General features: G+C 42.5%; 1 long non-coding RNA gene across 1 annotated transcript; it reads left to right on the forward strand.

The window, feature by feature from the left end:
- The first annotated feature begins 16,430 nt into the window (after nt 1-16,430).
- Nucleotides 16,431-101,171, forward strand: LOC134733503 (uncharacterized). Its single transcript, XR_010117045.1, has 3 exons — nt 16,431-16,511; nt 27,171-27,275; nt 101,061-101,171. It is a non-coding gene; the product is annotated as an uncharacterized lncRNA (long non-coding RNA).
- Nucleotides 101,172-144,179: the final 43,008 nt, after the last annotated feature.

Below are 144,179 nucleotides of genomic sequence, written 5' to 3' on the forward strand. Positions count from 1 at the left end.
GGTCTTCATTCAAAAGTCACTTTTCTGGTGAGCCCTTTCCTAACCCTATTCTTTAAGAATTGGAACTCTTCCCAGCTGATCCCAGGCCCCTTTACTTGATGTTTCTCTCCCCATAGCACTTAACACCATCTATAATTCTATATATTATTTTTAGTTTTTATAGTTTCTCGCTAAGCTCCAGGAAGGTAGTGGATGTTTGTTTGTTTTGGTTACTGTTATATCCTCATAGCTGGAACAGTGCCTGACCTAAAGTAGATAATAAATACTTGTTGCAAAAATAAATAATTACCTCTCTCTCTCTCTTTAATGATGTCTCTATTTGTCTGTATCTAGTTCTGTCTATATCTATCTCCATCAATACATCCATCCATCTATTTTTCCATCCATCCATCCATCCGTCCATCCGTCCATCCATCCATCCATCCATTCGTCTGTCCGTCCATCTGTCCATCCATCCGTCCGTCCATCCATCCGTCCATCCATTCATCTGTCCATTTGTCCAGCTGTCCATCTGTTCATCCATCGACCTACCCACCCCCTCACTCATCCATCCATCATGCTAGTGAGCCTACCTGGTTAACACTGTAGCATGTTTTAAATAATAGAGTAACTGAAAACTAGGAGCAGATCAATTAATATCAGAGAGTTTCTATGGATTGTCAGGCTCCTTGCTCTGACTGAGCATCTGTCTTTGAGGCAAGGGAAGTCTGTGGTGAAAATGAAGGCAATTCTTCAGTTAAAGAGAGGAGAGACCAGGTCTTGCTACATCTGAGGAACATCATTAGGGAGCAAAAGCTCTTTCATGCCTGAAACTTTAAAAAATTGAAACTACACATATTAAAGAATTTCTCTTTTTAATCTCAGAAGCTTTGGTGGCAGTGGGCTGGGAGGGTCATTGCAGTAGGGTGAGAATCTTCCGTCTTTATTTTATTCTTGAGATTTGTGAGTTGTTCTCTGCCCCTGTGTACTTTGGGGGTCTTCTCTGTTTTTGAGCATTTGCTAAGAAAAAAAAATTTTTTTTTTTTCTGGTGACTTTTGGTTGTTAGACAGTCAGGCCAAAAGTGAGAGAAAAAGTACATTCAGGTCAGTTTTCTGGGACTAGTTTTGTTTTAATAACGAGGACATTCGAGGAATCCACTTTGTTTCCCTGTCACTGGTGGCCAGTTTCTGCCTCATGGGGTGGAGGTGAGGGCAGAGTTTCCTTGTGGCTGCATTCCTGAGAGCATCATTAAAAACAGAATGCTCAAGCCATTGTTTTGTTTGGCTCATACAGTGTTGATTTTATTTTGCTTCTATCCATCCATCTGTCCTTTCATCCATCCATCCATTTGTCTATCCATCCATTCATCCATCGGCCCACCCACCCACTCATTTATCCATCCATCATGCTAGTGAGCCTGCCTGGTTAACATTGTTGCATGACTTAAATAATAGAAGAATTGAAAACTAGAAGCAGATCCTAGTTTTAAAAGAATTATTTTATTTTTTTTGGATCACAGGCTCGTGGCACATCCACATGGGTCTGTGCAAGGCCCCAGGGCAAGGGAGAGTTAACATAGCTGGCATGAGGTTGCCATCTTTAGAAAGGCTTGCTTTCAGGTTTGGCTCTTCACTAGCATCTGGGAACTTGGCTTTTGTATTGTTCTCTAACTATGTAAAACACTGTTTTGCCCGCTTAGCACCCAGAATACCTGCTTCCTTTCTGGGAGCCTGGAATTTCAATAGTTGTGTCTAGTTTTTGTGCTTATGTGACCAGCTCGCAATAAAACACCCAAACTTTGAGCCTAAACGTGTGCTTCTCTAGGCAGAAACACTGCAAAGCTGTTGCTAATAGAACATATTCACCGTGATCCCTAGGGCTAGAGAGAGGTGGGGGGAACATTGGGAGTCTGTGCATGGACTCTTCCAGATTCCACCTGCTGTGTGTCCCTTGCCCCTTGCAGATCCTGTAATAAACCATAGCTGTGAGTACAATTGCTTCTCAGTCCTGTAAGTCTTCCTAGTTGCATTAACAAACGTGTCTCTCACTGATTTGTCTCTGGGTTCATTTCCTTTCATTCCCACCACCTCATTCCAGTTACTTACGTTTCCTGCCCTTAATAGGCCACCATGTATGCTTAATGTATACCTTTTGTTTGTGTATATTCTTGAAGAATATGTATTTTGTGTGCATATGTGTTTATTCCTAATATAGTTCTTTATTAATTGTGGAATATGACTCTGAATCAATATCTCATTTATTTTATAGTTTAAGTACATCTAGTAAAGTTGACTCTATTTGATGCATGGTTCTGTGAATTTTAACACATATATAGATTAACGTAACCACTATGACCACAATTAAGATACCGAACACTTTCATCATCCCAAAGAAGTGCTTCATGTTATTCCTTGTAGTTGCACGCTTCCCCCACCCATAGTCCCTGGCAACCACTGATCTGTCTCCATCATTATGCTTTTGTCTTTTCAAGAAAGTCATGTTGTGGACTGAATGTCTGTGTCCTCCTGCAAATTCTCATGCTGAAATATAATCCCCAATATGATGCTATTTAGAAGTGAGGCTTTTGGGAGATAATTAGATCATGAGGGTGGAGCCCTCATGAATGGGATTAGTGCCCTTATAAAAGGGACCCCAGAGAAGTCTCTCATGCTCTTTCTACCACTTGAAGATATAATGGGAAGTTGGCCATTTGCAACCTGGAGGAGGGCCCTCAATCTAGAGGAAGGCCCTCACCATGCTGGCCCCCTAATCTTGAACTTCTAGCCTCCACAACTGTGTGAAATAAATTTCTGTTGCTTATAAGCCACCCAGTTTATGGTATTTTGTTATATAGCAACCTGAATGGACTAGGATAATAACCTTTTGAGGCTGACTTATTTCACTCAGGATAATGCCTGTGAGATTCATTCTGGTTATCATGTATCAGGAGTTTGTTTGTTGTTTAATTGCCGAATAGTATTCCATGGTGTGGATGTTTGTTTATCCACTTCCTCTTTGGAGGCTATTTGGATTTTCTCCAGTTTTTGGTAATTATGAATAGAGCTTCTATAAATTTGTGTATCTGTGTATAGGTTTTCCTTCCTTCCTTCCTTCCTTCCTTCCTTCCTTCCTTCCTTCCTTCCTTCCTCCCTCCCTCCATCCCTCCCGCCCTCCCTCCCTCTCCCCCTCCCCCCCTTTCCTTTCCTTTCCTTTCCTTTCTTTCCCCTTTTCTTTTCTCTTTAATGGATTCAGCTGTCACCCAGGCTGGAGTGCAGTGGCACCATCTTGGCTCAGTGCAACCTCCACCTCCCAAGTTCAAGCAATTCTCCTGCCTCAGCCTCCTGAGTAGCTGGGATTACAGACACCCGCCACCACGCTCAGCTGGTCTCAAGCTCCTGACCTCAGGAGATCCGCTTGCCTTGGCCTCCCAAAATTCTAGAATTACAGATGTGAGCCACCCGCACCCGGCCCTGCATATAGGTTTTTGTACAAACATGTTTTTATTTCTTTAGAGTACCCAGGGCTGGGATTACAGGGTCACATTATAAGTGTATATTTAACTTTATAAAAAAAACCGCCAAACTGTTTTCCAGAGGGGCTATGTCATTTTGCTTTCCTCCTGGCAGTATATGAAAATTCCTAATTACTCTGCATGCTTGCCAGTGCTTGGTATTGTCAATTGAATCCATATCTTTTGGAAGTCCTCCGTCCTAAGTTTTATTTGTAGTTAAGGTATAGTTAACATAAAGAGCACAGACCTTATGTGGACTGCGTGATATTTTCTTACATATGTATAGATCTTGTGTAATCACCACTTAGATGAACATATAGAATATTTCTAACACTGCAGGAATCTCCCTGTCAATCCTTAAAGTCTATCTTTTCCGGCCGGGCATGGCGGCGGGTGCCTGTAGTCCCAGCTACTCGGGAGGCTGAGGCCGGAGAATGGCGTGAACCCGGGAGCCGGAGCTTGCTGTGAGCCGAAATCACGCCACTGCACTCCAGCCTGGGTGACAGAGCGGGACTCCGTCTCAAAAAAAAAAAAAAAAAAAAAAAGTCTATCCTTTCCAAAGGAAATCAGTATAATGACCTCTAACACTGTTGATTAGTTTTGCCTGGTTTTGAACTTCATGAAAGGAAGCATTCTGTGTCTATTCTTTGTGCCTGGCTTCTTTTGCTTAATGGGATGTCTATGAGATGCATCCATATTTTCTTTGGGGTATTCTATTATATGGATATACCTCAGCTTCTTTATTAACAACTGGCTGTTTCTGGTTTGGGGCTATTATGGATTAAATATGTACATGTCTTTTGGTGGACACAAACACTCATATCTAACTCTTGAGTATAATTCCAGGAGTGGAATTGTTGGTTCAAAGTATTTATATTGAGCTTTAGTAAATACTATCAAATAAATTTCCAAAGTACATGTGCCAATTTACTCTCCCAGTGTGTACACTTTGAAAAAGATTGATGCATATGGAATTGTACTAATCGTCTCATGGTGTTTTTTTTTTTTTTAACTCCCCCCCTCACATTAAAGCTGTAAGGTCCATCTCTATTGCTATTTGTACATCTAAAATGTCACTTCTGGCCAGGCACGGTGGCTAATACCTGTAATCGCAGCACTTTGGGAGGCCGAGGTGGGTGGGTCACCTGAGGTCAGGAGTTCAAGACCAGCCTGGCCAACATGGTGAAACCCCCCTCTCTACTAAAAATACAAAAAATTAGCTGGGCGTGGTGGCGGGCACCTGTAATTCCAGCTATTCAGGAGGCTGAAGCAGGAGAATCACTTGAACCTGGGAGATGGAGGTTGCAGTGAACTGAAATTGCGCCACTGCACTCCAGCCTGGGCTGGAGTGAAACGCCATCTCAAAAAAAAAAAAAAGAAAAAGAAAAATGAAAAAAAAAAAAAGTCACTTCTAATACCCCATGGTATTTGCTCATCCACTTTTATCTGCCTAGCTCCCCAATGATAGACAACCTCGTTACCTCCACCTTCCACAAATAACCTTGCAATGATTATTTCTGTGTGTGTCTTTCTAAAGAGCTTTGTAAGACTTTCTTGTAGAACTGCTGGTCCTTGCATCTGTGAATCTTCCTTTGACTAAATAGTAACAGGTCACACCAGCATACCCTCCACTGGCTGTGCCTGAGGGTTCCTGTGTCCCCACTTTTCTGCCAATATTTGTCCTTTTTGAACTTTGCATGCAAGGTGTGAAATATCTCATTAATGTTTTAATTTGCATTTATCTGCATGCAAATACATTTTAACATCTCTTTATATATATGTTTATTGTTTATGCAGGGTGAGCTGTGTTTCTTAAAAGCAGCATTTTTCAACCTTGGCACTGTTGGCATTTTGGGCAGGAAAATTTGTTGTTGGGGGCAGGGGCAGGCTGTCCTGTGCACTGCTGTATGTTTAGCAGCATCCCTGGCCTCTACCCACTAAATGTGAGCACCCTCCACCCCTAATTGTGACAACCAAAAGTGTCTCCCGATATTGCCGAATGTCCCTTAGGGAGCAAAATTGCCGCTGGTTGAGAATCAGTACTGTAAAGGGACCAGATGAAGCAGACACTGAATAAGAATAAAATAGCATTGGTATAAGCCATTGAATTTAGCATTGGAGAGTGGAGTTAGAGGGGGATGGAAATTTGGGTTCCTAGGATGTCAAATTATTGTCTTCTCTGACCTAACTAATACCAGTAGCATCAAGATCTGGAGTTCTAGTCCTTCACATTTTCTTATTCTAGTTACCCATTGACTTCCGTCCTAGAGATTTGCAGCTTGAGAGCCAGGCAAACCTGGCTGACAGTATCACTTAAGGGGATGGTAGGGCACAGAAGTGGGGGATTGAGAAGGTCAGGCTAGGGGACATACCCAGGGGAGCCAATCAGAGAAAGATTCCAATTGCAGTTGAGGCAAAATCAGGCAGATGTGGCTGGAGAAGCTGTGCTCCTTTTCAGGGCTAGAGGTGGACCTTGGGGTTTGGAGTTGGGTAGATCAGGAGCTGAGTAGGTGCAGGGAAAGTGGCCCTGTGTACCTTCGTGGTATTGGAGGCTTGCTTTTGGGGATGCCAGAGGCACCACTGGCCTTCTTTTTTTTTTGAGACAGAGTTTTGCTCTTGTTGCCCAGGCTGAAGTGCAATGGCATGATCTCAGCTCACTGCAACCTCTGCCTCCCGGGTTTAAGCAATTCTCCTGCCTTAGCCTCCTGAGTAGCTGGGATTACAGGCACGTGCCACCACGCCTGGCTGATTTTGTATTTTTTAAAATAGAGACAGAGTTTCTTTATATTGGTCAGGCTGGTCTTGAACTCCCAACCTCAGGTGATCCACCTGCCTCGGCCTCCCAAAGTGCTGGGATTAAAGGTGTGAGCCACCGTGCCTGGCGGCCTGGCCTTCTTTTATCTTTCCTGAACACTATGAGGTTGTTCCTGCCTCAGCACCTTCAGGCATGATATTCCCTCTGCCTTGAAGGTTCTTCCTTTTAGGCTCAAGGTGGCAAAATCCTTCTCACTATTTGGGTTTTGGCGTGAATATCACTTTGGGCCAATCTGTTGTTTACTGCCATATTCCTAGCCTGGAGAACGGTGTTGAATGAATTATAAATTTAGCATGATCATCATTTTATAAATGAGAAAAAGATTTAGAGAGCTAAAATAACTTGTTTAAGGTCACATAGCCATTAAGTGGAAGAGTTGGGATTTGAACTCATGGTCTTCAAAGCTGTGGTCTTACCACTATACTACATTTAACCTCTGTGATAAAGGAACAAGTATATATTTAGTCTTTGTCCTGGTTCCTGACACAGAACTTCTAAAACCCTTGGAATTTCCTGAATGATGGGTTTAGGGGAGCATCTTTTGTTGTTCATAACAAGTCCCTTTCAATGATTCCTGAGTTTCTGCAAATGAGGGGACTCTTGGTGAGCTCTCGATAGATTCAGGATGGGGCTGGCTATAGAGAAACCAACCTCATGATTAAAAGGTTGGGGGAGCTATTAGACTCACTGTCCACCCCAACGCTTACTTCCCACCACATGGAGAGGAGAGAGGCTGAAGTCAACAACCATTGACCTAATCACCAAATAGCCAATGGTTTAATTACACCTATGTAGTGGAAACTCCATAATACTAAAGGATGGGGTTCAGAGAGCTTCTGAGTTGGTGAGCACATGCAGCTGGGAGGCTGGTGTGCTTGGGGCGCTTCTCCCATACCTTTCCCTATGCTTCCCTTCCACTGGGGTGTTATTGACTTTCATCCTTTATAATAAACCAGTAGTAGTAATTAAAATACTTTACTGAGTTCTGTGAGTCATTTTAATAAATTATCAAACCTGAGAGTGGGTTGCAGGAACCCCCGATTTATAGCTCGTTGCTCAGGAGTACAGGTAGCAACCTGGGATTTGCAACTGGCCTCAGAAATTGGGGGCCTTCTTGTGGGTTGGAGCCCATCACTCATGGGGTCTGACGGTAACTCCAGGTAGGCAGTGCCAAAGTTTAATTTAATTATAGAATACCCAGTTGGTATCCACAGAGAATTGGAGGATTGTTTAGTGTGAAAAATCCCATACATTAGGTGTGTAAAAAGTTCATAATTTCCATCTGTGAAATAAGATAACTCCTAGATGATATTCAAATAAGATGATATTCAAGCATGAGTCTGGCAATGCCCTAGACACTGGGATACCATGGGGAAGAAGAAGGCAAGGGCTCTCGCTTCGTGGAACCCACAGTCTGGTGATTCACTGCAGGAAGAGTGTGGTGAGTGCAGACAGGGGACACCTGGGGAGTAGGCGCTGGCCAGGGTTGAAGACTATGTCATGATGGAGAGGACTGTTCTAGGAAGAGACGTCATATGTGACAAGAACCTGGTGACTTTGAGGAGCTGACAAAAGTTCTAGTTCACTGGAGGGTAGATGAGCAGTTCAGGGGTGGAAGATGGAATTCCTTAAGATAAGAACCAAAGGGACAGAGAACTTCAACTTTATCCCAAGGACACCAACCTATAACAGAGACTCAGGTCTCAGAATATTGAAGACATCTGGAGTTAGGGCATTTCTAGGTAGCTCTTATTCACCTTCATAACCGAAATACCCAGCCCCGGGTTTGATGGTGTTTCTTAGCTAGGTGGCCATACGGGGGCCCAGCCTCAGGAGGTAAATTAATTAACCATTTAATTAACCACCTAGTCAATCAATCAGATAACTAGCATACAAATTAACTCAGCATTTAGGCACTGAGTGCGTGAAATATGCTACATACTGTTATAGATGATTAGTGAGGGAACATTGAATGAGAAAGCATGAGTCCTGCCTTCATGGGGTTTCTTAGGGGAAGAAAGAGTAAATGGATAAGTACAATGTACAGTGTGTCAGGTGGGATAAGAGTGGTGGGAAAGGATAAAGCAGGGAAGGGAATAGCAGGTGACAAGGAGGAGAGAGGCTTATAGAAATAGAGTGAGAGAGAGGTGACATTTGAGCAAAGTCCAAAGGGAGCTTGGGGAGACAGCAGGTACAAATGACCTTGAAGTGGAAGTGTCCTTGACATGTTTGAGAAGTGGCAAGGAGGTTGGTGGGGCTGGAGTGCAGGGACCTTGGGGATCAGTAGTTGAGATCAGATGGAAAGAAGCAAAGCCCACCATCTCTGGAACTTGAGAACAAGCATCCCCAAAGCCCTCCTGGAAATTGCAACAAGGTTTTCCAGGCTGTGGACCTGTCAGCTGGAGCAGTTGGTGCTGACTGGCTGGTGTTAATTACATGTCTCTAGCTCTAGTTCCTCATCCAGGGTGGCTTAACTTGGATTAAGTCTTTGATTTAATGCAAGATTTGTGTCCCATGTGCTTAAGAATGTAGCTTGATTTAACTGTGGAATCTATACATTGACCTTCCAGCTGGGGATCTTCTTTTTAATCTTTCAATTAGATCTAAAGATGCTCACTCTGTTTACAGAGGGATAGATACCACTGCATGTCAAGGACTTTCACATCTGTATAGAAGTCCCAAGGGAGATTCAGTTGACTTGGGCTATTCTTAGAAGAAGCCCTAGCTGTTCTGGGGATAGCCTTCTCCCTTGCAATATACCCTACATACCTATAGTGAGGCAAAATAAGAAAACCCCAAGCAAGAACTTTAAGGAAGAAAAACAGTAACACGGATCCTCAGTTTTCTTGGCATGAAACGATATCCTATTGTTTTTTGCTTAAAAAAATAAGAGGAAGAGGGGGTTGGGAAGAGATACCTCCAGTTTGGCCATTCAGTCATTCAGACTATTTACTGAATAACTTTCATGTAGCAATCACTCTCCTGGGTGTTGAGGATACAACAGTGAGCAAAGTAGACAAAAGTTCTTGACCTCATAGATCTACATTCTAGTGGGATGGTGGGAAGGGAGAGACATTTTAGAAATAGGAATAATGCTACATGTTAGAGGTCAGAAAATGCTATAAAGAAAAAGCACAGATAGAATTATGTGGGTGGAGCCAAGATGGCCGAATAGGAACAGCTCCGGTCTCCAGCTCCCAGCCCCAGCGACACAGAAGACGGGTGATTTCTGCATTTCTGCTTGAGGTACCGGTTTCATCTCACTAGGGAGTGCCTAACAGTGGGTTCAGGACAGTCGGTGAAGCGCACTGTGCGCGAGCCGAAGCAGGGCGAGGCATTGCCTCACTCGGGAAGCGCAAGGGGTCAGGGAATTCCCTTTCCTAGTCAAAGAAAGGGGAAACAGACGGCACCTGGAATATCGGGTCAGTCCCGTCCTAATACTGCGCTTTTCCAACGGGCCTGGAAAACGGCACACTAGGAGATTGTGTCCCGCACCTGGCTCGGAGGGTCCTATGCCCACAGAGTCTTGCTGATTGCTAGCACAGCAGTCTGAGATCACGCTGCAAGGCGGCAACGAGGCTGGGGGAGGGGCGCCCGCCATTGCCCGGGCTTGCTTAGGTAAACAAAGCAGCCAGGAAGCTCGAACTGGGTGGAGCCCACCACAGCTCAAGGAGGCCTGCCTGCCTCTGTAGGCTCCACCTCTGGGGCCAGGGCACAGACAACCAAAAACTCAGCGAGAACCTCCACAGCCTTAAATGTCCCTGTCTGACTGACAGTTTTGAAGAGAGTAGTGGTTCTCCCAGCATGCAGCTGGAGATCTGAGAACGGACAGACTGCCTCCTAAAGTGGGTCCCTCACCCCTGAGCAGCCTAACTGGGAGGCACCCCCCCAGTAGGGACAGACTGACACCTCATTCAACCGGGTACTCCTCTGAGACAAAACTTTCAGAGGAACTATCAGACAGCTGAATTTGTGGTCTCACGAAAATCCGCTGTTCTGCAGCCACCGGTGCTGACACCCAGCCAAACAGGGTCTGGAGTGGACCTCTAGTAAACTCCAACAGACCTGCAGCTGAGGGTCTTGTCTGGTAGAAGGAAAATTAACAAACAGAAAGGACATCCACACCAAAAACCCATCTGTACATCACCATCATCGAAGACAAAAAGTAGACAAAACCACAAAGATGGGGAAAAAACAGACCAAAAAAACTGGAAACTCTAAAAAACAGAGCACCTCTCCTCCTCCAAAGGAACGCAGTTCCTCACCAGCAACGGAACAAAGCTGGATGGAGGATGACTTTGATGAGTTGAGAGAAGAAGGCTTCAGACGATCAAACTACTCTGAGCTACGAGAGGAAATTCAAAACAATAGCAAAGAAGTTAAAAACTTTGAAAAAAAATTAGAAGAATGGATAACTAGAATAACCAATGGAGAGAAGGGCTTAAAGGAGATGATGGAGCTGAAAGCCAAGTTTCGAGAACTACGCGAAGAATGCAGAAGCCTCAGTAGCAGATGCGATCAACTGGAAGAAAGGGTATCGCTGATAGAAGATGAAATGAATGAAATGAAGAGAGAAGGGAAGTTTAGAGAAAAAAGAATAAAAAGAAATGAACAAAGCCTCCAAGAAATTTGGGACTATGTGAAAAGACCAAACCTACGTCTGATTGGTGTACCTGAAAATGACGGGGAGAATGGAACCAAGTGGGAAAACACTCTGCAAGATATTATCCAGGAGAACTTCCCCAATCTAGCAAGGCAGGCCAGCATTCAGATTCAGGAAATACAGAGAACGCCACAAAGATACTCCTCGAGAAGGGCAACTCCAAGACACATAATTGTCAGATTCACCAAAGTTGAAATGAAGGAAAAAATGTTAAGGGCAGCCAGAGAGAAAGGTCGGGTTACCCACAAAGGGAAGCCCATCAGACTAACAGCTGATCTCTCAGCAGAAACTCTACAAGCCAGAAGAGAGTGGGGGCCGATATTCAACATTCTTAAAGAAAAGAATTTTCAACCCAGAATTTCCTATCCCGCCAAACTAAGCTTCATAAGTGAAGGAGAATTAAAATACTTTACAGACAAGCAAACGCTGAGTGATTTTGTCACCACCAGGCCTGCCCTAAAAGAGCTCCTGAAGGAAGCACTAAACATGGAAAGGAACAACTGGTACCAGCCACTGCAAAAACATGCCAAACTGTAATGACCATCGAGGCTAGGAAGAAACTATAGCAACTAATGAGCAAAATAACCAACTAACATCATAATGACAGGATCAGATTCACACATAACAATATTCACGTTAAATGTAAATGGGCTAAATGCTCCAATCAAAAGACACAGACTGGCAAACTGGATAAGGAGTCAGGACCCATCAGTGTGCTGTATTCAGGAAACCCATCTCACGTGCAGAGACACACATAGACTCAAAATAAAGGGATGGAGGAAGATCTATCAAGCAACTGGAAAACAAAAAAAGGCAGGGGTTGCAATCCTAGTCTCTGATAAAATAGACTTTAAACCAACAAAGATCAAAAGAGACAAAGAAGGCCATTACATAATGGTAAAGGGATTAATTCAACAAGAAGAGCTAATTATCCTAAATATATATGCACCCAACACAGGAGCACCCAGATTCATAAAGCAAGTCCTGAGTGACCTACAAAGGGACTTAAACTCCCACACAATAATAATGGGAGATTTTAACACCCCACTGTCAGCATTAGACAGATCAACGAGACAGAAAGTTAACAAGGATATCCAGGAATTGAACTCAGCTCTACATAAAGTGGACCTAATAGACATCTACAGAACTCTCCACCCCAAATCAACAGAATATACATTTTTTTCAGCACCACACCACACCTATTCCAAAATTGACCACATAGTTGGAAGTAAAGCTCTTCTCAGCAAATGTAAAAGAACAGAGATTATAACAAACTGTCTCTCAGACCACAGTGCAATCAAACTAGAACTCAGGATTAAGAAACTCAGTCAAAACCGCTCAACTACATGGAAACTGAACAACCTGCTCCTGAATGACTATTGGGTACATAATGAAATGAAGGCAGAAATAAAGATGTTCTTTGAAACCAACGAGAACAAAGACACAACATACCAGAATCTCTGGGACACGTTCAAAGCAGTGTGTAGAGGGAAATTTATAGCACTAAATGCCCACAAGAGAAAGCAGGAAAGATCCAAAATTGACACCCTAACATCACAATTAAAAGAACTAGAAAAGCAAGAGCAAACACATTCAAAAGCTAGCAGAAGGCTAGAAATAACTAAAATCAGAGCAGAACTGAAGGAAATAGAGACACAAAAAACCCTTCAAAAAATTAATGAATCCAGGAGCTGGTTTTTTGAAAAAATCAACAAAATTGATGGACCGCTAGCAAGACTAATAAAGAAGAAAAGAGAGAAGAATCAAATAGATGCAATAAAAAACGAAAAAGGGGATATCACCACCGATCCCACAGAAATACAATCTACCATCAGAGAATACTACAAACACCTCTATGCAAATAAACTAGAAAATCTGGAAGAAATGGATAAATTCCTCGACAAATACGCCCTCCCAAGACTAAACCAGGAAGAAGTTGAATCTCTGAATAGACCAATAACAGGTTCTGAAATTGTGGCAATAATCAATAGCTTACCAACCAAAAAGAGTCCAGGACCTGATGGATTCACAGCTGAATTCTACCAGAGGTACAAGGAGGAACTGGTACCATTCCTTCTGAAACTATTCCAATCGATAGAAAAAGAGGGAATCCTCCCTAACACATTTTACGAAGCCAGCATCGTCCTGATACCAAAACCTGGCAGAGACATAACCAAAAAAGAGAATTTCAGACCAATATCCTTGATGAACATTGATGCAAAAATCCTCAATAAAATACTGGCAAACCGAATCCAGCAGCACATCAAAAAGCTTATCCACCATGATCAAGTGGACTTCATCCCTGGGATGCAAGGCTGGTTCAACATACGCAAATCAATAAATGTAATCCAGCATATAAACAGAACCAAAGACAAAAACCACATGATTATCTCAATAGATGCAGAAAAGGCCTTTGACAAAATTCAACAACCCTTCATGCTAAAAACTCTCAATAAATTAGGTATTGATGGGACGTATCTCAAAATAATAAGAGCTATCTATGACAAACCCACAGCCAATATCATACTGAATGGGCAAAAACTGGAAGCATTCCCTCTGAAAACTGGCACAAGACAGGGATGCCCTCTCTCACCGCTACTATTCAACATAGTGCTGGAAGTTCTGGCCAGAGCAATCAGGCAGGAGAAGGAAATAAAGGGTATTCAATTAGGAAAAGAGGAAGTCAAATTGTCCCTGTTTGCAGATGACATGATTGTATATCTAGAAAACCCCATTGTCTCAGCCCAAAATCTCCTTAAGCTGATTAGCAACTTCAGCAAAGTCTCAGGATACAAAATTAATGTACAAAAATCACAAGCATTCTTGTACACCAATAACAGACAAACAGAGAGCCAAATCATGAGTGAACTCCCATTCACAATTGCTTCAAAGAGAATAAAATACCTAGGAATCCAACTTACAAGGGATGTGAAGGACCTCTTCAAGGAGAACTACAAACCACTGCTCAATGAAATCAAAGAGGATACAAACAAATGGAAGAACATTCCATGCTCATGGGTTGGAAGAATCAATATCGTGAAAATGGCCATACTGCCCAAGGTAATTTATAGATTCAATGCCATCCCCATCAAGCTACCAATGACTTTCTTCACAGAATTGGAAAAAACTACTTTAAAGTTCATATGGAACCAAAAAAGAGCCCGCATCGCCAAGTCAATCCTAAGCCAAAAGAACAAAGCTGGAGGCATCACGCTACCTGACTTTAAACTATACTACAAGGCTACAGTAACCAAAACAGCATGGTACTGGTACCACAACAGAGACATAGATCAATGGAACAGAACAGAGCCCTCAGAAATGATGCCGCATAGCTACAACTATCTGATCTTTGACAAACCTGACAAAAACAAGAAATGGGGAAAGGATTCCCTATTTAATAAATGGTGCTGGGAAAACTGGCTAGCCATATATAGAAAGCTGCAACTGGATCCCTTCCTTACACCTTATACCAAAATTAATTCAAGATGGATTAAGGACTTATATGTTAGACCTAAAACCATTAAAATCCTACAAGAAAACCTAGGCAATACCATTCAGGACATAGGCGTGGGCAAGGACTTCATGTCTAAAACACCAAAAGCAATGGCAACAAAAGCCAAAATCGACAAATGGGATCTCATTAAACTAAAGAGCTTCTGCACAGCAAAAGAAACTATCATCAGAGTGAACAGGCAACCTACACAATGGGAGAAAATTTTTGCAACCTACTCATCTGACAAAGGGCTAATATCCAGAATCTACAATGAACTCAAACAAATTTACAAGAAAAAAACAAACAACCCCATCAAAAAGTGGGCAGAGGACATGAGCAGACACTTCTCAAAAGAAGACATTTATGCAGCCAAAAAACACATGAAGAAATGCTCCTCATCACTGGCCATCAGAGAAATGCAAATCAAAACCACAGTGAGATACCATCTCACACCAGTTAGAATGGCCATCATTAAAAAATCAGGAAACAACAGGTGCTGGAGAGGATGTGGAGAAATAGGAACACTTTTACACTGTTGGTGGGACTGTAAACTAGTTCAACCATTGTGGAAGTCAGTGTGGCGATTCCTCAGGGATCTCGAACTAGAAATACCATTTGACCCAGCCATCCCATTACTGGGTATATACCCAAAGGACTATAAATCATGCTGCTATAAAGACACATGCACACGTATGTTTATTGCGGCACTATTCACAATAGCAAAGAGTTGGAACCAACCCAAATGTCCAACAACGATAGACTGGATTAAGAAAATGTGGCACATATACGCCATGGAATACTATGCAGCCATAAAAAATGATGAGTTCGTGTCCTTTGTAGGGACATGGATGAAACTGGAAAACATCATTCTCAGTAAACTATCGCAAGGACAAAAAAGCAAACACCGCATGTTCTCACTCATAGGTGGGAATTGAACAATGAGAACTCATGGACACAGGAAGGGGAACATCACGCTCCGGGGACTGTTGTGGGGTGGGGGGAGGGGGGAGGGACAGCATTAGGCGATACACCTAATGCTAAATGACGAATTAATGGGTGCAGGAAATCAACATGGCACATGGATACATATGTAACAAACCTGCAAAAAAAAAAAAAAAAAAAAGAACTATGTGATTAAAAAAAAAAAAAAAAAAAAAAAAAAGAAAAAGCAGAGCCAGGGCACAGGGCATGTTGAGAGGGGTGGAGTCCCAATTGTAAATAGGGTGGTGATATGGTATGACTCTGTGTCCCCACCCAAATCTCATCTCTAACTGTAATCTCCACGTGTCAAGGGAGGGACATGGTGGGAGGTGACTGGATCATGGGGGCTCTTTCCTCCATGCTGTTCTTGTGATAGTGAGTGAGTTTTCATGAAAGCTGATGGTTTTATAAATGGCTGTTTCCCCTGCTCTCCTCTCTCACCTGCTGCCATGTAAGACATGCCTGTTTCCCCTTCTGCCATGATTTTAAGTTCCCTGAGACCTCCCCAGCCATGCAGAGCTGTGGGCCAATTAAATCTCTTTTTTTTTTTTATAAATCACCCAGTCTCAGGCAGTTCTTTATAGCAGTGTGAAAATGGACTAATACAGGTGGTCAACATTTTCTTTTTGTTACTATAAAAGAAATTATTGGGAAAACTGGTGACATATTAGTAAGGTTTATGGATTAGATAATGGTATTAAGTCAATGTCAATTTCCTGACTTTATATAGTAGTTACCTAAGAAAATGACCATGGTCTTAGGAAATACACACTGAAGTGTTTAGGGGTAAAGGAATATCATGACCCCAACTCACTCTCAAACAATTCATAAAAAAATACAAATGCAATATGTATATATGAAGAAAAGATGATAAAGCAAGTGTGGTAAAATACTGACGATTTTAGGAAGACTAGGTAAAACGAGTTTATGAGAATTTTTTTTTAAGACAGTGTCTCACTCTATTGCCCAGGCTGGAGTGCAGTGGCACAGTCACAGCTCACTGCAGCCTCGACCTCCTGGACTCAAACCATCCTCCCACTTCAGCCTTCCAAGTTACTGGGACTACAGGTGAGCACCGCCATGGTTGGCTAATTTTTTAATTACTATTATTATTTTTGTAGAGATGGGGTCTTGATATGTTGCCCAGGCTGGTCTCGACCTCCTGTCCTCAAGCAACGCTCTCAACTCAGCCTCCCAAAATGCTGGGACTACAGGCGTAAGCCACCACACCCAGCCTGTATATGAGAGCTCTTTATACCAAGCTTACAACTTTCCTATTAGGATCAAATTATTTCAAAATCTAAAAAAAAAAAAAAAATTACAAAAATAAGCAAGGTGGTCAGGGAACCATCGCAACTTCTTATGCTCATCTCCCACCCCTCTGCTGTTCCATGTTCAGCACAATCACTTTACTGAATTATGTGTTGCCTTCTTCCCTCTCTGCAGCTCCTGTCAAATATTCACTTTCAGAATTGTCTGCTTTGGTTGGCTCTGCCAGAAATGACCTTTTCTCCTTTTCTCCCTGGAAAACTCCTATTCATCCTTTAAAGACCTTCTCTGTAGAAATGTATCTTTGTTGTTTCCTACTGTCTCCGAAGAGAAGAAATAACCCCTTCCTCTGTGTCTTGTTTATTCTTATATTATTGGATGTAAAACATTATTATTTTTGTTTTGGTGTAAGTCATCTGCTCTCTTCTCCTCACTGTGGGTATCATGTGTCTCATAAGGCATGGGTCTCATTCATCTTTCTGTCCCCAGCCTAGCCTGGTACCCAACCCAGAGTGGAAGCTCAGTAGAACATTGCTGAAATGAATGGAAAGGTCTGATTGGAGCACAGGAGCTTGGGGGACAGTTTGCACAGTGAAAGAATGGGTCCTGATGGAAGAAGCTAGCATCAGCTCAGTCTGCAGAAAGACCTTTCTATGGTGGCAGACATTGACGTATCTGTAGTCAAGGTAAAGCTGTCTAGGGAATCTTGCAGGGCAGAGACACATCTGCAGAATGTTTGCATCGTAGAGCTGAAGACAGTAACTGGGTGCAGGGCAGGAGAGTCATGGGGGTGAGGTCATGGATAGAAGTATGACTTAGCTTGGTCTAAAAATAAATTGCTGGTGGTAGGTTGTCCAGTTATCCTTTGTCATTAAATGACCGAGACTTCTTTTGACCGGGATTCTTGTTAAGTGTTCTTGCCAGGCTGAACTCTAAAAACGACTTGTGTTCAGGACTGAACACAGGCCCACAGATCATTAATCCAAACTCCATGGAATGCTCACACTCCCTCATTACTTTGATACCCCTGGTTTTTAAGGCTCAAAAGAAGGGTGACCCTGAATGTTAACCCTCCAAGTGGAATGTAAAACACACGACTGTTAACGGACCTATTTCAGTCTCTCTGGGTACCTTGGGAACAGAGATTCTGTGTGACATGTGACACAATTTTCAGTCATTGTAGCTATTGATATAGTTCAAGCGAGGCTTTTGCCCAAAGTGGGGAGACTCAGGCAAGAATAAATTGGGGCAGGAACAGTAGAGTCGTGTGGGATCTGTAGAAATCTGCTAATGAGGGAGAAAAAGAGAATACCATGAAATGGAATAGCATGCTGGTTTTAAAAAAAGAGTCTTTAAGAGTCGCGGAGACAAACAGCTCTTGGCTTGAGTCACAGCCCAGTCATTCACCAGCCGTGAAACCTCAGGCAAGGCACTTGTCTTCTTTGAGCTTTAGTGTCTGCATCTCTGAGGTGGGAATAATCATCACAGTTACCTCAAACGTTCCTTAAAAGGGTGAAAATACTTAATGCTTGTAAAGTACTTAGTATAGTGCATGACATCTAGGAAGGGCTCAATAAATTTTGTTAATAACAACAACATAATAAAAATTATTATTTTTTCATTTATCATCATCATTATTACTTAGAGACAGGATCTCGCTCTGTCACCCAGGCTGGAGTGCAGTGGCACGATAATCGATCACTGCAGCCTCAAACTCCCAGGTTCCAATCAGAGGTCACTGCAGCCTGAAACTCCTGGGCTCAAGTGGTCCTCCTGCCTCAGCCCTGAGTAGCTGGGGCTACAGGTGTGCACCACTGTACCTGGCTATTTTTAAATTTAATTTTTTTTTTAACTTCTATGTTGCCCAGGCTAGTCTTGAACTTCTGACCTCATGTAGTCCTCCTGCCTTGGCTTACCAAAGTACTTACGGGTTACAGTGCAAAGGGATTAAAGACATGAGTGAGCCACTGCAGCTGGCCTGATTTTATTTTATTATTTATTTATTTTATTTTATTTTATTAGTTTTTTAAATTTAATTTTATTTTTTTGAGGCAGATTTTTGCTCTTGTTGCCCAGGCTGGAGTGCAATGGCATCATCTCAGCTCACCACAACCTCCGCCTCCTGGGTTCAAGCAATTCTCCTGCCTCAGCCTCCCGAGTAGCTGGGATTACAGGCATGTGCCACCACGTCCAGCTAATTTTTTGTATTTTTAGTAGAGATGGGGTTTCTCCATGTTGGTCAGGCTGGTCTCGAGCTCCTGACCTCAGGTGATCCGCCCACCTCGGCCTCCCAAAGTGCTGGGATTAAAGGCTTGAGCCACCATGCCCAGCCTTATTTATTTATTTTTAAAATTATACTTTAAGTTCTGGGGTACATGTGCAGAACATGCAGGTTTGTAACATAGGTATATATGTGCCATGGTGGTTTGCTGCACCCATCAACCAATCATTAGGTATTTCTCCTAATGCTATCCCTCCCCTAGCCCCCCACCCCCTGACAGGCCCTAGTGTGTGATGTTCCCCTCCCTGTGTCCATGTGTTCTCATTGTTCAACTCCGACTTATGAGTGAGAACATGTGGTGTTTAGTTTTCTGTCCTTGTGATAGTTTGCTGAGAATGATGGTTTCCAGCTTCATCCATGTCCCTGCAAAGGACATGAACTAATCCTTTTTTATGGCTACATAGTATTCCATGGTGTATATGTGCCATGTTTTCTTTATCCAGTCTGTCATTGATGGGTATTTTGGTTGGTTCCAAGTCTTTGCTATTGTGAACAGTGGGCCTGGACTAATTTTAAAACACAAATAATGGACCTCATTTTCTAGCCTGTCTCCTCTATTATTCCATGAGCATTTCAGAGCAGTGCTATGTCTGATGTATCTGTGGCATCTCCTCATCCCCTGCAAAAGCTGGCACAGAGAAGGTGCTTGGCGAATGCGTTTCCTGAAGTGAGTTAAAGCCACCATTCTTGCAGCCTAGATTTTGTTTCTAGGAAGGGCACCATGTCCACCTGGTTCACAGCTGTGTTGTCAGCACGGAGCATGGCATCTGGCACATGGTGGGCAGTTAAACATTTGTGGACTGGTAGAGGAAGGAATGATAGGAGCAGCAACAAGTTTTCTGAGAACCATGCACAATCATGCCACATGCATGCACCAGAGACTGTAGCCAAGGCTGCTGGCTTCTTAGGTGTATATGTCAGCACTTCTATAGAGCATGTAACATTGTATTAAGTCTGATTTACTGATGTGTGCACAGTAAACATTGTGGAAGGATAGGTAACAAACTGTTCCCAGCAGTTTCCTGGGGGTTGGACCTCTTGCTTTTTAACTATACACTTGTCTATTGCTTGACGCTTTTATAGTAAGCATGAATTACTTTGGCAATGAAAACACCAAATAAGATAAAGAAATAAAATATTGAAAAAGGAGAGGGGGAAGATGAAGAAGAAAGAAGAACAGAAATGAGCAGATTTTTTAGAAAGAAAAATGTCAGGCACAGGTGGGAGGGAGTAACCCTTGGTTGTGAATTTTGTCCCTCCCAGACCTCAGATATTACCCTCCAGCCCTGCAGGGAGCGCTGTCTCCTCTTGGTGTGCCTTTAAATGTCAGGGTCCTACTGCAGAGAAGGGTTGAACTGAGGACATTTTCACACTTTTAGGGCAGTGTTTTGTTTGGAATAATGCTAACAACTCATGAGAGGAAAGATTTTTGCAGCTGGACAGATCTGGGTCAGGATGCCAGCTCCATTATTTGCTAGCTGGACAAGTTATTTCACCTCTTGAGATCAGTGCTTTAATCTCTAAAAGGGGACTAATAAATATCTACCTTCTAGCACTTCAGCCTTAGAGGACTAAGTAAGGTAGTAAAAACCTTCAGATACCTATGATGATGATGATGATGATGATGGCATTTAGTTGGTATGGATAGCCAATCAGCTACTAATTCACACCCATGTTTCTTCTACCTGTCTTTATCCTTAGAACACAAACATGGATGTTTTCAAATTTTCAAATGCTTTTCTGAAAATAGCATATGCTTTTTTTTCTTCTTTTTTTTTTAAGTGACAAGGTCTCACTCAGGATGGAGTGCATTGGTGGGATCATGGCTCACTGCAGCCTTGACCTCCTGGGCTGAAATGATCCTCCCACTTCAGCCTCCCAAGTAGCTGGGACTACAGGTCTACACAACTGTATCTGGCTAATTTTTGTATTTTTTGTAGAGACAAAGTCTCACCATGTTGCCCAGGCTGTATTGAATTCCTGGTCTCCAGTGATCTTCCCTCAGCCTTCTGAAGTGCTGAGATTATAGGCATGAGCCATCTCACCTGGCCAACAGATTGTTTAAATATTTTTTTCCTTAAAAATATTTCTAGATTCAGTGGGTATATGTGCAGATTTGTTACCTAGGTATATTCTCTGATGTTGAGGTTTGGGGCTCTACTGCTTAGTACCGAATAGTCAGTTAATTTTTGTGCTATTTTAAAATTGGGTTTTATCGTGCTTCTCTAGAGCTCCCAATCTCATAATCCTGTGGAGTGTGTTTTCGTACCGTATGATCTTGGTAAGTTTACAGTAGGTTTTATTGATCAATCTTCCCTAAGCCTTCATAAATCTGCTCTTTTAGAATTTGTTCAGTAATTTCCTCAGATAATGAGTTCAAGAGATCTGTGGTTCAACTTGGTGACTATAGTTAACAATAATGTATTCTTGAAATTTGCTAAGAGAGTAATGTGTGAGGTCATGCATGTTAATTAGCTTGATTTGCCATTTTACAATGTATATATATTTCAAAATATGATGTTGCACACAATAAATACAATATACACAATTTTTATTTGTCAGTTATAAAACTGATTAATAAAAACGTTTCCTCAGAAGTCAATACCTGTGTCTGGTTCTTGGATGTCAACTTCCAACCCATCCCCTTTGTGAAAAGAGAGACTCCAATGGCCTCTCTCCAGTTTGGTTTCCCTGAAAGGCGTCACAGTTCACGTCTTTGGAGGTAGCTCCATGGATGTGAACATGGGTTCTGAGACTTGTGCATGTGGCCTGGAAATTTGAACTCGTTTAAAGCAACGTTCTCTTACTTACTGTCCATCTATTTCAGATTTCAAGTTCTTCTTAATGGTATGTTTTTTTTTTTTTTCATTTTGCTTATTTACTCATTTTACTTGAAGAGATGGGCACACATGAATTTGCAATTTTCTCTGCTGCCTGTTGTTTTGCTGCTGAATGCTCAGTCTCTTTTCCTGGTACCTGCTTTTCCTCTAGAATAGTGCGCTTCCGATGGTGTTGGTTCTACCCTGCCAGTCAGGGCATTGCATTCTCAGGTCTCTAGGGATTGTTTCAGAAATGAGCATGTGACTCAGTTGCTATGCAATGGATACTGTTGCCTCTGCTAGGGAAGAGGCACCTTTGGCTCTTTTCTTCTAGAACTGCTTAAAAAAAAAAAGCTACAGTGAACATGGCCTTCTAGGAGCCACTACCTAGGGCCTGATATTTAGAATGCCTCAATATGATGCCCCAGGTAGAGAGCTGAGTCAAGAGGAAAAAAGTCAAGATGTAAGTAGGGCTAGGCCCATTGGCTCATGCCTGTGATCACAACACTTTGGGAGGCTGACATGGGAGTATTGCTTGAGGCTAGGAGTTCAAGACCAGCCTGGGCAATATGGTGAGACCCTGTCTGTAGACCAAAAAAAAAAAATTAGCTGTGCATGGTAGCACATGTCTGTAGTCCCAGCTACTTGGAAGGCTGGGGTAAAAAGATTGCTTCAGCCTACGGTTCAAGGCTGCAGTGAGCTATGTTCATGCCTCTGGACTCCAGTCTGGGTGACAGAGCAAGATCCCATCTCTAAGAAAAAAAAAAGAAAAGAAAATATGAGCGAACAGGACCAAGCTATTCGAAATCCCCTGAACTTTTCGATTATTTAAGCCAATAAATTCCTTCTTTTGCTTAACCCAGTTTGATTTGGGGTTCTTGTTAATTGCAGCAAAGTCCTAACCAGATACTTAAAACAGCAAACCTCTGAATGATGCTTTAAGCCTCGATTTTGAGAGCCCATTGGCTTTCTGGGTTTTGGCAAATTATTCTAGGGTTTATGCCTTCCTGACCACATCTTTGACATTTTCGTCATTCTTTGATGTCCTTTTGTGGTCACGAGTCCCTTTTTATATGCATTCTAGGATTTTAAATATCTAAGCAAACCCCTAGCCTGGATCCAGGATTTCTTTCATTTTAAAATGTCTTTTTTTCATGATAAAAGTATTTCATTGTACCACACATCTAAATTTAGAAATAGAGTAAAATGGGAGGAAGGAATTACCCAGTGATCTTCTATCCAAACAAAACTAGTGAACATTTCCCAAAAATTCTTTCCCAAACTTTCTTATTCCCACATAGATCATTGGATTCTACTCTATAAATAGTTTGACATATTGGTTTTAAATTTTTAAAAAGTTAATACATCCATATGCCATAAAATTTAAAAGATAGCACACATTCTTCTGTATCTTACATTTAAAAACATTTTCAATTGACAAACAATAAGTATATATATTTGGGATGTTATGATATGTGTGCATACATTGTGGAATAATTAAATCAGGTCAATTAACATACCCATCCCCTCACATACTTAACATTTCTTTGTGATGAGAACATTTAAAATCTACTTTTAGCAGTGGTGGTGATCAGAGGGTGAGGACGTGGTAGACGGGGAAAGGAAGATGTTAGCCAAAGGGTACAGAAGGAATACGTTTTAGTGATCTATTATTGCACGCTGTGGTGACTATAGTTAATAACAATGTATATTTCAAAATTGTACCTTGCATTATTCACTTAACGGTTAATCTTGGAAATGGTTCTATGTCAGTAGAGAGTGTCCTCATTCTTCTTTTATATGTATGTATGAGAGATCATTTAAGCCAGCCCCTACTATTGGAAACACAGTTTGCTTCCAGGTTTTGGGTCATTATAACCAATGCTGCACAGCTTTTTGCATGAAGCCTTGGTGCTAGTTCCAAAGGATGGACTCTCTGAAAACAAAGAATATAGTCAAATGGCAGGGATATTTTGGAGGCCATTGATACCGTTATGAAATTATCTCTCCATAGCGCTGCTGTTTTTGCTACTTCCTCCAGGAGAAAATGAAAGGGCTCTGTTTGTTTATTTTTATTTATTTTTTCTGAAATCATTCTTTTATTCTTTTCATGAAATTTCAGAAAAATTGCAGGAGAGCTAACAACAAGGACTAAGGTTAAAACCAAAATTTAATTTTTGGTACCACTGATTAACAAAACCATTTTGTTGAATCTTAATGGAGTGACTGAGTAACTTAGTATTAATAACTTAGATCTGATTGAACACTACTGATTCTGTTTAAGTTTTATCTGGAAGTTTACACATGTTGCTTTAAATAATTTGATCTATTTACTATATCTTTGTATCTGCTTCATATTTAAAACTCCATGTGTAGAAAAATATCAAACTCGTACCTTACTTTACAATTATTTTCTAGTAAGAGTACTCAGTTACTTGTTTGTTTATTCTTACTCAGCACTGAGATCAGTGCTCGGTACATAATAAGTGTTTAATGTGTTAGGTTTTACAACTGCTGCTATTATTATTTTTTCCTTTCGACTCTCCTCACTCTTTTCTATCTCAGTATCACTGGAAAACATACCAAGCTGTATCTCGATTATGCAGACCTCTCTTCCAAGCCTAGGGCCTGGAATCATGGATGCATAATCTTTTCTATGAACTGTAGGAAACACTCCTCTCCCCTGTCAGGGAGTAATATAGGACGTCATTCTGAAAAAGAAAAAAGAAGAAGGAAACAGTGATGCTTCCCTTGGTTAGGCTGAAATCAAAGATAAGACTTTCTCCCTTTTCTTGTTGCTTCACATTTTTAAAGGCCTACTCAAAATCCCACTTCCATAGCACAGAGCCCGGCATATAGGAGGCACTTAAGTGTTGAATGAATGAATGGTTGATTGTTGCACCTTTGACTGATCTCTCCAGTAGCCAACTGGAAACTTGACGAGGAACATGACCATCTTTTCTTATTTCTTGCTCACCAAAAATGTCATAAATACATAACAGATACTTGTTAAACAAATGAATGTATGCATCCAGATATCTGAATTGCTACAAAACTAATTATAAAATAATCTTCAAACAGTCCAAAACTTGGCTGCTTCTTCAGCAACATCATCTAAGATTTAAAAAAGAAAAGAGAAAAAAAGCTAATGGGCCAGATGTGGTGGTTCATGCCAGTGATCCCAGCATTTTGGGAGGCCAAGGTGAGAGGATTGCTTGAGCCCAGGAGTTTGAGACCAGCCTGGACCACATAGCAAGACCCTATCTCTACTTAAAAAAAATTCGCCAGTCTTGGTGGCGTGCCTCTAGTCCCAACTACTTTGGGGACTAAAGCAGGAGGATGGCTTGAGCCTGGGAGGTCAAGGCTGCAGTGAGCTATGATTGTGCCATTGCACTACAGCCTGGATGACAGAGCGAGACGCTGTCTTAAAAAAAAACTTGCTAATGGATTCCCAGGCACCACCTTAGACTTACTGGACTATAAACTCTAGGGATTGGTTCCACATTCTCTATTTTAACCCCCAGTCCTTCATCCCCGGCCAGTGATTCTGATGTAACCACCCTTAGAAGATTATGGTACAGAACTTGAGGACCACTGATTTTCCTATCCTATCCCAGGATCCCATTGCATTTTGTTTGTTTGTTTGTTTCTGAAGTGGCCTCTTGGCTGCTCTGTGGGTGATCTTATCTGTGAGTATACACTATTTCACGCTGATAAGCCACCCTGACTCTCCAGCAGCTCCCCCTGGCTTTAATCCTATTAATAAACCTGTCCCCTGGCCTCCGAAGATGTGCCCTTTATCTTGCCCATTAAGGCTGCAGCAAGCGGCTTTTCCCTGCTTTCTACCACAACTCAGTTTTATTACAAAGTTCTGCTGTCTTTTAGAGAAATAGACTTGATGCTCACACTTTCAATCACCAGGTCCTTGCTGGCCAAATGGCTCATCCTGTGTTTTTATGGGGCTCTAGAGAGTTCACCATATTGTAGAAGTAGCAACTGGAGAAGGAATTAGCATTGAATCATCCCCTTTGATGGAAGACTCTGTGGCAGGCATGCTACAGGCATTTAATTTTTATGCCAATGAGTGGGTATTGTTATCCCAGTTTTCAGGTGAAAAAACTGAGGTCAGAGAGATTAAGTAAATACCCTGAATATCAGGATTTAAACCCAAGTTTGTAAAATTCCAGAGTCCCAGTGTGGAGCCAGGGAGGGCTTGGGATGTAGAGGGGTTTGAACTCCAGACTATGGGAGACTGGGGAGCATCAGGATTGGGGTTCTAGGCAGGCCCAGTCAGTAGGGTGGGCTAGCAGCTATCAAATGCCAGAGAAAGAAAAATCCAGTTTCAGAAGGTAGAAGCAGGCATTGTAGGAATGGCTCAAAGCATCAAGTTTAAAGGGAGCTGGACAAGATGCTGGAACTAGATCTGACGTGGGGGGATGGACCCTTGGCCACGAGGGATTGAGCGGATGAGCTGGGAGGGGCTGGCTGAGGATTGAAAGAAACTTACAAAAGGGCTCCTGAGCCTCTGCCTGTGGGAAGGAAAGAGCCGCCTAGGGCACTTGGGCAGTGGGTCTGCAAGCTGATCCGGATCATAATTTGTCACCAGCTAAGCTTGCCATTTAACGCAATCATTCAACAAGCATTGATTGAGTCCCTCCTGTGTGCTGGAGATGCCGGGTGCTGAGAAAACAAGGCAGCAAAGGTCCCCGCTATTTTGGAACATATGTAATACTCTATTAATAATCATTATCATAGCAACCAACAGTCATTCAGTACTTAAGTGCCAAGCACAGTTTTAATTACTTTACATGTATTAATACATTCAATCTTAACAACTACCCTATGAGGCAAGTACTATTATTATCGCTACTTCACAGTTGAGAACGCTTTTGTTTGGAGAAGTCATGCGGCATGCACATTGGAGAGAGGCTGGGTAGGGACTGGGGGCTGGTGGCCGTTGGCTTCTGATCCACCGGGCTCTGTAGCCTCCCATGTGGAGGTCACTTGCCATTTCTCTCAACTTCCCTCAATAGCTTTTGATAACTTCCAGTTTCATTTACCACGTTTTGTACTCTTAATTGTTCTCAGAGGCATTTCTCAGTCTGCTTTTTAAAATGTAGAGCACTTAATTGGCCTCTGTGGTGAAAACGCAGGCACCTGCATTTTGTAGAATGTCATCTGTATGCAAATTTCCAAATAGTTGAGTAGTCATTCCGCTGCATGAAAACCAGGGGTCCAGGGAGACCCACTCCTAGCTTCATTGCTGACCCGCCCCTGCTCCTGTGACCTGAGATATTGATTTGGCATCTGTTCAATGGTTCGGTTCAATATCATGCTTTTCTTTTCTTTCTTCCTAAGTGCCCAACACAGTGTGGGTGCCCAAAGGATAAGAGGCAAGGAATCTGTCTTTGAGAAGTCTGCAGTCTAGCCATGGAGACGAGACGTACCCAGGATGAAATACAGGTGAAAAACAGCAATGCATAATTAAGTACTAAATCTATGGCGAGCTATGGGATTGCCAGATGCTGTGCAGGTTCAAAGAGGGGAAGTGATAGCATGGATTTCTCGAAGGAGAGAGGTGAGCTAGGTTTTGAAAGATACGGATAGGTGGAAGTAAAATGGAGGACATTTCAGGCAAGAGACCTGCAAGGGCAAAAGCACAGTGGTCAAGGAATGGCTTGACTTCTAAAAATCAAGGAGATTGGATTTCCTGGAGTGAAGGCTTTTAGTGGTGTATAGACGGTAAGAAGCCTTCAACACTACTCCAACAGTAACAATACCTAATATTCAAGGGTTTGAAATGTGCAAAGCACCATTTCAGCTCTCCATGTTGATCCTCAAGACACTTAATAAAGTTTGTGGTGTCTTCATTGTACTTTGTGGAAACTGAGATTTAGAAAGCTGATGTAACTTGCCTCAAGCAACAGTGTAATGCCAGAGGTGGAATCTGAGCCTACGCAGTCCAATGTTACCCTCCAAGCTATGTTATATTCCTGATATTGCTTCACATTTTCCAGATGGGGAAAGAAGACTCAGGGATGAAGTTAGCTCTTCTTGGTTGCAGACAACAGAACCCACTCAAGCTAGTTTAAACAGAAAGAAATTTATTCAGTGCTACAAGGGAGCACTCAGACTCTCTCAAAGGGTTAAAGTTGGCCTTGCCAGAAACCCCACTGCAGGGCTGGTCTTTGTAGATCCCACTCTTGCCGCCTCTGGGCATGGGCACCAATCTCTTGTTACTGACTCTAAACACAGTTCTGATGCCCTGAGAGCCGCCTGCCTCCATTGCCACCATTGCCAGACAGATGGGCACTACATGGTGCCATCCTCCTCACATGTTGGGCGTCTGAACTGATATTTCACATAAGCACACCTGATTCTCAGAGAATTAGACGAGTGAGTTTTGGGGCTGCCCTTTTGGGCAGGCAGGACTCATCAGTGGGAAATGTCCCTGACATAGGAAAGCTATTGTCCAAGAAGTGCCATGCAGCTGAGAAATATGACATTTTTTCCATAATGTTAATAAATACTCGAGCTGGCCTCCAGGCCTGGGCCAGTCTGGCTCCAGGGACTACGCTTACAATGACTATACCATGGCTTGCAAATAATAGTCCCTGGTGTGAGGCTGGGCTGGCTAAACGAGAATCACCTGGGAAGTTTATTAAAAACACAGGGTCCCAGGCCTCTCCTCCAGAGATTCTGATTCAGTGAGTCCAATCAAGGTCTAGGGATTTACATTTCCCAGAACCCTTCCAACCATTCTAATGTGTAGCCAGGCTTAGGAGTCAAGACGTTGCATGATATTCTCGGTGACACTTTTCTTAAATATGCTTTATATATTAAGGCTGTAGTTCTCAACTGGGGACAATTTTCACCCCCCTCCTTAGGGGGACACTTGCTGGAGTGCAGTGGCATGATCTCAGCTCACTGCAACCTCTGCCTCCTGGGTTCAAGCAATTCTCCTGCCTCAGCTTCCCAAGCAGTTGGGACTACAGGTGCGCACCACCATGCCCAGCTAATTTTCGTATTTTTAGTAGAGACGGGGTTTCACCCTATTGGCCAGGCTGGTCTCAAACTCCTGACCTCGTGATCCACCCACCTTGGTCTCCCAAAGTGCTCAGATTATAGGCATAAGCCACCGTGCCTGGCCCAGAGATACTCTTAAACATCCTACAGTGCACAGGGACATACTGCCAAAACACAGAATTATTCAACTCCACATATCAATAGAGTAAAGGCTGAGAAACCCTGTATTACAGGGTGCTCAATTTTGCTAAGCCCTCACAGCATCATTCTCTCCAGAGGTGTTATGCTCCCGTTAAGACAGAATGGCTTGTAAGAGCTTTGGAGATGCCAGTCCCTTTAAATCTTGACCATTTGAAACATAACCCCAGTGTTCCTGTGCCATTTCATGGAGAGAAAAGTCTTCAGAGCAATGTCACTGTGACCACTTGGTGTCCTCTGTTTTCTGGCTCTTAAATTCCACCTGCTCTCACTATGACTCGGTATCTGATAAAAGCCCTGGAAAAGTCTCTGCCGTTGCAGTCCTCAGCCCTCTTGATAATAAAGTTTCAGGGAGGTGGCATAGGTTTTAAGCTTGAGCTTTAAAGGAAGATCTGAGTTAGAAACCCAGCTGTGCCACTTACTACTCTTGGGCAAGTTATTTAACCTCCCCAAGACTGTTTCCTCCTCTATAAAATGGAAATAGTGACAATGCTTACTTACCTGGACTGTGGTGTGGATGCAAGGAGAGAATCACATGTCTCAGTCAGCTCTTGCTGCAATAGCACCATGTCACAAACATCCTCAGAATTTCAGTGGCATACCACAATAACTATCTATTTCCTGTGCATGTATTGGCAGGTTGGCTATAGTTTGGCTGACCTAGGCTGGGCTTGCCTCTAACCTTGTGGGTTGGTGAAGGCTTGTTCTACATATCTCTCATGTTTCTTGGACCAGCCACTACCCAACACTTATTCTTTATAGAGCAAAAGGAAGAAGCTCGAGAGGGCAAGCCCAAGCAAACCAGCACATGTCAAGCTTTCATTCACAACAACATTTGCTTTTATCCCACTGGCCAAAGAAAGTCACATGGCCAAAACTCGAATTGATGGGACTAGGAAGTATACCTTGCCTACAGTAAGAAGGAGAGAGGAACAATAATCTAAATTACTCATGTATAGCGAGGGTTCTAGAAATGTTTTCTGTTGACCTTAATGCTGGGAGTCATTATTTGAGCTAGCTTAGTGTTTGTTCTTCCCTAACCTGGTGCTCTAACCTCTATCTTGATCCGTGTATGTATTAGCTTCAACCTCTTCCCTGTGAACCAGTCTCAGATCTGTTCCTCTTGTCCTTCCAGGGATCTCCGTTTCTTCTTCTGCGCCTTCTTATTGAGTTGTGTAAATAAGCAGCTCATCCTCTGCTGCTTCCTGGTACTGTATCACCAGTGGGTGCAGTTGATTTGAATTTACTCTGGACTTGGTTTATTGAAACTTCTCCACAGTCACTTACTCTCTTTTTTACTTAAGTTCTTCCTGTCTTTGTAGGAACTGGTCAACCAGAAAACCTTTCTATTCATTTTCTTAAATTTAAAAAATTTTTAATTATTGTGAACACATAGTGCTTGTATATATATTTATGGAGTACATGAGATGTTTTGATGCAGGCATGCAATGTGAAATAAGCACCTCATGGAGAATGGGGTATGTATCCCCTCAAGCCCTCAAGCACTTATCCTTTGAGTTACTAACAACCCAATTATACTCTTTAAGTTATTTTATAATGTACAATTAAGTTATTGTTGACTATAGTCACCCTAGTGTGTTATCAAATAGTAGGTCTTATTCATTCTTTCTAGTTATTTCTTTTTGTACCCATTAACCATCCCCACTGCCCCCCTAGACCCTCAATACCCTTCCCAGCCTCTGTTAACTATGCTTCTACAGCATAGTTAATTGAGTTTAATTGTTTTCATTTTTAGATCCCACAAATAAATGAGAACATGTGATGTTTGTCTTTCTGTGCCTGGTTTATTTCACTTAACATAATGATCTTCTGTTCCATCCATGTTGTAGCAAATGACTGGATCTCATTCTTTTTATGGTGGCATAGTACTCCATTGTATATATGTACCACATTTTCTGTATCCAGTTATCTGCTGATAGACCCTCAGGTTGCTTCCAAATCTGGCTATTGTAAACAGTGCTGCAACAAACACAGGAGTGCAGATATCTCTTTGATATACTGATTTCCTTTCTTTTGGGTATATACCCAGTAGTGGGATTGCTGGATCATATGGTAGCTCAATTTTTAGTGTTTTGAGAGACCTCCAAGCTGTTCTCCATAGTGCTTGTACAAATTTACATTCCCACAAACAGTGTAGTACGATGGTTCTCTTTTCTCCACATCCTCACCAGCATTTGTTATTACCTGTCTTGTGGATATAAGTCATTTTGATTGGGATAAGATAATATGTCATTGTAATTTTGATTTTCATTTCTCTGTTGATTAATGATATTGAGCATGTTTTCATATGCTTGTTTGCCATTTTCAGGTCTTCTTTCGAGAAACAAGTATTCAAATCTTTTGCTCATTTTTTTGGATCAGATTACTAGATTTTTTTCCTGTAGAGTTGTTTGAGCTCCTTATATATTCTGGTTATTAATCCCTTGTCAGATGGGTAGTTTGCAAATACTTTTTCCCATTCTGTGAGTTGTCTTTCACTTTGTTGATTGTATCCTTCGCTGTGCAGAAGCTTTTTAACTTGATATGGTTCCATTTGTCTGTTTTTGCTTTGGTTGCCTGTGCTTGTGGGGTATTTCTCGAGAAATTTTTTCCCAGAACAATGTCCTGAAGATTTTTCCCAAAGTTTTCTTGTAGTAGTTTCATAGTTTGAGGTCTTAGATTTAAATCTTTAATCCATTTTGATTTGATTTTTATATGTGGCAAGAGATAGGGATCTAGTTTCATTCCCCTGCATATGGATATCCAGTTTTCCCAGCACTGTTTATTGAAGAGACTGTCTTTTTGCCGGTGTACGTTATTGACACCTGTGTAAAAAAATCAGTTCACTGTAGGTGTGGATTTGTTTCTGGGTTCTCTATTCTGTTCCATTGGTCTATGTGTCTGTTTTTGTGCCAGTACCATACTATTTTGGTTGCTGTAGCTCTGTAGTAAAATTTGAAGTCAGATAATGTGATTTCCCCAGTTGTTTTTGTTATTGTTATTGTTGTTTGTTTGTTTGTTTGTTTTTGCTTAGGATAACTTTGGCTATTCTGGGTCTTTTGTGGTTCTATGCAAATTTTAGCATAGCTTTTTCTATTTTTCTGAAGAATATTGTTGGTACTCTGATAAAGATTGCATTGAATCTGTAGATTGCTTTGGGTAGTATAAATATGTTAGCAACATTAATTCTTCCAATCCATGAACATGGGATATGTTTTCATTTTTTGGTGTACTCTACAATTTCTTTCATCAGTGTTTTATGGTTTTTATTATAGATCTCTTTCACTTCTTTGGTTAAGTCAATTCCTGGTATTTAATTTTTTGTGTATCTATTGTAAATGGGATTACTTTTTTAAATTTATTTTTTACATTGTTCACTATTGGCATATAGAAATGCTGCTGATTTTTGTTTGTTGGTTTTGTATCCTGCAATGTTACTGAATTTGTTTATCTATCAGTTCTGATAGATTTTTTGTACAGTCTTGAGCTTTTTCAAATATAAGATCATATCATCTGCAAACAAGGATAGTCTGACTTCTTCCTTTCCACTTTGAATGTCCTTTATATCCTTCCCTTGTCTGATTGCTCTAGCTAGGACTTCCAGTACTGTATTAAATAACAGTGGTGAAAGTAGACATCCTTGTCATGCTCCAGATCTTATAGAAAAGGCTTTATGTTCTTCCATGTTCAGTATGATACTAGCTGTGGGTCTGTCATATATAGCTTTTATTATGTTGAGATATATTTCTTCTATTCTCAGTTTTTTGAAGGTTTTTAATTATGAAGGATGTTGAGTTTTATCAAATGCTTTTCAGCATCAATTGAAATGATCATATGGTTTTTATCCTTCATTCTGTTGATATGATGTATCACATTGATTGATTTGCATTTGTTGAACCATCCTTGCCTCCCAGGGATAAATCCCACTTGATCATGATGCATGATCTTTCTAAGGTATTGTTTAATTTAGTTTAATAGTATTTTGTTGAGAATTTTTGCATCAATATTTACCAGAGATATTGGCCTGCACTTTTCTTGTTTGATGTGTCTTTGTCTGTTTGTGGGATCAGGATTGGTATTAGTTCTTTAAATGGTTGATAGAATTCAGCAGTTAAGCCATCAGACCCAGTCTTTTCTATATCGGGGGACTTTTTATGAAGGCTTTGATCTTGTTCCTTGTTATTGGTCTGTTCAGATTTTGGATTTCTCAGGAAACCTTTCTGAATGGGTTCAGCCTTCAGAAATCTATTCTTGGCATCATTATTCTTTTCCTTGCTCTGATTGTTGAACTATTCTTCTGTAGGGTGGCTACCCTCTTTCCATGAATTGATCTGGGCATGTGGACAAGGCTCAGAAATCAACAGGGTTCTTAGGCAATATTTGATGGTATTGAGATTTTTCAATAATAATTATCTATATTCCCAACAAATGACAAAGAATAGATTTCTGTATACAGAGAAGCAATATAGCACTGTGTTTAAGCACATAGGCTTGTGAGCATTAGTTCTCAATCTTGGCTACACCTTATAATTGCTGAGAACATTTAAGAAATACTGATGCCTGAGTCCCACACTCAAGGATTCAAATTTAATTGGTTTGGGGCATGGCCTGGACATCAGGATTTAAAAAGCTTCTCATGATTCTAACATGCAAAGTTGGAAAGTGCTGCTTTAGAGTAGGTCAAAATTTATTTTTAAACCTTGGCTTTGCACTTAGGAGCTACAGCTTGGTCAAGCTACTCGGTCTGTTTGAACCTAATGTCCTCGCCTGTAAAATGAGGCTGATAATATGCACTATCCCGGCTTATGTAAAATAGAATGAACTGGCCATATAACAAGTATGTACTGAGCATCATTATATTCCTTTAAAATGGAATTTTGTTTTATTTATGAGAGGTAGTTTCGTTAATGAAAATTAGGGCAATATAGAAAATGAGAGAAAAAAATACTCTGAGTTCTACTCCTGAAACTTTTCATGTATTGCCTTTAATTTTGGGGCTTTTTCATGCTGCGTATATTTTTATTTTTCTTTTGACCAAGGTGGAAATCATCATGAAATGCAATTTATACCCTGCTTTTCTTCACTCAACTGTTATGTTGCTGAGGTAATAATCATAATTTCAAATTTGCTAAGGTTTCAGAATTCTGAATGTCGTACAAAGTTAAGTTGGAGCTCCTGGATTGAGAGTCACAGAGAATTGTTGGCCTCTCTTCTTGTGATTTTCCTGGTGACAGTTTGGTCCCCAAGAGGCCGTCTTTGCATACTCCAGAGCTCTGTTCAGGAATCAGCCCCGAGGGCAAGTGTGCACCAGTCTAAGCTGACTTTTCATCTGGAAAATCCTGCTGCTGTTTGCATTACAGGAGGGATGCAATCTACCAAATATGGTGCTATTTTTATGAGGGATTAAATTTTACTGGGATAAGAGCATCTCCTCTCTGTTGTCACTGTGCAGGGATGTCTGCATTCACCCCATTCTGTCACTAGCCCAATCTTCCTTCCATGTCCCAAGGCTCCCACCCTTCATTTCCAATCATACAAACAGTGTCTTGACTCAGGGCAGAAAGAACCAGTCCTATTTTGTCTAGTCGCACTCACCTACACACCTAGGCCTTCTGGAGTTTAAGGGCTGTTGAAGAGACAGTGTGATGGATGGAGAAGAGAGTGATCTTTGGGATGTAGCAGCCCAGATTTTGAATCTAAGATCTGCAACTTGATGTTTGACCCTCAGAAAGCTGCTAAACACACCAACCCTCCGTTTTCTCATCTTCAAAAAGGGAAACAAGGCGGCAGTCTACCTCACAGAATTGTGTGAGGGTTAACAATGAACTCATTCGTCCATTCGAAAATATTTATTTAGCACCTATTATGTGCCATGCACTGGGTTAGGTGCTGGGAATATGGATGAGCAAAAGCCAGAAGGTTCATATCTGTGTGGAATTTGCAGCTTGGCGGGGTGGGGGGTGGGGGTGCAGACAGGAGATGCTTAAAGCACAGATTACAATCCTGCGTGGTTCAGGTTTCGATGGGAGGCACAAGATACTTTGGAAGTGCACTGCAATGATACCTGATTTGGTTTGGGATGGGGAGGATTTAAAAAATCAATACAATGAAGTAAGCTGATGTGGCAAATTAATTCTCACTGCTTCCCTTTAATTACAAAGAAGTGTTGGGTAAAATATAACGAGTAAAAGAAGTGTAGCTGAGCTTGGAAAAAAGAAGGGAGAGCTTCAAGCAGCAGAAAGAAAGAGGAAATGAAAAGCTACGGTGACGAACAGGAGTTGCAGTCTGCAATCCCAGGCGTGTCTGGTGTGTGCATAGCTCCCGGCTTCATGGGGAACTTACCCCCCAGGGAAATGGGAACTCAAAACTCTCCCCCTGCTGGCTTAAGAGTGCAGCGAGGAAGCTGAACTTGTGTCTGGAGCCTTAGGTGGGAAAAGGGACCTCTGTGAGTAGCTGAAATCACGTGAGACCCTGTGGGTGGAGGTTCTGACTTTGCCCATTACAAGGTGAGGGAACTGGAAGTGGAGGGATTCACGTAGAAACTGGGGGCGCACCTGAGATCACCCGCAGAGCCCCTCCCTGCCCCAGGGCACCCTGCCTGTGCCGCGCTGGGAGCCTTTGTGCAGGCTGCCTCCTCTGCTAGAGGGCTCACTCCCTCTCCCCATCACGGTCATTGCCTCCACTGGCCCCCGACTGGCTTCACTGGCCAGTATCTTGACTCCAGTGTCATTTCCTTTGAGAGGTTTTCCAAGATTCGATCAGGGGCTCCCATTCTGCTTTCCAGATTCATGCCTTCCCTCATTCATAGCCCTTGCTACAAACACAATTTAATAATTGTGTCATTTTTGTTACATGACTTCCCCTGCCCCTCACTGAACTGTTAGATTATAAAAGTAGGAACCATGCACATCTGTGTCTTTTTAACTACATTTTATTATTTCCCGGATAGTGCCTGTCATATAGTTCCTAAGAAATAAATATCGAGTGAATGAATGAATGAACTTGTTAACCCTCAATGAACATGGCCACCGTCCCTATTTCCTACCAACCCCACCTGGAAATAAAACAGTGACAATTTATTATTTATTTATTTACAATTTCCTTCACGACCTGTAGTTACTGGAGAGTGAAAATATGTACCCTACTATGGCAGTGATGCTCAAACTATAGTGTCCATCAGTGTCACCAGGAAGACTTGGAGAGACACAGATCTCTGAGCTCTACTCCCAGAGTTTCTGACTCAGTAGGCCTGGGCTGGGACCCAGGATTTGCATTTCTCACACCTTCCCAGGTACTGTTGATGCTGAGGTCCGTGGACCACGCTTTGAGAACCACTGTTGTACAGCATCATGATTTTGATTTATGGGATTTTCAAGCCAGAGCTATCAAATACACTACCAATGACACTATAGCTTTATGTCCTTAAAAGACATCATACATGGACAATGAACATGACCTATGCCTGATGACACAGAAGTGCTCTTCCTGGGAAAAGTGGGCTTTCTGTTTCCCTTATAAATAGGGGAGAAATTGGAAGGGCTCAAAGGTCGGGCTCTGGAGTCAGATCTGCCTGGGTTGCAACTTTTGCCACCCTCTGTGAGTGCTAGATCTTGTGAATGTTATGGAACCTCTTTCAGTTTCCTAATCTCTAAAATGGGATGCAGTGGTAGGTGCCCCAAAGGCAGGCCTGATAACAGATTGCGTTGGATGCATAAAGGGGCTTGGAAAGTTAAGATAGTATTCGTGGTTACAGGGCCATGTATGGGCTTTTCATTGCTTGTGTAATAGGTGAGGTTGGAAAAGTAAGAACGTAAAAGTTGGGTTGCACGTCCTGTTAGGATATTCTTGGTCCTATCAGATGTGGGGAAGTCGGCTAATGATTGCATATTTAGAAGTTGGAAAGGGTCTTTTCCTTCATAACGAGGGTCGTAGGTCAAGTTGGTAAAGACCCAGTTTTTTGTGGGAGTGGGAGTGGCAACGTAGGCAGAGGTTGATAGAGAGTTACAAAGCCAACAGTCATTTGCCAGGGAAGGATTGGACTGGTTTAACAGAGTGTGAGTTAAGTTGAGAGTCTTGTAGAGGTAATTAGGAGCTAGTGAAAGGGGAGCGGCGATTGTATGAGGTATCCAAGGAAGCAGGAGGGATACATAGGCAAAGAGCAAATAGGAAGGGAAAGAGGGTGCTCTGGAAAACAAGATCATTTTATCTAGTCTGAGTTAGAGGTAGGAGTAAATTACTGTCAAAAGGAAGGAAGATAGAAAGAAGGTTGATGTGATAGGATTTTCGTTCTGGCAGGAGCTAGAGTATATAGTCCTATCACAAAGAGTATGGTTAGTGCGCTGCTTTCACTTATCTTTTTTAAGGAGGAGGGGGTCTTTCCTCAGGATCAGTGGTAGGAGCCTTTTTAGTCTGGGATGTTTCCTTCCGAAAGAGGAGGTGCAAGTCCTCCCACGGTTCGCAGGTGTATCGAGGCTGGTCTGGCTGATCTTGGAACTCCTGAGCTGATCATCCCACAGGTTCCCCTGGGGATGTCCAAAGTTTAACTTGGGTGTGGTGGCACCACACTCTGTTTTTTGGCAATGCCTGTCCTCCTGGGACCACCAGGAAGCAGGTGTCTTGGCGGGGCCGACCGCCCCTACAGCATGGAGGGGGGTGTTCCTGTCCATCCCATCGGACCAGGGGCCTACTCATCTCCTAGTCAATTTCCTTTTCTTTCTGCTTGTGCGCATGCTGTTCTGATACCCTCTTCCCAGCCCTGCCGAGGCTCCAGCTCTGTCCTTTTTCATCCACACTGAAGGATGAGCCTGACACAGAAAAATTTCAAAGGAGCACCAGCCAGCTGGCTGCACTGTCTGTCTGTCACGCTTAGAGACTGATGAGCTCGGCGGGCTTCACCCGCATGACAGGGACAATGCTCCCCAGGAGAGCTATGCCAGGCAGGATCGGACACTTACAACTGCCCAGATCCTCTCCTTTCAAGTAGGCCCGTGAGCAGCTGCCTGACTTGCATAAGAAACAGGCCCCTGGCTCCTGTCCCAGGGAGGGACATGGCTTTGGTCCTCATTTTCCCAGTGGAGGCAAAGTGAAAGTGACAATGTCCTCTCGAAACGGCAGTTGTGACTGATAGGTTTTGAGTTGGCCCAGGGTCCTGATCTTAACTGGTTTGGATAAAATGACTTTGAAGGTTTTAGTGCAGAAGCATCCTGGTGAGAATGGGGCCGAGATACAGGTGTGCAGGTGCCTGGGACTGCACTCTGGGCTTGATGGCTCCTTAGCTGTGTGGCCTCAGATGAGTCACCTGAATGCTCTGGAATCTCAAGGACCTGCTGGAGGGTGGGACGACCTTGGCCTGGCAGAGGGGCAAATAGCCTTCCTTGACTGGGGGGCTTTTGTGCATGGACAATATAGGCACCCTCTTCCAAGGCATGAATTGTGGATGATAGAAAGTTGCTGGAACCTTATGTTTTATTCATTTAATTTTTTAAAACAATGGATTATGGGATGCCCCTGTCAATAGCCCTCATGGCTGCCCACTGCCCTCAGAGTGAAGTCCAGGATGGCTTACAAGGCTGTCTCAGCTTGGGTTGGCCTAGTAGACCAATGAGGTGTAATGGATGTGAGACCAGGTCTTTTTTTTTGAGGAAGGGCTCAGGAAACACCCAGATAGGGGTGTGAAAGTGGAACAGGAAGGAAAAGAACCAGTAAAGGGTCACTATCAAGCAAGGGACCACTGTGTGCATCTAGAGCTAAATCCTGCCAGGCAAGGCTGAAGAGTGGCACAGAACACACATGTCAGCATTGTCTCCCCCGAGGGGTGAGGGAGCTGGGGTATTTATCCACCCACCCCTGCTCAGCTATTGATTGGAGGATTCTGGGGGTGGGCAGCGTGAATTCTCTGGCACTGCTGAGAGTGGGGACAAGGTGGGACCCAGACCCAGAAAAAGCCCCCAGGCAAAGCAGAGCAGGTTCTGGCATTTGGAAGTCGGGCATCTTTCATCGAGGAAGGGGAACCAACAGTGTCTGCTGTATCATCTGGAGTCTGACTCAGCCTACCCCTTTAGCCTTATCACCCACATAGACACACACACACCCCCCTTTCACACCCCACTACCCACATACACAACTTGCAAACTCCATAATCCACACTGATGCACAACAAATACACACAACTCCTGACACCCTATAGCCCCACCACAGAACCCAAAATACACACCAAATGAGAGCCACTAACAACATACAATCTGCCACAGAGTTACATACATACAACCCACAACACACACATCCATACAACCCATAGCCCATACACACACAGAACCCCTCCCACATAACCTAAAATTCATACTTACACACATGCAACCTACAGCATACACACATACAACCTGCAACATAAGCGTAACACACCACCCCCATATAACTGCACTCCATACACACCTCCCCACAACCTAAAACTCGCCCACATAACCCAGAATATGAAGCCATACGCCCGCATGCATGTGACCTACAAGGCACATAACCCACACCACACACAACCCACAACACACAAACACAACGGCAACATAACACACATCTCACATCCCCTCCCACATACCCTCAACACACATGCAACCTATTAACAGACACATACACCTACAGCCTGCACACACTCACAGCACACACAGCTACAACACTCTCTCTGTCTCTCTCTCTCACACACGCACACACACACACCCCCCCCCCACACACTGGACTTTTAAAAGTTCATTTAACATGCAAAGCTCTCTCTTAATTCCTGATCCTTAAAATGCCCTCTTCCTTTTACTGGACAAACCCTCTTCCCCCTGCAGGTTTCAGTTAAACTCTACTCTCCTTAGACGGGGCATCTTGACCAGTTCCAGTGGGGTTGGTTCCTGTCCCTATAAGCACCCTCAGCATCTTGCACTTCTTTGCTCCTGACAATTATCCCATTTGAATCCTGAGATACTTTGGACTTGTCTCTGCTCAAATCTCAAATTGAATTGTAGTCTCCACTGTTGGATGTGGGGCCTAGTGGGAGGTGATTGGGTCATGGGCATGGATCCTCAAGAATGGCTTGGGTCGTCCCCTTGGTGATAAGCGAGCCATCTCTTACTCTGAGTTCGCACAAGATCTAGTGGTTTAGGCTGGGCACGGTGGCTCACGCCTGTAATTCCAGCATTTTGGGAGGCCGAGGCAGGCAGATCACGGGGTCAGGAGATCGAGACCATCTTGGCTAACACGGTGAAATGCTGTCTCTACTAAAAATACAAAAAATTAGCCGGGCATGGTGGCACACGCCTATAGTCCCAGCTACTCAGGAGGTTGAGGCAGGAGAATCGATTGAACCCAGGAGACAGAGGTTACAATGAGCCGAGATTATGCCACTGCACTCCAGCCTGGGTGACAGAGCAAGACTCTGCCTCAAAAAATAAAAATTAAGAAAAGCATGTGGTGTCTCCCCCTCCGCATGTCCTAGTCTCTCTCTCTTGCTCCTGTTCTCGCCATATGATGTGCCTGCTCTCTGTTCATCTTTTGCCGTGATTGGAAGCATCCTGATGCCTCTCCAGAAACAGATGCCGCTATGCTTCCTGTACAGCTTGCAAAACCGTGAGCCAATTAAACTTCTTCTCTTTATTAACTACCCAGCCTCAGGCATTTCTTTATAGCAGTGCAAGAAGGGCCTAATACAAATCCCCACTTTAAGGTTGGCTGTGCCTGCCAGATTGCAAATTCTAGAGGAGCAGCACTCCCAACTCTCCCATCTGGGGTTTATTCCCTAGCACCTAGAACAGTGCCTGGCATATCACAGGTGCCCATATGTATTTGCTGAATTTATTTGAAAAATAATCTTTAACAATATATAGCAGCAACCTGCATATATAGCATTTCCTTATGTGTCCAGAAATTTCATTTATTCCTTAGAACCTGGCTGTGAGGCAAACATTAGTACCCGACTTTATGGATGTGGAAAGTGAGGCTCATGGGGCTTATGAGTTATTCGAGGATTTACATTCAGTCTGTTGTCTGTGGGGACCAGATCTTGGGTTTTATGTTCCCTGATCAGTACTTTTCCCATCCCACCCCATGAGATTGGACGTGAACCCTCTCAAAGTGCTCACCTTGGGATGCGCTGTGTTTACTCAGATCATGCCACTGCTTCTCAAAGCATTTTTCTTTTTCAAAATCAAAATATCTGTTTTTTAAGTAGAAAGCAATATATGCTTTTCTCCTTGATTTTCTTTTGGGGGTGGGAGAAGACCTTTAAAATGAGAAAAAAATTGTTTTATTTTAGTTTTTAGGAAAAGCAGATTTTTTTTTTTGGCTTTAGCTTTCTTATCTGTAAAACAGGGATAATAAAATAGGTCAGATTTCTTCTTTGTGGGTCTGTGACACTCCTGCTAGATCTGGGAGTCTTCTGAAACTAATGAAAAAAATTTGCATTTAGGTACATTTTTCTGGGAAGAAATTGTGGCTGTCAGAGAAAGTGTGCCTCCTCTGGCTGTCAGAGAAGGCTGTGCTCGATCTGATGTTTAAAGTAAGAGTGAATGAGGATGTGTTAGGTGAATAAGGGAGGGAAGGGCATTCCTGGGAAAGGGATGTTATGGACTGAATTGTGTTTCTCCCCTTCAAATTCCTGTGTTGACGAGGTCAAGAGATCGAGACCATCCTGATCAACATGGTGAAACCCTGTCTACTAAAAATACAAAAAATTAGCTGGGTGTGATGGTGCACTCCTGTAGTCCCAGCCACTCGGGAGGCTGAGGCAGGAGGATCACTTGAACCTGGGAGGTGGAGGTTGCAGTGAGCCGAGATCATGCCACTGCACTCCAGCCTGGCGACAGAGTGATACTCGGTCTCAAAAAAACAAGCAAAAACTCAACAAATTCCTGTATTGAAGTCCTAACCCCTAATATCTAAGAATCTGGCTTCAGGGTCCTTACAGACTTCTGAAGGATTAAATGAGGTCATTGCAGTGGGCCCTAATCCAATAGCTTTTTCAGAATATTAGAGTTATTTCACCCCAAAATGTTTCTAGCTATTCCATTAGAGCTCTTCCAGAGGAACTGTGTTAAAATCTTTGTGAAATGTCAGCAGATAACATAAACCTGAGAACCAACAATTACTTTCTAAGGAGTGCAGGAAGAGGATAGGAAAGACGTAGTATACCTTGTGTATTTTGTATCTAACATTCAATAGTCTTATAAATTAAGAGAGATTTCAGTTGTTAAAAACACATTGCTAGTGAGAGTTCAGTATAACAGGCATTTTTATCCACTGCTGGGGGTGAGGTGTCAATTGACCTAATCTTTTGGGGATGCGATTTAACAAAACACATAAAGACTTTCTAATGTGCATATCTTTGATCAAATAACTCCACCCTTGGTCCTGTAACCTGTTGGAAAATAAAGGATTATGAAAATCTGTAGCATAGAAGAAAGTGTTATATAAATCTTAAGATCATCTCAGATCTTAAATATTGATAAAATCGAAAATATTTGATAAAATCTGACATCTCTCACTGATAATAAAGGCTTGAATCTGAAAATGCATTTTTAAAAACATAACCAAAATATAATCTAAACCAAACCAAGAGCCAGCCAATGTTATACCTGTTAATACAGGGAGACTCTAAAGGCATTTTCTTTCTCTCTCTTTCCTTCTTTCTCTTTCTTTCTTATTTTCTTTCTTTCTTTCTTTCTTTCTTTCTTTCTTTCTTTCTTTCTTTCTTTCTTTCTTTCTTTCTTTCTCTCTCTCTCTCTCTCTCTCTCTTTCTTTCTTTCTGTCTCCCTCCCCTCCCCTCCGCTTCCCTTCCCTTCCCTTCCTTCCCTTCCCTTTCTTTTTCAGAGTTTCTTTTGAGACAGAGTTTCACTCTTGTTGCCCAGGCTGGAGTGCAATGTCGGCTCACTGCAGCCTCTGCTTCCTGGGTTCAAACCATTCTCCTGCCTCAGCATCCTGAGTAGCTGGGACTATAGGCATGTGCCACTACACCTGGCTATTTTTTGTCTTTTTAGTAGAGACAGGGTTTCACCATGTTGATCAGGCTGGTCTCAAACTCCTGACCTCAGATGATCCACCCACCTCAGCCTCCCAAAGTGCTGGGATTACAGGTACGAACCACTGCACCCGGCCCCACTGAACACATTTCTATCGAATGTGGGAACAAACTGCTCTCTCAGTCATTGTTTATTTATAATTGCTCACCAAGGCAATTATTGAAGAAAATGAATTAGGAATAAGTCTTGGAATCAACATGGAAAAATAATCATTACTTAAAATGATAAGAATATCTGTGCAGAAAATCTCATTGAATCAACTAAAAACTTATAGAAGTAATAAGAGAGTTTAGTCATTTGGCTGAATTTTACCTTTTTTTTTAACCAACGTTAATCAGGTAGAAAATATTATCATTTGAGTTCATGTCCTTTGTAGGGACATGGATGAAACTGGAAAACATCATTCTCGGTAAACTATCGCAAGGACAAAAAACCAAACACCGCATGTTCTCACTCATAGGTGGGAATTGAACAATGAGAACTCATGGACACAGGAAGGGGAACATCACACTCCGGGGACTGTTGTGGGGTTGGGGGAGGGGGGAGGGACAGCATTAGGAGATATACCTAATGCTAAATGACGAGTTAATGGGTGCAGGAAATCACCATGGCACATGGATACATATGTAACAAACCTGCACATTGTGCACATGTACCCTAAAACCTGAAGTATAATAAAAAAAAAAAAAAGAAAATATTATCATTTAAAAAGATTTCATTGAGTGTAGTTACCAAGTAATAGAAACCACCTAGCAGTAGATAATTGATTTGTGGGACATAATGGAATATATTTATAAAGTGTACTGAGTATTCTAAAAGACCACTTGATGTATTTTAGAATGATATGCTTGGGATTCCTAAGCCACCTCCCACTAGATTAGTCTGTAAATTTAACATTAAGTTACAAATTTAATGTAAATTTTTAATGTGACAAAAATGATTCTAAATTTTGTATGAATAAATATGTGAGGACACAGACAGAGTTCCATGGATGAATTTGGTTTCTACATTTTAATCCATTTAATACATTCTACAATATGAACTTTATACATTGGTACCCAAATAGCATTTATTTTTTAAAACATTATGGACAACAGATAGGAAGGGAATGGACAGTACTGTGGCCATGCTGGGCTCCCGTGGGCTTTGTGCTTTTAGCAGAGCACGAGTCTCAGTATGCGATACCATGCCTTATTACTAGAGAATTTCTAGAAATGGTCCTTCTCTTCCTTAAGGGCTGATATGGGCTGTGATGCACCTGAAATGGGCGTCATTTACACAGTGCGGGTCCCCTGAGGCCTAGTCACCTGCCCTTAACCCATTCTCCACTCCCCCATAAATGTATCCAAAAATTGAATGCAGGAAAATATACCTCATCTCTAGGTCTGTCCACTGGCAAACAGACCCTTGGCTGTGGGAATTTTGAGACCGTGGGATGGGAGACATTTGGTGGGCTTTGTCTTGGTTGTCATATCTCTTCTCAGGGATGCTGTAAGGTCTCATGATTTAAGGACAGGTGAAGCGGTGCAGTGACCCAAGTTTCTGCATCATTAAGTGACATGAGCTTTCAGGACAATGGGAGCCTTCTTTGACCTTCTGCATAATAACTCCCTCAGCAACCCAGAGTAAAAAAAAAAAAAAAAATCACAAAATTTCAGGTTTGAAAATGTTCTCAGGGTTTTAGACCTCTCTTCTCCCATCCTTCCCAGATGAACACATTCTCTCCATGGCATTCAGTTCAAGGCTTTTTGAACACCTACAATGGATTAAGCACAGTGTTTGCAATTTATCACGATTGCTTTTTGACACATTTACCATTCCTTTCCCTTACTAGAATGTGAGCCCCATATAGGCAAGGACCTTGCCCGTCTTGTTCATTGCTGAATCTTCAGTGGCTTTAGCAGTGCGTGGCATATGGTAGGCCCCCAGTGGATATTTATTGAATAAACAGGGAAGAACAAAATATAGTTACTACCACCTACTGGAAGCTGACAGTTTAGTGGAAGAAAGGGGGAATAGAAATCATTAAAGTGCAAGATGATAGTTCTCTAGTAAAGGTATATGTAAGTTGCAAAGAAACATACGATAGAAAACCAACCCTGCAGGGGCTGTTGGAGGAGGTTGTGCATGGTCTGATTCTTAGAGTAACAATGCATATTTTTTAGGTAAATACAGTAGGGAAAGGCACTCATGGAAGCGGGATGTTATGAGCTGAATTGTGCCTTCCCACCAAATACTGAAGTTCTAACTCTAACCTCCAGTATTTAAGATTGTGACTGTCTTTGGAGATAGGTCCTTGAAGAGCTTATTAGAGTTGAATGAGGTCATTGAGGTGGACCCTAATTGCATAGGATTGGTGTCCTTGTAAGAAGGGGAGATTAGACACACACACACACACACACACACACACACACAGAGGGAAGGGCACATGAAGACACAAGGAGAAGATGGCCATCTACAAGCCCAGGAGAGAGGCCTCAGAAGAGACAACCCTACTGTCACCTTAATCTTGGACTTCCAGCCTCCAGAACTGTGAGAAAATACATTTCTGTTTAAGCCACCAAGTCTTTGGTGCTTGTAATAGCAGCCCCAGCAAACTAATAATACAAGAAGGTAGCATGCATAAAAATGTGGAGGTGGGATAGAGCGCAGCTTCTTTGGGGACTCTGTCTTGCAGTATAACTATAGGAAAACAGTTCTAGGAAGAGGGCCGATTGGCAGAGAAAGAAGGAAGAGCAGGGCTTTTCAAACTCATGCTTGTACAAGTGAAGCAGGACAGGTGTAGGATGATAGGGAGAGGTGGTCTGTGGCTTTACCTAAAGAGGGTGGATGTGCATTGATTGTGGCTGCTCCTTGTCAATGAAGGGCCAGGTGTTGCCAGAATTTCCTATTCTTCAAGATAAGTCATAAATATGAATTTTTATATATAGTCTTATCATTTTATAAAAAGTTGGCCACTAATTTAATATTTCAAATTTGATTTAGGCCACAATAGAAATATACGAACTAGACAAAGTCTGTTGCCTGCTAAGTTGTAATTCCTGAACTAGCTAAGAACCCATTCATAAAGAATGAGGCCTGTGTGGCAAGGAATTTCAAATTTTATTAGTTGGCAGGAGGAATGGTTGATGAATTTTGAAGGAGAGAAAAAGACATGAACTTAACTGGTGGTGGTTTAGAGCAGGGGACAGCGAGCATTTTCTTAAAGGGCCAGAGAGTAGACACATTTTTTGACTTCACCGGCTCCATGAGCTTCATCTCTTTTGCAGCTACTCAGTTCAGCTGTTGTGGCATAAAACTTCTGTAGACAATATGTAAACAAATGGCATGGTTGCATTCCAATAAACTTTATTTACAAGACAAGCAGATGATAGGCCAGATTTGGTCCCATCCTTCCGTGGGCTGTACTTGCTGATCCCTGGTTTAGAGGGCTGGAGGCTCAAACTGGAAAGAGGCGTTCAGAAAATAGGTAAGAGATGGACGGAAGCTGTGGTCATGGCAATGAGGAGAGGGTGAGACAGATTCAAGAGCTACTTAGCAGTTAACATTGCCAGGACTTGCTGATTGATGGGGTGTGTAGGAAAGAAAGAGGACTGTGGATAATGCCCAGGTTTCTGGCTTGACGGATGATCAGTTTGAATCCTGCTAATTTGCACAACCTCCCAAGCCGGCCCATTCCACAAGGGGGATAACCCTGTTGAATCCCTTCTCCTCATGGGCCCTGACTTATGGAAGAAACTTGTTAGATCCTAGGTATCTCTAGAATTGTCCTGCCCTGCCACTATGACTGAAATTGAAAACTTCATTCTGTTCAGAGCAGAGGCAATGAGACAGTTTAATATCTGTTGCCTTCAGGTTATTGCAGAGTCTCTGGCCCCTGGTCTTGGGATAGGAAAATGGGTCTCTAAGCAATTAGAGCAACAAGGTGCTACAGAGATCAGAGCCTGCTAGGACTTAGGATGCCAATTACCAAATCTCTATAGGTCCCCACTTCCCAGAGCAGTATGGAAAAAAATCTGTTAAATTGTACTCTGAGTAGAGGTGGCACGGCCGGGCCTCAAATGCATCTGCCAGGCTCCAGTTCGTGCCTGCAAAGTCAGGAGCCCACTTTGATGTGCTCCAGGTGGCCACTGGAGCCGTGGTTGAATATCAGGGGATGCTGGACTCCTCTCTTTACTCGGCCAGAGCCCACAGATGCCTCTTAGAAACAAGAGTGCTGAGGAAGGTGAGCCCCGGTACCTGTGGCAGAGCTAATGAATTCTGCGTACAGGTTTACAGTCTCTGCTGCAGCCGCCGCTGAGAAGTGTGTGCAAAATGGTCCTGGGGCACTTAACACAAAGAGGAGGAAAGGATTTATAGCCCAGAATGCAGGAGGCTGGGCGGGGCTGCTTCTGACTTTGGAAAAAAAAAAATGGTTAGGACTGGACTTTGAGAGATTGGCCCTGGAGGATGGGAAGGAACCTACGTGGGTTCCTTCCCACATAGGTTCTGACTGTGTTTATTTTGTGACCCACCAGGCCTGGTCCTATAGCTAGAGGTCGGTGAGACCTTGAAAATCCAGGAGGCTAAGGGAGATGCAGAGGGGTGTAGAAAGAAAGCTCATCCATTGGGCACTATGGCAGAAAATGGGTCGATTGACATGTATTTTATTCTTGACTTCTAATAACCCTAAAGCCAGCTATAATATGTGTCAACTTAATACATGGACGTATAAATTAATTTATGGGATTAATTTATCACATCCCTGGGCTAAGGGGTACCAAGATGGCTGGTAAAACGTTATTTCTGGCTGTGTCTCTAGGGGCATTCACAAAGAGATTAGCATTAGAATCTGAAGGCTGAGTAAAGAAGATCACCCAAAAGTGCTCCCTATGGTCTCTGCACCTGCCTCTCTGCCTGGTACCCCTAGGGGTTTGAGCAGCTGGGCAACCGAAGGAGTGAACCGCACCTCTGTTGCATGCCTTGTGAGAGGGATAAGGGAACTCTCCTCTTTCACTATGATGTCTGCTTTTCTGCCCTGGTACATGGGCTAGGTGTGGGCTCTAGGGAGAATCAAGGGTCTTTGTACAAGCTGAAGGGGGCATGTGAGATTTGAATACAAGTAGGGCTGCCCTGGGGCCAGTGTGACAAAGTGCAGCACACTTACCAGTGGACAAAGGGGTGGTTCTGACTCAGTGAACCCAGAAGGGGAAATGCCATCATTCAGCTCCCTAAGGGCAGGGCAGTTACAGAAGAGATAGTCAGTGTTCCCGTCCCTTCTTAGGAAACCTAATCACCAATGCCACACCCCCTTCACGGACAGCCTAACCCACCAGCAAGCGCCACTTGATGGGACATATTACTTATGGTCTTCTATGAGTCAGCCACTAGTTGGCCAGAGAGATAGGAGACACCTACCCACAAGCCAGAGGATTGGAACAGTTCAAGTGGCCAACTGTGGGTCTGGAGAAGCTTTCATGGTTGAGGGGGCTGTTGGCCTGGGTCTTGTGGAATAAACAGAGTTTAGATAGGTGGATGGGGGAGTGATTCCAGGTGGGGAATTGGAGGCACAACATAAGAAAAGCATAGTGCAGAACAGTGAGGAAGCTGGCCCAGTGGAGACCCATGTTTCCTGTTAAAGAGGGCAGGTGGATGAATTCATTGGCTCTGTGCATGCCCCATCCCACATGACTTTATAGCTCCTTGTGCCAAAATACTGGAGCATAATATATTTCCCCGACCTTTCACTTTGGGCTTGGCTGTGTGTAATGCTTTGGCTAGTAGAAAAAGGTGAGAGTTACAGTCTGAGCTAAGACTTAAGGGGCCTCACATGTTTCTGCCTGCTCTGTGTCACTCTGTCACTGTCATTATCACGAGATACATCTACCTGGGATCATCTTTCAGAGCTGGAAGAGAATGAGACACATATGAAGCAGAGCCAGCCACTCCAGCCAAGCCTATACAGAATCAGCCAGGCCAGCTGAGCCTGCATCAGCGCAACTGCAGATGCATGAGCTGCATAAATTCTTATTGTTGCACCCACTGGGATTTTGCAGTTGTTACACAGCAGCAAGCATGAGAGCTGTAGCCACAGTAAACTGAGAGAGGAGCGAAGGAATTCATGGGCATCAGCAAATTCTGGAAGGGTACATTTGCTTCTAAAGTCTATATGCACAAGTTCTGGGCTATTTATATTAGCCTTTTTTTCCTTTTTGTAAAAGCTTCCCAGAGAGAGTAGCTGATTTCTTCAAGGCCACACAAGTTAGCAGCAGAATCAAGGCTAAGATAGAACACCCCTTAGCTCCAGGGACAGAGTCTGTCACACCACATGACTTTCCTGTTCCAGATATTCATGTACAGCATGGTCTGGAGGCCAGGAAAACTTTCCTTTCTCGTTGGTGAGGTCTTAGGGTTTCAGCCAACACCAGTGCTCAACCATTAACCAGATTGATATGGCTATTTGCCATAACATTTAGCAACCTCTCCATCAAATAAATGGCCAGAGAGGCTCCTGACACTTCTAGTATCAAATAAAGAGAAACCATACTCTGTAGCTTTACAAGGTTGTCTGAACAAGACCTATTAAAGGGATTGGAGTGAATTGAGGCTCTGTGGCAGAATCCGTGGTGTTTCTCTGCCTCACAGTCCTTCGGAGTGTCCTCTGGATGGTATAGTCGGATAAAAAGCCAGGGGCGGCCAAACACAGAGCCATCTGGCTGTGTTACCCACCCTCTCTGTGTCCTTCGTTTCTTCTGTCAGACGAGCCACTTTGCTACTCTGTGATTGTATCATCCAAAGGACTTCCATCATGAGTGATGGAAAGAGTAGGTGGGAAGCTCTGGGGAGAAAAGCAGCAGGCTTGGTGTTAAGGTCAGGGATTCCCTCATTTTCCTCCTTCCCTTCTCACTGTATTATTCTGCTCTTCATTCTGGTTTTCTCTCCTGCTGGCAAGTCTCCCTGAAGGACCACATCAACTGGTGTTTCTTGAACTTCTGAAACATATATCGTGAAGTGTTGGGTGCATAATGAGTACTGAATAAACATTGCCTATGACTAACATCCTCACTGTAACCTTCTGGCAGAGAGGGTTATTACATTTATTCTACCCAGGGATTGATGTACTAGAGAGAGTAGGATATGAAGGGATATGAAGTCAATATCTTGGAGTGGTGAGCAGAGTCCTTGAGTGTTTCTTGACCTCAAAACCTTCTCTATGGAAGGAAACTCTGGATTTGGAGACAGAGATCTCCAGGGAACTACAGATGGGAAAAGAGAGCCCAGGAAGAGGGAAGAACATGGTCCAAGGCCCTCAGTAGGAATGATCATGGGGATCAAAGATCTGCAAGTCCAGCACAATTGGGAAAACAGGGTATTGTGGGAAAGAATCAGGAGATGAAGCTGGACAGGAAAGAACCATAGCTATAAAACTGTGGGCTGGCAAGAGAGAGCGCTTCATGAAGAAACTTTTAAATACTTCACTAGATTTAAATTTCAAAGTGGAAAGGGACTATTTTACGAAAGATTTAACCATGTACAAGCAAATGTCATCAGGCTCATTATCATTACTTAAGGCATTATTCAGTTGTAAATTGCTGGTATTGCTGCATTTAGCCTTATGGTAGAATTCTTCTTTGGAGTTAAATATGCTTAGTAACAATTTGAATTTTCTTCTGACATTGGAGTGATTTAATATGAAATGTGCACAACAACCACATGTCAAAAAGACATAAAAATTCAAGAGAGGTTGAGAGGGCCTGTGTGTGTATGTGTGCGTGTGTGATGGTGACATTGGTGGTGAGGATGGTTTTGGTGGGGAAAGGGGTGCTTTGGAAAATCTGACTCCATAGAGCTGAAGAAGGTGGAACTAATTTCCACTCTCAGTCCCCAACCTCAGAAGCCTCTTGAGTCTTAAGTGGCAAAGAGTGAGAAAACATGGGAAGGGCTGAAGGACTGTCTTACATCCTCGCTATTCAAAGTGTTGTCTACCTGGGTGCTTCTTAGAAATGCAAGATCTTAGCTCCCTCCCGGACCTGCTGAATGAGAACCTGCGTTTAACAAGATGCCTGGATGATCTGTGTGCACGGTGAACTTTGAGAATCTGTGACTTACATGACCATGGTGAAAGTGAGGTGGCAGAAATGGTCTGTTTGATTTAGATGGTATAAGCATCGAGGGTTTGTTTAGGTTGTCAGTGTGGTGTGAACTTTGAAGTTGGATAGACTTGGACTTTAATCCTGGCTCTCCTATTTGCCTGGGGGGAGTCATTGGCCTTCTAGTGTCTCAGCTTCCCCATCCAGGCAATGGGAATAATAGGACCAGCATGCAGTTTTGCTGTGAGGATTAAGTAAGAAAATACAAGTAAAGCATTTGGCACACATCTGTGGTTCAGTAAGTGATAATTCTGTTATTCTTCCCCAAGACACTGACAATTGTTCTTTCTGAATAGGTGAGCAATTACAAGGTAACTCAATGACAAACAAAAATAAAACCCTAAAATTTATTGGGTACCTTCTATGTGCCAGGCACTTTCTGTTCACAGAGTGGTCACTAAGCAGTTTTAGTTTGAAGACAGACAGCCTGGTGCAAAGCCTGCTATGAGACAATGAGGCAGTTATAGAAACTCTCGGTGCCTCCGTTTCCCCATCTGTGACATGGAGATACCATTTTGCCTATTTCTGTATGAGAATTATGTAAGTAATCCACACATGTTCTGTGCTTAGTGAAGTGTTTGATACATAATGAGTACTGAATAAATATTAGCTATTATTAACATGCTTATTTTATCCTCACTGTAACCTTCTGGAGGAGAGGGCTATTATTTCTATTCTATAGTTGAAAAAGTGAGAGGCTAAAGAACTTTCTGAAGTCCACGTGGCTAGTAAATTGTAGAGCCAGGATTTCAACCCATATTTATTAGCCTCAGATACCATGTACCTCATCAACTCATAGTTCTGTTCTAATATTCAGAGGCCACGGGAGTAACCCTGCAGCCAGACCAGCTGCCCCAGGAGTTGCTCTCAGCTTCCTTCCTTCTGGTAGGAAGGGGGAAACCAAACAGAACTGGAAGAAATCAAAGTGCCAGCCTCAGGATGTAGAAAGGCAGATTCTCAAAGCACTTGTGCTGTATTTAATGCATCCCTTTGAAATGCTCTGCTCATAACCTGTCAAGGGCAATTTGGAAACATGTGCTCAAGGAGGTGAATGTTGGCTGCTCCCTGACACTGTCTCTTCTTTTATATATACAGTGACAGCCACACAGATCAACCTAGGCATGACTTATTTATGGGGCAGCCCGGCCCCTACTGAATGAGTCCTCAGTGCGTGCAATAGATTTCACTGGAAAAAAGGGAATGCGCAATTTGGGAAGGTAATTATTTTTTTGTAAGTTCATTTACAAAAGTGAATTTTCCAATTACCAGTGGAAGGAAAGAAATAGTTTAGGTTAAAATTTCAGGTTGAAATATACAAAGGGACCTTGTACTAGATTGGAAACCAGGAGTCTTAGGTTCAGTGTAGCTCAGTGTATTCCTCCGGTTCCAAGTCTGCCTCTGCATCTCACCAGTTGAGTGACCTTGGACAAATGGCTTCACCCTTCTGAGTTTCAGTTTTCTAGTCAGTAAGACCAGCATTCTGATTGTCCTGGGAAGATTAAATAAGATATCACACTTGGACAGCTTAGTGCAAAACCTGATGCAAGTAGGTGCCTAATTCATATCAGCTATTAGTAATAACAGTGGCAGTACTGGCTTTGTGACCTGGGGTAAATTAATCCCCTTTTCAGTGCTTTACCTTTTAAAAATGAGAAGGTGGGGTAAGATTATTTTTTGGTTTCCTTCAGCCATATTGCATATTTTTCTTAGGTCTCTGTTTTGCATGCCCTCATGGACAGGAGAAATACTCTATCTGAATTTAATTCATCTGTGTATTCTTCTCTACATCTGAATTTATCTCTGCATCTATCTATCGATATCTATTGTCTGTCTATCTGTCTTTTTTTTTTTTTTTTTGAGACAGAGTCTCAGTTTGTCACCCAGGCTGGAATGCAGTGGCACAATCTTGATTCACTGCAACTTCTGCAAACTCTGCCTCCCAGGTTCAAGTGATTCTCATGCCTCAGCCTCCTGAGTAGCTGGGATTACAGGCATGCACCACCACACCCAGCTAGTTTTTGTATTTTTAGTGGAGATGGGGTTTTACCATGTTTGCCAGGTCTCAAACTCTTGACCTTATGTGATCTGCCCACCTGGACCCCCAAAGTGCTTGGATTACAGGTGTGAGCCTATCTATCTATCTATCTATCTATCTATCTATCTATCTATCTATCCATTCATCTTATCTATCTCTATCTATCTGACTAATCTATATAATCATCCATCCATCCATCCATCCATCCATCCATCCATCCATCCATCCAGAGGCTCATTCCCTAAAGACTCAAGGAATAATATGGAAGAGTTTTAAAACATTTCCATACCTTGAGACTAAGCAGAGTATAAACTTGCCATTTGGGTGGATACTGAATTTCAGGCAAAACATTCCCTTCCCAACTCATTACCACCTTTATAAACAAATTAGAGATCTTGACCTTGGATTAATTGCTAGGTATTTGCTGATCATCCGCCTTTCTTTTTTTTTATTTTTTATTATACTTTAGGGTTTTAGGGTACATGTGCACAATGTGCAGGTTTGTTACATATGTATCCATGTGCCATGTTGATTTCCTGTACCCATTAACTCGTCATTTAGCATTAGGTGTATCTCCTAATGCTGTCCCTCCCCCCTCCCCCCACCCCACAACAGTCCCCGGAGTGTGATGTTCCCCTTCCTGTGTCCATGAGTTCTCATTGTTCAATTCCCACCTATGAGTGAGAACATGCGGTGTTTGTTTTTTTGTCCTTGCGATAGTTTACTGAGAATGATGTTTTCCAGTTTCATCCATGTCCCTACAAAGGACACGAACTCATCATTTTTTATGGCTGCATAGTATTCCATGGTGTATATGTGCCACATTTTCTTAATCCAGTCTATCGTTGTTGGACATTTGGGTTGGTTCCAACTCTTTGCTATTGTGAATAGTGCCGCAATAAACATACGTGTGCATGTGTCTTTATAGCAGCATGATTTATAGTCCTTTGGGTATATACCCAGTAATGGGATGGCTGGGTCAAATGGTATTTCTAGTTCGAGATCCCTGAGGAATCGCCACCGTCCGGCTTTCTTTCTCCATCTTTCTGTTTGGTGACAGTTTGAAAGGAGTGGTCTAATAAAATCCACCTTAGTACCAAATGGCTAAAGTCTATCCCCTTTTTTTCCCCCTTAGACTAACATCTCAAAATAAAATAGTGATTAACAACACTTTCAAGGTAGGCTTGTTGTCTAAAATATTTTAATGGATTTCAATGAAATTTATTCTGTAAAGAGAACTAATAGAGAGATGTAATTTTCATAAGTAATAGTTATCACAGACATCATTATGCTCCCCAGGAGGGGCAGAGAGAAGGAAAAAGAGAAGAAAGAATGAGAGGATAACTCAAGGCTGAGAGTGTGTTGTTATAAATGATAGTAATTATTCCTTGCATGTGAGTACTGTGCTATGGCATTCAAAGCATTGATACATACCCTTTCTTATTTCACTCTCACAGCCACTTTGTAAAGATAAAGCGATTTTTTCACTATGCAGATTGGGAGCTGAGGTTCTGAAAGGCTTGCACAAATAGTCATCCTCTGGTAAACCAAAGAGCTAGGGTTTCCACACAGCTTTCTAGACTCAAAGATCAGTATTCTTTACATTACAACACGGCCTTCCTAGCAGAAGCCCATTATGATGGTTTCCATCTTGTTTTCCCCACTTCCTTGGCCCATGTGCACTGGAATGGTAGAGAAGTGGGTTATTTGGTGAATAGAATATCCAACTTAACTAGGAACGGTCCCAGAAAACATACCCTTTCAGCTCATTTTTAGAAAGTTGGAACACACTTTGCTATAAAAGTCCATAGGGGAAAAAAATCTTCTTTTGATTCAGAGAGCACTTCAAAATCTCATAAGGGCTGAGCTTGTTATGGTTAAGAGCATCAACTGTTCTTTTAAAATTCTGAGAAACCTTTCTGGTTACTTTGAGCTCCCTGGTTGCTCGTATTCTGAATAAACAGATGTTTCCTGAACTTATGCTGCACTCAAAGTAAATACTCCAGTATTGCAGAGGAAGCCTCTTCACTTTCCTCATTTCCCGGGTGTGTTTCTAGTCTCTTGCTGTGTTGGCATATGTATTAGTCTGGAGCAGTGTGACTTACTAATTAATTGATTAATGAATTCAGTCAACTATATTGAACAGGGGAACTTAGGGCTAAATGCTCTGAAAGAATTTCCTGTGGTCTGCCCACTTCTTGGGTGCAAGATGAGAGATGTGGAGAGCATCTCTTCAGTTTAGGAAAACCAGCATGGCAGCTCTTGTTCCAAGACAGCGTCTTTGTTGATGGGATCCAGAATTCTCCAGACCATGAATTCTGGCCACCTGCTCACTCATCTCCTCCAGAAGAAATAGGAATGAGGAGAAGATGGAGGAGGAGGAGAGAAAGGGAGAAGAAGGAGGAGAAGGAGGAAGAAAAGGAGAAGTAGGAGGAAGAGAAAGAGGAAAAGAAGAAGAGCGGGAAAGAAGGGAGAGGAGGAGGAGTCGGGAGAAAGAGAGGAAGATGAGGAGAGAGCAAATCTGTGTACAGGGCAGAGAAGTCTAACATCTCCTTCTCAGGTTCCTCCAAAAGCCTTTCTCCTTCCAGCTGGGTTTCTTGCTTTGCATTCACAGCAGGTCTGTTTATAGGACTTTCTGTGCAAACAGAAAGTAGTTTTAATGCAGCATTTATATCCTTGCAGGGCAAAGGTAGTCCTAGATGGATCTATGTTGTGTAAATAGATGTGCTCATTGCTTTAACTGGAAAGAAAAGAGTCTATTCCTGAACAGAATTGCCTCTTTCCCCACTTCCCCTTGCTCCTGGCCTCTTTTTTTTTGAAGGCCATGTTTGTTTGATTGTGTGTTTATTTGGTTAGCCTGCCAGTTTGTTGGGTCTGGGATAAAGGCACTACACAGAAAGTGCAAGAGAAACTAGACTTTAATTTCTGTTTCTTAGAAGGAAATAAATGTTAATCCCGAAGAGCATTCTGGGTAGTGCAGAGGACACGTGTGTCTGTGATGCAAGGGCGTGCTTGGCTGTATTACATGTTCGTTACTCAAGTGCTGGCATTGAGTGGACCAAGAAACAAAAGAACCACGGGGCTTGATTAAGTCCAAACAAGGAAGAAGAGAGAATGCTAAGGTAGATTACCCAGGGGTCCCTGACTCTGAATTCTGGTGGTAAAAATTGAGCCTCCCCTGGTCTCTCTGGGCATTGCTATCCATCTCACATCACTGCAACCTTATGGAAAACTGCAAGGTGGTTATTTGTATTAGAGCAGCGTCTCTGGAGCAGAGGATGCTTTTAGATGGTTCCTGAATAAACTTAAAAAACATTCAGAGTTTTATGTTTATTTTAATGACTATCAGAAGACGAAATATAGCTAGTATGCTAACCCCATGTTCTCAGCAGTAATATAAAGTTTCCTTTTAAAATGAATCAAGTGAAATGTAGAGTCTGTTTGAAGAGAAATATTAAGCAAATAATAGAGCAGTGATGCACCAATATGACAGAAAATTGTGAAGGCAGCACTTGAATGATTGGAGCAAGGAAAATAACCGCTTAAAGAAAAAAAATCCCAAGTGATACTTTCTGTTAAGTTTTAAAGATACTCGGATGAGGAGCCTGGGCTTTGATTATGCTTAATTGGCTAGAAGCAATACCTTGTAGCCTGGAAAGAAAAACACGCTATTAATGACAACATTTATAAGGATGTAGGTAAGGGTAGTAGGTAGTGGATATTTATAATTTTTTGGCTACTCAATGTCTAACCCATTTACTATGTTTAGGGAATCATTTATAGCCGATCTTGAAGATATCCTTGGCAGCTGCTTCTGCTATAGAACCTGAAAGGCCAGTATTTGCTTCCCATGATCTCTGGATGACAGACTATGGGCTTTTTAGACCTAAGTTCAGCTAATAATATGTTTCCTCCTAGGTTCTTGAATCTCGGGCTACTGACATAAAGAAGCAAGCTGTGGAGGAGGTGGAGACACTCTTTTTTTTTTTAAACAGAGTCTTGCTCTGTCACCCAGGCTGGAGTGCAGTGGTGCAATCTCGGCCCACTGCAAGATCCGCCTCCTGGGTTCACGTCATTCTCCTGCCTCAGCCTCCCGAGTAGCTGAGACTACAGGTGCCCACCACCACACCTGGCTAATTTTTTTTTGTATTTTTAGTAGAATCAGATTTCACCGTGTTAGCCAGGATGGTCTCGATCTCCTTACCTCGTGATCTGCCTGCCTCAGCCTCCCAAAGTGCTGAAATTACAGGCGTGAGCCCCCGTGCCCTGCCGAGACACTCTTAATGAGCTCTTCCGGGGGAGAGTTTAGATGATTTTGGCCGCTTGGTTTCCCTTGATTTTTCCCCCACTTTCAAAGTCTAATTTTCTCTTTGATTCTGAGAGCAATTGGGGAAACTTTTAATAATCGCTTTACTATTTAAATTAAATAGAGTTTATTTCTATTTGTTTATAACTTTATTTCTATTGTTTATAACTTGTTTATTTCTATTGTTTATAACTTGGAACCTAGTACGAGGAGGTAGTCTAGCTGGTGGTTACAGCACAGACTCCAAAATCAGGCTACTTGAATTCAAGTCCAGGATCTGCCACTTACGAGTTGTGCACCTCTAAACAGACTCCTTCAAAATGGGGATTGTAATGGGGTCTACCTCATAGAATTTCAAGCAGATTGAGTGAGACAAGCCTCTAATATGGACTTTGTCACAGAGCAAGAGCTTAATAAGTACTAGCTATTACCATAACCAGAATTTGGAATTATAGAAGGGTAAGAAAGACTTACTGCTCACTCTTTGTGGCTACATCAAGCTTCTCCAAGAAGCCACAGAACAGCTGTTGTCTAGTGATATGGAAGCTACTCAGAGGTATTTACAAAGGAGTGCTTCCTTTGCCCATGAAACGAACAAGTAATCTGAACACCAAGAATTTTAGCACCAGGGACAGCACCACCCCCCTCAAAACCAGAGAATGAAGACTCCAGTCTAGAGGGGTGTGCAATTCAATATGGTGGCCACTAGCCATAAACTAAAAATTAAGTTCCTCAATCACACTAGTCATATTTCAAATGCTTAATAGCTACAGGTAGCTAATGGCTATCGTATTGGACAGCACAGAAGAATGTTTCCATTGCTGTGGCAAGTTCTCCTGGACAGCCCTGATGTAGATTATCTGGTTTGGATAGCTACCATTAATAATGGAGTCTTGCATGTGCCAAGTGCTGTGTTAAGCCCTTTATATGTGTTATCTCATTAAATCCTTGCAACAAGACAGTAAGGCCTGGGCTATCATTAACCCCACTTTACAGATGAGAATATTGAGTGTCAGGGCCAGGCATGGTGGCTCACGCCTGTAATCCCAGCACTTTGGGAGGCCGAGGCAGGTGGATCATCCAAGGTCAGGAGTTCGAGACCAGCTTCACCAAAATGGTGAAACCCCGTCTCTACTAAAAATACACCATGCTGGGTGTGGTGGCAGGTACCTGTAATCCTAGCTACTTGGGAGGCTGAGACAGGAGGATCGCTTGAACCAGGGAGGCAGAGGTTGCAGTGAGCTGAGATCATGCCATTGCACTCCAGCCTGGGCAGCAAGAGTGAAACTTTGTCTCAAAAAAAAAAAAAAAAAAAAAAGAACATTGAGTCTCAGATCACCTTTGTAACCTGCCCAAGGTCAATACAGGTAGTTAAATGAATGAAGTGGTATTGAAACCAGGTGTTACTCTGTTATATGACATGAATTTCCCATGTTCTGAAGTATGTTTTATTCATGTTTAGCTTATGGCCCTGCAGTAGCCCCTACATTGTTGGCTTATAGTTTTTCTCAGCAAAGAGACCACACCAACCAAGAACATTCCCATAGATATCTATGTTTCTTAAAGCTCAGGTTAAGATGGGAAACCTGAGGCCACTCTTCCCATTTTATTTTTCTCATGTTTGGGGGTGGAGGGGGCTAGGCATTGTGCTACTTTTTGAATATACAATAGTAACTAAAATACTCTTTTGCTTTAATGAGAGTTACAGGGGAGAGTCTGAGGAGAGCATGGATCACACACATAAATTGTGATAACAATGCAATGAAAAAGAAACATAAGGGCTAATGAGACATATGACAGGAAGGCCTGCTGGAGTCTGGGGTTCATGAGAGGGTGTTCAAGGAGAAGTCTTCCGAGGAGGTGATGTTTGAGTTGAGATGTGGAAAGTGAATAGAAATTAACTAAAAGCGAAGGAAATAACACACACAAAGGCCCTGTGGTGGCCAGGAGCAAGGTGAATTCAAAAGGAGGCAGTGGTTGAAGAATGATAAGAGATCAAATGACAAAGAGATAAAGTCTGTGAGGTAGCAGAGGTGAGATCACAGAGAACTTTATCAGACATGTTCAGGAGTTTAAATCTCTCATGATGCATAGGTTTTAAAGTGTGTGTTGTGGATAACGATGCAATCTCATATACGTCTTAAAAGATCATTCTGGCTACAGACTGAAAAATAGAAAGTGGAGGGAAATGGCAAGGGAGAACTGACTGTGGAGAGCTAGTTGGGAGGCCCCACCTTCCCTGAATGAATGACACCAGGAAGGAGCCCCAACAGTGAAAGAAAGGTTGAATGAAGAAGACCCAGTTCACATCTTCACCGAAGTTTCTCAACAAACATCATGGGAAATTCCATCTACAACCTAGAGCAGACCTTTATCCTAGCCTCCTCTCCCTGTTTCCCTCGAGACATTTGTTCTTAAGATAGTTTCTCCTCTACTTTCTCAAATCCAGAACTTTTAATTTGCAACTCAGCCACTGTGTGCATGGTGGTCTTGCTAACCTACTTGCTTCCAGTTTATATTTTTAGATTAACATTGCTCCTCTGACTTCTGTAATCTGCCTCTCCTGTCACTCACTAATTAGACCTAGAAAGTGTACATCCTTAGCGAACAGGAGGAAAAGGGAAGGCAGCAAATATGCATGGTATTAGTCCATTTTGTATTGCTGTAAAGGAATACCTGAGGCTGGATAATTTATAAAGAAAATTATTTGGCTCATGTTTCTGCAGACTGCATGAAAACCATAGTGCTGGCATCTGCTTCTGGCGAGGGCCTCGGGAAGGTCACAATCAAGGTGGAAGGCAAAAGGGGATGTGGATGTGGCACAGGTGAGAGAGGGAGCAAGTGAGAAGGGAGGAGGTGCCAGCCTCCTTTTAACCATCAGCTCTGATGTGAACAAATAGAGTGAGAACTCATTCAGTACCATGAGGAGGACATGAAGCCATTCATGAGGGCTCCACCTCCATGACCCAAACTCCTCCAGCCAGGTCCACTTTCAGCAATGGGGATTGTATTTCAACATGAGATTTGGAGGGAACAAACATCCAAACTATATTGTGTGTCTAATATTACCGTTTTTCTTTTATTGGTGGCTCTTTGGTTTGGCCAACTACTCTGTCTCTCTTTTATGGCTTACCAGATGGGGTATCTCCATTCCCATCAATACTCTTCTGATTCCATTTTGGAACCCAGATGTTATACAGTTAAATCTGGCTTTTGACGCTTATTTTCTATGAGACAAAGATAAGTAACTCAGAAGCCTCAATGTCTTCATCTGTAAAATGGGGATAATAGTAATATTTTTATCATTGGTTTGTCATGTAAGCTGATGGTTTAGTGTTCATAAAGTGCTTGGCCTAGGACATGATACACAGTAATAGTTGTTGTTGTCATCATTATCAGTCTCATTACCACCACCATCATCACCATCACCATTAGTATCATCTTCACCATCATCATCATCACCATCACCGTCATTATCTTCATCATCATTATCATCACCATCATCATCACCATCTTTGTCTTTATCTTCATCTGCTTCATCATCACCATCATCATAATCATCACATCACTATCATCATCATCACCATCATCATCGCCACCATCATCACCATCATATCATCATAATCACTATCATCATCATCGTTGTTATCATTACGCACACTATCTTTATCATCACCACTACCATCATCTTATCATCATCCTCATCCTTATCCTCATCCTCATCCTCATCCATGGTTTTGGACGAAGAGACACTCTTTTAGCCCCAGCCCATGGGATCTTGCTGGCTAGACTAACTCTCTCCCAGCCAGTGAAGATAAATGTAGGTAGAAAAAAGCATGGTCCCTCTTTCAATCTGTCTTTATAACCACCTTGATGTTGAGATCTATACCCCCATGGGCTGGCTTCCTCAGGTTGGGTTTGTCTCCTCCCCTTCCATCCAGGGATAACTGGGGATAAGTCACAAAAAAGAAGCTACAGAGTCCTCTTCTTGGTTGGATTCAGCCATCCTGCCACACATTATGGTCTCCCTTGGCCCCAGCCTTGAGAACGAGTTGATGTCATTGTCCTCCTGCACCTGATGCCAGGGCCAAGGAAAACTTGAAAGGGAATGTGTTTGAGGTAATACTTGCCCAAGAACAACCTGAAGGGAATGATCGCAAAAGGGGCAGCTTGAGCACTACATGAGGACTTTGTAATGAGGACATTTTACTCCTGCAGCTATGCTTCCTCTTCCTGTTCCAATACTCTTGATGTCCTTTATTAATCAACTTTTCAAAAAATTCTATTGAACATTTTACACTTTTTATTTATTTTGTTTATTGATTATTGTCTCTCTCCCTTCAGTAGGATGTAAACTTTACATAGGAAAGGATCTTTGTTTCGTCCACTGATCTATCCCAACTGCCTAGACCAGTGCCTGGCACAGAAAAGGGGCTCCATAAATTAATGTTAGAGAATAAATGAACGAGGAAGGACTAATCTTATTTTAAAATAAGTCTCTTTAATTCTGCATTTCAATTTTTAGGTGGGAGAAGCTAATGTTTAGATGAAAAAGCAACTGCAGATGACTAGCTTCATTAAAATGGACACGCTTTTGGGAGGAGGATGACTCCTTTCCCCTTTCTCTCATTCCTAGTCTTTTCTTCTTCTCATTGGATCTACATTCTTTACAGTTTGTCCATCTTCCCTTTCCCCCTCAGTGTTCCCAGTCACTCAGCAGAGTCTGTGCATACTCTGCAGGTCTGTCATCAGGACCTGGAATGGGCTGAATGAAGAGACAACACAATGTGAAAATCTCCTCATATTTAGGGAAGGGTTCTTTCTCTAAGCTGGCCAAAGATGCCTGTTCTTTTCTCTGGGATAGAATTTGTGCAAACAAGGCTGTTATAATGGTTAGTAACATAAATTCTGGCAAGAGACAAACCTGATTTTTAACCCATTCATTATGCATTGTTAGAATAACTCTTGGGAATTCACTTCTTTAATGCCTTGATTTCCTATCTGCAAAATAGGGATAATGGTAGTACCCATCCTCTTGGGGAAGTTGTGAGAGTTAAACAAGGTAATGTAGCTCTGTGTAGTCCTAGCTACTGTGGGTTGACTGAGGTGTTCAGAGGAAAGTATTATCAATGTTTTTTTTTTTTTCTAATCCCTTTCCAAAGACTAGGACAAAGTGTTTATATTTATTTATTTATTTACTTTTATTTTTATTTTTTTGAGATAGAGTCTCGCTCTGTCGCCAGACTGCAGTGCAGTGGCTTGATCTCGGCTCACTGCAACCTCCGCCTCCCAGGTTCAAGCAATTCTCCTGGCTCAGCCTCCCAAGTAGTTGAGATTACAGGCCACTGCGCCCGGCTAATGCACCACTATACCCAGCTAATTTTTATATTTTTAGTAGAGACAGAATTTCACCATGTTGGCCAGGCTGGTCTTGAATTCCTGACCTCAGGTGATCCGCATGTCTTGGCCTCCCAAAGTACTCGGATTAAAGCCGTGAGTCACCACACCCGGCCTAATTTTTGTATTTTTAGTAGAGACAGGATTTCACCATGTTGGCCAGGACGGTCTCGATCTCTTGACCTCGTGATCTGCCCACCTTGGCCTCCCAGTTAGGATTACAGGTGTGAGCCACTGTGCCCAGCTAAGTGTTTATATTTCTAATAGCCAAATGCATTTTGGGAAGATTATTTTTTGTTTTGGTTTTTGGACAATTTTAGGGGAATAATAATGATGTCTTCCCACTCCAAGCCCTTTATTTTGTTAGTTTAATTTGTGTTGCCTTTTTTCATGATTTTGTTTTCCTGTTTTTGATATAAGGGAATCTTCTTAGCCAATTAAAGCATTTCTGACCTAAGGCTTTGGTGGCAGCAAAATGGCATGCTTATCTGTATTGTTCAATAGGAATCCTCGCCTTCTAGGGGAAATCTGATGCTTTCATTACTTATGCTCAGGAATGAGGGTAAGCAAACCTTTAAGGATCAAAGGCTTAACTCTTTCTAGTTAAGGGCAGACACAATATTCTACAAGATCCTGCCGGTGTGGGACCCTGGCTGTGCTCCTGTCTGGAACCTCATCTTTCACCCCATTCTTTTTGCTCTCTTCTCTGTGCTTTTTATCAGCCTTTTTAAGGCTTTTTTTGGTGTTTTTGTAAAATCATATTATACTTCTCCTACTATAGGGCATTTGTATACTCTGTTTTCATTGCCCTGCCTTGAACGATCAACTCTTATCTTTTCCCTTAAATTGTTAACTTCTATGCAATCTTGAGATACCTTTCCAAAACCCACATATGCCCAGCTTCCTTTTGGTATTTGGATGGGGGCATAAGTTGATACTAAACAAATTAAGAAAAAGTCAAGGAGTGATTCAGATGGAGGTCAAAATACATCTTTGTTAAATCGGAAAAACTGACATTGGAAAATATGGCTCATTTCTGTGGGTAAGATTTTTATACTGAATCCAGAATTAACTAAACTTACCACTTAGTCACAGGCATCACCAGACCCCTGGGGATGCCCCATGGTGGGCCTGCCTTTGTAAAACTTCAGCGTGATATGACATCAAAAGTATAGGCAACAAAAGGAAAAATACATCAATTGGAGTAGATCAAAATTTGAAACTTTTGTGCATCAAAGCACACTATCAACACAGTTAAAAGGCAACCCATGGAATTGGAGAACATATTTGCAGATTATATACATGGTAAGAGAAAGATATCCAGAATATATAAAGGACTCCTACAACTCAACAACAAGCAAACAAAAAACATGATTTAAAAATGGATGAAGGACTTGCATAGACATTCCTCCAAAGAAGGTATACAACTGGCTGAAAAGCATATGAAAAGATGCTCCACATCAATAATCACTAGGGAAATACAAATCAAAACCATAATGAGTTACCGCTTGACACCCCTTGGAATAGAAAGGCTTTTTTTTTTTTTTTTTTTTTTTTAAAGGAAAATAACAGGTGTCAGTGAGGATGTAGAAACATTGGAACCCTGTGCACGGCCAGTGAGGAGGTAAAATGGTGTGATCCTGATGGAAAACAGTATGGTGGTTTCTTAAAAAATTAAAAATGAAATTTTCATGTGGTTCAGCAATTCCATTTCTGAGTATATACCTAAAACAATGGAAGGCAGGGACTTGGACAGATATTTTTGCATCCATATTTACAGCAGTATTTTTCACAATGGCCAAAGGAGGAAGTAATTCCAATGTCCATTGATAAGTGAATGCCATTAAATGAAACAAAATGTCATATGTCCACATAATAAAATATTAATCTTAAAAAGAAAGGAAATTCTGACACATTGTACAATATGGATAAGTCTGGAGGACATTATGCTAAATGAAATAAGCCAGTCACAAAAATACAAATGCTGTATGATTTGACTCATATGAGATATCTAAAGTTGTTAAACTTATAGAGACAGAAAGCAGAATGGTAGTTGCCAGGGGCTGGAGAGAGGGAGAATGGGGAGTTGTTTAGTGGGAACAGAGTTTCAGTTTGGGGAAGATGATAAAAGTTCTGCAGATGGATGGTGGTAATGGTTGCACAGCAATGTGAATGTACTTAATGTCACTGAGCTGTACCTTAAAAATGGTTAAAATGGTAATTTGTATGTTATATGTATTTACCACAATAAAAACAAAACAAAAACACAGCATAGAGGAACAGAGCAAAGCAGGTTTTCTGTAGTGGTTAGCTCCTAAGAGGAAGGAGAAGGAAGGGGCCCAGCAGCAGTTCTCTCCCTAATTTGCCAGGGGAGGAAGATGGAGGGAGGTTAGGACTGATTGATCAATGGAACTCTCTGCACTTGGAAAGCAGCATGGGGTAGAAAAGAAGAATCTCCAGCACTATTCCAAAACTAGCCTTTTGTCTTTTTCCTGATTTATGTAGAACCTTACATTTTCCTACATGGCTGTTATCTCACATTATAATTGTACTTCCATTTGTGTAATCATTTGATGTATTTCCCTATTATAAGGTTGGATCATAGGAAATTGCCATTCTTGTAAGTAAAAAATGATTGAATATTTGCAGTCTCCTATGGTTCAATACTCAGTAGAGAGTAAGCACCTGAAGCTTAAAGAATGGGTCTGGTCTAGATAACCCATTCTAGACCAAGGGTTTAGCACAGAGCCTGGCTCAATGTAGAAGCATAGCAAATATTATCCTTGTAAATGCGTGATATAGTGTGGCTGTGTCCCCACTCAAATCTCAACTTGAATTGTATCTCCCAGAATTCCCACATGTTGTGGGAGGGACCCAGGAGGAGTTAATCGAATCATGGGGGCCAGTCTTTCCTGTGCTATTCTCATGATAGCGAGTAAGTCTCATGAGATCTGATGGGTTTATCCAGGGTTTCCGCTTTTGCTTCCTCCTCATTTTTTCTCTTGCCACTGCCATGTGAGAAGTGCTTTTCACCTCCTGTCATGATTCTGAGGCCTCCCCAGTCATGTGGAACTGTAGGTCCCATTAAAACTCTTTTTCTTCTCAGTCTCGGGTATGTCTTTATCAGTAATGTGAAAATGGACTAATACAATGTAAGTAACTATTTGCTGAATAAATGGACTGGATTCTCCCACCAAGTATTACAAACAAAAATATAAAAAGTTTTAATTACTTTAAAAAAGAAATGAAGTGAAATTTCCCATGTTGAGTACTAATGCTATAACCTTTTTTTTTGAGACAGAATCTCTCTCTATCACCCAGGCTGGAGTGCAGTGGTGTGATCATGGCTTACTGCAGCCTCAACTTCCACAGCTCAAGCAATCCTCCTGCCTCAGCCTTCCATGTAGCTGGGACTACAAGTGCTTGCCACCATATCCAGCTAATTTTTTGTATTTTTTTCTGTAGAGATGGGGTTTCACCATGTTGCTCAGGCTGATCTTAAACTCCTGAGCTCAAGTGATCTGCTTGCCTCGGCCTCTCAAAGTGCTGGGATTACAGGTGTGAGCCACCACGCCTGGTGCTAATACTATAATATTTAATAATTAAATATTATTTATAATTTTGTATATCTTGATTTTGTTGCCTTAAAAAGTATAAAGCAATAGAAGTAAAATAAATAACATCCCTTTCTAGAATACATATAAGTAAAAATAAAATAAATAACATCACTATCTAGAATATATATCTTAGACATAGCACCATGTTCTAATTAATGGATAAGAATCCATTTGTAAGTTCTTCAAATGCAGCCCCAGATGCAGTCCATGACTAAGATCTACTGTGGACCCCTGGACCGGCCTGCTAGCCCATGCTCCGATGTTGATGACATCAAAGGCACCCCTCCCGAGGAAATCTCGACTGCATGACCTACTATGCCCCAATTCATCAGGAAGCAGTTCGAGCAGTCATCAGCCAACATCCCCAACAGCGGTTGGGTTTTCCTGTTGAAAGGGGGCACTGAGAGACAGGACTAGCTGGATTTCCTAGGCCGACTAAGAATCCCTAAGCCTAGCTGGGAAGGTGACCACATCCACCTTTAAACACGGGGCTTGCAACTTAGCTCATACCCAACCAATCAGGTAGTAAAGAGAGCTCACTAAAATAGTAATTAGGCAAAAACAGGAGGTAAAGAAATAGCCAGTCATCTATTGCCTGAGAGCACAGCAGGAGGGACAATGATTGGGATATAAAGCCAGACATTCGAGCCAGCAACAGCTACCCTCTTTGGGTCCCCTCCCTTTGTATGGGAGCTCTGTTTTCACTCTATTAAATCTTGCAACTGCAAAAAAAAAAAAAAAAAAAAAAAAAATAGAATCCATTTGTAATTTACTAGCTTGATTTTAGGAACAGACATTTATTTCCTCAAATGAAATTGGGCATAAACTTCTTATCCCTCAATATTCAAGTGGATATTAAGTCTTAGACTAGGATTTGACCCTAGTTCTGGCAAACCCATACCCTCTCCCATTGTGGCTGTTTTAACTTGGATTCAGTGTCACTTTTTCTCACGTTGTACTTCAGCTGGGATGATTTGGTAAAGGCAATATTTAGAGCATTGAGGTGTCAGAGATAGAGCCCAACCTATTGACCTGACCCTCACTTACATTTCATAGGGATGAAGAGTTAAAATTTTCCCTTTTTCTCCCCATATTACCCTGCTACTTTGTCCTGTCATTTGTATTCAAAGTATATTTCTGGACATGGGATTCTGTTTTCACTAACATTTTTCTCATAGTCTATTTCTGGATATGGAATTCTGTTTCCACTAACATTTTTCTCATGGTCTATGTGAAGAGGCAAAATTACATAGTGGTTAAAAGTGTAGACCTTGGAATTAGACAGCTTGAGCATGAATCTGAGCTGTCACTTTTGAGTCGTGTGACCTTTGACGAGTTACTTAATTTCTCTATGCTTCAGTTTCCTGATATCCAAAATGAGGGTTAAATAGGCTAAAATGTACAAAGATCTTAGAGCAGACCCTGGAATACAGGAAGAGCTCTAGCAGTATTAGTTGTTAATAATATCGTCATTATTAATAGTATTATTACTAATTATATAGTGACAATCACTTGAATCTTGTAGTTTGAGGGAAATATTGCTAAAAGAATTTCTAGATCAGAGGCAAAAAAGAAAAGAAAAGAAAAGTCAACTAATTTTCCAGGTTTTTGAGGGGAATCACTTAGAAGGGAGGCAGGGAGCAATTTGAATCTAAACGGCAGGATAAGGCAGATAAGGCAGTAGGAAATATATATATATATATAATATGGAGAGAGAATGGAGAGAGAAGAGAGAGAAGAAACTAAAGTTTTCTGCATTTCTTTTTCTTTCTTTTTTTTTTTTTTTTTGAGACAGAGTTTCGCTCTGTCGCCCAGGCTGGAGCACAGTGGCGTGATCTTGGCTCACTACAACTACCATCTCCCAGATTCAAGTGATTCTCCTGCCTCAGCCTCCTGAGTAGCTGGGACTACAGGCGTGAGCCACCACGCCCAGCTAATTTTTGTATTTTTAGTAGAGGTGGAGTTCCACTATATTGGCCAGGATGGTCTCGAACTCTTGACCTCATGATCCTCCCGCCTCAGCTTCCCAAAGTGCTAGGATTACAGGCATGAGCCACCACGCCAGGCCAGTTCTGTGCAGTTCTATACAATAAGAGAGCAGGTCAATAAGATGCACTATGTCTCGAACAGCACAAAGCTGCAGCTATCGCCCTTAAAACACAAACCTAATCTTAACTAGAATGGGAAAAAGCGACAGAGAATCCAAATTAAAAGAGACAAAATGAGAAAAAATTCTGGGGTTATGGATTGGCGCAGACCTACTGAGAAGGAGAAAGCCTAGCCCTTGATGTGCAGTAGTCACACAATAAAAGATTCTAAGATGAATTTATTGAATGAAAGAAAATTAGGATTTGGGAGCTCAGAGGTTATGGGCAAAAGTTGACATACCCTATCTCTGATGGAAACATTTTCTCCTAGAAAATGAGATGGCACAGAGCTGTTAGGTCCAGCGTGAGAAGTTCAAGATGTCAGAGGTAATGTGGACTCAGTAGGTGTCGTATAGACATCCCTGGAGGTAGAGAAGGGAAGTTACTCTCTGCACGGGAGTATCCCAGTATCCCAAATCACCTTGAAGAGGCTAAAGGATGCTCTGAGCTGGGTGAGACATGGCTGGAACCTTCTTAATAATGATAGGGCAGATGATAAGGAAAACAAAATGAGTTCTTCCTGGCCAGGCATAGTGGCTCACGCCTGTAATCCCAGCACTTTGGGAGGTCGAGGTGGGCAGATCACTTGTGGCCAGGAGTTCGAGACCAGCCTGGCCAACACGGCGAAACCCCGTCTCTGCTAAAAATATAAAAATTAGCCCAAACGTAGTGGCCTGCACCTGCACCTATAGTCCCACCTACTTGGGAGGCTGAGGCAGGAGAATCACTTGAACCCTGGAAGTGGAGGTTGCAATGAACTGGGATCGTGCCACAGCACTCCAGCCTGGGTGGCAGAGCAAGACTCTGTCTCAAAAAAAAAAAAAAAAAAAAAAAAAAAGGATTCCTTCTGTGTGCCAGGCTCTGTTTTAAGCTCTTTAAATGTAAGACAACCCTTTGACCCAGGCACCACTATCAATCCTATGTTTCAGATGACATATTTTATGGCAGGCAGGATTCCAAGACAACCCCAGTGACCTCCACTTTCTAGTGTTATGTCTTGGCGATCCCCTCTTACTCCATGTAGTAGGACCTGTGACTTCCTCCTGCCAACAGAATATGGCAAAGGTGATGGATAGGGTGTCACTGCCTTGATTGAATTATATTGTATGGCAAAGGTGATGGGATGTCACGGCTCTCACTATCTTACTACATATATGACTCTGAGAACACTCATTTTCGTTATCCTGTTGGCCTCAAAGAAGCAAGCCACCGTGACTTCTATAGCCACAAGAAAATGAATTCTGCCAGCAATCTGAATGAACCTGGAGGCTGGTTTTTCTCTACTCAAACCTCTACATGAGAACACAGCCCAACTGATGCCTCTTTGACAGCCTCATAGGACTCTGATCAGACGAGCCAGCTAAGCCGTGTCTAGACTCCTGATCCGTGAAAACTTGAGATAATAAATATATGTCGTTTTAAGCTGCTAAGTGTATGATAACTTGTAACATGGCAATGAAAAACAAATGCATCTTTTGTCAAAGAATTAGAGCAATGTGCTAGGTTCTGTAATTCAGATAATTCCGTGCTCTCCCAAGAGGATCAGACTAGGGCAGGAGAGGTAAAAGTATGATTTGAGGTCCCCCTCCTGGCATGGAACTGCCTGTGTCCAAAAAGTCTCTTTAATTTATAATTTCCCCATGATGCCTTTGATAGGGTTGGAGCTCCTTACCCTACTTGGTTGTCCTGAAAGTAAGGTACTTACTTATTTATCTGTTATTTCCTCTGAAATGTAAGCTCAGGGAGGGCAGGGACGAAATCTACCACCTCCAGTATCTAGCCCAGTGCATGGGTTCAATAAATATTTGTTAAATGAATATATGAATGTATGAATAGCCGACTGCATACCATCAATCAAGGTAAAAGATTAAGTGACTAAGAGCAAGAAAACTGAGAAGTTAAATGACTTGCTCAAGATATCACAACTACAAAATGGTAGGAAAAGGCAGGATCTAAATCTTGGAAGGGTCAGTGCTTTAGATCAGGGGTCTGCAAACTACAGCCTGCAGGCAAAATCCATCCCATCACCCATTTTTGTATGGACCATGTGATAATGATAGTTTTCACATTTTCAAATACTTGAAAAAAAAACCCAAAGTAATATTTGAAGACATGTGAAAATTACATGAAATTCAAATTTCAGTGCTGGTAAATGGAGTTTTATTGACACACAGCCACAACCACACTTACTTGTTTACCTGCTGTCCATGGCTGCTTTCATGCCACGGTGGCAGAGTTGAGTCCGTTCCTCAAAGACCATTTAACTCACAAAGCCTAAAACATTTACTTATGTGGCCCTTTACTGAAAAAGTTGTCTCTAGAGTGAGACCATCTGGATTCAACCCTATCTCCCTCACTTCTCTCCTCTATAATCTTGGCAGGTCACTTAAATATTTTGTTTTCTCATCTGTAAAATGAAGATTAAAAAGTTCACCTAACTCATACATGGTAGTAAGGATCACCTACCACACATGTAAAAGTCCCAACAAATGTTAGTCACCACAATAGTCACATTAGTGTGCCATATCACATCCAAGTCACGCTGTGAAAATGTACCTTGTAAGAGAAATGTTACAGATGAATATCTGATGTTTATTGATGCTTTTTGATTATTATAGTTAAGATGCTGGTAACCAGAATAGGCCAGAAGCAGTGGCTCACGCCTGTAATCCCAGCACTTTGGGAGGCTGAGACGGGTGGTCACTTGAGGTCAGGAGTTTGAGACCAGCCTGGCCAACATAATGAAACCCTGTCTCTACTAAAAATACAAAAATTAGCTGGGTGTGGTGGTGCACGCCTGTAATCCCAGTTACTCAGGAGGCTGAGGCAGGAGAATCGCTTGAACCGGGGAGGTGGAGGTTGCAGTGAGCTGAGATCACACCAATGCACTCCAGCCTGGAAAACAGAGTGAGACTCCCTCAAAAAAAAAAAAAAAAAGAAAAAAGAAAGAGAGAGAGAGAAGGAAGGAAGGAAGGGACGGAGGGGGGGAGGGAGGGAGAAAAGGAAGGAAGGAAGAAGGAAGGAAGGAAGGCAAGAAGGAAGGAAGGAAGGAAGATTCTGGTGACTAGAATGTATAAACTTTGTGTTCATTGAACCACTATTCTCTGCCAATTCCTGCCAAACAGAATAGTACCTTTCCCAGGCTTATTTGTGTATACATGTGTATGCATGCTTGCATGTAGCATGTATTGCACTTGGTGGTCAGTTCACCCTGTGGCAAAATGCCACACTCTGAAATTCTCATTACTGGATAACTTTGGAAATTTGGACTCACATATGGGATGAATTTCCAGTCCCTAATACATGTCCTAGGAGCCAAACTTCATATGATTCTCCTCTGGGGGAGAGTCAGAGAGAGGATAGATAGTTCTGTCTATAAACAGAGTAAAATCATTTTTCTTCCACCAACCTCATGATACCTGAAATGCTTCTATTGTATATTCATTACTTGAGTTCTCAAGTTATTTTCATTTCTAAAAATATTCTAACAACTGGAAGAGTGCCAAGTATTTTGTAGCTATGTATTTCACCTCAAAGCTGAGCATGATTGTATAGAAATGTTATGCTAGTGGGTGGTCCAATGAAAGGTAAATATCTCAGAGAGATGAACTCTCCTCAGAAATTTCATCTTCCTTTCTCTCCATGGGGCCCTGAGGATGAGTTACATTTTCAGAAGAAAATAACGAAAGGCAGAGAGATGCTTGCTGGTGGCACCTGAAGTCTCCACCCAGAGTAGGTGACTTGTCCTTCCAGGTTGGGTTGCATGCATTACAGCAAAGCTTCAGTTTCCCAAAATTTAGAGTGCGTAAGAATAATCTATAGAGCATGTTAAGAATGGAGATTCCGACTGGGGGTGGTGGCTCACACCTGTAATCGCAGCACTTTGGGAAGCCAAGGAGGGAGGATCGCTTGAGTCCAGGAGTTTGAGACCAGTCTGGGCAACATAGCAAGACCCCACCTCTACAAATAATATTTTAAAAAAGAATGGAGTTTCCTAACTCCAAATTCCACAGGTTTTGATTAAGTAGGTTTGGTGTAGAGGGTTTTTCTTCCTTTGAAAGCACCCCGGGTGATTCTGATGATCTCTGATCCATACTTTGGGAAAATGTGACCTGGATGTGATTGGCACTTAAACGTGAACAGTTCAACCCTACGTAGATAATGATTGGCTCATGTTTCTTTGCTGGTACTGGTGATCACAAAGGTGACCCAGCTGTACCAGTGAGAATCCAACTCGAGAACCATGGAACCAATTAGTCCTAGAGTTATTTCATGTCAGACTATTAGAAGTCTGGTCCTTGGGCTTTTTGGTCAGATGAATATGCAATGCAGGGTCTGTACATCCAGCAACTTGTTGAAGTAGTATTTGCCTATCTTTGGAAGTGGCAGTCATTGCCATCTGGTCATTGTCAGAAGGAAAGATCTGCTGAACTGATGAATACTGGCTTCCAAAAGGAATCACATCCAAATGCCAGACTCTCACATCTGGAGCTAAAACAATAAGTGATAGAGGCTATAAATTTCAAAATAAAAGATTCCTTGCCCTCAGGCAGGAAGGCATTATAAATCTCACCGAGAAGTTGAGAAGCTGGTTAAACTCATTATTTGCTGTTCAAGACTCTCCTCTTGCAGTTTTCATCCTTTGTTAAATTTATAATCTCTAAATCCTTAGCCAAGATCCAAGCCTTTCGGGAGGTAGCAGCCGGAAGATTTAGAAGTTATCCAGTCCCCAGGGGTGTTAATGGTGAAATAGACTTTGGTAATACGTTCTTAATTGTCACCATAAATCAACATTGTACAGTATGTTAAGTCGGCCCATGTAACTTGCTGATTGGAGAGGCTTTTCCATGCTTTGGAGACAGCTGTAACTTTGATGAGACAAGTGGTTTGTCTCAGGGGATGTGACCCAATAAACATACTAATTCATTTTTGTAATATCTGCTATGCTCTTTACCCTCGGAGGAGGTACCTGATTGGTTGAGGGAAGAAGCTCCTAAGTGTTTGGGGTTGAAGTTTTAACACAGAGAGTGAAGGACATTTTTTGCCCCTGGACTGTAGTTTTTTATTGAAATCTTTTGTACCTTAGGGATTTTTTTTCTTTAAATGTGTCCTCTGGAATCTGTCAGCCCGCTTATGCAGTCTTTTAGAGTTTCTCCAAGGATACCCCAATTATTTTTGCTTTGCATACATTGCATGCATTTTCTTTCCAATCCATTCATTAAACATTTACTGCGCACTTACTAGGTGCAAGGCACCATTCTCAGCACTGAGGCTATAGCAGAAGAAAACTCTGTACTCATGGAGGTTATATTCCAGAGGAGAACAGCAGACAACTTATTCTTGTAAATAAGAATGTCAGGTTATTTAATGAAAATAATAAATGCTCTTTGATCTGAAAGAGGCTTCTCTGGATTGGGAGGTTAAATAAGTTGCATGCAAAGAGGTCAGATTTAAGGTGAGACTTTCATGAAATGGAGAAACCAGCCGTGATCTAGGGGAAGAGTGGTCCAGGCTGAGGGGACAGTGAAGACAGGGGCACCAGAGTAGGAATTAGTTTGGCGTATTTGATAAACAGTATAAAAGCAAAGGTGCCTGAAGCCTGTGTGAAAGGGACATTGAAAAGAGGATCAGAGAGGTGAGGAAGGGTCAAATTATAGCAGTCCAGGCAACGAGTGGTACTTGAAGCATGAAAGGAAGAAGGGTAGGGCTTTAGTGGCATGATGCAATTTTCATTTAAAACACCAGCTCATTCTGCAGAAAATGACCCATAGCAGGGCAAGTGTGGAAGCTGGGATGTCAAAGACAAGGCTCTTGCAGTTTTCCAGGTAAAAGATGGGGACCAGGGTGAGAGGGATAAAGATGGAGAGATGATGATGGATTTGATGGGGGTGGATGAGCTGGCAATGGGGAGGTGAGGCAATGGAGGAATCAAAAGTGACATTCAGTTTTTGGCTTGAGCACCTGGATGAATGTTGATGCCATTTACTGACATGGGAAAGAAAAATTGCTTTAACTTGGAGTTTTTGGTTTGAAGTTTTATGTAGGGGGCAGGAACTCAATAGTTCTGTTTCGGCCATGTTGAGTTTGAGGTGACTAGTAGACATTGACATGGGGCTGTGGAGCCAGGGGCTCAAGGGAAAGGTCAGGTGAAAACCATGACCAACTGAGGCTGGGCGGTGGCTCATGTCTGTAATCCCAGCACTTTGGGAGGCTGAGGCAGGCGGATCACGAGGTCAAGAGATTGAGACCACCCTGGCTAACATGGTGAAACCCTGTCTCTACTAAAAATACAAAAAATTAGCCAGGCATGGTGGCAGGTGCTTGTAATCCCAGCTACTGGGGAGGCTGAAGCAGAAGAATCACTTCAACCCAGGAGGCCGAGGTTGCAGTGAGTCAAGATTGCACCTCTTCACTCTAGCCTGGGTGACAGAGCAAGACTCTGTCTCAAAAAAAAAAAAAAAAAAAAAAGAAAGTCTTCCAGCTGAAGGACATAAAAATGACAGCTTCCATTGGCACTGACTTTATATTAGCATAGGTAATTAGTAAAGCTCCCAAATGGCAGGGGCATTGAGCGATTAAGCAAATAGAGTGTTAGAGGCCAAAAATTCCAGCTATTCCTGTAGAACTTTCCAGACGCTATGCTAAGCACTTGGAAGAGGAATATATATACACACATATGTAATGCACGTATGTATGTGTGTGTGTATGTGTGTGTGTGTATACATGTGTAATATGTATATGTATGTATCAGTATCCTTGCCATCTTGAAACATGTTGTCAACTGAGTTATAGTTGCTTTTAGGGAGTTGCCTTATAGGGTTCAAGTGACCAAGATTTGAATGCCAACCCTCAAATTTGCTAGTTCTGTATTTTGAGTTAATTTTATTTTTTAACATTATCATACAGTAAAACCGATTTTTTTCATGTACAGTTCTATGAGTGTATAGGCATATATTTATATAATCACCATAATCAGAATACAGAACAGTTCTGTCACCCCAGAAACCTCCTTCCTGCTATCCTAGTATAGTCATGCTGTAATCCCCATGCCAACCCCTGTAGTCTGTTCTCTGTCACCATCGTCTTGTCTTTTCAAGAATGTCATATAAACAAAATCACACAGTAGGTAACATTTTGAGACTGGCTTCTTTCACTCAAAATGATGCCTTTGAGATCCATCTACACTGTTGTGTATATCAGTAGTTCATTCTTTTTCATTGTCGAATAGCATTTCATTGTATCAGTGTGCCACAGTTTGCTAAAGTTTTTACCCCTTGAAGGGCATTTATGGGCAATTTGGGGCAATTATGAAAAAAGTTTCCATTTTGGGGCAACTGCAAGTAAAGCTGCTATCAACATGTGTATACAGGTGTTTGTATGAACATAAGTTTATATTTCTTTTTTTTTTTTCTTTCTTTTGAGACAGAGTCTCACTCTGTCACCCAGGCTGGAGTGTAGTGGCGCGATCTCAGCTCACTGAAACCTCTGCCTCCCGGGTTCAAGCAATTCTCCTGCCTCAGCCTCCCGAGTACCTGAGATTACAGGCACGTGTCACCATACCCGGCTAATTTTTGTATTGTTAATAGAGACGGGGTTTCACCATGTTGCCCAGGCTGGTCTTGAACTCCTGACCTCAAGTGAGCTGCCCACCTCGGCCTCCCAAAGTGCTGGGATTACAGCCGTGGGCCACTGTGCCCAGCCTACTTTGCATTTCTTGAGGGGAAATAACCGAGGGTGGCATTAGTGGGTCATATGGTATGTACACATTTTTCAGTTAGTTTTCAACTTTTTGAACCCCAATTTATATTTCATAGGGTTGTTCTGTGGACTAGCTGAAGTAACATGTGTTAAATGTCTGGCACATAATTTTTTTGGGTCAGAATATCTCTCCGCATATCCCAAATACTAAGGTATATTGGGATAGTGAAATTAGCACAAATATAATACCCCATTATTGAGTCTTTGGAGTTTATTAAAACATAGAATTACCCATGGGAATCAGGTAATGCTGTAGTCTAAAAATACCTCATAAAAATAGGCTTTTATAAATATATTACACTCTCTCAAATATAAGTCTTTTCTAATTCTTCCTCTCTCAAAATAAACCTTAGCCCATTCTGTAAGTGATACGATTTCAGGCGATGGATTCATTAGCCTGTGGAGGCCACCTCTATTTCTTCTCAAGGAGATCCCTGATTATATGTACAGTGGTCGTGTTTCATCTCTTCATAATCCAAATAAGCTCTTACCCAACACTGCCAGACAGACTACTAAATTACCTATGTTTTATATGCCAAATAGGGAAAATGGGTATTATTTGAAGGGTTGCCAGATTTAGAAACAAAACAAAGCAAAACCACGTATCAAAATAACAGATGCTCATGCAGTATTTGAGACATACTAAAATAATTCTGTTATCTATTTGAAATTCGCATTTAGCTGTGCTTCCTTTATTTTGTCTGGCAACCCTAATTGTTCACTTTCTGACTTTCATTTTTTGTTTGTAGAGGGCTGTAGTTACTCCAGGCAAACACATCTTCAGGCCTTAACAGAGGTATACCAAATCCTTTAGGCTGGGAAGGAGAAGAATAAAGAAGAACAGTCACTGCAGATGTTTGACCACCCAAAGAGGAGATTTGTCTGGTCTGTGAGCCCTCTTTGTAGTTATTTCTGTCATTGTTAATAGTACATTGAAACTCAAAGTTGATTATAACATTTTGCAGACTTTTTTCTAGTTATACCCCCATGTTATTTTCATTCATTCATTGAGTATTTCATATTTCAATGTTTATTTATGGCCTAGCATTTTCCCAGCAGGAAAGAAAAGCTAACAAGGGCATCATTTCCCACCATGCAGAGGAAGGAAGTGCTATTTTGCCAATTACCCTTCACATAAATATCTGGCAATGAATGACTGGAAGAATTCTTCCAGCGGTACTGCTGTTTTACAGAATGATTCAAGCATCAAAGTATAGCAGACGTCTCCAAACAATAAGTGATAAGATGATGATGATGATGATGATGGTAATGATGATATAATGATAACAAACATGTATTAAGCACTTACTCTACATCAAAAACTATACTGGTGGGGCGCAGTGGCTCACACCTGTAATCCCAGCACGTTGGGAGGCCTAGGCCGGCGGATCACGAGGTCAGGAGATAGAGACCATCTTGGCTAATAAGGTGAAACCCCATCTCTACTAAAAATACAAAAAAAAAAAAAAAAAAAAAAAAAAATAGCCGGGCATGGTGGCGGGTGCCTGTAGTCCCAGCTACTCAGGAGGCTGAGGCATAATGGTGTGAACCCAGGAGGCGGAGCTTGCAGTGAGCCAAGATTGCGCCACTGTACTCCAGCCTGGGTGACAGAGTGAGACTCCATCTCAAAAACAAAAGCAAACAAACAAATAAACAAAAAAACTATACTAAGTGCTTTATCTTTATTATATCATTTAATCCTTGTAAGAATACTGTTATTTTCTTCATTTTACAGACGAGGACATTGAGGCAGCGAACAGCCACCTGCCCAAAGACAGTGGTTATGTTAGTTATGCATGTCTGAAGAATTTCAGGTTTTCCATCAGAGCAAAAGCTGCATTTGAACACAATACCCCATCCTCTATGCAGCTCAAGACATGTCACAGTTGACACGCCCCACCTCTCAACCTCAGATCTTAGGAAAATTGGAACTATTTATTCCTAGTGAGGGGGGATTAGTTGGCTGCTGGGATACCCTGGCGTCTAGTCCCAATTCTGGCCCAAACATGTCCCTGAACCTCAGTTTCTTTACTTGTGGGAGTTTCTTTACCAGCTGAGGGTTCTATTAAGTTATCTCAGAGTTCTTGCCCGTGTTTTCAGCTCTCTTACCTATAATCTCTGGTCTTTGATTCATGTGGAAAAGGTCACAAAGGATGCATAACTGGAATGAGAGGAGAAATACAAGGAGAAGCTAAATGTAGACAGAAAAATATATTGAATGAGACACTGCCGGCAATAGAAACAGCTCCAGCGAGAAGAGGAAAAAGAAGATGATTGAATCCAGATGCTGTTCACCTAGAATACATGCTTGTTCTGATAGGGAGGTTGCATTTTATTCCTATACCCTCACCCAGAAAGACAAGCACTGGAAACAGGTTGATGAATGCGTGGAGAGTTGAAACCAAGCATGCTTAGAGGCAACTGCAGCGGGAGGGAGACCTCAAAGTTATTGAGAGCAAGCTCCTGTCTTCCATTTAAAATAAAATCTGATAATAATGTACATTCAGTTTTAGAAAAATGATTATATTTCTTTTTTCTTTCTTTTTATTTGAGACAGAGTCTTGCTCTGTCATCAGGCTGGACTGTAGTGGCACGATCTCAGCTCACTGCACTCCTCCGCCTCCTGGGTTCAAGTGATTCTCCTGCCTCAGCTTCCCAAGTAGCTGGGATTACAGGCATGCACCACCATGCCTGGCTAATTTTTGTGTTTTTAGTAGAGATGGGGTTTCACCATGTTGGCCAGGCTGGTCTCAAACTCCTGACCTCAGGTGATTCACCCACCTCACCCTCCCAAAGTGCTGGGATTACAGGAGTGAGCCACCGTGCCTGGCCAATAATTGCATTTCTTGCCTATTCTTCTTGGACTCTGATTTTTTTTTCACCCAAGGTGAAGAATAACTGCAGGGAAAACAATACTTCTTGTTGATTATGAATGTGCTGAGGCAGGAAGTGGAAATATACATCATTGCTACTACGTTGTAAAATAAACTTTTGAGGGCAATTCCTGCACAACGTTTCCAGAAGCATCTTTCTACCAATATCTGACACACAGAAGGGGGAAAGAACGCAAAATATCATCACCAGGATTGCTTGGGGATGCCAGGCAGGTCACACCAATAACTTGAGTCCTAAAAGCATTTTGTCTTTTTCCTTCCCATTCTCCTTTCCCTGAATTGTATGGCACATTAAACGCTAAAACAATAAGAGCTTTCCAGACCCAGAGGTGTCATTAAATAAGTTAAGCATCTAATTAAAGGGCTGTGTGTGGAGGGATACCATCTCCCTGCTTGCTTTGTACTGAATCACTTGTGTCCCATTTCAGTGTTTCCAAGCCAGGAATTTGCCTGTAAATTGATCTCGCACTACCATCGTGTATTGGATTTCATTTCCTCTTATGTAATTATCTATTAGTAACTGGAGAAGGCAAAACAGCAGAATAAATAATTAAATATAAATTATACAATTTTGGAGTTACACTTTAGCTGAAGACAGGAGCATGTGTCACGAATTTAAACTTCCTAAGAGTGCAAAGAAAGCATCCCCACCCTGTAATGGGTTTGTTCTATCCTGGTGGTATGGAATTCCAATGGTTGCATATCCTCTTTTTATAGAAGAGGAAACGGAGACTCTGAAAAGGTCAGACTGTCTGTTAGAATATAAAAGAAGTTGGCAGTAAAGTCAGGGAGGAATCAGCAGAATTTTAACTGTCTGACAAGAAACCCCACACAGTGGCCTTTATTTTGGGAATGGATTTATCAAGGTCCAGGATCTTACAGGTCAAGAAACTTTCTACATCAGCACAGAAACACAGAACATCTTCTGAGGCATTGGGGAGAGAGCTTGATCCAATTAAGCTTGCAGAGATGAAGACAACCCAAATACCATTGTAATCGTTGAAAATGAGGAACCATGGCACGCTGGAGGCAGGGTCTCTGCATTAACCTGCACTGGTAGTGCCCTACATAACATTAGCAGCTGCCATTCTATTGAAGTTCCTGCAAAGGACACCCTTTTGTCTCCTGGACAGTCTTCCAACTTAGAAGGCAAGCTATCAATCTTACAGATGAAGGAATGAAGGCCAAGATAAATTTGATGATATATCCAAGAAATAGATTCATTGTGTAGGAGAACCTGGACTGAAATCCAGGTTTTCTGGCACCCAATCTAGTATTACCTCTTATGACATTTAAAAAAATTTGCAGCTGCATAGTATTCCATTGTGTACATGTGCCACATTTTCTTTATCCAGTCTGTCATTGATGGGCATTTGGGTTGGTTCCAAGTCTTTGGTATTGTGAACAGTGCTGCAACAAACATAGGTGTGCATGTGTCTTTATAGTAGAATGATTTATAATCCTTTGGGTATATACCTAGGTTGAGTTCATGTCCTTTGCAGGGACATGGATGAAGCTGGAAACCATCATTCTCAGCAAAATAACACAAGAACAGAAAACCAAATCCCGCATGTTCTCACTCATAAGTGGGAGTTGAACAATGAGAACATGTGGACACAGGGAGGGGAACATTACACACCAGGGCCTGTCAGGGGGTGGGGGGCTAGGGGAGGGATAGCATTAGGAGAAATACCTAATGTAGATGACAAGTTGATGGGTGCAGCAAACCATGGCACCTGTATACCTATGTAACAAACTCGCACGTTCTGCACACGTATTCTGCATAGAACTTAAAGTATAATAAAAGAAAATAAATATATTTGTATAAATTTAAAGGGTACAAATGCAGTTTTATCTCATGGATATATTGCATAGTGATGAAGTCTGGGCTTTTAGTGTAACTATCACCCAAAGGATATACATTGTACTCATGAAGTAACTTCTCTTCCTTCACCTACCTCCCACCCTTCCACCCTTCCAAGTCTCCAATGTTTATTATTTCACTCTCTACCTTCATGTGTACACATTATTTAGCTTCCACTTAGAAGTGAGAACACACAGTATTTGACTTTCTGTTGCTAAGTTGTTTCATTTAAGATAAAGGCCTCCAGTTCTATCTATGTTGCTGCAAAAGACATGATTTTAGTCTTTATAATGGCTTAATAGTAATCTATGGTGTATATATAGTATAGTAATCTATGGTGTATATATACCATATATAGTATATATATACTGTATGTATGTGTGTGTGTGCATATATATATGTATATATATATGCACACACACACATATATATGATGCAAAAATATGGGACTAAGTTGACTGCAAGAAGGACATTTATTTGAGGTAGGAGAGCTGAAGCAAGAAGGCAGAGTGTTGGCTTTAACCTCTACTGGGAATGTGTATGTTGAGTGCCTCAAACTTTTTATTCTTCTTCATTTATCTGCAAAGACCTCAAAAGCATTGAAAGATCATAAATAAATTATAGTAAGTAGGTGATGCTATGGTTTGAATATTTACCCCCTTCCCCAACTCCTGTCAAAATTGAATTACCATTGTAACAATATTAAGAGGTAAGACCTTTAAGAGATTATTAGGCCATAAGGGCTCTGCCCTCGTAAATGGATTAATGCTCTTATCACAGGAGTAGGTTTGTTATTTTGGGAGTTGGTTCTTTATAAAAGGACGAGTTTGGTTCCCTTTTGTCTCTCTCTCTCCCCCTCTCTTTGCTGTTCCATTGTGGGATGAAGCAGTAAGTAGTCCCTTGCTAGATGCCAGCTGCTTCAATCTTGGACTTCCCAGCCTGCAGAGCCATGAGCCAATACATTTCTGTTCGTTGTAAATTGCCTAGTCTGTGGTATTCTATTATAGCAGCACAAAATAAACCAAGACAGGTTATCCTTCAAATCTGGAATCTGTGGGTAGTGAGGACTGACTGTACTTAACAGTGTTTGAGAAATAAATGATTGAACAACAAGTAAGTGAGTGAATGGCCTGTGAACAAATTTGAGGGACGGAATCTGAATTGGTCTGTCTGCCCATACCAAGTTCATCTCCATTGCCATCTTCCTAACTCTCTACCCAAGGAAGGAGAAGGTGCTATTCCTTGGTTGGCACCTATAATATTAATTGAATGCTGTTTTACTAGATGCAGTGGATATTGTGTACTTTAGGCAGAATCCTAGTCTCTCTTCTCTTGTGATTCTTGTTACAGACCTAATGTCAGGCCACCCTTTATCTCCATCTTTTTTTTTTTTAAATACCTCTTCTGAGCTTAAAGTTGGTTAGTCAAGTTAGACCAGAATTTGCCCTTCAGGACAGTCTTCTTTCCTTTATCTCTCTTCTGCTTACCTCTAAGTTGTTCCAAGATTTAGATTATGGAGGGGGAGGAGAAGCCCTTGCTTGGGTAAAATGCTTAAGCTACATGATTCAAACTTTTCTAAACACAGACAATTATTACACTGAGAATTATTGGGTGTTTGCTTTGATCTTAATACAGTGGTATTCTTGTTCTTATTCTTCTATTGTCCTTTGTGTATAAAAGTCGCTGGTGCTGATTGGCAGGAAGGGGTTTGGGCATTCCTGGGTTTCTGTGTAGAATACTGACAAACAGCACTAAGAACCACATTTTGACATCTAACATGAATGTCTGATGGACAGCTGGGAGTTGTTATAAATGTACCAAGATAATAGGTCAGAGGGCCAAGTTCAAGCTTAGCAGGTGCTCTATAGACAGTCTTTACATGCTGGGATGAGGACATAAAATACAACCCTTTTCAGATGTTTTGTAAGAATTGATTTTTCTCTGCTTAGGATGTTTTCTGTCTTGTGGGAGGACTCAATATTATTGTTATGCAAATTTCCCCACAATAATAAATTTTATCCATCAAAATCCAAACAATGATTTTGGTGGTGTTTGGCAAACCAATTCTGAAAACCATACAGAGGAATAATGGGCAAAGAGAAGAGAAGATAATTTAGAAATAGAACAGAGCTGGAGCTCTTTCTACCTGATATCAAAACCTCTTCAAAACATATATCCATTAAAACACTGTGATATTGGCACAGGCATAGACAATAAACTAATGAAGTGAACAGAATAGAGTCTAGAACCCCATAACACACACACATTCTCTCTCTCTCTGTCTCTTACACACACACGTGCACACACACACACATACACACACACAGAGAGAGAGAGAGAGAGAAACTGGTTGTATGGCAAACACAGCATTTAAGATCAGCAGGAAAAAAGTAAAATCAGTGGGAAAAAGTATTAAATGAATAGGATTATTGATTATCAAATCAGAAAACCCTACATAAACATCCTTAGGTCACATCATATTCTAAACTCCAGGTGGATCAAAGGTCTGAATGTAAAAAAAGCAAAGCCTTACGGCTTTTAGAAGGAACTAAAGTGGAATATCTTTACATCTTTGGAAAATACATGTTGCTTAATTAAGATGAAGAAAGTAGAACCCTGAAGTGTAGCAACTGATAAATTTGGCTACACTAAATTTAAAACTTCTGTATGTTGAATACAATATAAGTAAAGTGTAACAACAAACCAGTGACTAGCAGAATACATTTGCAATATAGAGAATTAGTTTCCTAAAGACATAAGGAACTCCTACAAGTCAATTCCAAAAACTACAAACAACTGTTAAAAACTTTCAACAAAAATAAATCTAGCAGAGTTTTTTTTGGGCAAAGAATGACAGGAATCACACAGCATGCAGAACCAGGAGAAGTTTGGAGAGCTCATCTCTGAGTGGGCAGTGAGTATTTATAGACAGAAAATGGAAGTAAAATACAGAAATAGCTTGATAGGTTACAGCTGGGCTTTGCCTTATTTGGACATGGTCTGATCAGTTGGCTGCATGTGATTGGTGAGGCTTGGCTGTTTGTGATTGGTGGAGACCTGGCTCTCTGTTACAAAAAATAGACTCCTAAATTACATTTTGGTTTGTTTACATGCTAAATTAGGTTGCAGTTCATTACATAGGAACTCAAAGTACAGAGACAGCCTCAGGCCAATGGCCTCCTGCTTATTTAATTTAACAATTTAGCACAACCAAAGGGAAAAGGGGAAAATGATGAGAACAGGCAATCTGCAGAATAAGAAACCCCAAAGACCGATAAATATGAACTGATGTCTTCTTTATTAATTAGGGCAATTAAATTTGGAAATTAAGTGGCCAGGCATGGTGGCTCATATCTGTAAGCCCAGCTCTTTTCCAGGCTGAGGCGGTAGGATCACTTGAGCCCAGCGATTCGGGAACAGCCTAGGCAACATAGCAAAACCCTGTCTTCCTAAAAAAAACAGAATTAGCTAGGCATGGTGCTGTGCACCTTTTCAGCCCAGCTACTTGAGAGGATGAGGTGGGAGAATCACTTGAGTCTCAAAGTTTTGAGGCTGCAGTGAGCAATGATTGTGCCACTGCACTCCTGCCTGGACAACAGAGCAAGACCCTATCTCAAAATTTTTTTTGAGAAATATGATGCCATTCCACACCCATCAATATGGCAGTACCAAAAGTTGAGTAGAATGTGGCAAAACGAGGATACCTTTTGTTGGGAATGTTTCAAATACTATAGGTAACAGTTCGGTAAAATCTAGTAAAATTTTGCATTTGATATTCCATAGTGAATAAATTTCCCTACCAGGCACACACCCCAAGAAACTATTCCATATGTGCTCAAGTACATCTCTACAAGAATCCGCATTGCTTCACTGTTTATAATAATACAAAATGGAAACATCTTAAATGGCCATAAATGAGACATATTGTGTGTATTAGCTGCATAACAAATTATGCCAACACTTAGAAGCTTAAAATTAGAAAATGTATTTTCTTACTGTTTCCTTGGGATGGGAACTGGCTGGGTACCCCTGGTTCAGTCCTTCTCACAGGCTGTGATCACGGTGTTGGCTGGGCTACAGCCATCATCTCAAGGCTTGACTGGGTAGGATCTACTTCCAAGCCCATTCACCTGGTTATTGGCAGCCTCAGGCCCTCAGTGGCTATTGGCTGGAGACGTCAGTTCCTTATCACATGGGATTCTCCATTGAGCAGCTCACAACTTGGCAGCTGTGTTCTCTTAGAGTGAACCAGCAAGAGAGTGAGAGAGGGTAAGCAAGACTGACGGCACAGTTTTTTTTTTTTTTTTTTAACAGCCTAACCTCAATTATCTCACCACTTTAGTGATATTCTATTTGTTAGCAGGAAGTCACTTGGTCTGGCCCACACATTGTGGTATAGTCACATAATGGATTACTATAGAACAGTGAACAATCCGTGAGCTTAAATTGGATCTCATCAAAACTAAAAACTTTTGCTCTGAGAAAGCTCATGTGAAGACACATGATAGACTGGGAAATAATATTTGCAAACCACATAACTGACAAGGTGTTAGGATCTAAATATACAAGGAACTCCCAAGATTCAACAGTAAAAGCAAAACAAACACAATCCAATTAGGAAATGGGAAAGCATGAACAGGCATTTCACAGAGCAGGATATACAGATGGCAGAGAAGGACAGGGAAAGATGCTCGGGATCTTTAGCCATCAGGGGAAGGCAAATTAAGACAATGAGAAATCACTACACATCTATCAGAAGGCTAAAATAAAAAGTAGTCACAACAGCAAATGCTGACAGGGTTGTGGAAAACCTGGATCCCTGGCACAGTGCTGGTGGGGAATGTAAAATGATACAGCCACTTTGGAAAACAGTTTGGCAGTTTTTAAAAATAAACCGAAACATACAGTTAACATATGACCCAGCAATTATACTCCTGAACATTTCTGCCAGAGAAATGAAAATGTATGCTCAAACCTGTATACAAATATTTATAACTGCTTTATCTGTAATAGCCCCCAAACTGGAGTCAGCCCTGACATCTTTCAACAGGTGAATGGTTTAGCAAACTGTGATATGGAGATTTCACGGAACGGGACTCAACAGGAGAAAGGGCTACACTTTTGATGCATGCAATCACTCGAATAAATCTCCAGGGTATTATGCCAAGGAAGAAAAGCCGATCACTAAAGGCTACATGCCATATGATGCCATTTATAGAACATTTTTGAAATGACAAAAATTTTAAAAGTAGGGGAGCCAGATTTTAGAGATGGGGAGGGGTGAAGAAGGGGAGATGGGCGTGGTTTTAAAAGGACAACATGAGGGAGGGATCCTTGGAGTGATGGAACTTTTCAGTATCGTGACACGTACTTATGTGCGTGATAAAATTGTATACAATTCACTATGCACATAGATACCAATAAGTACAAGTAAAACAAGAGAATTTGGAAGAAGCTTAGATTGGTTATGATATTATACTCTAGTTTTGCAAAATGTTACCACTGGGTAAAGTATACATGGAAACTCTATTATTTCTCACAACTACATGTGAATCTATAATTATCCCAATAAAATTTTCAATAAAAAATAAATGAACTAGGGTTCAATACAACAACATAAATAAATCCCAATTGTGCTGTCTGCTTTTTTGATATTAGAAAAATATATTTTAAAAGTTCCTTAAAAACATTTTAAAATTTTTATTATGAAACTTTTCAAACATATAAAAAGTAAACAGTATAATGAATATAGCTACCACACAGCATTTGTTAGCATTTTGCCACATTTTACTCAATTATTTTAAATTAAATGCAGACATCATAACATTTCACCTCTACATATATGAACTTGCATCTCCAAAATAATGAGATTGGCTGGGTGTGTTGGCTCATGCCTGTAATCCCAGAACTTGGGGAGGCTGAGGCAGGTGGATCACCTGAGGTCAGGAGTTTCAGACCAGCTTGGCCAACATGGCGAAACCCCATCTCTACTAAAAATACAAAAAGTAGCCAGGCGTGGTGGTGGGCACCTGTAGTCCCAGCTACTCAGGAGCCTGAGGCAGGAGAATCACTTAAACCCAGGAGGTGGAGATTGCAGTGAGCCGAGATCAAGCCACTGCACTCCAGTCTGGGTGACAGAGCGAGACTACATTTCAAAAAAAAAAAAAAGAGATCACTTTCCTACTAAACCATAGTACCATATTGCACCTAACAAAATACATACAAATTCCTTAATATCATCTAATATGTTGCTCCATATTCAAATTTCTCCATTTGTTTCAAATGTATATATATATATATATATATATATATATATATATATATATATATATATATAAAACAGTTTTTTTAAGCCAGGATCCAAACAAAGATCATGAGTTACATTTGATTTTTATGTTTCTTACAACCCCTGAAATCTCATATCAATTTTCATACATTGGTTACAATATTTTTAGTAACCTAGGACACCCTGGGTTACTTTGGGCTGTATTTTTGGCATCCCTTATGGAGTTCTTATCAACACTACCTTATCTTTTGTAGGATGCTGACTTTGTCAGCTAGAACTGCTATAACAAAATACCAGAGACTGAGAGGCTTCAACAACACATTTTATTTTTCATGATTCTGGTGGCTGGGAAGTCCAAGATCAAGTCGTCTGCAGATTCAGCGTCTTCTGAGGGTTCTCTTCCTGACTTCTAGACAGTTTGCTTCTTGCGGTGTCGTCACATGGCCTTTCCATGGTGTGTGTTCTTGGAGAGAGTTATTCTGTCTCTTCCTCTTCTTAGAAGGACGCTAATCCCATTATGAGAGCACCACCCTCATGACCTCATGTAAAATTAATTATGTGCTAAAGGCCCCACCTCCAAATATCATCACATGGAAGATTAGAATTTCAACATACAAATTTTGGGGAAACACAAACATTTAGTTCATAACAGAGCCTGATGAGTATGTTATCTCATTTGACTCAGCAACATGGGACACCCTAGCTTTCCTAATTATAGATGAGATAATATTAGCTTTCATTCAGGGTAAGTACTAACGAGATCACATCTTAGATAGTTTCATCTATCTATCTATCATCTATCTATCTATCTATCTATCTATCTATCTATCTATCTATCTATCACAGATAGAAGAAACTGAGTTTCAGAGAGGTCAAGTGACTTTCCTAAGGTAACCACTAGTGGCAGAACCAGTCCTACTGGCTCATAATCTTTCTACTGTGTCATTTCCTAGGACCACACAGAGAGAGGCAGCATGCTGACTTCCAGCTGGCAGGTTCCCAGAGCTGGACTAACCCACCACACTTTTGAAATCATGCCAGATGTCTATGGCCATACAACCCTGAACGTGCCTGATCTTTTCTGAAATCATGCCAGGTGTTCTCTTGATGCTAAAGGCAGAAGTGCAATTTATCCAACATGGCCAGAGGGCTGGAGGGCTGGGCTGCATCCCCATCTCTGCCCTGGTCCACTGATTTGCATGTACTTCTGGTGGCCAGCCATCATCTATCAGCTCCACCATTTCCCTGGAAGTTGGCCTAACTTGCAACTGCCAGTGCCTGTGTCTCTTTGCTTGAAGGCTCTCTTTGATCATTGGAGTCCACTCCGCCCATGGACAGAGGCTAGAAGGGGAGGCCAGGAGGGTTGGGAAATTAACACCCCCCAGGAGTAGCTGCCAACCTGTGACAATTGAAAGATGGGGAATGAAGACCCAGCTCCCAGTCTCCCTGGTGGATGACTCCGAGGTGTGCATTCTATATTGGATCCAGAGTATGCCAGTGTAGGTAAGCCCCAGTTACCCATAATAATAACTACCCCCTTTATATGATAACTTATCTGATTGTACCCCCTTTGTATGAATTACCTGATAACACCCCCTTTATATGAATTTCCATTGTTTCCCTGTCTTCTCTTCTCCCTGCTCATGTGGCCTTGGATCACTTCCTAATAAGGTACTTGCAACTTGAATCCTTATTTCAGTGTTTACTTCTGGAATAACCCAAATAAAGACATTTCCCTAAATCTGTGGCCAGAATGGCCAGCAGACGTGGCATTTGTTTTCTTTTGCACAGAATTCATGTCGACTTACCAGGAAAAGGTTTGAGATGAAGAAAAGGTTGAGAGCCTAAGATGAAAGGTCTTCTCCCACACATGAAAGCTAAATGACCTGGGCTATAGAGAGTTACCTATATACCAGATCTTGTGTGGAAGGAGAATGAAGTCCCTAAGTGCAGGATACCCTTAAAAGATATTTCATGACATCGATTAAAAGAGGCCCATAAATCCAGAGACTACTATTCTGTTAAGAATCTGTGAAGTACAATATTCCTTTTTCTTTTTTAGTAGGGGAAAAAGATTCTGCATAAAATTCCACTTCTAATTAATAACATGTAGTTAAACTAATATTGGTTCATTAGGTAGAGCGAGAACTTCTACCGAGGACAACTTTCAAAGGAATAAAGTACCAATCTGATCTATGTTGACTATAAAACATTTCTCAAGCAGCTTAGCAGAGGCAAGACAAGGCCGATTTATTGAGATCGTTAACCTCGGGAAATAAACCTACAGAGTGGGGTGCAGGGTTTGTAAAATGGCAACCTCACCCACCCTGGGGTGCTTTGCTTTCCAGTGAAAAAGGGAAAACGATGGAAAAGCCAGGGTATTAGAGGCCATAATGCTACCCAAAGAACTTTGGAGGGTATGTGCCCCCACAGCTTTCTCTTCCTCTTCCTGGAGCTAGCTGGAATTGAATGTGAACACATCTCTGCTTTGTTCAAAGGAGCGTCTCTCCCTCCTTGGGTTGGGGCAGTTTATCACCCAACCTGTGGGAAAGGCCACAGAAAGGATTTCTGGCTATATTAACAATGCAGTGATGTAACAATCATAAATCCCAGGAAGATCTGGACAAAAAGCAAAGAAAAAATAAACCAGAAGTGCAGACGAGGGGTCATCCACCTTTCTCAGGAAAATGCAAGTGTAGGGGCAGCAGAGCAGGCTTAGACTCAACGGCCACAGCTCAGGTATATTGCTTTATTGCCATCATGGGCTGAGACTGTTACAGCTTGACATTTTTTAAATTAATTTTTATTTTTGAATAATTTAATGTTTGCAGAAAAGTTGCAAAAATAGTACAGACAATTCCCTTACCTAGCTTCCTCTTTTGTAACCTCTTGTATCAGCATGGAATGTACATTTGTCAAAACTAAGAAACCAACACTGGTCCATTACTCTCCGCCAAACTCTAGACTTTATGTAGATTTACCAGTTTTTCCATTAATGTCATTTTTTGTTGTTGTTGATCTAAGACCCCTTTGAGGATATTGCTTTATACTTCGTGGGCATGTCTCCTTACTCTCCTTTGGTCTGTGACACTTTCTCAGTCTTTCCTGTTTTTTCTTGACCTTGAGAGTTTTCAAGGGTACTGGCCAGGTGTTATGTCACCTGTCAATTTGGGTTTCTCATGATTAATCGGTCTGGTGTTGCAGTCTTGGTGAAGAATACTATGGAGAAAAGTGTCCTTCTTGTGACATCATGTCAGGGAATGTATGCCATCACCATGACTTTTCACTGGTTGATGTTAACCTGATTACCAAAGTCTGATTTTTAAATATCTGCTTTCTATTTTTAGGGCAGCAGCACGCCTGGTAGAAATGCTTCCCTGGGACAGGAGGGTCTTAGGGTTGAGCCAAACAGTGCATCCTGGAATAGGATGAGAACAGCAGGTCTGGGTGTGGCAGGGAGGCCAATTTGTTGATAATAACTAAAGATTATCTTGCCGCTGGCCAATGGTATGTTCCCACTGTGAGACGTTAGCCAACTGGACAAGATATATGAAAGAACTATTCTTCGCACACTGAACAAAGGCAGTGCAGGACTTCGAATGTTTATAGCTACTTCATTTGTACTACTCAAAAGCTGGAAAAACCCAAATATCTTTCAACATGTGGATGGATACATGAATGTGTATATTCATACAAATAAATACTTTTCAGCCACAAAAAGAATAAACGAGGGCTGGGCACGGTGTTTCACACCTGTAATCCCAGCACTTTGGGAGGCCGAGGCGGGTGGATCGAGGCTGAGGTCAGGAGTTCAAGACCAGCCTGGCCAACATGGTGAAACCCGGTCTCTACTAAAAATATAAAAATTAGCCAGGCATGGTGGCAAGCGACTGTAATCCCAGCTACTCAGGAGGCTGAGGCAGGAGAATCACTTGAACCTGAGAGGCGGAGGTTGCAGTGAACTGAGATTGCGCCACTGCACTCTAGCCTGGGTGACAGAGCAAGACTCCATCAAAAAAAAAAAAAAAAAAAAAAAAAAAAAAAAGAATAAACGACTGGCATGTACAACAATGTGGATGAATTTCAGAGACACAGCACTGAATAAGAGCAGTCAGACACAAAACACAAAAGAGCACATGCTGTATTATTCTATTCATAATGAATTCTAGAACAGGAACATTATAGTCACAGAAAGGGCTGACTACAGAGGAGAATGAGGTCACCGATTTGGGTTTTGTATTTTGATTGGGATGCTGGTTATGTGAACAACCATTTGTTGAAACTCATCAAGCTGTGCTCTTAAGATGGATACATTTTATTATCTAGAAATTATACCTCCAGGATGCTGATGTAAAATGTAAAAAGAGAAAAATATCAGTAGGGATCGAGTCAGGGAAGTAGTTTTAAGCCTAAGGTTTATAGAGAGAAGAGGGTAATAGGAGAGCACAGAGTGAGGTTGATATCTAGGAGTGTCAAAGGGAGGGTGGGAAAAATGGAAAGCTATATGAAAGATATATCAGCCCCCCAAAGTGATGAGATTACAGGTATAAGCCACCATGGCTGGCCTAAAATTTACGTTTTTAAATTCTAACCCCCAATGTGATGGTATTAGGATGTGGAGCCTTTGGGAGGGGAAGTTCAGATTAGGAATCAGAACAGCTCTGAGAGTGCTGAATGCCCCTTGTAGGTGGTGCCTGAGGATGGGACAGTGACCGGAAGACGTGACTTCCTCAACACACCTTCCTACTCCTTTTTTTTTTTTTTTTTTGAGATGGAGTCTCGCACTGTCGCCCAGGCTGGAGTGCAGTGGCGCAATCTCGGCTCACTGCAAGCTCCGCCTCCCGGGTTCACGCCATTCTCCTGCCTCAGCCTCTCCGAGTAGCTGGGACTACAGGCGCCCGCCACCACGCCCGGCTAATTTTTTGTATTTTTAGTAGAGACGGGGTTTCACTGTGGTCTCGATCTCCTGACCTCATGATCCGCCCGCCTCGGCCTCCCAAAGTGCTGGGATTATAAGCGTGAGCCACCGCGCCCGGCACCTTCCTACTCCTAATCAGGATTTTCTTTGATCCTCTCTCACAGCACTCAATATTAAATTCTTCTGAAACTGATAACTCTCATTTTTTAAATGAGATGGTTAAATGCTTTTCTAAAAACCCAAGTTGAATATGTAAACTTCTAGAGATGCAGATGAGAAAGTCAAGGTCTAGTTAAATTTATTTGTTCATACACCAATTTTAATTATGTGTATATTGGACTTTGTATTGAATTAAATGCTCGTGTCTCCTCAAAATTTATATTTATGTATATTTGTTTGTTTGTTTGTTTGAGACAGGGTCTCCCTCTGTTGCCCAGGCTGGAGTGCAGTGGCATGATCTTGGCTCACTGCAACCTCCACCTCCCAGGTTCAAGGAATCCTCCTGCCTCAGCCTCCTGAGTAGCTGGGATTACAGGTACACACCACTGTGCCCGGCTAAATTTTGTATTTTTCTAGAGATAGGGTTTCACCATATTGGCCAGGCTGGCCTCAAACTCCTAACCTCAAGTGTTCTGCCTGCCTCAGCCCCAAAAAAGTGCTGGGATTACGGGTATGAGCCGCCATGGCCGGCCTAAAATTTACATTTTTAAATTCTAACCCCCAGTGTGATGGTATTAGGATGTGGCGCCTTTGGGAGCTAATTAATGAGGTTGTGAGGGTGGAGCATCATGAATGGGAATAGTGCCCTTTTTTAAGGGACCTACAGCACTCTCCCATCCTCTTTCTGCCAAGTGAGGATACGACAAGTAGTCAGCTGTCGATAACCTGGAAGAGAGCTCTCACCAGAATCTGATCATCCTAACACCCTAATCTCAGAATTCTAGCCTCCAGAGCTGTGAATTAGGAATTTCTAGTGTTAAAGCCACCCAGTCTATGATAATTTGTTGTAGTAGCCTGGACCTATGAAGATGGCCTCTTTATATGTGTTGTGGCACCTGTGTCTTCATCAGGCCCTCGGTCACCCAGAAGAGGGATTCTAGAAGTGAACATTGCTGTATGCTTGCCTTTGTGGCGGGGGCGGGGCACAGTTGTTTCAAGGTTAACTGCTTTTGGGACAGCTGACATGTGGACGTGGCTCGAGTGGTTCATTAGCCAGTTGGCTACGGTGTGGATTCAGCAAGGGAGAGCTGGAAAGAATATCCACCCCAGTAGAAGGTACCCAGGAGGTACGCGCTCCTCTGAGTTGTATGTAGTCTATTTTAAAAGGATCCTTTAAGGAAGTTCTCTCTGGCTAGTTCCTTTGGCCAGATTTCTCTCCGTTTCGGTTACCCAGAGGAAGTTCACTCACATGGTCTGTAAGCTCAAAGCTCTTGACAGCTGCCCCTAAATTAGCTTCTGAATGTCCACGAAAAAGACAAATGCCAAGGGAAGAGCCCAGGGCTGTGCCCTAAACAATTTTGTTAGGAGCTGGGGTGGATATGACTGTCTCATACCCATTCATATCACCACTTATTTATAAATGGGTTTCAAGATCTCGGGTTACATCAGAGTAGTTCATGCTGTTGTACCTTTGAACCCACTGCCCCTCACACTTCTGCTGGAATATTCCCCTTCACATTTCCTCATCTATCTGCCTGGAAACCTCCTATCCATCCTTCAAAAGCCCAGCCTGGCCAGGTGCAGTGGCTCACACCTGCACTCCCAGCACTTTGGGAGGCTGAGGCAGGCAGATAACTTGAGGTCAGGAGTTCGAGACCAGCCTGGCCAACATAGAGAAACCCCGTCTCTACTAAAAATACAAAAATTAGCTGGACATGGTGGTGTGTACCTATAGTCTCAGCTACTCAGGAGGCTTGAGTAGCTTGAAGAATTGCTTGAACCTGGGAGGCAGCGGTTGCAGTGAACCGAGATCACACCACTGCACTCCAGCCTGGGCAACAGAGCGAGACTTCACTTCAAACAAACAAACAAACAAAACCCCAAATCCCGGCTGAAGCATTCTCCTTTTTCTGTGGTTTTCCCTACCATCTCCAGTGGCTCTTCTTCTGCCCAGCCACTGATAGAATTAACTCCTCTTTGCTCTATGCTGTGCTGTACTTTGTAAGTGCCTTTATTGTTTATTATGTCAAGTTGCAACCTCTCTTTCTCCCAATAGACTGGAAGCATCTTTGGGGGGGAAAAAAAAACCTCTAATTTTCTTTCTACATCTGTATCACAATGCGTGGCACATAGTAGGCGTGCAGAAACTGCTGGAGTGCGGCATTCTAAACAAATTCAACCTCTAGTTGCTTATCTTGAAGGCTGTTTCTAAGAGCTGAAGGATCACCTGGGTGACTAGAACTCCACCTGTTTTTTGACTTCCTGCATCCACTATGGTGTCTTTAGAGGTCTCTTAAGGCATGGTCCTTTGCAACCCTTGATAAAGCTATTGGTCAAACCAATCACCTCTTCTCTCCATTTACTTACCCTTTGCACATTTCTCGAGAATCTGCTGCTTTGCCAACTCCTTGTGGTTGCAGAGTTGTCTCATTTTCCTTCTCCTGGAAATCCAGTGAACTAGACAGGGATTATCATCCCCATCTGGGGCTCAGAGAAATTGAGCCACTTGCCCAAATTGCATACTTAGCAAGTAGAAAGTGGGAATTGAAAGCGGATCTTCTGATTCCAAATCAAAACCTCATGTTCTTTTCAGAATGTTAGAGTTCCCTCACCGATGTGCCTAGCACTGTGCCATGTATTATAAAGGATGTTGAAAAGATGAAGTTCATCGCCTTGTGGAAGAAGCAGACACATTTTAGAAGCAAAGAAACAATACAGAGTTAATGTGGAGAACAGAGGATGAGATAGGGGAAAGAAAAAGGCGGCTGCTGACAGGCGGGAGCTGGCCTGGCATGTCCGGGTAGTCTCTCCCGCTGTCCTCCTGAACAGGAACAATTTCACAAATGATAAATGTCAGACAAGGACCACTCTGCAGCTAATGATGGAGCAAGACAAACACAAGACTGGCCCATAATTGTGTCTGAGCACAAACAAAAGCAAGAACATTGTCCAAAGCATAAGAATCATAAAATATCTTTATTTCCTGCCTTATGCCTGCTTCTTTATCAATAATAATAATAATAATAAATAAAGTAGAATTTTAGGTCAACCTCATTCCTCTTGACCCTTAGATAAGCCCTAGTCATGGAATTGGCCTCCCTTCCTGACATATCCAATCCCTGCTCCCTTGAAACCTCTTCCACAGTGTACGGCACAAGCCCAAATCCTGCAAGAAGCTCCTGCTCAGTCTCTTACACTGATGCCTCATGGTTCTCCGTGGTGCACCATTTCCTCCAATGCATTCGATCAATAAACCCAACTTTGTTTGATGAAAGTGTGTTTCTAGTAGTCGTTGACTAATGGATATCCACAAATGGAAAAAGACATGGTGGGACATGTACGAGAAACACCAGACGAGTGGTCTGGATATTTATGACTCCAGGGATTCCACCAGAGATGTTTGGAAGTCTTTTAAATTCAGTTTTCTCCGTTTCTCTTGCCTCTTCCATTGTGAGAGGAAATTGACACCCTCTTACTTCTTTTTTCTGTTAGCCATAAGGCCATGGTATAGAGGAGTAGATTTCAACCCTGGTTGCACGTTAGAATCACTTGCGTAGGTTATTTTTTTTGGTAGAATTTTATTTTATTTATTTTTTTTACAGTTCCCTGAGTTTTTTTTTAAGTTTTTATTTCCATAGGCTTTTGGGAAGCAGGAGGTATTTGGTTACATAAGTAATTTCTTCATTCATGATTTGTGAGATCTTGGTGCACCCATCATACACGCTGAACCCAGTTTGTAGTATTTTATCCCTCACTCCCTCCCCACTTTCCCTCTGAGTCCCCAAAGTCCATTGTATCATTCTTACGCCTTTGCATCCTCATAACTTAGCTCCCACTTATGAGTGAGAACATATGATGTTTGGTTTTTCATTCCTGAGTTACTTCACTTAGAATAACTATCTCCAGTCCCATCCAGGTTGCTGTGAATGCCATTAATTCATTCATTTTTATGGCTGAGCAGTGTTTCACCATATGTACAATGAACTCAAATTAGCAAGAAAAAACAAATAATCCCATCAAAAGTGGGCTAAGGACATGAATAGACAGTTGAAAGAATGTTCAACATCACTAATGATCAGGGAAATGCAAATCAAAACCACAATGTGATACCACCTTACTCCTGCAAGAATGGCCATAATCAAGAAAATCAAAAAGTAATAGATGTTGGCGTGGATGAAGTGAAAAGGGAACACTTCTACTCTGCTAGTTGGAATGTAAACTAGTACAACCACTATGGAAAACATTGTGAATATTCCTTGAAGAACTAAAAATAAAACTACCATTTGATCCAGCAATCCCACTACTGGGTACCTACCCAGAGGACAAGTAGTCATAATACAAAAAAGATACTTGTACATACATGTTTATAGCAGCACAATTCACAACTGCAAAAATGTGGAAGCAGCCCAAATGCTCATCAGTCAGTAAGTGGATAAAGAAACTGTGATAAATATATACTTTAGATAGATTTAAAGCCAGCTATGTACCTGGCTTTCAGCTCCAGAGATCCTGACTTAACTGGTGTGAGCTGTGGCCTGACCATCAGAATTTTTTAAAGCTCCCAGGTAAGTCCAATGTTTAGATACATTTGAGAATCACTGGCCCCGTGATATTGTGTGTGCATGTGTGTGTGTGTCTCTGTGTAGAATAGAGTAAGAGGATGTGAATGTACGTGTAACTGAATATGTGACTGTGTGTTTGTGACATTACATGTGTGATAGAGTAGGGGTGTGTTTGTGTGTGTTAAGTAAAATGAGGTTCTGGGTGTGTGTGCGCCGCAGCGGGTCATGCCTTGGTGTATGAATGTGCACCCTTTCTGTGCAGCCCTATGGGAGACCAGGACCTCAGACAGCTGTGGGGGACCATCATATCTCAGTTTATGATGGGGAGGTCAACTGGAGGATGTCCATTCTGCAGGCCTCAGCAGCTGGGAAGGATTATGCTCATTGGGGAACTGGGTGGGGAGAGGAGCCTAGGTAAGTGGGGCAGCCTCCTGAGTGGCTGGAAAGAGCTGCTGAAAACCCAGTGTGGCTGTCAGGTACCAGCCTGGGGAGGCTGCTCTTGGGGTGCCTCTCCAGGTTTAGTGACTTGGCAGAAGCACATTGGGAAAAGATGGAGAGAAGGATTCCTCTGGCTCATAAAACTCATCTCCCTAGGTAATTTTGCTTAGAGCAATGGTTCTCAAATTTAAGCACATAAAATCTCATAGAGATCTTGTGAAAATACAGCTTGCTGGATCCCACTCACTGGGTTTCTGGTTCTGTACATCTGGGGAGAGGCCTGAGAATTTGCATTTCTTTCTCTCTTTCTCTTTCTTTCCTTCTTCCTTTCTTTCTTTCCTTTCTTTCTTTCTTTCTTTCTCTCTCTCTCTCTTTCCTTCCTTCCCTTCCTTCCCTTCCTTCCTTCCTTCCTTCCTTCCTTCCTTCCTCCCTCCCTCCCTCCCTCCCTCCCTCCCTCTTTCTTTCTTTCTTTCTTTCTTTCTTTCTTTCTTTCTTTCTTTCTTTCTTTCTTTCTTTCTTTCTTTCTCTTTCTTTCTTTCTTTCTTTCTTTCTTTCTTTCTTTCTTTCTTTCTTTCTTTCTTTCTTTCTTTCTCTTTCTTTCTTTCTTTCTTTCTTTCTTTCTTTCTTTCTTTCTTTCTTTCTTTCTTTCTTTCTTTCTTTCTTTCTTTCTTTCTTTCTCTTTTTTTGAGTTGGAATCTCACTCTGTCTCCCAGGCTGGAGTGCAGTGGCATGATCTCTGCTCACTGCAAGTTCTGCCTCCTGGGTTCACGCCATTCTCCTGCCTCAGCCTTCCGAGTAGCTGGGACTACAGGCGCCCGCCACCACGCCTGGCTAATTTTTTTTTTTTTTTTTTGTATTTTTAGTAGAGACGGGGTTTCATCATGTTAGCCAGGATGGTCTCGATCTCCTGACCTCGTGATCCACCCCACTTAGCCTCTCAAAGTGCTGGGATTACAGGCGTGAGCCACCGCACCCGGCTGAGAATTTGCATTTCTCCAAGTTTTCAGGTGATGCCACTACTGCTGGTCCAGGGACCACACTTTGAGAACCATTGTTTTACAACAGTGGTTCCCAGGCTCCCAGGCCACTGTACCTTGACTCTCCTGGGAAACTTAGAATAATGACATATCCCTATTCCCCATCTTGAACTATAGAGTTTCAGAATTTCTCTGAGCTGTGTCCCAAGAAATGAGATTTTTCAGAACTTCCCTGGTGATTCTAATAGCCAGCCAGGGCTGAAAACCAGCCTGGCATGTAAGTTTCATGAAGGCAGACATTTTTGTTGATTTCTGTTTTGTTCACAGGTCTATTCCAAATGCCTAAAATAATTCCTAACACCCAGTTAGTGCCCCATAAACACTTGTTGAATGAATATGCGACTGTTTCTTACCAGCTACCAGCCTGCCAAGACGAAGACTTACCTGTTTTTGTTTTTGTTTTTTTGTAATTTCTTTTTTTAATTAAATTTTTACTTTTAAGTTTCCGGGTACATGTGCAGGTGTGTTACATAGGTAAACATGTGCCATGGTGGTTTGCCGCACCTATCAATCCATCACCTGGGTATTAAGCCCAGCATTCCTAATGCTCTCCCTCCCCCACCTTAACCCCCAACAGGCCCCAGTGTGTGTTGTTCCCCTCCCTGTGTCCGTGTGTTCTCATTGTTCAACTCCCACGTATAAGCAAGAACATGCAATGTTTGGTTTTCCGTTCCTGCGTTAGCTTGCTGAGAATAATGGCCTCCAGCTCCATCCATGTCCCTGTGAAGGACCTGATCTTATTCCTTTTTATGGCTGCAGACTTATCTGTTAATTCAACATTTATCTGAGCACCTCCTATAGGTAAGAAAGTGTGTTGCAGAACAATTTCATGCAGCTCCACATTGAGGTTCTTGAATTATTAGCTTTTTCTTTGGGCGGAGGAGACAGAGAGGTTGAATGGGATGGGTCTTCTAGAGCCCTAAGGTTCAGAACCCTCATGTCCACGTACACCGCCACGAATGCAAACCTTTTGTCTTTTAGCTGTCAGGGAAAAAAAAATGTCAGTGATGAGAGACTAGGCCGGCCACCATCAGCTCCTCAATCAGCTCTGTCATGCCAAGCACTCCAGCCCCTGTGACAGGGACATGCTGCTTCCAGGTCAGATGTGGTCCTGAGAAGTTGGATCTGCTATGATTTATGTCATCACAGACACCCTCACTGTCAGGATCCGTCCTGCCTGTTTGAATGCCTACTGAGAGCTCAGAATTCTATCATCATTATTTATTGTATTTATTCCCTGCCAAATACATTCATAATGAGATCTTAATGGTGCTGGTTATTTGAAAAAGGAACATATCTGAGGGGTGTGTGTGTGTGTGTGTGTGTGTGTGTTTCCTCTTCCTGTCCTAAGGACCTCCTTTTTATAAAATCATCTCCACAGATATGCTGAAGGAAGGGATATATATTAAATATATATATTTGTATAAATATATATTTTATTAATATATAAATATTAATATATTTTATTAATATATATTAATATTATGTTTCATTAATATATATTAATATTATCAATATGTCTTATATCTTTATATATATATATATATTTTTTTCTTTTTTGAGATGGAGTCTTACTTTGTCACCCAGGCTGGATTGCAGTGGTGCAATCTCAGCTCACTGCAACCTCCGCCTCCCAGGTTCAAGTGATTCTCCTGCTTCAGCCTCCCGAGTAGCTGGAATTACTGGCTCACACCACCACGCCCAGCTAATTTTTATATTTTTAGTAGAAACAAAGTTTCACTATGTTGGCCAAGCTGGTCTCGAACTCCTTACCTCAAATGGTCCACCTGCCTGGGCCTCCCAAAGTGCTGGGATTACAGGCGTGAGCCACCGCAGCCGGCCCCTTCAGCATATATTTTTATTGAATGCCTGTGATATGCCAGATATTTGTGCTAGGAACTAGGAATAGCATGTGAGCAAGACCTCATAACATTGCAGTCTGGGACAGCACTGTTCAACTAAACTGCCCTGAGGAACACGTTTTGTATCTGTCTTGTCCATGATGATGACCACTTGCCACGTGTGGCTATTGTGTGCTGGAAATGTGGCCAGTGTGAGCAAGAAATGCATTGTTAAGTTTTGCTTTATTTGACTTAAATTTAAATAGAAATAGCCACATGCTATGTATAGTGGCTATCATATTCAACAATGCAGAACTGAGTGAGAATCACGTATCGTCTAAATAGACAATGATAATATCTCTTATGTGCTTGGAAGGAGAAAACACAAAAATCTTTGACAGCATAGATCAGGGGCATGTGACCTCATCACTGGGGTAATTGAAAGGCTTCCTTGAAGAGTGACATTTAATATCTTTCAAATTCTGCCTAGAACTTCTCAGTGGGAACCTCAAAAGTATCATAGTGAGGGATCAGACATTGTCACATTATTATATATCTTTAATAGTCCTTGTTTTCTCCCCCCTCTAGGAACCCTCCTACCTCCTTGATTCTTCTGTAGCCCCAAACATCCCCACGCAAATAAGCCCATAAAAGGAGCCCTGAGTCCTTCAACTCAAACATGTCATCACTGTACCCCGGTAAATTAAAATAAAAACTCATGCCATATATTGATTTACTGGTGGTCATATTATATATGCAATTTGTATGCTGCCTTGTCATCTATCGTAGTGTGGATATTTTCTCATGTGATTAAAGACTCTTCTTAGTCATACTCTCGATGGCTGCCATAATTTTCTATCTTATGGCTATATATCATAATATTTTTCATTAATTTCCTAACTTTGACATTTGTACACTTTCTTTTATTGCTATTATACTTAATGCTGTGATGAATATCTTTGTGCAGAAATCTTTGTTTCCATTTCTGATATGTGCTCAGGATCGATTCTTACAGGGGTGAAGGATGATGACTGCATCAAAGGTCTTGAGATTTTTTATTTTAAAGATGTTTGATACCTATTGTCAAATTGCTTTCTAGAGAGTTTGCACCGGTTCACAATCTCTTCAGGAATGTATGAGAACCCCAGTGCATTCTGCTATTCTCTTTTAAAAATCATACCACACATGTCTGCGTGTTTCTACCGAGGCTCAATAGCCATTATGTGTAGTGGCTGCATGAAGCTTGAATGCAGTGGTGTGCTGTAATCATCCTCTCTCAAAAGAGGTTGCTAATTGATGCTGTTCATGCTGGGCTCTCCCTGGTCTTGCCAAATGGAGGGCCTCCATCAAGTCACAGCTGTCTGGAATCCATCTGGCCCTTCAGGGCTGTTCTGTCAACTTTCCTCATCCGCGGGCAGCATTTCCTAGGCACACACTTTCCTTTAATGACACTCCAACAAGCAGGAATGTTTTGGAGCAAAATCTAGGTTCACATTGGCAACACTGGTGTTTGGCTACAAAAGATATCTCAGCTAGGGCATTCTTTTCTGTCTGCTGCTTGTTGAGATGAAAGAGCACTGGAATGGGAATCAGAAGATTTGTAAAGAGACCTGATGATTTTTTTCTGTTAGCCTGTGTGTATTGTATACCAAGAAGGACTTTTTTTGTTGCAATGGACAGAAACTTAACTCACACTACTTAAACAATAACAATAAAAGAGGAGGATTTATTGTTTCACATAAATGAGGATACCAGAGAAAGGTAGTTTCAGGTATGGCTGGATTCAGGGTTTCTAATAACGTTATAGCCTTGGTCTTGCTTTCTGATGTCCTCATTCTGCATATTTCTATATTGGTTTAATTCTTAGGAGACTGTTCTTTTTTGGGGTTCACAAAACAAGCTCTCCAAATACCCTAGTACAAGGGTCAACAAACCATGGTCCACAGGCCAAATCTGGCTTGCTCTCTATTTTCCTAAATAAAGTTTTATTGAAACACAGCCACAGTCATTCATATATGTCTCATCTATGGCTGCTTTTGTTCTAGAGCAAGAGTTGTGTAGTTATGACAGAGGCTGAATATAGCCTACAAAGCCTGAAATAGCATTGCTATCTGGCCCTTTACAGAACTGTTTTGCTGAACCAAACTCTATTATAAAGGTCCATAGTCTCAAAAATTTCTCCAGGTTCACTTACCATGCCTGGTCAATTTTAATTCTCCTCCCAACCCACATTCTTGGCTTCATGAAATGGTTTTTGCCTAACCTCTCAGATCCAGAATCCTGTTCTTTGGCCTTTCTACCTGGCTAAGACTACAGCCATTCTTAAATATTTTCCTTATTTCCATTTACTGCAAAAGATGGTAAGCATGGCCCTGTTCCCATTTCTGGTCATATTCCCTGGATCCTGCCAGTTAAGAGGGAAAGTTATACAGAGTATCCACTTGCTCAAGGGGTCTGCAAGCGGATAATCCATATCCCTGCCCCAAACCCTGTGTCATGGGGCAGGTTCTGCCAAATCTGAGACAGGTTTAGCTCTGTAAGTGGGGTGTCATCTGCAGAAGTCTAAATGCTTGTTATTCATGAGGCTACTGAGTTCCTGAAAAATTGACTGTGGTGTCAGTCATTGACTCTGACACATGGCTTGGGAGTTTCTCTAGTTCTGTGAGTTTCAAACCCTGTCTGTGAATCAGAGAAGAGTAGATTCCTTTTATTATTATTTCAAGTGAAACTAAACAGAAAAGAAATAGGGGAACCAAGAGTTTGAGGTGGACTGTGTACATATGAGTAGCTGGAATCTTAGCTGCCCTCCAATCTCATTCTCTTTTCTCCAGAAGTTTCCCTGATCTTATCCCTAACCTTAACCCTAATCTAGCCCTACCCTTATCTTTAGTCTTAACCCTAACATTTATCCTAATCGAATCTATCAAATGTAACCTTAACATTAACCGTGACCCTAACCCTGAACGCTAAACTCTAATCCTAAGCCCTAACTCGAACACTTAAAATAGTCTAGGACTTTGAGTTTGGTAATCACTATCTTAGAATAACTTCACTAATCACACTATTAAGCAGGATTTTCTGGGTATTCGTCACCGCATGAGGTTAGGTCAGACATTTCAACAAAGAGGAGGGATGAGAAGAGTTACATCTTCCATTTAAAAATAAGTGTTTTGATCATTGGAAAAGGTCAGTGTTTCCACCGTCACTCTCAGATAAATAATTAGTTTAAGCAAGTGATGAACGTGTTCCCTTTATATCAAGATAACAGTACTATTTCTGCCTCATTTCAGACCATTTTTGGAGGACTCATGTTGGGGAGAAGTGTTCATTAGTGCTCCGGGTCATCAGAATGAAATTTTATCCCCTTGAATCCTGACTGGTGCTGGGAGTCCTGCCTGGCTTAATTCACGGTCCTTTAATATCTGGGGTCAACAAAATCCATGTAAATGCAAACTGTAGAAAATGAAAGGATATATTTTAGAAGACAGAGGAAGAAGATAGAAGAAAGGAGAGAAAAGGATGGGAGGGTGGGAAGAAAGAATAGGAAAGTATCAAAGAGTGTTAACAGGATCATTAATCTCATGCTTCTGCCTGATCAGATCAGTGCTCTACTTTAAATTCTTCAATGATTGCTTAATCTTTACAGCATAAAGACCAGGTATCTTGTTGGCACACACAGCCCAATATTATCTCTTATTTCCTTACTCTGGAATATTGCTGTGCTGCGTGACTATATGAAGTTGCCCCAAAGGTGCCATGCTTGGTTAGACCTCTGTGCTTTGCCCCTGCTGTTCTCTCTTTCTGTATTACCATTGCTTTAAAAAAAAAACTGCCTGGGTAAATCTTGCCTGTTCCTAAAGATCCTGCTCAGTTATCATCCTCCATCGATCTCCCTCTGATTCCCCCACCACACCCCTTCTCTGTGCCCCATGCTAACATCACTCACAGTACTCCTTCCTTCATTCCGCAAACATTTATTGGGCTCTGCTCTGTGGCAGGTACTATGCTAGATGGTGAGGAAGAACCATTAATATACCATCTCAGTCCCAAGTAGTTGAGGAAACAGATAAATCACCAGGAAATCATTCAACTACACTGTGATGGGGGGAGGCTCAAAGGGCTGTGGGCTCCTGGAGGAAGGCAGTTCCCCCAGCCTGGGGGTTGAGTGTGCTAGGTGGGCCAATAGTGGGATGAAAGAGTGCAAACACAGAAGTAACTTGAAACCCGAGAGGTGTGAGAGCAGTTTAGGAGGGTTTAGTCTGTGGTGAGAGTTAAGCAGAAGCCAGGTCATAAAGAGCTTTGCCAGCTATGTTAAGGCATTTGGATTCCATCCTTAGCACTGGGAGGAAATCACTGGGAGTTTTAAGTAGGGGGTTCACATGATCAGATATGTATTTTGGGTATATTTTAAAATTTTCTTTTTGTCTCCTACATAATAGTAATAATATTATCAGCTAATATTACTGAAATACACTATAGGAAAGATACTATGTTAAACTCTCTGTAAATTATCTTAGTTAAGGCTCGCTTCTAACTTATAAGGTTGGTACTACTACATAAAGTTATTATTTCATCAAGGAGACATGCAGAGAGATTAAATGATTCGTTAAAAGTCATGCTTTTAATCATGAGGATAATTCTACATTTCATCGTAATAAAAAATTAAGATATTCATGGTCACTACTTGAAAGAACTTGGAGCACATTTGCTTGTATGATCTTAGTCATCCACTTGATGTCCTTATAATTTTTGAAAAGGCTTCATTTCGGTTTCATAAATGATAACACTGAGGAAGTGGTTTGGCCAGCCCCTCCCAGGCATGGTCTCAGTCCACCCGGAAACTAGGATCTTGAGAATTGATGCTGTATTTTATTAGTGTTGATGGTGCTGGCTCCACTGCACAGAAGCATCTGGCTATGGGGTTATGATGAGTTTATAGATGCATTATCCTCCTCACACAGAGAATAAAAAATAATCCCTTTTTCATCCTTGATGGGAAGAGAGAACCAGGTGGTGAATGGGGTTAGAGAGATCCCAGAGACCATGTCCATTGATGTGGTTGGCATTGCTCCTCTAATCAGGAAAAGGATATCTGTTCTGGTTGGAGAATCAGAGCACCTTAGGTTTGGGCATGTGAAACCCAGTTACCTATGAGTTGCAGTTGATGTTTTATGGAGATCCTCTTCTTTCTCCTTTTAATCCTGTATTAGTCTGTTCTGACACTGCTAAGAAAGACATACCTGAGACTGGGTAATTTATAAAGGAAAGAGGTTTAATGGACTCACAGTTCCACATGGCCGGGGAGGCCTCACATCATGGTAGAAGATGAAGGAAGGGCAAAGGAACGTCTTACATGGCAGCAGGAAAGACAGTGTGTGCAGGGGAACTGCCCTTTATAAAACCATCAGATATCATGAGACTTATTCACTATCATGAGAATAGCATGGGAAAGACCTACCCCCATGATTCGACCACCTCCCACTGGGTCCCTCCCATGACATGTGGAGATTATTACAATTCAAGGTGAGATTTGGGTTGGGACACAGAGTCAAACCATATCAAATCCTTTTTTTATGTTTCCCTTCCTCCTTCCTTCTTGTTTCTTCTCTGTATTGTTCACCACTACGACATCATCAGCCGCAACAAACAGAACATCATCAGCAGCAACAAACAGTACATCATGATGATTGCTCATTGCTCATCATGGCCTTATCATTGCACTGTTGTCTTTGCCTTTGTCATCATCATCATCGTCATCATCATCCACTGTCACCACCATCACTGCCACATCAACATCAACGTATTGTCTTATCTTGATCTTATCGTTGCATCATTGTTTTTGTCATTGCCATCATCATCCCAATCCTCATCACTCTCTCTTACTGAGTGCTTGCTTTGTGCCAGGCACTGTGCTCAGGACTTTACATGCATTATCTCACATATCTACAAAATTAACTGTCATATGTGATTATCCCCATTTTACAGATGACAGACCAGAGGCTCAGAGACGTGAAGTCATTTGCTCAAGGTCACAAAACAGTCACCAATATCAACGTAGTCTCCTCCATAAAATTAGGATTCATCCCACAGGCACCAGAGGTTTCAGTTGATTTTTAGGAATTAAGAAAATTGCAAGATTAAGCTCTTATGGTCTGTTAACTGAGGGCTGCTGTGAATTCAGTGAAAAAGATTTAGGGTTATTATTCTCTAATGACAGTTGTTCCCTGATTCAGAAGAGTAGCTCTTCTTTTGACTAATTGTTAAATTTATGTTTATGATTATTATTTCTAAAGGGAAATTTAGAGTTGAACTGTTTTAGATACTAAATCAGAACCGTGATTCAAACCAGGATTTGCCTGGTTCCAAAGCCTACATTCCCCCAATACTGTCTGACTTCCTTTGGTAATTATGCCAAAATTAAGCCCTGCAATTCACAAGTCCATGGTTATCCATCTCACCAGTGGCACCCTTTTTGGTTGACTAGAGGATTAAAGTACTTTATGGCAACAACAGTTACCTTCAGGAAAACCCTCCTGAATTTTGGTGGCATCATCTCCCACCTCCACCCCACATCAGTGTAAATATGTTTCTCTCCATCTTCCTTAGCAACCACCCAGCCCGTTTTTAAGAGATAGCGTAATATGGTGGAAAGACAGACGGGGATTCAAATTCAGGATCTAAAACTTACTGGCTATACAACTTGGGACAATTTACCTCCTTGGGCCTGAGTTTCCATTCTTCATCTATGTAATAAAAATAACACCAACCACCTCATAGAGATGCTGTGAAATTTAAATGAGATAATCCACGTAAATTGTTTGACATGTATTAGATGTCAATAAATGTTGAAAACAACTCATCAGAATAAACTCACCCTTCCTTCCCTTTTCCCTGCAGTACCTTGCTAACTGGCTAATTGAAATCTTTAGTGTATAGGAGAGAGAGAGAGAAATGAAACTGATGGATTTGAAATGGCTCAGTCTATGACTACCAGAGGGTTCTTTAGCAAATCAGCTCGGCTAGGAAACCTGTCTCCCATTCCTTTGACACCTAGCTGTCAGCTGTTCACTTGTCCTTCTCTTTGAGGCCCCTGTTACCCCTGCTGCAAATAAAGACCTACTCACAGAAGAGCATTTAATGAGTTAAGCATTAATTTACTAAATACAATGTAGAGGAGACATAAGAGTGAGTTTATATCACATTGCCCAGATCAAGCAACTGGAAAAATCCTCATGTCTCTTATTGTTACTTCACTCCTGTGTCTTTCTCCCCCGACACCCAAAGGAATGCTCTGGCTCCTCTCTTCTCTATTATCGGAACAATTCTTCTTCACTTCAAACTTACAAATTCCGTTAATGATAGTGCTTGGTGAAGAAAACAACCCAAGGTTTGCTGTGATCGCCTTTATTCAAGGCACTTTGGTGACTGGCACATGACTTTTGGGGTCTTGTGTTCTATCCCAAACAGTAAGTCAAAGTGTCTCCTAAACAAATGCAGTCCTCTCTCTAATGATGTTATTACACCATTTGGGGAGTGAGGACCATCTTGCTCCACCTCATTACATGTAAAATGAAGGCGTTGGTGGATTCTGGACAGCTTTATCATGTAAGTCTGTTTATCCTCAGTAAATTATGGGCTTTGGGTTCTATTGAGTGAGAGAAATCCCATGCCAGTTTCAATATTTGTTTAAAGATAAGTCTTAGAATCAGACCTTCCCAGGCTTGGATATAAGTTTATCAGAAGTAGAACTCAATATCCATTATTTCTATGTGGTGTTCCTGTCTATCCTTGTGCCATGGAGACAAATACAAATGAACTTTGGAATTTAGCCCCATTTATGAGCTTATGTCTACTTTTTTCTCTCTCACCCATTATATGTCTGCTTATTAATTAATAAACTAATTAATTACGTAAATATCTATAGGGCACCATCTATATGCTAGGTACTGAAAATATAGAAAAGAAGGGAGACACAATCTCTTCCTTTACAGTTGTGTGTGTGTCCATTAATTAGATGATCACACAAATAAAATAAAAATAAAATTGGTATGTGCAATAAAAGAAAAGCCTGTACCAGGAATCCTATCTAGTTGGATATGTTACTTAGGAGTTTCCTAACTTTCTTGCCTCTGTTCTTTGTTTATACTCTGACCTCTCTCTCCAGGCTTAAATGTTCTGTTTTTTGTTTTTCTTTTTTGTTTTTTGAAAGGTCACACTAGTCTCATTACATATTCTGAAGGTGGGATAGAAAGACACATAAGTTAATGGGTACAGGAAATCAACATGGCACATGGATACATATGTAACAAACCTGCACATTGTGCACATGTACCCTAAAACCCTAAAGTATAATAAAAAAAAAAAAAGAAAGACACATAAGTAGAGTCGGACACGGTGGCTCATGCCTGTAACCCAGCACTTTGGGAGGCCGAGGAGGATGGATCACCTGAGGTCAGGAGTTCGAGACCAGGCTGGCCAACATGGTGAGACCCCATCTCTACTAAAAACACAAAAATTAGCCAGGCATGATGGCAGGTGCCTGTATTCTCAGCTACTCGGGAGGCTGAGGCAGGAGAGTCACTTGAACCTGGGAGGTGGAGGTTGCAGTGAGCCAAGATCGCACCAATACTCTCCAGCCTGGCCAACAGAGTGAGATTCTGTCTCAAAGAAAAGAAAAGAAAAGAAAAAAGACACTAAGTAGATTGATGCAGATAATAAGAGTGGCAAATTCAGGAGGCTGATACTAAAGAAAGTGCACATCTGCCCTGGAGGTAATCAGGAAAAGTCTCCTAGAGGAAAATATACCTGGGCTAGGTTTTGAAGGGCAGGTTAAGAGCTAGACAGGCAAAACAGAGGTGGGAGGAAGGGTGGTCCGGGCAGATAACACCACATGAGCAAAGGTTTAGGAAAAAGAAACAATTGTGTGTGGGGTGTGTGGGGAGTGTGTGTGTGTGTGTGTGTGTGTACTACAGGTGGGTCATATAGTGGGAGCACCAACTGATGGTCAATGAGGCTGAGATAGCATCATGACCCTCCAATCAGAACTGAGTTTGCACACAGATTATATTGATATAATTCTATAGAGGAAGTGCAACCAGTACCCTGGAACACCCAAGACGCTCATCTGCTTCTCATTCCAGACACCTCTTTAAACATACACACACACACACACACACACACACACACACACACACACACGACTGCAAAGGCAGGGATTGTCGACTTTTCTTTCCCATATATTTTCAGTCTCATATTTCCAGACACCTCTTTAAACTCTTATTTGTTGAAACCCATTTTCTAATGGCTCTTTGTCTAAACACCTCTTGCTGCTTAGCCAGGTAATACGCCCCTTCTCTGACAGTAACAAGGGTGTGCATTTTAGGAGAGACTTCCGAGTGCCCAGAATGACTCCAGGGGGTGAGACATTGGCGGAAGTGTAAATCACACAAGAAATATTGAACTTTGGGAACCAGCGAACAATAATATGCCACTTTATTCCACTCCTGCCGGAGGTTTATATATGTCATTGTCACTTTTATACTGTTCTCCACCACTGGTAATTTTCTCTCAATCTAATTTTTATTTCCCAAGGGTCTACCAAGGTTAAAAGTGCTGGAAATCCAATGACTATTCTTTGCCAAGGGATAGTAAATTAAATTAACCATTGCTGGTGGCCAGCTCTGGTCAGAACTATTTATATGTAAATAGGCAAAAATCCCTCAAAGCATTGCTGCAATTATTAGTTGTTCATTCCAGATGTTGACCATAATACAATAGGTCATGAACAAAACTCTAGGAATTGGGGCAAGAATTAGCTTCTGTGCAGCCTGATCTTTTCTCGCACAGGCTGACTTTCTGTATCTCAAGTATCTGCTAGTTCATGGTGAAACCTTCCCTCCCAGCTTATTGAGTGAGAGGGTGAAGACAATTTTAGTCCCAGATGAACAGTGAAAATAGGAATGGGAGGAATAAAACCTATTGCACAGGCATTGGTTGGCATTTTGTCCTGGTTTCCAGGTTCTGTCTATTCAGCGCAGTCATAATTTGCATACTGCTTCCTGGATGGCTAGCATTAATTATGTCAACAAAGACTCCCCTCCCTTATAACTTCCTTAGGATTTGGTATATTCCTAAGGACTTTTCCAAAGGGAGGATCTTTTTGGGGGGAACTTTTATAGGAACAAGGAACCTTCCCACTGAGTGATACCACGTTTTTGGAAAATAGTTCAATATTCCAACTTGGTGTCTCCGGTTGGATTTTCAGTGTCAGAGGATTACGGAGGGTTGCTTCAAATAAGCAATTTCCAGGGCTTGAATGAGTTCTCCCTGTTCTCTTTCTCTTTTTATTCTCCAATGCCAAAGGGAGTCAACTCTGTCATTGCTCTTTAAGCAGCTACAACTCATGTTATCCTTTATTCCATACAACCAAATGATTTCTAGGATACCTTGATAATTTATAACCTGTTTCTATGCTCTTGGGTTCGCTCGAACGGCTCTTTAAATCAAGCCCCTCAAGCTAGGGACTGTGAGGGAAAAGGGGCTTATTTATGAAAATAAAAGAGAGAAGGTAGAATTTGTTCCAATATCTCAGGCCTCCAGTCTTCCATTCTTGCCCCTGGGTAGAAATCTCTCATAGGGCCGGGCACGGTGGCTCATACCTGTAATCCCAGGACTTTGGGAGGCTGAGGCGGGCAGATCACAAGGTCAGGAGTTCGACACCAGCCTGGCCAATATGGTGAAACCCCATCTTTACTAAAAATACAAAAATTAGCCAGGCGTGGTGGCGTGTGCCTGTAATCCCCGCTACTTGGGAGGCTGAGGCAAAAGAATCGCTTGAACCTGGAGGCAGAGTTTGCAGTGAGCCAAGATCGTGCCATTGCACTCCAGCCCAGGAGACAATGCGAGGCTTGGTCTCAAAAAAAAAAAAAAAAAAAAAAGGAAAAGAAAAGAAAACTCTCATAGGTCCTGGTAGATCTGCTCCTGGGCCAGACGTTAATCTATTAATGGTTCCTCTTGCACCATGGCTTTGCTGAATGGTTTCCCGCATCTGTGATCTATACTGAAGTATTATGAACTTGTTGAGAGTAGTAGAACTGGGAAGACTGGGTGAAGGACACTCAGCTCATCTACCATATTAGATACCCTTGAACTAGCCCACTAGGGATTTTAGGACCACATTATCTTGGCCTCTGTAGAATTGTTTTCTTCTACACATGTATCTTGGATTCCACCAAGGACTGAAACACTTCCTCAGGGAAATTAATATTGTTCTCATTGTTGAAAACTATGTCCATCCCATCTCTCTGTGGTTCCATTCATTCAAGATCTGCATGATAAAGTTTTAGAATTAATTCTGAGTCCTTGCGCACCATCCAGCCGAAGGAGTACACAGAGGCTAAGATCAAGCCAGGATTTGTTTGCCAAGCTGTTTTCTCTGGCTGTGTCCTCCAGGGAAAGAGATGTCTTCTTCCTTGTGTGAAGGCACCATTTGTTTAGTAATAAATAAATTTATTACTGAATTCCATAGAGACACTGAGCGCACAAGGGGAACCTGCCCATGGAGTGTGTGTGTGCGTGTGTGTGTATGTTTGTGTATGTGTGTGTGCATGTATATGTGTGCGTGTATGTGTGTGCATGTATATGTGTGCGTGTGTGTGTGCGTGTGTGTGTGCATATGTGTGTGTGTGTGTGTGTGTGTGTGTGTGTGTGGCAGAGTAGGGGCAGGGACAGTAGTTACTAGGTCCCTGACATGCACCTTATAGCTTAGTGGCAATATGTGCTCAGGGCCAGGCAATGTCTGCTTTGCCTGGGGAACCCATATAATGGATGCAGTGTCCCTTTGTATCTTGACTGCCAGGGGGCTCAGAGCCAAAGGCTTCACTGGAATAAATGTGTAGGGTCTGGAGAAGTAAATCTCCACGTTACATTTTACCCAGTCTTGACCTAATATTTACTGGAGCCTGAGTTTTAATTTTGCATTTCAGTTTTATGATATCATATATACACTTTGCAATAGCTTTTTTTTTTTTCTTTTGAGACGGAATCTCCCTCTGTCGCCCAGGCTGTAGTGCAGTGATGCGATCTCGGCTCACTGCAAACTGCCTCCCAGGTTCAAACAATTCTCCTGCCTCAGCCTCCTGAGTAGCTGGGATTACAAGTCCCTGCCACCATTCCTGGCTCATTTTTGTATTTTTAGTAGAGATGGGGTTTCATTATGTTGGCCAGCCTGGTCTCAAACTCCTGACCTCAAGTGATCCACCCTCCTTGGTCCCCCAAAGTGCTGGGATTACAGGCGTGAGCCACCGTGCCTGTCCAATAATTTTTTTTTTTTTTTAAATTAGGCTGTGGCAAAAGTCAATAACCCAGAGAATGAATGGACCAAGACCTCTCCAGGCCAGAGTATTTCACAGCACATGAGAAACGTGTTCCTTATTCTTCTTCACAGTGTCAGCGATGTGTCCTTCCAGGCTGGCTGGACACGTGGAAAGACACAAAGCAGTTCTCATTATACCTGATGGCTTGGGCATTCCATGGTAAACATAATAAAAGACAGTAAATCTCATAACAAATAAAGGGATAAGGATTTATTAAACTTGTATTAAAACTGAGTTTATTAGGGGAAAATATTTTCCCACAAGAGGTCATGAAATTATTGCAGAAATAGAATTACAGCTAGGGAGAAAGCCCCATTTTTTCAGTCTGCCCTGAGTAAGGTCCCTTGTCTGACCACTTTTTTTTTTTTTCACTAGAACAGCAAGAAAGGAACTTAAGAGAACATTCCCCAATGTAAAATTTCTGCCAAAGTTGCTTTACACACGGAGTCAATATCATTTAATTATATATCTCTCCACAGAAATCACACATCCCAGCCTATAATAAAGTTACAGTCACATAACTTTATTCATACAGGCAGTTTAGGAGTGTTTATCTCTATGCTGGAGAAATTGGTATAAATGAACTGTGGTCATATCCTTTTTTAAATGGCGCAAATGTGTTAGGCTGCAGGGTTCATAAATTAGCTTTTCAGAGAGTTCAATCATAATCGAATATGCTTAATATTCACACATTGTAATTTGAGCATTAAAGATCTTGAACAAAGATCACGGTCTTGGAAGGTATTAAATAAAAAAAAAATACTCCCCTGGAATTGCATTTATTAGCTCCTGATTTCTGATTTATGTTTCATTAGCCTGTGGTGATAAGTATGGAACCGTATAAAAGAAAAGCACGAATGCCCATTTTGGAACATTAAATCCAGATTTTTGACGATAACCTATTTTTGTGCTGCTATTAGGGGAGCGCCAGCTTGTACCCACATCCAGTTATTAATCTGTGAAATGTTTTCTCTCTGGTGCACTTAACCATCACTGACTAAGTGAGTTATTAAATGGGAGCAAGAAATGAATCAATCAAATATATTCAAATGCTCAGGCTCCAGCATTGTTCTTTGACTTCATTATTTAGGCATTAAATTCCGTGCAACACCGGATGTAACTGTCAATACAGAGGGGTTTGATTTGTGGGAGACGAGTTCTCTTTGGCAATTACGATTTTAGGTTTACAAGCACACCAGAAATCCTTGCAACATGTTAACACCATTAGCATGGCTTCCAGAATCACATTGTTCAATGGACTCACAGCTGGCTGTGTTGGGGAGCTGACATTTTCATTAGAGAAGAGGGCTGGGCTTTGCAGTAATACATGGAACCATTTGCATGCCCGGCCACTGGTTACACACAGAGCTTTGGTGTAGACAGTTTTTCCTTGGCACCATAAGGTAACTCTTCTCCATTTACCCAGCTCAGTCAGAAAGAAAAATGCTTATAAGTAGGAGATAAACATTGAGCACACATGGACTTAAGCATGGGTGCAATAGACACTGAAAACTACCAGACAGGGGAAAGAGGGAAGGGGGCATGGCTTGCGAAACAACCTATTGAGTACTGTGCTCATTACCCAGGTGTAGTATACCCATGTAAAAAACCTGCACATGTACCTCCTATGGCTAAAATAAAAGTTGAATTTTTTAAAAATGTAATCACTATGCATAATGTTAAGAGTCAGACTGCCTGAGTTTGAATCCTGACTTCACTGCTTCCCAGCTGTGTGACCTTGGGTAAGTTAATTAACCTCTCTGTGCTACACTTTGCTCATTTGAAAATGGGGATGATTATGATGATAACACTGCCTTCATTTGCATTTCTTCAGAAGCAGACACTGAGACAAGGATTTGGGGGGCAAGTAATTTATTTGGAAGGTTCAGAGAACATGGGTAGAGGAGCAGGGATGCATAGGGAGAAGGCAGGCACGAAGGATGTTCTATGAAGCCAGCCGCCACGGAGGAAACACAGGCAGGAATTTCTCCGGGCAGCTCTGGTAGATATTGTGTAACACACAACTCAGAGTTCTCCTTCAGGAGGGACGAGTGACCTAGGGCACTGGTCATGTGTTGAAGGACGTCCCCAGAGCAGGGGTGGCACAGCTTGTCACATGAGGATAAAGCAAGTTTCACCAGCCCAAGAGAGCCCTGGCAAAGAAATGCAGGTGCTGGAGACTGGAGGTTGAACCTGTGTGCCCTGCAGTGACACGGGTGAGGACACCTGTGGCATCTGCTCCAAGCACCTGCCCCCCTAAGGTCATTTTGAGGGCTCATTGAGTGAGATTTTACAAAGCACTCAAACAGAGCCTGGCTCGAATGAGTCAACGTAAGCGCTTAACTCCAGCTACATCGTGGGGTCGGCGTGGAAGTTGAACAAGACTGTATGAGAAAAGTCAGGATCGCCAGGCGCGGTGGCTCACGCCTGTAATCCCAGCACTTTGGGAGGCCGAGGCGGGCGGATCACAAGGCCAGGAGATCAAGACCATCCTGGCTAAAATGGTGAAACCCCGTCTCTAATAAAAAATACAAAAAAAAAAAAAAAAATTACCCGGCGAGGGGGGTGGGTGGCGGGCGCCTGTAGTCCCAGCTACTGAGAGGCTGAGGCAGGAGAATGGTGTGAACCCGGGAGGCGGAGCTTGCAGTGAGCCAAGATCGCGCCACTGCAGTCCAGCCTTGGCAAAAGAGTGAGACTCTGTCTCAAAAAAAAAAAAAAAAAAGAAAAGAAAAGTCAGGATCAGCACAATGCCTGGCTCAGATAAAGTGCTTGGCAAATGTTTGTTAAACAAAATACCCACCCTTTATTGATCTCTGACTATGGGCCACTATTTTATTCACTTACCTCATCCTCTGCACTAGCCCTTGAAGACCAGTGTTAGCATCTCCGTTTCATGGTTGGTTGAGGTCAAAGGAATTACGCCAGTGGTCAGAGTATAGCTTCAGAGTCACAGAACCAGAGGCATTGTGGCTGGAATCTGGCCTTTCCTGCTTACAGAGGTAGCTCTGAGACATCTGGTGAGTTGCTGAATTCCCCTAATCTTTAGTTTCCTTATTCATGCTCTGGGGATAGTCAAAGGACTTTCTCAAGGGGATGCTTTGGGGGGTCATGACACTTGTGAAGATGTGCACGGTACCTAACAAGGAATAGCAGGAGCGGTTATTGTTATTATGAACAGTAGTAGTACTAGTAAGTGGCAGGGCCAAGATTTGAACCCAGGTGTGGCTGACCGCATCACATCCCATTGCTTCTGAGGATTACCTGATAGCAATGCTTTTGAAGGTGCAGTGGACATCTTTTAGAAGAGCTCCCGGCTGGGTGTGGTGGCTCACGCCTATAATCCCAGCACTTTGGGAGGCCGAGGTGGGTGGATTGTGAGGCCAGGAGATCGAGACCATCCTTGCCAACATGGTGAAACCCCGCCTCTACTAAAATACAAAAACTTAGCCGGGCACACCTGCAGTCCCAGCTACTGGGGAGGCTGAGGCAGGGAAATCGCTTGAACCCGGGAGGCAGAGATTGCAGTGAGCAGAGATCGTGCCACTGTACTCCAGCCAGGCACAAGAGCAAGACTCCGTCTCAAAGAAAAAAACAGAAGAGCTCCCACTGGTCCCCTGGTATTCATGTCTGTATACGATTTCCTCCCCTCGAGTATGGGCTGGGCCTAGCGTCTTGCCTCTGATGAACACAACACAGCAAAGGGGATGGTACGTCACTTCCAAGATTCTGTTTCCAAAAGACCTTGACTTCCATCTTGCCCGCACTCTCTTCTTGCTTGCCTCCTCTAATGGCAGCCGGGTGCTACGTCATGAACTGCTCAGTGGAGAGATGTGCGTGTCAAGGAACCGAGGGCAGCCTGTGGCCAACAGCGAGAGAAGATCTGAGGCCCTCAGTCCCATAACCCCGAAGAAACTCATTCCTGCCGACAGCCACAAGAGTGATCCAGGAAGTGAGTTCTTCCCGGTTGAGCCTGCAACCTTGGCAGATACCTTGGCTACCGCCTTGTTGGAAACTGTGAAAGGACCCAGCAAATCTGTGCCTCCCCTGTGGAAACTGTGAGATAATAAACATTGATGTTTGTAGGTATTAACTGTTGGGGTAATCTTTTATGCAGCAATAGATTTTTTTGTTTTTATTTTTTTGAGATGGGGTCTCATTCTGTCACCCAGGGTGAAGTACAGTAGTGCAATCTCGGCTCATTGCAGTCTCCACCTCTGCAGCTCAAGCAATCCTCCCACCTCAGCCTCCCGAGTAGCTGGGACCACAGATGTGCACCACCACATATGGGTAATTTTTTTAATTTTTAATTTTTTTTTTTTGGTAGAGATGGCGTTTCGCCATGTCGCCCAGGCTGATCTCAAGCTACTGAGCTCAGGCGATCAACCCACCTCAGCCTCCCAAAATTCTGGGATAACAGGCACGATCCTCCACGCCTGGCCAGCGATAGATTATTAACACAAGAATTACTAAGGTTGTTCAATCACCTCTGTGCAAACAGGAACTCCGGTACTTAGTTCACTGTCCTAAAAGGCAATTACTTCTTGTTCTAATGGCACCTTGAGAAAGGAAGGTCAAAATATGGTCCATTGGCTCAAAAATGATGCTTTAGACTTGTAGTTTTCAGCCTTTTTGATCCATGGCACCCTTTTTATATAAAAAAGAATCAAATGTTGCAGAGGGAGATCTAACTATGAAACCTAGAAAAACAAGATACCGCCCCATCATCTTGAGAAGAGGGGAGCCCAGGAGCCTGCTTGGTTCATAAAAGTTGAAAATCACTGCCCAGACCATCTTCCTCAAAGGTGGAACATGCATCATGAGACACAGTAAACACACACTTGGATCTCCCCCATTTCCTAGGTTGGTACACTCAGTGCATGGGCAGGAAGGATGGGTGCTGCATGCAAGGGAATCCTGAGAGCCACGAGGCCCTGCTTTTAGATGCAAGGCCTTCCAGGGAATCCAGTCCGTGCTGCTGCACGGCTGTCAGGCAGAATGCTGACCCCAAGGGCTCTGCTATCTCGGTCTTATGTTACAAATCTTTGAAAGCTCTGGGGAAGAGAGTGAGAATAGACAAATAAGACTGCATTTGGAAGGGTTGAATGGCAGTGGAGAGGGAGTAGGAAGTAGCTAGACATGAAGAGGCCCCGATTCCCATTTTGAATGTGAGAAACTTCACCTGCGGAAGATTACCCTGGGGTGGTGAACAAAACATAAGTACATTTCAGGTAAGGATGCGTGAAACAGATGGAGATAGCATGTGTTTCCCAAGCATGCCTCATGGTCAGAGCTACATGGGGAAAATGTTCAAGAACATATTCCCAGGTTAACTTTGAGATAGGCTGAATGAGAATCACTTGGGGAGGGGCCTGAGAAGCTGTAGATAAAACAAACATCCTGGATGGTTGGTTATCAAGCAAGTGGGGACACAGGCATTTGGTACAGGCATACTCATTTCCAGTTTCAAACACTCATCCATCCATCTATCCCATCTGTTCATTCAGTCATCCGCTCATTCATTCATCTGGGCATCTATTTAAGAATTCAACACAGTGTCTAGCATGTGTCAGGCACTATCATGGGACTATAATGACTGCCAGAAATGCAAAGACAAATAATACATGGTCCTTATCCTTTAGAGGCCCACAGATTGGGCAGGAAATAGACAAGGACGAGATGGATCCATGAGAGAGGAAATGGAAAAGGAGGGGCGTCTAATATATACTCATTATTCCTAAACCTGCCTAATTTAACTTCTAGTTACCAACTCTTTCGACTTGGTTATTTAAAGTAAAAATAACGTAATTTAAATATGTCCTTGCACATTCCCTTAGGGACAGCCTTGTTCATCCAACTATTCTAAGGATTTCAAAAGGACACAGCATCTCTGTATTTCTGGAATTCTAATTAGCAAGCCAGGTGGAATTGACTAGATCTTCATACATCCTTTCCCCAAGAATGACTTCTGCCACAATCTCAGTTTTCCTGCCTGCTGCATTCCTTCCTTGGTGACAAAGGTACCACCCGCCTCAGGAAATGAGCCCCTTGAAGCAAAATGATTAGCCTTGGCCTCAAAGGGCTTTCAAAAGTTTTGCAAACAAGGCAACTGGAACATGGGAGAAACAGGGTGAGTTTCTTTCTTTTCCCCTTTTAAAAAATGATTGAATCCCACCGTCTTCTGAAGATGAATATTTCTGCTGGGCAGATTTGCTTTGTAAATTACAGACTCGAGTGGCTTTTTTTTTTTCTTGCTGCTCGAGTGAACCGGGAATTAGACATATTTGCAATCAAATAAAATGTGAGGGCTCTTGATGGGTTGGAATTCTGACAACTCTGGGGCTCAGATGTATGGAATGTGGTAGCGTTGGCCCAATGGCTTAGCACATGTTCGTGGGGCTCTTTTGGGAGGATAGGGTGCTGTGCTAATGATGGAATGATGTAGCAGTGAGGAAGAGAGATGGGTCCCTGACCTCAAGGGCTAAGAGTTGACAGGTGGAGAGATTTTGTACAAATAATAACAGAATGTATGCCTATGTTCTAAGATAAAGCATGCAGTCAAAACTTAATGAGTCTCTATTCACTCAGTAATCCCAGGCCAGTTTCTAGGCACAAGGAACTCAACAGTGACCAAAAGAGACACAAGACATAGCCACAAATCAATGTCTTCATGGAACTCTCATTTCTCTGTGTGTATGTGTGTATGTATGTGTGGGAGACGTGTGCCCTATTTTTCTTATTTATTTCGGTGGTCAGATGAATGAAGAAAACTAAATCAAGACAGAGGGATAAGGAGTGTCTGTGTGTGTTTTGTGTGAGTGCACATGCATGTGTGTTTTATGCAAATACATACACATGTGCACAATTGGTGGAGAATATAATTTTAGATTTGGTGGCTGAACTTTTTTTCTATCACTGCTGTAATGAATTACCACAAATTTGGTCGCTTAAGATAACACAAATATATTACATTATAGTTCTGGAAGTCAAAAATTTGGGCCGTGTGTGGTGCCTCACGCCTGTAATCCCAGCACTTTGGGAGGCCAAGGCGGGCAGATCACTTGAGGTCAGGAGTTCGAGACCAGCCTGGCCAACATAGTGAAACTCCGTCTCTACTAAAAATACAAAAAGTAACCGGTCATGGTGGCGAGTACCTGTAATCCCAGCTACTCAGGAGACTGAGGCAGAAGAATCGCTTGAACCTGGGAGGCAGAAGTTGCAGTGAGCGAGGATCGTGCCACTGTGCTCCAGCCTGGGCAACAGAGCAAGATTCCATCTCAAAAAAAAAAAAAGAAAATGAAAGAAGTCAGCAGGCCTGTGTTCCTTCTGGAGGCTGTAGGGGAGAAGCCATTTTCTTGCCTTTTCTAGGTTCTGAAGGCCATCCACACTCCTTGCTGATAGCCTAATCCTCCACTTCAAAGCCAGCCTCTTAGCATCTTCCAGTCACTCGCTCTCTCTCTGACTCTGTCCTTCCTGCCTCCTTCGTAAAAGGACTCTTGTGACTCCACTGAAACCACCTGGATAATCTAGGAGAAACTCCTCATTTAAAGATCCTTGTTAATCACAGCTGCAAAGTTCCTTTTGCCATGTAAAGGTAACATGGTCACAGATTCTGGGGATTAGGATGTGGACGTCTTTGGGGAGCCATTATTCAGCCTTCCAGTAGCCAACGAAAGCCTCACTGAGGAGCTATTTGATCAGGGTCCTGAGGGGATGAGGGAGGGAACTGGGTAAATAGCTGGGGGAGCATGCTCTAAGAATAGTGGGTGAGAGACTGGGAAGTTTGAGGAACCGCATGAGGCCAATGTGGCTGCAGCAGAGGGAGTGATGGGGAGAGTGGTGAGGGCAGGGCCAGAGGCAGGATGGGGGCTCTGTTACATGGCGTCTCATAGGCTGGTGTAGGGACTTGGCTTTACTCGTAATGCAGTGGGGATCCACAGAACCCACTGAGTACAGGGTTCCAGATCTATACTTAGGAGAAGCATCTAACCCAGACTTAGAGGGTGGTGGGGTTAAGTGAATCTTCCCAGAGGAAGGAGAATGTAAGCTGAGACATGCCAGCTTCCGGGAGAAATTGGAATTAATTACACAAGCATTTATTGAGTTATTTGTGCCACTCTCTAGATAGATTTCATGTAGCATTCATTGAAATGGTTGACCCCTAAATAATTCCACAATGCTACAGACTCTGTCTTGAGGGAGATAGAATTCTTATTATTTTTCAGAAGGGGAAATAGACGCTCATAAGGATTAGTATAAGAACAAATAACGAATAAATAGGATGAGGCCAGAATTGACCTTAGGTGCTTTTAACTCCCGAGCCCAGACTCTTTGATTTACTATATTATTTGGCTACCTCTTGGTTTCCAGTCTAATAGGAAATGTGGGATGAGCCTAGATGACCACAAATACTTGGAAAAGAGTAATGCAGGCCTGAGTCCAGAAGGACCTTGCTCTTTCTGTTGGTTTTGGAAATTTGAGTGTAAGGAGTGAGGTTAAGGAAGCCGAAGCAGCCCAGGAAGAATGAGGAGTCATTATTTGATGTCCAATTTCCCTTCTTTAATTGGGATGGCAGGAAGGGGTTGGGTCAGGGCCAGGCATGTCTCTTGCAGGCAGTCTAGGTGAGTGACGCTGGGGAGAATGCCAGGTATATTCATTCAACAAGTCCTGCTGAGCGTGGTGGCGCACGCCTATAATCCTAGCACTTTGAGAGGCTGAGTCAGGCAGATTGCCTGAGCTGAGGAGTTAGAGACCAGCCTGGGCAACATGGTGAAACCCCATCTCTACTGAAGTACAAAAAAAATTAGCCAGTCATGGCGGCGTGCGCCTGTAGTCCCAGCTCCTCGGCTGAGGGAGGAGAACTGCTTGAACCCAGGAGGGGGAGGTTGCAGTGAGCCGAGATTGTGCCAGCCTGGGAGACAGAGCAAGACTCTGTCTCAAAAAAAAAAAAAAAAAAAAAAAAAAGCCCTGACTGCATGCCACACACGAGGGGCTCAGCATGGAATAAGATAGGGCCTCTGGTGTCATGGTCCTTACTATTTGGGTAAAAGACAGACAGTACAGTAAGCAAATAAAAAATACCAGCTTCTGATTAAGTGCTATGAGGGAGATAAGACGAGATGATGCAATGAAGAATAATTGGACACCAATTTAGATGGGTGGTCAAGGAAGGCTTCTCTGAGGAGGTCGCCTTTCTTTGAGACCTGAAACATGAGAAGTCACCAGCTATGGAAAAGCCAAGGGTAAAGTGTTGCTGGCAGGGGAACAGCATGTGCAAAAGGTACATGTATATTGGACGTGAGTCATGAGTTGCATGTGATCAAGAAATGGAAATTGGCCTCTGCTACTGGGGCTGAGTGAGAGACTGGTCTGGAGGTGGTTAAGCAGATACCAACCTGTCTAGGTCTTGCAAGGGTGATCGTACACAAGTGACATGGGAAGGCCATTGTAGGATCAGAGCAGGGAACTTCTTTCATCAGATTTACATTTTAAAAGGCTCATTCTGGTTCATATCCTTTGCAGGGACATGGATGAAGCTGGAAACCATCATTCTCAGCAAACTAACACAGGAACAGAAAACCGAACACTACATATTCTCACTCATAAGTGGGAGTTGAACCATGAGAACACATGGACACAGAGATGGGAACATCACACGCCGGGGCCTGTCGGAGGGTTGTGGGGGAAGGGGAGGGAGAGCATTAGGACAATTATCTAATGCATGTGGGGCCTAAGACCTAGATGATGGGTTGATGGGTGTAGCAAACCACCATGGCACATGTATATCTATGTAACAAACCTGCACGTTCTGCACCTGTATCCCAGAACCTAAAGTATAATAATAATAATAATAATAGTAAAAAGGCTCATTCTGGCTGTTGGATGTAGGGTAGTTTGAAAGGAGGGTAAGTTGGGAGCTATGGTAGTCATAGAGGTGGCCTGGATTGCAGTGATGCCCGTGGAGGTAAGGAGAAGCAGATGGGTTCAGGACCTAAATATTACATGTAAGGGAGAGGGCAGAATCTAGGGAGATTCTGAGCTTTTGCCTTGGACAACTGATTGGAGGCTAATTGTGATGGGAACCATTGGAGGAGAGAGTGATTTGAAGTTGGAGGAGGTGGGGAACAATAGAAAGAAGAATTAGCAGATCCAAATGGAATTAGCAAACTGGATTTAGAAGTCATGTCGAAGGCAGAGAATATGGAGAAGGTGCTTGGGATGAGGAGTGGGTTGGAGGAAGCTCAATGCTCTGAGCATTCAGCATTTTTGGCAACGAATCTTGTGATTGCCAGAATGAGGTACTCCATCCAGTTGCTTAAACCATGTCATCGTCTCCATCTTCAAGAAGCGAAAGTAAGGCCAGGCGCGGTGGCTCATGTCTGTAATCCCAGCACTTTGGGAAGCCAAGGCGGGCAGATCACTTGAGATCAGGAGTTCCAGACCAGCCAACATGGTGAAAACCCATCTCTACTAAAACTACAAAAATTAGCCGGGAGTGGTGGCGGGCGCCTGTAGTCCCAGCTACTCGGAGAGGCTGAGGCAGGAGAATGGCGTGAACCTGGGAGGCGGAGCTTGCAGTGAGCCGAGATCGCGCCACTGCACTCCAGCCTGGGTGACAGAGCGAGACTCCGTCTCAAAAAAAAAAAAAAAAAAAGCGAAAGTGATGACGGAAGAGAACATCTTTGTCATGTTAAGGCCTTTAGAGAATACAGAGTAATAAAGTTTTGCCTGTAAGATGCTCACAAACTCTTCCAGAGGTGGTTTTGGGGGAACTCTCCTGCACAGATGTGGAGACAAAAGCAAGCCAGTATTCAGCAAGCTGTGCCCATTTGTTTTAAGATGAGGAACAGACTTGCTGGGTAAGGGTGAGGAGAGGCTTAAAACATGCTAACAACATCAAAACGGTTAACCTGAGTAGCAGTTTGGGCTTTCCCAAGCACTTTCTGTTTTTCATCGGAGGCATTTTTCTTTCATTTAAAAACTCTTTTCTGAAGTATACTGTATAAACAGAAAAGTACATTCACATAAGTAAGCAGCTCAATGAATTTTCACAAACAGAACACACCCATGGAACAATTATCTAGCTCAAGAAATAAAACATTTTCTGGCACAGCACTTTAGAATTTCAAAAGCAGAGACTAGAATTAACCATTCCCTTGTGGGTCTCTGGTGTTTGTGCCCAGACGCAGGCACCAGATCCTGCTGGGGTCACCAATCCCAATGTCATGTGTGTAGAAAGTGGGTTCCTGCTTCCTCAAGTTCAGCCATATGCTTTTTCCCCAGTCCCACATCTGTTGCCCATGTTCTGCCCACCTGCCGCTCTCCTAATGTGCCCAGGATTCTCAAATGAGACACGAGTGTGCGAGCTTCTTGGGTTCTTTCATTGACCAAAGATGTGGTCAATTCTCAGTCTTCTCCTTAGTCAACTTTATTCAAAATGTGTAGATGTGCGTGTGTCCTCTTTCCCTTGTTCCAGGTAGCTAGAAGCATTGCAAGGAACCTGGAGTTTTCTTTACAAGAAAAATTATTTTTAAGTTCTGGGGTACATGTGCAGGATGTGCAGGTTTGTTACATAGGTAAACGCGTGCCATGGTGGTTTGTTGTACCTATCAACCCATCACCTGGTATTTGGCCCAGCATGCACTAGCTATTTTTCCTAATGCTCTCCCTACCCCGACCCCATCCCTGACAGGCCCCAGTGTGTTTTTCCCCTCCCTGTGTCCGTGTGTTCTTATTGTTCAGCTCCCAGTTATAAGTGAGAACATGGGGCGCTTGGTTTTCTGTTCCTGCGTTAGTTTGCTGAGGATAATGGCTTCCAGCTCCATCTATGTCCCTGCAAAGGACATCATCTCATTCCTTTTTATGGCTGCCTAGTATTCCATGGTGTATATGTACCATGCTTTCTTCATCCAGTCTATCATTGATGGGCATTTGGGTGGATTCCATGTCTTCGCTATTGTGAATACTGCTGCCACGAACATACATGTGCATGTATCTTTGTAATAGAATGATTTATATTCATTTGGGTATATATCCAGCAAGGGGATTGCTGGGTCAAATGGTATTTCTGGTTCTAGATCTTTGAAGAATTCCCACACTGTCTTCCACAATGCGGACCTGAAGTTTTCAATATAAGCCTAGGATTTTTAGGTTTGAGAAGGTAGTCTGAGTGAAAAACAGACAAAATAAAGAATATGGGTTTTAAAGTTCTCTTTGGAGGGAGTCAAAGATTTCTTCGTGTGCCAAGGATTAGGGAATGCTTTTGTAGCTTCTTCTTTTCCTTTGAGATGGGAATCTCCCTGTAAGACAGGCAGGTTGGTTGCTGTGGTCTGAGTGTTTTTGTCTCCCTAAAATACAGATGCTGAAGCCTGATTCCCAATGCAATAGTATTAAGAGTTGGCGCCTTTAGAAAATAATTACAGCGTAAGGATGGGGCCCACATGAATGGAATTCACGCCGTTTCAAAAGAGAGGCCCAAGGGAGCTTATCTGCCCTTCTGCCATGTTCAGGGCCCTCTATCCTGTAACACCACGACCTTGGACTCTACAGCCTTCAAAACTGTGGGAAATAAATCTCTACTCTTCACAAGCCATCCAGTTTATGATATTTTGTTATAGCAGCCCAAGACAGTGGTGAAGATCAGGCACCTGGAATCGGCCAGACCTGGGTTCGAATCCTGCCTGACTCTTGCCAGGTATGTAAACTTGGCAAGTTACTTAGCTTCTCTGAGCCTCAGCTTTTCTCATCCATAAAGTGCCGATCATAAGAGGTACCATCTCAAAGGGCAGTTATGAAGAGTAACTGAGATTATATGTAAAGTGTTTGGCACAGTATTTTTATTACTGGAATAATTATTATTGAAAAAATAATCGCCATTAGAAAAATATTACAACTATTATTGTTTAAAATAGTTTTTTTAGAGGCAGGGTCTTACTCTGTTGCCCAGGCTACAGTGGTGATGATACAGCTGTAGTGCAGTGGTGTGATCATAGCTCACTGCAGCCTTGGACTCCTGGGCTCAAGTAATCCTCCAACCTCAGCCTCCTGAGTAGCTGGGACTGCAGGTGTGAACCTCCATGCCCAGCTATTTTTGTTTGTTTGTTTGTTTTTCATAGAGGCAGGGTACTGCTATGTTGCCCAGGCTGGTCTCGAATGCCTGGCTTAAGTGCTCCTTCCACCTTGGCATCCCAAAGTACTGAGATTACAAGCATGAGCCACTGTGCCTGGCCCTGTTATTGCTATGACTGTAGCCATTTGGGAGGTGATGAAACTGAGACTTAGATTGACTTGCCCAATGCCTCAGGGCAACGTTCCCTGACTTCTAAGCCTTTTCGCTCAGCACATTCCCCTCACTTAAGCATACCCCAGCCCCTTTCCTGGCCCATCTGGTCACAATGGCAGCTCTAATGAAGCAACCAGGGCAGCTGCCAGCCTGAGAAGAGGGACTGGGCAGCCCTCTGGCCGGGCATCATTTAATCAGATGACCTCCAAAGTGAGCTTTTCCGGCTGACCATCCGGCCTCCAGAAGAACGGCATTAAGGAGTTAATGAGGCTTGGCCAAGGCGATGGGCCATCTGTTCTTAATTATCCAAAGTGCACGGGGCCGAGGGCAGGCTGACGTGGGGGCGGCCAGGCACTGCCTGCGTGGTCGAGCTGGCTGCCCCCTCGGCCGCCTGCCTTTGTGCCTCCAGCCTCCTTGGCTCCCTGAGTGCCTCACTTTGCCTTCTCCCCTGTTTCTCCCACCTCTGAGGCCGAGTAGCAGAAGTCAGAAGCTGGTGTCCGAGAGCCCGAAGTGAGCAGAGGCAGAGATGGGAGTAGGAGACGTGGGGTTAAGGTCCAATTCTCCAGATGCAGAGCCCAAGACAGGGATTCGGGGGAAAGCGATTTATCAGGGGAGGGTTTTCAGGAGAAAGGGGCAGGAGGAGCTGAGCAAGGATGGGGAGAAGCTTCACACTGGTCTCTTGGGGAGTTCTGGGGCTCAAATGCAGCACAGAGATAGCCCCACCTTGATATGAGGAATGGAGTAGTTCTCTGGAGTGGGGGGCATAATCAGGTGCCAGTTGCTCTTGGTCATCACGGGAAGCAGCTGGGGAGGGATGCGCCCACCAGAAAAGAAATTTCAGTGGGGCACCAAGAGGAGGGTGGGGAGGCAGCAAGCAGACTGTTGAACAGGAATCCTCTTTGGAAAGCAACCAAGCGTGTTCCTACTTTTTTTTCTTTTTTTCCTGGCAGGAAGCATGGTTATGTCCCCTGGAGCCCTGGTCCACATGAAGTTCTTCCTGCTTTTCTTCAGAGGAAGATGCAGGAGCTGGTTAAGGGAATGGATTTCGCATTCAGATGTAGGTTTGAAGCTTGGCTCTTCCCCCAGTAGCTGGCTGATCTTGGGAAGAATTCCTGACCTTTCTGAGCCTCATTCTCCTTGTCTGTAAAATGGGAATAATAGTACTCCCTGCCTTTTGGAGCTTTCTGAGAAAGATTTATGAGCTGGTGCACATAAAGTCTCTGAACAGAGCCTAGTACTTAATGTTTAACTATGGTGGTGGTGGTGGGGGGAGATGATGGTCTTTCTTCCTCCCTCTTTCTTCCTCTTCTTCCTCCTTCTCCTCTTCATCCTTCACCTCCATCTTTCTCCTGTCTCTTCTTCCATCCTCTTCCCCTCTTTCTTTCATCCTTCTTTTTGTCTGTCCTCTTTTCTTCTTCCTATTACTGTTGTTGTTAATGTTATTCTATTCCCTAGCAAACTAATGGACTTGGTTTGGAGTGAGGCATACTTCAACTTGGGGGAAGACCTCAAATCTATTTCTGGGTTGATGCTGTGCTATTTCTGAGACAATCATAGAAAAGCCCATGTTTGTGTGAGTCGTGTGTGTGGGAATCTTCCCAACAGGCATTCCTGGCTTTCTCCTGGGATTTAAAAACAAGCATCGTAGGGGAGTAGAAAACATGAAGTCAGGCAGTACAGAATTCATGTACAAGCCCTGCCTCCTACAGGCTGTGCGGCCTTGGGCAAGCTGCTTATCCTCTCTGAGACTCAGATTTCTTATATATAAAATACTCAAGTTGCAGTGATGTTGGAAAGATTAAATGTGATGATACTGTGGGCCTAGCCCATGTGCACTACAGGGATTCACAGTCTGGACTTGTCTGATGTCCTGGCCCAAAGTAGGTGCTTGAAAATTAGTTTCTTTTTTTCACATTGCATGCTGGTGGATTTGGACTAGAACTGGAATCAGTCACTTCTGGTTTGGATCATGGAACATTTTGTTTGTCTCTTGTCCTGGTTAGCCCATGACACAAAGGGTCATGGAGTCAGAGTCTTTATTGTGATGCTCCTGACCAAGAATCTGGCAGCTCCAGGCTGCTATGTATTCAGGAATCACAAAGACTTGGGTTCAAAGGCTTGCTCTGCCGCTTTTTGAGCTGTTTCTTTCATCTTTCAGATCCTGTGTCTTTATCTGTAAAATGAAGTCGTTAGTATATTCCTGTCTGCATCATTGTGCAGATTAAATTAGATAATGTAGTTGAGCCCAGTGTCTAGGCTGTGGTGAAAGAAGAACTAACAGCAAACCATGTCATTAATGAGATGGAGGGAGAATCACATCTTTGTGGCTGTCTGCCAAAGACACCCAGATCTAAAAAACAAAAGTGATTCTAAAGAGTTAATTCAACAGGCAGAGCTGCCCTGGCCACCTCTGTTCTATGCTCCAGGCTGGATTCATTTGCACCCTCATATCTTGGCTGAGGGTCCAGCTGCCTGGCACATGCTGGGGGGAGTGAAGATGAGCCTAATTATGAGGGAGTGAGTGTTGCATGTCCCTGTGATCATGGCAGGGTTTGATGCCAGGGGTCTCTGTGGTCTGACAAAGATGGTGTTCGGAGGTGAATGTCGGATTTGTATGTAGAGTGCTGGGGAACTTGGCCAGCCTTGCAGCTTGATTGTAAGTTCACTGGAGAGCTCCTAGCTCCTGTTCTGAAAAAGGACTCCTTCCCCTTTGTCACAGGAGCTGAGGTTGTCATTAATGCTTTTTATCAAATATTTCCAACTTTCTGACTTCCAGTCCTCTGGTAGGATTATATTTTCCCACCTACTTTAAAGGTAGATATGGACATGTGAATTGCTAAGTCAACCCTCGTCGACATGAAGCATGAATGAGAAAGCCATGTTTATTACTTCCCATTGGGATTTTGGGCTTGTTACATCAGCATAACTGAGGTACCCTGACTGATACACTGGATGTATGAATGGATACAAAAATCTGCAGGGGCAGGGACTCTGCCTGATGTTGTTCCTACCTTATTCCCAGGGCCTAGCATGGTACCTGGCACATATAAGCAGTGGATAAATCCTTGTTGTGGAAGGAAAGGAGGACCTTGGAGCCACCAGCCCTTAGTTTGATCCTGATCTTGCAACTCATCAGCTGTGCGAACTTTGGAAATTCACTTAACCTTTTAATCCTCACTTTTCTCATGCATGGAATGGGAATACCGTTCCCTGAAATGTTACTGTAGGATTTATTCTCACAGTGTAGAAGCTTCTGACGTATAGCAGGCACCCAATACATAATGGCTAACAAAATCTTTTGCTTTGATGAAAGATAGCAGGCATGGAGGGGAGGCACTGCGCCTATGTAAGTACGTTTTTCTGCAAGGAGGATTAGGGTAGGAAGGAACTTGTAGGTGGCATTGATGTGGGAAGGGGACCTTAATTATGAGTGGTCCCCAAAGCAAGGAGGTGGGGAAGGCAGAGATAAATAAAGCAAGTAGTTGTCAGATATCTCTTTTCTCAGTCCAAGAGAGCTAATTCAAATGGCACAAAACATCCCCAAATATTTGAGCAGAAGCCATAGCTAGTACGCTTTTAATTACCCTGCCAATAAAGATTCCTGGGCAGAATGGTCTTCGATGCACAGTAATGTTTTGCAATGTTTTTAGTAATTGGGTTAAGATAATTTATTAGAGTACCAACTGGATGTGTTTCAATAATTGCTAAGACTAGAATATTAGCCTTTCCTCCCTGAATGCAAATCACTCCCCAATGGGCCAAAGCATTGGAGAATATCGTTCTAAATATGCAAATCACTTTGAGACAAATTCCGAGTGCTGACCATAGCATCTATGTGAGCATTTATTTTAAATTGCACTTGGAAGCTCCCTGAACTTTGAGTCCCATGTTGGGGGTTTGTTTTGTTGGCGAGGTCACAGGCTGTGGTCGATTGACCTCTTACTGTTTTTATTAAAATTAAAGGAAATCTGTGTGCAGATGCGAGGTAAGGAGGGTCAGCAAGGGCCCCACTGAGGTCGCTGGCAGCATTGGAGACACAGTTAATGGCTAAAACAGATTTTCCCTCATGTCTATTTTTCTACTGAGCTTGTTGGGAGGAAAACAATCTAACTCTATTTACGAAAAAATAATCAGAAATATTAACAGAGGAATTGAGAGGATGAGAGAGTCTTGCCAGAGGGGAGGGGCATGTTTGCAATCAAGATTTAAAGGTAATAAGCTTCCTAAGGTTAATTTGGTTTATCTGGAACCAACACAGCACATCAGGAGAAAAAACTCACTTAATAGAAGCTTTGCATTGTCAGGAAATAATAGTAGTGGAAGTTGCATGTATGGGCTGCTTACAGTACCAGATAGGGTCCAAAGCACATTACATGTTTCTAATCCATTTAATCCTCACAACAACCCAGTGAGTGGATATATTGTTATGTCCATGAAGAACTCGAGTCTTGAAGAAATGACAATGTTGGTTGGCTAAGGTCTTTCTCCTTATAAGTGATTTGAACCAAGAATGCAGAATTCCAAGCTCCTGAATTGGACCACAGGGCTAGATTGCAGTTACCATGTACTAAACAGTCATTGTGGTTTTTGTAACAAGCTAGGTCCATTACATGCGCCAGTCCATTGGACTGTTTAAGTGCTTATTAATGTGTGTTACTAGGAACAAGGTCTGTAGATCTCTGATTCATGGTGCAGTTGATGTTGGTAAGAGGAACAACAGTGATTGAGGTAGAGTGGAAGGGAATAGTGGGTGTGAGGCAGGGATTTTTTTTTAAAAGGTTGCAGGTGCAGAAAAATATGCACCATCCTTAACTTCCTTATTCATAAAATGGAGAATAATAATGATACTGGCTTCGAAGGTACTCAGTGCCATGGCCGATACACAATAAATGCTTAAATATCCAGTCTTAATATCTCTTTATGAAATAATAACTAGGATTTTCTTAGTTTTTTAGAGATAAAAAGAGCAATAATTGGTCACCATCAATTATTGGAAGTAGTACTGTTTGGAAGTACTTCATACTACATCTCCAAAGAGTAAATAAGGCTTTATGAATATATTCCTAACACAGGAAAAAAATTAAGGTACCATATTGAGCTATTGACCTGTAAGGAAGAAATGAGAGCCCCCATATCTCTGTGTTAATTGCAAAGTAACCAGAATCTGGCCTTTGTTCTTCCACTTCTAGATCTCTTGGGGCTGCCTGTAGGTGGATATGTTCATGGAAGATGGTGAAAAAGACAATAGGATTTGCTGTATAGAATCACTATAGTCACCATCACACTGAGTGTCAACAACATCTCTTGTTATCCTCACAACTGTACAAAACAGGTAAGGAGGAGAGTATGACACTGTATTAGTCCATTCTCACACAGCTATAAAAAATATCTAAGACTAAGTAATTTATAAAGAAAATAGGTTTAATTGGCTTACAGTTCCACAGGCTGTACAGGAAGCATGATGCTGGCATCTGCTTAGCTTCTGGAAGTCCTCAGGAAACTTACAGTCATGGTGGAAGACAAAGAGAGAGTAAGCACCTCGCATGGCCAGAGCAGGAAGAAGAGAGAGCGGGGAGGTGCTGCACACTTTTTAAACAACTAGATCTCACGAGAACTCACTATCTCAATGACTGCCCCAAAGGGGATGGTGTTAAACCATAAGAAACTGCCCCCATGATCCAGTCACCTCCTACCAGTCCCTACCTCCAATATTGGGAATTATAATTTGACATGAGATTTGCAGGGGAACAGGTCCAAACCATACCAGATACCCAGTGTACAGGTGAATAATGAGGTTTAAAGAGGAAAAGGGACTTCCTCGTGACCACAGAGTGACTGACTGGTGGAGGAGAGGCTCCAATATAAGTCTTCTAGCTTTGGATCCCTTCAACTTTTTTCATTCTCTCTGGGATTCCAGGTGGAGGGTAGTAGGTCCTAAACTGGTATTACTTTAATGACAACTGCAATTTTGCACCAAGCTGATAGCCTTGGAATTGTCACCATCTCCATGGGGCTCTTTGCCAAGATAGCCACAACCATTCCCAGGGTCACCACCATCACAGTCAGGGTAGTTTTTACAAAGTGCCTTTCTCCAAATAAGTCTTTGCATTAGTTGAGAATCTGTTTGCTAATCTCATCAGTATCCCCAAGTAAAGAAAGATAGTCTACATTATAAGAGGCAGTTACAGCTTCCTCCAAAGTTTCCTAATGGATAATAAAATATGAAGAGTACATTCTTTGCTATGTAATTAATGGAAATTTACCATTTTTAAGCTTCCTTTGGGAAATTTTCCATGTCAAATGAATTTGTCGATGGTACCCGAGACAGAGGCTATCACAACTGTTCCGATGTGTACCTCTTCGTTGGGCGGCTGCTGGAGGTTAAATTTTCAGTCACGTCTTCTGATGGCTTTGATCTCCGATGACAGTGTTAACTCTATTCACTCCTTGGTATCACTCTGGTATTTTAAAATAGTCTTTTAAGATAGCCTTGCTAATTATTTTGCTGGAAGTTTAATTAAATCTTGTCACAGAGGAATATGCTATCTTGGGGAATGGCTGCTAAACGTAAGTCAAATTGCGAAAAAAAAAAGAAAAAAGAAGGCAGAGGAGAAAAATAGGAATACAAAGAATGGTGCAGAAGATAGATTTCCATCCTAAAAAAATGCAAGATTTTCTCAAGTTCAAATTCTTTTGTTTGAACCATGTTCAACTTTGAGAGGATTCTGAGTAGTCTTTAATTTTATATTTATAAAAAAACAAATGTATTCAAAAAAAAGCAACTGTTTTTCTTTAGTTCTGCTCTGGAACCATAAAGATAGATAGATGAGGTCACTGTTTTCAAGGGGCTCATGGTTGTCTCTGTGTGTGTGTGTGTGTGTGTGTGTCTGTGTCTGTGTGTATGTAGGGGATGGGAGGTACAGAGAGAGACATGTTATATATAGAAGGTTAGATGTCTTAGAATATTTTTTATGGTGTTGTTTGTAACAGCAAACTTCTGAAACAACCTTTTTGAAAGAAGTAGACTCAAGTAGGAGTATGATATGAAATGATCTCCAACATATGTTTAAGATAAAAAAACAAAGTGCCAACCAGTATACAAAAGGGGTTGGCAAACTTTTTCTTAAAAGACCAGATAGTAAGAGGCTTTGTGGTCTGTATGGTTTTTTTTCTTGTGTGTGAAAGCAACCGTGGACAACACACAAAGGAATTCGTATGGCTGTGTTCCAATAAAACTTCATACATATTGAACTTGGAATTTCAAACATTGTTTATATGTCACCAAATACTCTTCTTCTTTTGTTCCCCCTCCCCTTAACCATTTGAAAATGTAAAAATCATTCTTGGCTTGCTAGCCATACTAAAAAATAATTAAATGAAAGCAGGGTCTCAAAGGGATTATTTTTACATCCACTTCCATGGCAACATTACTCACAATAGCTAACATGTGAGAGCATCCACTGATGGATGAATAAGCAAGATGTGCCACATACGTATAATAGACTATTGTTCAGCCTTAAACAGGAAATCCTGACATACATTACAATATGGATGAATTTTGAGGATATTACGCCATATGAAACAAGCGAGTCACAAAAGACAAACACTATATGATTCTATTTATATGAGGTACTTATATTAGAATTCATAGAGACAGTAGAATGGTGGTTGTTGGGCTTGAGGGAAGGGGAAAATGGGGAGTTGTTTAATGGGTATGGAGTTTCAGTTTTACCAGAGGAAAAGACTTGCAGAGTTGGATGGTGGTGATGGTTGTACAACATTATGAATGTGCTTAAAGACACTGAACTGTACACTTAAAATGACTTAGATGGTCAATTTTATGGTGTGTGTGTGTGTGTGTGTGTGTGTGTGTGTTTTCCGAGATGGAGTCTTGCTCTGTCACCCAGGCTGGAGTGCAGTGGCATGATCTCATGTCACTGCAACCTCTGCCTCCCAGGTTCAAGCAATTCTCCTGCCTCAGCCTCCCAAGTACCTGGGATTACAGGGTGCACAGCACCATGCCTGGCTAATTTTTGTATTTTTAGTAGAGACGGGGTTTCACCATGTTGGCCAGGCTGGTCTCCAGCTCCTGACCTCGTGATCCACCCGCCTCGGCCTCCCAAAGTGCTGGGTTTACAGCCTGAGCCCCCATGCCCAGCCTGTTATGTGTATTTCAACACAATTTAAAAAATTGTAAAACACACTAAAATAACAACAACAAAAAATAGGAGGCAGGTTGGACTTGGACTGTGGGCCATAGTTTGGAAACCCATGGGGTAGAACATGGACCATTTGTGTACAAATACACACAAACACATATATACAAACTGTGCACACAACAAATATGATAGGTTTGATGTTTTCGAAATACCTCTTGGTGATTAATTACTCCCTTAAAAGCCAGTTTCTTTCTTCTCAGCACTCCTTGTGTTACAAAAGCTAAGCCATGAGACATTGCCCTAGGGAAGGAGAGGACTCTATGGAATGGAACAAAGCTCATCATTCAACGTTGAATTTCAAAGATGACTTATTTTTTTTCCCCAGGAAATGGCAAGACAATTATCTTTAAAGCCAAACTTTATTACAAGATAAATGCTTCTGTGTTTGTTTGCCCTTTCTAAATTCCAAAAGGCCTTTTTACATACCAACATGCTAGCCTGGCCAACTTAGACCATAGAGTTTCATGACAGATCCTCCTCATGCCTAGCCTGGCCAACTTAGACCATAGAGTTTCATGACAGATCCTCCTCATGCCCAGCTCCTAGAGGCGCTAGAAGAAGTGCTGAATGGCAAGAGGAAGGCTCTGTGGTCCTCAGAGAGGACCTGAAGTCAAAAGAAACAAATGCTGGCCAGGCGAGGTGGCTCACGCCTGTAATCCCAGCACTTTGGGAGGCTGAGGTGGGTGGATCACCTGAGGTCAGGAGTTTGAGACTAGTCTATCCAATGTAGTAACACAGTGAGACGCCATCTCTACTAAAAATACAAAAATTAGCTGGGCATGGTTGCGCATGCCTGTAGTCTCAGCTACTCGGGAGGCTAAGGCAGGAGAATCACTTGAACCTGGGAGGCAGAGGTTGCAGTGAGCCGAAATCACACCACTGCACTCCAGTCTGGGTGACAGGGTGAGACTCTGTCTTGAAAAAAAGAAAAATGCCGAAATATGTGTGTCTTGACTGCCCTCTCTAAGATGATATGCTAGAAGTGTTGTATAAAACTAGAAGCTAGGTCTGGAGGCCTTTCAGAGCTTGCTTGGGCACTTGCCTCATTTTCTGCAGTACAAAGTGAATATTTTCACTTCCCCATCCTTTAGCAACCCCCCTTCAGTTTTGTGAAGGAATGCGGGTGGATGGGTTCCCTGCAGCCTGGATCCCTGCAGAGTGATGTGGAGATGCTGAGAGAACCCATGGACTGCCACTGGGGTCAGAGCAAGGAGGACTCTGTAGATAGGGGCTTTGTAACACGAGGAAAGTGGCCAGAATCACAGAATTCAACAAGTCCTCCTCTTGTGATACCCCAAACATTGAGAGACAGCAGGGATGGGCCAGTCTGCCTGTACTGTTGAAAAAACCAGAAAAGTCCCAAGATCTGTCCGGTAGACTCGAGGCCTCCTTCTACTCTAAAGACACACACACATTTTCTTACACCCATGTGACATTGTGTGGAAGAAACAGTCCTGGTATGGAGTTTAAATCTCAGGTATGATTGAATATTTATCCTAAAGAGTCTGTACTAACTGAAGGCTGTTTTAAACTTTCTGAGATGACGATATCAAAACTGGCATGTTTAGTGTTTTTCATACTGCCTAGTAGAATGGGGCTTGCAGCAAGATGAAATCGGGGAAAATAAAGTTTGCTGCATTTTTTTTTTTTTTACTTGCCAATTGTACGGGATGAAGCTTGAACCTGCGATGTGTAATGCTTACACACGCATACCACACCTCTGGAAGTTTAAGGAAGGGACATGATCGCTTTTCCATTCTGCAGAGGTATCCTGGGGCAGGGGGGTAAGGAGATGAGGAAGGGATTTACTGTTTACTCCTCAGTGTTCCACTTAGAGGCGATTGCTGTAGTCCAAGCAAGAGGTGGTGATCATTTCCATCAAGATTTGAAGCTTGGAATTGATTCTGTGTGAAACAGGGAATCAGTGACGGTTTAAATAAGCAGAGGGACATCCTGGTTAGATTTGTCTCTTAAATTACATTGCGTGGCACTAGTCTACAAAAAAGGATGGCCATGGATAGGACTGGAGGCAGGAAGGCTTTCTTGGAGGCTGTTGAAATAATGCAGGAGAAAGAAGGTGAAGGTTGGGACTGGGCTGGTGAAAGTGGCATTAATGGGAGATAATTAGGAATAAGCTCAGATCCACACAGAAGACAAAGAACAGTCAGAGAAATAGAGGGCATCTTAGAAATGATACACAGAGAAACTCATAGAATGAAGGGAGCAAAAGTGATCCTGGTGCAGTGCCCATCTCTTACAGTGAAAGTAGTTTTGTGTCCGGAATTGGTTCCTTCTGGTGGGTTCTTGGTCTCGCTGACTTCAAGAATGAAGCTGCGGACCCTCACGGTGAGTGTTACAGTTCTTAAAGATGGTGTGTCTGGAGTTTGTTCCTTCAGCTGTTCAGATGTATCCGGAGTTTCTTCCTTCTGGTAGGTTTGTGGTCTCGCTGACTTCAAGAGTAAAGCTGCAGAACTTCGCAGTGAGTGTTACAGCTCATAAACGTAGTGCAGACCCAACTAATGAGCAGTAGCAAGATTTATTGCAAAGAGCAAAAGAACAAGCTTCCACAGCATGCTTCCGCTGATGGCTCATGTGGCCTGCTTTTATTCCCTTATTTGGCCCCACCCACATCTTGCTGATTGGTCCATTTTACAGAGTACTGATTGGTCTGTTTTACAGAGTGCTGATTGTTCCGTTTTGACAGAGTGCTGATTGGTCCGTTTTGACAGAGTGCTGATTGGTGCATTTACAATCCTTTAGCCAGACAGAAAAGGTCTCCAACTCCCGACCCGACCCAGAAGCCTAGCCGGCTTCACCTCTCAGTTTCAGTGTTGACTGCATCTCTTAAAACTGCTGAAAGGGCTCGTGCACAGGATTATGTATAACTAAATTAATCAATCTCTCCCTTCCCTCACTTTCTCTGCCTCCCTTTCCCTTCTTTCTTTCCTATCATCTGTCTTCCCTCTCTCCCTTTTCCAGCTCCTTTAGCCTGCTGGGCAGTGAGTCCAATTCCTTATTAGTTTCTTCCAAATCTCCCTCCTTCTGACTTTTCTCATAACCTTAGCTGTGGGCAGCTCTTGTGTTCCATGTCCCCTTACCCTATCCTTTTAAATATTTGTTTAGTCTCTCGGAGAAGCTCCCCGCCCTTTCCAGGATAAGTCATTCCAGCCTTTCTGTCACTTTTCCCTACTTCAGCTCTATCCAGCTCAGTGATAAGGTGAAGAGGTAGAGTCTTGTTCCTTGGGTTTGTACCTTGGCCCCACAACTAACTAGTTAAGTGACACAGGCAAAAACAGTCACTCTCTAAACCTCCATGTCCTCACATGTGAAAGTGTTACCGGAAAGAGGTCCTGATCCAAACCCCAAGAGAGGGTTCTTGGATCTCGCGCAAGACAGAATTCAGGGCAAGTCCCTAAAGTAAAGTGAAAGCAAGTTTATTGAGAAAGTACAGGAATAAAAAATGGCTACTCCATAGACAGAGCAGCCCCGAGGGCTGCTGGTTGCTTATTTTTATGGTTATTTCTTGATTATGTGCTAAACAAGGGGTGGATTTTTCATGCCACCCCTTTTTACACCATATAGGGTAACTTCCTGACATTGCCATGACATTTGTAAACTGTCACAGGCTGCTGGGAGCGTAGCAGTGAGGACAACCAGAGGTCACTCTCTCGCTGTCTTGGTTTAGCCGGCTTCTTTACTGCAACCTGTTTTTTCAGCAAGGTCTTTATGACCTGTATCTCATGCCGACCTTCTATCTCATCCTGTGACTTAGAATGCCTTAACTGTCTGGGAATGTAGCCCGGTGGGCCTCAGCCTCATCTTAGCCAGCCCCTATTCAAGATGGAGTTGCTGTGGTTCAAATGACAAAAAAAGAATCATGCTGGTACCTCTTTCACTGGGTTGTTGTGAGGCTTAAATGAGATAGTACTTACAAAGCTCAGCACAGGGCTTGCTATAAGTGCTGATGAAATATTAGCATAATAATAATTACCAATACTGTTCTCATTAACACAGGAAATGCTCAGATTTGATGAGCAGCTGCTTGAGCGCAAAGAAACAAAAGGCAAAACCCCCAAAACAGAATCAAAGAAAAACAACCCCCAAACAGAATGAAACAAAAACCCTCTTAGAGTATAGAGAAGGGAAAGGTTGTGAGTACTCAGACATTCATGTGTATGTGGAATTTTTCTCATTTAAAAAATATCCCCATGACTCATTCCCTGTATTACTCGTCAATTGCCGTGGTAACAAAGGACCTCAACACTTAGCAGTTTTTTTGTTTGTTTGTTTTTTGTTTTTTTTTTTGAGACGGAGTCTCGCTCTGTCGCCCAGGCTGGAGTGCAGTGGCGCAATCTCGGCTCACTGCCAGCTCTGCCTGCCGGGTTCAAGCCATTCTCCTGCCTCAGCCTCCTGTGTAGCTGGGACAACAGGCACCCACCACCGTGCTCGGCTAATTTTTTGTATTTTTCATAGAGACGGGGTTTCACCATGTTAGCCAGGATGGTCTTGATCTCCTGACCTCGTGATCCACCCGCCTCGGCCTCCCAAAGTGCTGGGATTACAGGCGTGAGCCACCTGCCAGGCCTACTTAGCAGTTTTTAAAGACACAGTGTCTATGGGTGGAGAATCTGGGAATAGCTTGGCTGGGTCCTGTGCTTGAGGGCGTCACTGGCTTCATCAAGGTGTCAGCTGGGGCCTTAGTCACTGTAAGTTTCAACTAGGACAGTATCTGTTCCCAAGCCCACTCTGCTCTTTGGTAGGGTTTGGTTCATGAGATGTCAGCATGAGGGCCTCAGTTTCCTGGTGGCTGTTAGCTCGAGGCTGCTCTCAACTCCTTGCAATATGGCTCTCACCATCAGAGAGCAATCATGTGAGTAGAGCTGGAGATAGAATAATAGGATGGAAATCAGTCTTTGTAATCCAATGCCTTGAACTAAAGTTTATGGCCCCTCAAAATTCCTATGTTCAAATCGTAATGCCCAAGACGATGGTATTAGGAGGTAGGGTCTTTGAGAGGTGATTAGTTCATGAGGACAGGGCCCTCATGAATGGGATTAGTGCCCTTTTAAAAGGGACCCCACGGAAGTTCCTAGCCTCTTCTGTCTCCTGAGGATGCAGTGAAAAGACGCCCACTGGTGAACTAGGAAGTGAGCTCTCATCAAATGCTGAATCTGCCAGTATCATCTTGATCGTGGACTTCGCAGTCTCCATAACTGTGAGCTGAGAAAGAACTATTTCTGTTGTTTATAAGCCACCCAGTGACTGGTATTCTGTTATAGCAGTCTACATGGACTAAGACACCTAATACCAGAAATGACACCCCTTTAGCCATATTCTGTGTGTTAGAAGTGAGTCACTTGGTCTGGCCCACATGCAAGGGGAGGGGATTTCACAAGGGCAAGACTACCAGGGGGTGGGGGTCCTTGGAGGCCATGTCAGAAGCTGCTCGCCACTCTCTCCCAATTCTTCTTCCCATGTCTGCTTTTTTTTTTTTGAGACCAAGTCCCATTGTCACCTAGGCTGGAGTGCAGTGGCACAATCTTGGCTCACTGCACCATCCAACATCCACCTCCAGGGTTCAAGCAATTCTCCTGCCTCAGCCTCCCAAGTAGCTGGGATTCTAGGCACACATCACCACACCTGGCTAATTTTTGTATTTTTAGTAGAGATGGAGTTTCACCATGTTGGCCAGGCTGGTCTCGAACTCCTGACCTCAGGTGATCTGCCAGCCTTGGACTCCCAAAGTGCTAGGATTACAGGCGTGAGCCACCGTGCCCAGCTCCATGTCCCATTCTTTAATCTCAGCTGTCTTCTAGGAGTGCATCCTCCTGCACCATGGATTTCATTCTACCTGATCACTAACTGGAAATTACCATCAGATTCCAGGAGCTTCTGCATCATGATTCTCCCAGGTGCCTAAAGGGAGCCTGTCTCTCTGTCAGTTTAAATCAAACCTGCTGGAGGTCAGAACAATAGATGTCCCTCTGCAGAGCAAGGCAGGAAACTTTCATGCTGTTGGTGATTGCTTGGTGTTCTGGCTTCCTGTTCTGAAAGAACAGAGAGAATTGGCATTGAGGCAGCCAGTGGAAGGACCATTTGCTTGTTTCTGGAATATTTCACAGTGAAATTTTCCTCTTCCACAGAGATCATGGATAGACGAATGGGATTATGGTGAGAGACACTGATCATGGTGAATATGTATTAAGTACCTGCTATCATTATTGGTTATTACCATAGTATTATGAGATTGCTGGGGAGAAGAGAAATGGGCTTGTCTTTTCTGAAATTAGACTCATTTATTTCCCATTGGGACTGCTGCTTTGAGATTTTCCAATGAATCCATGCGGGAAAAGAAGGTCTAAGTGGATATTTAGAACTGAGGCTAAAGCAGGGGCTGTCCAGAGGTGCCCCTCACTCTTCCAGTCACATAATAATAGAATTTAGATATGGTTTGGGAGACCCAAGAGGAAAGAGATAGAAACCAAAGCAATGACAGGCCAGAACTTCTTGTTTTGTGATATTTTCCACATGGCCACAAAATGGCTGCTGCATTCCTTAAATCACATCTACATTCAAGTCAGGGAGAAGGAAGCAGAAATGGCATCAGCTGCACTGTTCCTTTTATCAGTAGAGTAAAAATGTTTTCCAGAATCACTCTCCTAACACTCCATCCTCACCAACAGCCACACACACAGTCACTTAAAATCTAATGAGCCACACCTGGCTGCAAGGGGGCTCTGCGAAAGTAACTTTTCCCAGCTGCTATAGTGGAAGGTAGCAAGAGAGGGGAATTGAAACAGCTATCGGGGAGCCAAACAGCAATGTCTGCCACAGGTGTTATTACTCATTGTAATATATTTAAGTCCTATAAGTAAACTAATGATTCTACAATAACTAAGTCAAGATATGAATCCATGTCTACCTGTCACCCATCTTGCTCTATGCAGTGAGTATTTACTGAGTGGCTCCTGCATGTCAGACCCTGTTTTAAAAGAATGAAAATTCCTGTGCCTGGGGTGACATCATAGCCCTTGAGGAGGGAGAAGGGAGGCCATTTTGCAAAGACTAAATGACATCATCATCAAGTGTTCAGCAAGGACAATGGTCATTTCTTTTTCTTTTTTTTTCCCCACCCGAGACGGAGTCTTGCTCTGTCGCCCAGGCTGGAGTGCAGTGGTGTGATCTAGGCTCACTGCAACCTCTGTCTCCCGGGTTCAAGCAATTCTCCTGCCTCAGTCTTCCAAGTAGCTGGGATTACAGGTGTGCGCCACCATGCCAAACTAATTTTTTTATATTTAGTAGGGATGGGGTTTCACTATGTTGGCCAGGCTGGTCTCGAATTCCTGACCTCATGATCCACTTGCCTCGGCCTCTCAAAGTGTTGGGATTACGGGGTGAGCCACTACGCCTGGCCCATTTCTTTTTTTCTAGTTATTTTCTTTTCAAATTTTTAGAGTTTGTATTTTTAAGAAAGCTCCCTTGAGGTGTAATTTACATGTCATAAAATTCACCCATTTTGAGTGAACAATTTAATGAATTTTAGTAAATTTAGAGTTGTGCAACCATCACCCAACCCAACTTAAGAACAGTTTTATCACCCAAAAAGATCTCTCGTGCTTCTTTGTAGTTCTTGCGTTTCTCACCCCCAGTCCCAAAACCACTCATCTATTTTCTGTCTCATAGATTTTGTTCTTCTGATATTGTGAAATTACATAACATGTGGTCTCTGGCATTGGGCATCTTTCACTTAGCATGTTTTTGAGGTTCATGTGTGTTATAGCATATTTCAGTGTTCTGTTCCTTGATTTTGCTGAATTGTATTCCACTGTATGTTTATTCTTCTTATTATTTATTTTTTGTTTGTTTTTGAGACAGAGTCGCACTCTGTTGCCCAGGCTGGAGTGCAGTGGCGCGATCTCGGCTCACTGCAACCTCCGCCTCCTGGGTTCAAGTGATTCCCCTGCCTCAGCCTCCCGAGTAGCTGGGACTACAGGTGTGTGCCACCATGCCAGGCTAATTTTTTGTATTTTAGTAGAGATGCGCTTTCACCATGTTGGCCAGGATGGTGTCGATCTCCTAACCTTGTGATCCACCTGCCTCAGCCTCCCAAAATGCTGGGATTATAGGCGTGAGCCACCGCGCCCGGCCTATTTATCTTTTTTTTTTTTAACATATTTTGTTAATTTACTCCCCAGTTGATGGACATTTGGGTTGTTTCCAGTTTTGGGTTATTGTGATTAATGCTGCTGTGAGCACTTGCCTAAACGTCTTTTGTAGGCATATGATTTCATTTATCTTGGGTAGGTACCTAGGAGTGATATTGCTGGGTTCTTTCTACATATGGGAATTTATGTTTAACATTTTAAGAAACTACAGAACTATTCTTCTAAAGTGGCTGTACCGTTTTACATTTATTAATAGCAATGTATGGGGGTTCCCATTTCTGGCTGCATCTTATTACTGAAGGGAATTTAGAGCAGTAGTTAAGAGGTGGGAGGGCCGGGCGCGATGGCTCACACCTGTAATCCCAGCACTTTGGGAGGCCAAGGCGGGCGGATCACCTGAGGTCAGGAGTTCGAGACCAGCCTCAACATGGAGAAACCCCATCTCTACTAAAAATACAAAATTAGCCAGGTGTGGCGGTGCATGCCTGTAATCCCAGCTACTCAGGAGGCTGAGGCAGGAGAATTGCTTGAACCTGGGAGGCGGAGGTTGCGGTCAGCCAAGATTGTGCCATTGCACTCCAGCCTGAGCAACAAGAGTGAAACTCCGTCTCAAAAAAAAAAAAAAAAAAAGGTGGGAGGATCACTTGAGACCAAGAGTTCAAGACCAGCCTGGGCAACAATGCAAGGGGCTAATCTCTATAAAAAGTAAAAAGTGAGCCAGGCATGGTGGCTTGTGCCTGTGGTCCCAGCTACTTGGGAGGCTGAGGTAGGAGGATGGTTTGAGCCCAGGAGTTCGAGGCTGCAGTGAGCTATGATTGTGCCACTGAACTCCACCCTGAGTTACAAAGCAAGTCTCTGTCAAAAATAAATAAATAAATGCATACATACCTAAAGCCCAGGTCTGGCTTCATGCAGCCCAGGTTTTGGTCTCTGCTTTGCCTCTTATGACTTCTGTTGTTACTTTGGATAAACTATTTTAGCATCAGTTTTTTTGGCTTTGTAAAAAGGAAACAGTGACAGAAATAATACCTGCATTGTATGGTGGTTGCAAGGAGTAAATCAGATTATTGGTCCAGTGTCAATCATATAGCAATTTCTGTATCAGCTCTTATCACAGTAAGTAAATCTTGTGTGTGGTTTTTTTTTTTTAATAGTTTTTACCTGTGGTAAAGTAAAAATAATTAATATTTGAGTTCAGTAATCTTATATAACTTTTCCCATTTGGGGGATGCATTGGTACAAGCTTCCAGTTTCAAGAACATAAAAGATGATGGGGTGGTTGGAACCAGTCTAGAAATAACGTACGTGGCTTCATACCTGTTTCTTGCCTCAATTCCTCCAATGCTCCAGCCACATTCTTAGGCTTTTGTTCTGCTTTTCTGACTATAGGGTCAGAGGACCCCTCAGTACTGTGTTCTGTTCCCCAAAGCTGTTTTATTCAGTTCAGTTTTCTGACTTTTTTTTTTCCCCAGGTGGTGACCCAGGAAGCCATCTGCCTTTCATGGCCCCTCTGCATCTTTGACCCAGGCACGACCCTCCCAATCACTCGGGAAGTGCCATTGTACCTGAGTGCCGAAGCCATTTCGGTGCTATATGATAGTTAGAAAGTGATTGTACTGTAGGTTCTGAAACATAAAATGTGCTCTGCAACTGACAAGAAACAGAGCATC

Source organism: Symphalangus syndactylus, chromosome 18 (genome assembly GCF_028878055.3).
Source record: "Symphalangus syndactylus isolate Jambi chromosome 18, NHGRI_mSymSyn1-v2.1_pri, whole genome shotgun sequence".
In the NCBI taxonomy this organism is placed as follows: domain Eukaryota; kingdom Metazoa; phylum Chordata; class Mammalia; order Primates; family Hylobatidae; genus Symphalangus; species Symphalangus syndactylus.